The following is a 136793-nucleotide window of genomic DNA, read 5'->3' as shown; positions in this document are numbered from 1 at the left end:
CTGAAATTCTTTTTAAAAAAATCATCAAACAAATTACTGACAAGAGGTCTATGCAAGACACAATGCACGGCGGCGTTGAAAGAGCCCAGAAGACTGGGGGTGGGGTGGGGGGGTGTCTTCTTCCAGCTGCTGTTTTGTCTTCTTCCAGCTGTTTTTTGTCTTGAAGGATAGGATCCAAATTTAGCCTTTGAAGACCACAGTGATAGCTAAGAATCTCTGATAACTTAAAAGTTCATGTGAAACCCAACAGTGGTGGTGGTGCACACCTTGAATCCCAGCAGTCGGGAGGCTGAGGTAGGCCAGCCTGGTCTAAAGGGCAAATTCTAGGACAGCCGGAGCTGCACAGGCAAACCCTGTTTCAGGAAAAAGAAGAAGTGGAGGAGAGGGGGCGTGGGGGAAGAGCGACAAAAGGCCGAGTGAAAGTTTTTATTTCAGGGTTGGAAAAAGAAATAAAATGGGTTCGATTTAAATTTAAGTACATGTCAAATAGGATGAAAGACGACGATAATGCTAGGTAGGGTTGCTTCCGTGCAAGATTGGTTAGTTTCACAAAGACGGGCATCTACCGCATTCTTGTGTAGTTTAAACTTGGCCTCTATTCCCAGAGATACCAAGTGAAGGACCTTGAGCAGAGATGCAAACGGTGATAACTGTTGCGGGAGGAATTGGGAAAGCTTAGTCTTTGTTCTTCTCCTCCTAACATTAAAGATAACTTTCTCTCTGGGATTGTCTATTGTTAGGTATGGGCTGGGGCTTTCCTCTCTGTGCAGTGTTATCTTAGCAGGAAGCCTTGAGTTCCATCCTCGGGGTTGCGAAAACTTAGTATACAATTCTGTCCACAGCCATTAGTGCCCAAAGCCACAAGCATTAGTGTTCAGAAAAGGGATGTGTACTGGCTGCTTTTGTGTGTCAACTTGACACAAGCTGAAATTATCACAGAGAAAGGAGCCTCAGTTGAGGAAATGCCTCCATGAGACCCCACTGCAAGGCATTTTCTCAATTAGTGATCAAGTGGGGAGGACCCAGCCCATTGTAAGCGGTGCCATTCCTGAGCTGGTGGTCTTGGGTTCTATAAGAGAGCAAGCCTGGGGAAGCAAGCCAGTAACATCCCTCCATGGCCTCTGCATCAGCTCCTGCTTCCTGCCCTGATTGAGTTTGAAAGACCCCGGGAGTGGGGAGACCCTCACTCAAGTCTCGATGCGCCCCCCCCCACAAGAACTCACGTGAGACCGTCCTTGCTGTAATAAACATGAGGTTTATTGATAGGAACCAGTGCACTGGGGTCGAGACTCGTATCCCAAGCAGAGGCAGTGGAGTTCGACCCCGAAAGGCTGGGAGAAAGGGTATTTAAAGGGAGAAACCACAACCCGAGGGGGCAGGAATGGTGTCATTGGAAAGTGCCGAGAATACTAATGAAAAATCACAAGGAGGAGCTTCCTGTTTCTCAAGATTATTCTCTAAGATTTTAATCTAACTTTATGGTCAGCTAGTACAGGTAGAGGGCAGGGTCTGGAACTTGAGGTATTTGGGGCTTTTTTAAACTTCTGACTTCTTAGCTGCATTTTTTATTCTTTCAAGTTCCAGTCCTGACTTCCTTTGGTTTATCACAGCAATTTGGAAGTTTACTAAATAAACCCTTTCCTCCCCAACTTGCTTCTTGGTCACAGTGTTTGTGCAGGAATAAAAACCCTGACTAAGACAGGATGGTAATATAGTTGCATTGAAAGACTCTGCAAATTCACACGCTTAGAAAATTACCATGTTACCGCCCTCTCTCTTTTCTTTCGCACCAGGATTTCAGATTTATTAAGCAAATGACTCATTGGTTCAGGTGAACTTTTTTTTTTTTTTGGTTCTTTTTTTCGGAGCTGGGGCCCGAACCCAGGGCCTTGCACTTCCTAGGCAAGCGCTCTACCACTGAGCTAAATCCCCAACCCCTCAGGTGAACTTTTATATTTCAGAAAATTTACTCTTCTAGATAGGAAGTCACAGTAGCCAAATTGCTATAGATTTTAAAATGTAGAAGCTAACTGGAGAAAACGTGCACAGGTGAATCTTAGTAGAAAAACCAAACAGCTACAACATCTTTGGAATTATCTTATTGGAATGCAATAGAGAACTGCTGAAAAACAAGAACTGAGTGCCAGGCATGGGGGGCTCACATCTTTAATCTCAGCACTCAGGAGGCCAGAGGCAGAGACAAGTAGGTCTCTGTGAGTTCAAGTCCAGCCTGGTCTTCATGGTGAGTTCCAGGTCAGACAGAGCTAAGTGGACAGGCCCTGTCTCCAAAACCCAAACAACAGCAGAGAGAACTGGGCTTCCCCCTGTAACTTAGAGCCCAGAGCCAGGTTGCTCACTTTTAGTTTTCGTTTGGGGCTTTTTGAGGCAGGGACTCACTCTGTAGCCCTGACTGGATCTGCTCCATAGCCCAGAGGAGCCTCCAGGGTTCCTGCCTCTGCTTCCCAAGGGCTGTGCACGTGACACTGAGCTTGGCACAAGGCCTCTATTTGCAGTACGGCCATTATTTGAGAAAGTGACTTTATTTTCATCCCTAGAAGCCTCCGGGCACAGCTGTCCCTTTCCTGTCCAGGCGTGCGTAGCAGCTTCCCTGACCTCGGCCATTTTGCCCTGCAACTTGATTCTACTCTTCCAGGCCACACTGTCTCCATGCTGTCCTCCGTAAACCATTTAGACACCTCTCTCTTTAGGATTTTAGGACTGGCAACTTCTTTGTCTCCCAAAACCTTTCTTTTATGTTCCCTTCTTTGTTTGCTTGTTTGTTTGTTTTCTTTTAGAGACAGAATCAGGCTAAGTATCCCAGTCTAGGCCTCCTGATTGATGGGTTGGTCTTTTGCTACGAAATATAATGCTAAATAGTGACCCCCACCCCCAGCCCAGTTGCTCCCCAGGAGGGATAGGAGAGTCTGTACATAGACCCAAGTGACTCAGTCTAGGCCTCCTTGTTGACATTTGGTGCATGGCTATGTATTGTCATGCTAAATGCTGGCCCCTATGTGACCTTGCTCTCCAAGATATCCCTGAAGGTGAATAAAGATGCCTACAGCCTGTAGCTAGGCAGAATTGAAATAGGCAAGATTGGGAGAGAAGGGAGAGGGGAAGTGGGGGTGGGGTGTTATGTCCAGTTCACAGGAACCCCAGGAGACTGCCAGAAATCAAGACACTGATGTAAACACAGTCTTTACTGTTGTCCAGACCTGGATCACAACCTTCCCTGCTTTGCAGGTTAGGAATGCAACACTCAAGTCTAGGGGTTTAGGGTATGTATGAGAGATGCGCAAGCTGGGGCTACTGAGCCTTGGGGTTACATGATTGGGTAGAGGGTAAAAGAGTGCGTCCTTCAAAACTGATGATGTGGGCTGGAGAGATGGCTCAGCGGTTAAGAGCCCTGACTGCTCTTCCAGAAGTGCTGAGTTCAATTCCCGGCAACCATGTGGTGGCTCACAACCATCTGTAATGGAACCCAATCTTCCAGTGTGTCTGAAGACAATGACAGTATACCGTGTACTTACATAAAACAAACAAATAAATCTTATAAAAAAAAAAAAACCCTGATAATGTTTGTTCTCACAGCAAGGCAGAACAGCAGTTGGAAAAGGACCTTTTTGATCCATTTTCAGAGGCTAGTGTATTTTCACAAACTGGTCACAGTTGTCTGGCAACACTGAACCAGGATATTGGCAGGGGAAGCTTGGGTAGCCTCCCTTTCGGCTTTATCAGTAGCCTATTCCCTCCGGCTATTTCTGTGTCCCTTTCTGGTGCCCGGGGCAATGAGTTATGGCCACTTTGAGAGGAAGCAATCATGGTTCCAATAAAGCAAGCATTCCTGTGGTTCCTTTTGCTCATTTTAAAGCCTGGGTTAGAGCCTTTAGTTTAACTTTCTGGGCTGAATTTCCTGGTGGCAAAGCAGTTACCCAAACAGCAGAGTCGTAGTGTATTATCGCCGCCCTGCACACCTGATTCCACTCTGGACGAAGCTGCCCCCATCCCTGAAGTAAGTATGTTCTGCATCTGGCCAGGATATGTCAGTCAAGTCCAGCACGATGCTCTAGATGTGCCCCTGAGCTGTAGAGCAACCATGCTGCAAATCTGAGGACAGGTAGCAGGGTGGCTGGGTTTAGGGCAAATAGTGGGTGATAGCTTATGGGAAGGGGATTAAAAAATAGAGCCTGGGGCTGGAGAGATGGCTCAGCGGTTAAGAGCACTGACTGCTCTTCCAGAGGTCCTGAGTTCAAATCCCAGCAACCACATGGTGGCTCACAGCCATCTGTAATGGGATCTAGTGCCCTCTTCTGGTGTGTCTGAAGACAGCTACAGTGTACTTACATATAATAAATACATCTTTAAAACAGCATCCTTAACAGTAGCTTTCAGGGCAGTGGCAGCTATGATCTGAAAGCTAGCTGGCCATCCTTGGGCCACCAGGTCCAGCTTCTTAGATAAATAAGCCACTGGTCTTTTCCATGGTCCCATGGTTTGGGTGAGTACCTCACTTGCTATCCCCTTTCTCTGATCCACAAACAGGTAGAAAGGTTTGTGACTGTCTGGAAGGGCCAAGGCCAGAGCCTCCAATAAGGCTCATCCTAGAGTCTTAAAGCCAGGTCCATCTCAGGGGTCCATTCTAGTTTGTCTTCTTGGCCTCTGTTGGCCTCAAACAACAGTTTGGCTATCTCAGTGAACTCTGGTGCCCAAAGTCTACAAAATCCAGCAGATCACAGAAATTCCCGTACTTGTTTTCAAGTTGATGGGACTGGGATGCTAAGGATGGTTTGCTTCTGGGGCATCTGACGCCACCCATTGGCCGGCCTCTCTTGAATATGTATCCCAGATCGGTGCCCTCAAGTTGACAAAGCTGGGTCTTCTTAGCAGACACATGGTAGCCAAGTTGACTCAGCTTCTGTAGCTGGTCTGTGTGGTCTCCTGGCATGTCTCCAAGTTGGGGGCTACAATACATACTGGAGGACAGTTATTTAGGGGTGGGCCCACCTGTGCGCACCCAAGTCCTTAAGCAGTGCCTCCTCAAAGGTGGTGGGTGAGTTCTCAAACCTTTGAGGCAGGCATGTCCAAGTCAGTTGTCCCTTGAAGCCATTCTCCAAGTCTTGCCATTCACAGGCAAATAGAGTCTGGTGTTTGGGAGCCAAAGGCAGGCTGCAAAAGCCATTCAGTGGCTGAGGCTTCCAAAAGATGTTAGAAACAGCTTGTTTAGCCAAACCCAAGTTCACAGCTGACTGGTGCTCTCTGGCTTCTGGGTCAAAAGCTGTGTAGGTCCTATAGGCTTCTAAAAGTCTTTGTAGACATTCCCCGAGGCTCTCATTCTTTCCCTGCATCACCTGGCTCACCTTAGGGAAGTTTGTGGGGCATCTGGCAGCCTCCAGGAGACCCCCGTCAGAATCTGGCTGTAAACCTGGAGCCTTTCCTTACCTTCAGCAGTCCGGGTCAGGTCCAATCAAAGGAAAGGCTGCATCAATATCAGCCTGAACTTAAGTTGACAGCCCATTTGTTTCTGGAAACCACTTTCCTTTCTCTCCTCTGTCTTGAAGAGGAGCTGGAGCAATTGCAGATCATCGTACCAGGTGGGCAGGTGAATCAGTCTGATCAAATCTAGAAGACCCTAAAAATGGAGGATTCTGCAACTTCCAATTGTAAAAATGGCAGATGATACATTATGTCCCAAACCATTTCCTCTGAGCATTTTTTTCTAGTAGTTGACTTGCCTGGGCTTGCCCAGTCCTTAGGCCTGGTCTCCTAAACTGCCAATTGGAAGCCTGTCAGGGAGTCAACCTAGCCTTCTCACTTGGAAGTCTAGTATGTCTACATCAACATACTAAGGGGACCATGGAGAGCTGTCCCAGAGGTGCTGAAGTTACCAGGGCTGTCACAGTTAGACCAGCAGCCCCAGCAAGATAGACTTAGCCATCAGCCCTCATAACAATTAAACAAATACTAGTGGAAAGCATAAAAACCAGGACCATTTTCAGTGTGAGCTCCTTGGGGAAAGGAGAGAAGACACTCTGTGTCAGCTCCTAACCCCTTTTCAGGCCTGACGTGAAACATAGGTTTCTGTGGAAGGCAAAGGAGGTACAAACAAGCAGGCAAGGTGAGGCCTCACCCTACATTGTCGCTCTTGCAAAGTGGTCTGACTGGTTGTTGTAAATCTCTCCAGAGGACAGGTTCATCCTCTGGCTGGCACTATTTTCAAACCTCTTTCTTCCCCCAGCAGGAGATTCCTGGGGAAATTCCAATTTGAAAGGGAGCATTGTCTCAATACCCATTGTTTCCATAGATTGCCAAAAGAAGATTCCCAAGGGTCCCTTTAGAAGGCCTTTAATTCCTGCCAGGACAGCTACAGTAACAATGGAATTCAGACCTGTAGGTTAAGTTGCAATTGCCCTTCGGAAGAGGCTAAGGACCTCCTCAGGCAGAAACAGAATGGAAGGAGGATATGCAGGGCCACAGCTGGTGAGCCTACAATTGGGGGGAGGAGGGGGACACAAACAAGCCACCTAACACAACCTCTGAGGTTTGAAGGGAGCAGGAGGTTGCTTTGGTGGGAGTGCAGGGGCTATGCAGGTACCCATGGCCAGCCTAGGAACAACCGGAGGGAGGAAAGTGTTAACCCTCAAATGTCCTGAGTCTGACTCAGAGGAGTTTAATTTAGACATTTATGCACAGCACAACTTGGCGAAAAAAATTTCTTGGCGATAATTAACTAAATTCCATGTGCACAATAAAGTTTAATGCCTGACTACATTAAAACTCTTTTTTTTTATTTTTATTTATTTATTTATTATATATAAGTACACTGTAGCTGTCTTCAGATACACCAGAAGAGGGCATCAGATCTCCTTACAGATGGTTGTGAGCCACCATGTGGTTGCTGGGAATTGAACTCATGACCTCTGGAAGAGCAGTCGGGTGCTCTTAACCGCTGAGCCATCTCTCCAGCCCTACATTAAAACTCTTTGTAAAGTACGTATGACATCTACTACAAAGATTGGGTCTATGGGTTGACTGTATGTGATCCCTTTCACAAACATAGGTTCTACAGATTGACCAGCTCACGATAAGGGCCTAGGCGAGGACGTGGCATAGGCCCAGAGTTCAGGCACAAAATGGGTTACACACCCCTCTCTTTGAACAGACAACTCTGTGTTTTTAACAATCCTTAGTACCCCGTACTTATCTGTGAGTATAAGGACTTCCCAGATACCTTTGACAAAGAGGTACTAGAGGTAAAGAAGATGAAACCCTTCTCATGTCACATGACACTGAATTAAAATATTTGTAATATGTTTGTAGGAGTGTATGAAGGAAAATCGAGGATTTAAAAAAAAAATCATTGAAATTTCCTAAATATAAAATGTCACAGACTTAAGGTACACAACAGATAATATAGAGAGGAACAGCTATCTAACTTTTGGGGTCCAGCAAAAGGGAAAATTTGGATCTACCTGTTAAAAAATAATTGGGCTGGAGAGATGACTCAGTGGTTAAAAGCACCGACTGCTCTTCCAGAGGTCCTGAGTTCAATTCCCAGCACCCACATGGTGGCTCACAACCACCTGTAATGGGATCCGATGCCCTCTTCTGGTGTGTCTGAAGACAGCAACACTGTACACACATAAAATAAATAAACCTTAAAAAAAATAATTAGAGAAGCTTGGTATAGTGGGTATACTTTTAATCCTAGCATTCCGGGAGGCTGTCTAAGGCAGATCTCTGTGAGTTGAAGGGCAGTCTGGTCTACATGGTGAGTTCTAGGACAAAGTGAGTCAGAGCAACATTGTGAGACCCTGTCTTGGAACAAAACAACAACAATAAGTGGAGAGAAAGGCATGGTCCTAGGACTTGAGAGGCAGAGGTAGTTGGATCTTTGTGAATTCCAATACAGCCAGGGCTTCATAGTAAGATGCTGTCATAAAACAAAATAACAGAAGCACTAAGACTTTCTAAATGGGTACAGCAGAGCTCAGGACTTTTCTGAGGAAGGATCCCTGTGCACGTGCCCATCTCATACACACAGGAAGCTGGCTGTGGGGATAGACCTGAAATTAAAAATGAAACTAAAGAAGTTTTGAGAGAGCTGTTTCTTGCTCCAGTTAAGAAAGAGGCGTTCCAGAGAGGCTGTGCCAGAAGCCATTTGTAGGAGTGTATGGAAGAAAATAAGGAGTACGCCAGATGACTCATTAGAGAATCTGAGCTTGTCTGAGTCAGGGTCAGGACTGTGAAAGACAGAACACAGAGCTGACTGCAGCCTTGAACTGCAGCCAAAGCGGAAGTCAAGAGTCAGGTCGATGTGCTCTCGGAGGCCCCTGTGATTAATCAGAGTCGGGGTTTAGTCAAGCCCGAACTAAAGACAAAGCTCATGAGACGCAAACCCTGCCTCCAAGAAATAAAAAACAAGAGAGACACGAAGATGGCGGATGAAGTCAGTTGTTAGTGGCAGATAATGTGCTTAACAGTAAAACAACAGCTCCTGATTAATAGTGATATTAATATGGCGCTCTGTGCAGCCCATCAATGTTTAAAGATTTGGATTGCAATCAAAAACATTGGGCTGCTCAGACTCTAGTCAGGAAAATGGAAACCGCTATAGATAGTCCACACAGCCAGAGTGCAATACAGGGCTGCTGTGCTAAACTGCTTCCCAAAGGCCATTTCCTTTAGTTATCACAGCTGAAAATTCTCGGTTCCTTTCCACAATCTGTAAGCCCCGCCTCCAACTGCTTTTTCTATCAGGCTCTCACAGTTCAAGAGTTAACAATATGGATACAGATAATATGTGTTTATAAAAAGATAAAGAGAAGGGATGTATGTTCTATGGAGGTGTGGTGAAGTATGGGGGAGGGTGGTGCCTGCCTCCGAGGGCCCGTGTTGAGGCATCCCTTCCCCCATGAGGGACCAGCCACAGACAGTATAGTATAGAACAGAATTTATTCAGGGCATGGGGAGGGGAGTTAAGAGGCTAGTAGGGGCAGAAAAAGGGAGAGAGAGAGAGACAGAGACAGAGACAGAGAGAGACAAAGAGAGACAGAGAGAGACAGAGAGAGAGACCAGCCATGAGCATGTGGAGAGAGAGGGAGAAAGGCAATGAAGAGAGCAGGAGCAAGAAGGCAAGAACAAGAACAAGAGAGAACCAGAGAGAGGGGAGGGGGCAAGCAGCCCCTTTTTATAGCGTCAGGCATGCCTGGCTGTTCCCAGGTAACTGTGAGGCAGAGCTTAGACAGACTGCTAACAATGACCTTTTCTTAGATAGAGACTTATTCAAAATTGCCCAACCCTAGGAAGTCATATGTCTTAGTTAGGATTTCCCTTGCAGGGGGTTGGGGATTTAGCTCAGTGGAAGAGCCTTTGCCTAGCAAGCGCAAGGCCCTGGGTTTGGTCCCCAGCTCCGGGGGGGGGGGGGGGGGGGAAGAAAAGTATTTCCCTTGCTGTGAAGAGACAAAATGATCAAGGTAATTCTGATAAAGGAAAATATTTAATTGGAGCTAGCTTACAAAATTAGAGCTTAAGTCCATTATCATCACGGTGGGAAGCATGGCAGATATGATGCTGGAGGAGCTCAGAGTTCTACATCTTGACCTGAAGGCAGCCAGGGGAGGGTCTGGCCAGACTCTAACATATGTAGGAGAACTCAAAGCCCCACCTCCACAATGATAAACTTCCACTAACAAAGCTATTCCTCCTCCAGCAAGGCCACACCTCCTTGATAGGTTATTTCTTTGCCAGTGAAATGAGCCAATTCAAACAAGATTAGATTATATTAAAGGAAAAGGATAAAAAGGGAAGCAGCCCTTGGGCAGGTTTAGTGGCCCCAAACACTGGTGATATAAAAAGATAGAGAGGACATGTCCCGGGTTTCAGCACCACTGTTGTGTTTATAAAAGATAGAGGGGGATTATGTTCTAGGGGGTCTGGGGGAAGGAGGTGCCTCAGCAGACCCATGCTGAAACATCCCTTCCCCCTGAGGGACCAGCCAATGACGGTGTAGTATAGATAGAGTTTATTCAGGGCATGGGAAGGGGGTTAAGAGGGTAGTAGGGCAGAGAAAGAGAGAGAGAAATAGAGAAATATAAGAGGAGAGGAAGAGAGTACAGGAGTAGAGTAGAGGCTGGCCATGAGCACGTGGAGAGAAGGCACAAAGGGGTAAGAGAGAGCAAGAGGAAGCGGGAGCAAGAGAGTGAGGAGGGAGCAAGCAGCCCCTTTTATAGTGGGTCAGTCAGACCTGGCTGTTGCCAGGTAACTGTGGGGGTGGAGCTTAGACAGAATGCTAGCAAATGGGGCCAGGGGATTCACCATAGGTAGGTGGGAAGCAGGAAGAAAAGAGAAAGGGCACATGCACACAGAGAGAAGAGAAGGCAAAGGGGGAGGGGAAGGAGAGAGAGAGAGAGAGAGAGAAAGAGAGAGAGAGAGAGAGAGAGAGAGAGAGAGAGAGAGAGAGAGAGAGAGAGAGATACAGAGATACTGGGAGGACCTGGAGGCCAGGTCTCCCTTTTACATAAAATATACACTTCCGTCCCTTGTTCCAGGGTACAAAACCAAACACTTCTAATAGTGCCCCTTCCCATGGGCAGAGATATTCAAACCGCCACACCCATATATTCCCTCAGTTTGCCCTACAGAAGGCACTTCTGCCCTCCACCACCCACATCCTAGCACGGGGTATATAGTAGAACTCTCCTATGGTACTATGCATGACAGCGTTCTGCCTTTTATCTTACTGGGTTGTGTCCTATCGTTAAAGGAAGCTTTAGGGCTGAGGGTGTGCTCGGTGATGAAGCACTTGCCTATGCCCTGGGTTTCCCCCTCATTAACAAATTAAGTAAATCTGCCCTATTTCTAGCATAGCATTAGCCTACAGGGTATTCTGCTGGCCTGCTCTCTCGAACCTAGCAACTGTTTAAGTCGCCCCCTGCTGCCACCACCAGCTACTACAGGTGAGCTTGGATGAAAAGGAAAGGCAGCTCTCTCTGCCTTCCACACCCCCTCTATTCCCTGCATGCCCCATCTCTGTCCACCCCCTTCACTCTCTCCTCATGTCTCTTTCATCCCCTCTACCCCTTCCCCAGGTCCTCACTCCTCTCCCCTCCCTCCGTAACCCTCTTTAAACCAGATCTGTTACAGGCATAATTTCTCAGGGGTACACTTTGGCTCCTGCCTGCCAAGGTTACCCTCTGGCCGCTTTATATTTCATAACATTAATATTCCGATTCCGGGGGCTCTCTTGTTGTCTAGCCACACTAGGATCGCTACACATGGCAACACTTCTGCTTTCTGCTAGGTACTTCATCCAACACAATTGGTGTGTTCTCTAATCTCCTTTTAAATGCTTCTGAGAGTCTGGCAATTTCCCTGGGTGAGGCTTCCTTTTGTCCAGCATGGTTTCTCTCACCCCCTTGGCTAATCTCCAAATTCCTGGTACCGGATGAGTCTCATCCGTTCGGCTCTCGTCTTAGCACTGGCCCCTGTCTGAGTGAATGACGAGGACAACTTGTGCCTTCTCAGATGGGTCTCCTCTGAGTCCCTGGGACGCCTTGGACCCAGGCTCATCCATTGGAACTGTGTCCTGGTACACCTAACTTCTAAACTGATCAGCTCCGTCTGTGATATACTGCTCAAGAGATTGGAGGAATATGAAAAGAATTCAACTTTATTTCTTTTTCCTTGCTCCAAGCTCTGCTTGTTTCTGCCTGGTCCCTTCCTCCCACTTCACTACCCACCTTCCCCTTCTCTGCAGCACACACATTTGCTCCCTACAAGGTCTGCTCCAAAACAAGTTAGTAATCCAGCCACTGCTGAAGTGCGAATGGATCATTCGTCTATGACTTTGACTCCAAATTCTAGTGTCGTCATCCACATGACTCTGGCTCCTACAGCTTGCCCAGGTGGACCATGTGCTCTTAACACCACCTGGCTTCCTACAGCACCTGGCTTCCTGCAGCACCTGGCTTCCTGCAGCACCTGGCTTCCTTCAGCACCTGGCTTCCTGCAGCACCTGGCTTCCTGCAGCACCTGGCTTCCTGCAGCACCTGGCTTCCTACAGCACCTGGTTTCCTACAGCACCTGGCTTCCTGCAGCCGGCCTGTGCTCACTCGCTCCCTTCTTGGACTCAAGATTTTATTACAACTTGGTTTAATTCAATGGCACACCTGACTTCCAAATTCTCACTGCCATGGACAAATGATCCCCAAATGTATCTAAACTTGCTCTGCACTACACTCAAGGTTCTACTTCCACTCTTAAAAAAATTGTTATCTCTTGGTTTTTTTTTTAAAAGATTTATGTATGTGAGTACACTATCACTCTCTTCAGACACCAGAAGAGGGCATCAGATCCCATTACAGATGGTTGCAAGCCAGCATGTGGTTGCTGGGTATTGAACTCAGGACTTTTGGAAGAGCAGTCAGTGCTCTTAACCACTGAGCCATCTCTCCAGCCCCTTAAGGTGTTATCTCTAATTACTTATGTCTTTGCTAATTGTAAGATGTCTTACAATTTAGATAAGTAACAACAATGTTTAATGAACAAGGTGGGTTTAACACTCAAGATCTATAAACTCTCAAGGAGTCATAGTAATGTCTGTCTAGCTTCTCTGTCTTTTTTAATTTTTACTATTAATTTCTATTTATATGAGTACACTGTAGCTGTCTTCAGACACACCAGAAGAGGGCACCAGATTCCATTACAGATGGTTGTGATCCACCATGTGGTTGCTGGGATTTGAACTCAAGACCTCTGGAAGAGCAGTCAGTGCTCTTAACCACTGAGCCATCTCTCCAGCCTGCCACTCTAAATAGACTCGGGAAGCTGTTTGGTCTGTATTTCCTGCTTATTCAGATAAAATTTATCCTTCTCAGGTCTCTGATGGACTTGAGCCTAGACTAGTGAAAGGTTTGTAGTGTCTTAAAGCTGCTCGTATTCTAATGCTAATGTTGGGGCCTGGGACTGGTTGCCCTAGACACAAGAGAGTCCTCAAGTAAGCTGCTAAGTGACCCTGCTGCCACGTTATTTTTGATTGGTAAATAAAGATGCCAACAGCTAATAGGTGTGCGGAAGAGACAAAAATGGTGTTTAGGCTTCCCAGGCTTGGGGTCCAAGGATGACCACCAGGGAAAGAAGAGTGCAGAAGGAAGAAGAAGCAGCCATGGGTTGGGAGTCAAGAGAATGTGGCCTTGAGGGCTGGCCAATTGGAGTCAAGAGCGGCCCAGATGAAACATGACTAAGTAATAACTCAGGGTTATCCATAGGAAAGTAGATACTAACAGCATAGAAAGTAGTATCTGCTCAACTCTTGTGTCGTTTAAGGCTTATTGCAAATATAAATGTTGTGTGTCTTTCGTTCAGGAAGTTAAATAGCGAAAGCAGGGTAGAAATCTTGGGCCTGGATTGAATACATTCTGCTACAAAGATTTGTCATTTTAGCAGCAGAAACCAAGGTTTCAGACGCCTTATAAAACTTCTTCATGAAGGGGTTGGGGATTTAGCTCAGTGGTAGAGCGCTTGCCTAGCAAGCGCAAGGCCCCGAGTTTGGTCCCCAGCTCCGGAAAAAAGAAAAAAGAACAAGAAAAAAAAAAAAAAACTTCTTCATGTGTAAAAATCAGCCACAGACCTCGGTCTCCTAGAGCCACTACTGTGCAGTCCACCTTGTTACCAGACTCAGAAAACACATTTCAATGTAACTTTTTACTATTCCTTCATTTAAATGACTGTCCCTAATAGTCAACCTCATGTGTCTCAGGGTAAATAATTAGATAGAAAAAAAAAGGTATAAAGTGTATTAAGGTCTGAGGATACAGAAGTTAAAGTTGTAAAGAAAGTGTCCTAAAGGCTATGAAGGTGTTTTAAGGCTGCAAGTGAAAGCATACGTGGTAATAAAGTGATTGAAGGAATATAAATAATAAAAAGTGATTGTGATTTCTTTCCCACTATGCGATTATTGTATTAAGACTTCAAAAGTTCAAAAAAAAAAAAGGGCTGGGGATTTAGCTCAGTGGTAGAGTGCTTGCCTAGGAAGCGCAAGGCCCTGGGTTCGGTCCCCAGCTCTGGGGGGGGGGGGGGGGAAGACTTCAAAAGTTCAGAGTTTTAACATCAATGGAGTCCTAATAAGCTTCTTAGTCTAACTCTGGTAAAGCCTTCCGCTATACATGAATATCATAGTCACAAGCTCAGGATTAAGTTTCCTTTGGTTGTCTTTTAAGTATAGACTTAAAGGTGTTTCTCACTGTGCTAAGTCTGTATACACCCCATCTTCTGGAGAGAGGGAAGAAGGCCCTCTCTCACAGTCTGTAGTCACACTGAAAAGCAAGTTGAAATGAGCTTTGCCCCTTCTGCTCCACAGAAGGTTTGTCTTCCCTGAGCTCACCAGAAAGACTATTCACGCTTTTAAACTTATCTCTTTTTTAAAACTTAAAAAGAGTCTTACAAGTTTCAGGGAATTGACTTGAATCTACCTCTCATGGCTCAAATGGACTCCAGATAAGTACCCCTGTAAAATCAATAGCCAAGGTCCCCCATCTAGTTCTTATTCCGGAAGGTGGGATCTCTTCTTTCCTTGCTCTCAAGACTCCTCTCCCCCAACTTCCAAGACCATGGGTAGGCATTCCTGTTCCACCATCCCTTCCTAGTTCCTCCTTTTTAATTAAACCAAAAGGAGGGAGTGTTAGCATATAGTGACTCTGCTGACCTGCCCTCAGGGTCCTAGCAATTGCTTTAAGTTATCACCTGTCACCACCACACTTGCCAGGTGTGCTGTGGATAAAAGGGACCAGCATGCTACCCTGGCTCTCCCCGGTCTAGGTGTCCCCTCTCTGCACCACCCTTCTCTCTATCACTTCTATCTCCTTACACCATATCTGTTGCACGTGGTATAATTTCTCAGCATACCGTGGCTCAGGCCCACCAAGGAAACTCCCTTGCCACAATATATTTTCAGCACGTATTTCCAGTACATATTTCTAGGCTGAGGCAAGCAACCAGGAGTTTGGGTTACCTCACTGTCTCTTTGAGTAAGACACAGTATAAAGATTAACATTTCTTCTAGGGTCTGCCCCACAGTTACCTGGAAACAGCCAGGTATACCTGACTCAGTATAAAACTGAGTATAAAGGGGGCTGCTCTCTCTCTCTCTCTCTCTCTCTCTCTCTCTCTCTCTCTCTGCCTTTCTCTACCACCACCCCTCCCCCCTGCAACCCCTGCAACTCCCTAACCCATGCCCTAAATAAACTTTATTCCGTAGTGGCTGATACCTCAGAGGGAAGGGATGCCTCAGCATGGGCCCTTGGAGGCACCTTCTTCCCCTGCACCATACTGTGCCTCTACCAAACATATCCCTGGCTTCTTTTTCTTTTTTACTAGTTTTTTTCTTTTTCTTTTTTATAAAACACAACCATGGACTACATAGAGAACTCTACCACAAATATATTGTGGCTTACTCAAGAGACAGTGAGGCAACTCAGGAGAGGAAATGTAGATGAACGAATAAGCCTACAGTGGGACATTATCCAGCCATTTAAACAAGGAGGACACTCGGATACATGCTAGCACAACATGCCACAGAAACAAAGATAAAGTTGTTTGTGAGCTGGGCATGGTGGTGCACACTTTTAATCCAGCACTCAGGAGGCAAAGGCTAGAGGATCTTGGTGAGTTAGTTTGAGGCCTGCCTACCGTGTGGTGGAGAGAAAAGAGAAAAAGGTTGGAAAAGCCGACAGATTTTATGACAGTCAGCAGGGGGCGTCTGAGTTGACACTGGCTAACTGATGAGCCCAACTGAGCTTTGGGGAAGGTTAAGAGAGGTTCTAGAAGATTGTGGTGATTGATACAGAAGCAGACAGGAACCCTCTTTCTCGCCTTACATCTGCTTGTCTTTTTTTTTTCTTCTTCTGTTTTGTTTGTTTATGCTGTTGCTTTGAGACAGGGTTTCTCTGTGTAGTCCTGGAATTCACTCTGTACACCAGGATGGCCTTGAGCTTACAGAGATCTGCCTACCTCTGCCTCATGAGTATTAAGGGTGTGTGCCACCACTGCCCAGTGAAAATCTGCTCTTCTAGTAAACAAAAACATTTTGGCTTATTTACCCAATAACAATTCTCTTTAGTTGGTCAGATTCCTCTGTTAAGCCAATGCCACCAGCACTGCCATTTTGGGGGAGGGGAGGTTTGAACTTGACAAATACATGCATAAAGCAAACTCACAGAAGGAGGAAGTGACCAGTCAGTCCCAAAGCCCTGACGGAGGATCCAGGAGAGAGGAAGGGGTAAGGGGAATCTAGGCAAGATGGAACTTCGACTGGACAGTGACCGTTATTGCACAGTATTTTGCCAATATTTGATGCCATTGAAATGTGTGCTTAAAATATCAGTAAATGTTTATGTTATATAGATTTTTTCTATTGTGGATTGATTGATTTTGGAGACAAGGTCTTACACTATAACTCAGGCTGGGCTGAAATTTACTACTGTGTAACCCAGGCTCATCTTGAAGTCTAGCAATCCTCCTGCCTCAAGCCTCCCTATTCTAAAAATGACAAGTAAAGTCACTATCCAGCTGTTTTGTGCATTTTACTACATTCATATACATTTACTACATTCATATACATTTACCGCATTCATATACATTTACCGCATTCATATACGTTTACCGCATTCATATACATTTACTGCATTCATATACATTTACCGCATTCATATACATTTACCACATTCATATACATTTACCACATTCATATACATTTAAAAGCTGAGAAAAATTAAGAAATGGATTTGAAGCAAGCCACACATGATCTGACCTCTGAAATGATACCAAATGTTGTGGGGTATCCACCAGACATGGGTTTAAGCCAATAGAAACCCTTTATTATTATTAGGATGAGCTTTTAAGCACAAAAACCACGCCCTGGGTTAGCATACTTAGTTAACAAGAACAGTTAGCTGCAAACAGAAAATTAAAAGACAAAGCAAGGTTAGTATACTTAGAGACTTTACCACCAGAAGTCTGGCTGAGTTTCTTTTTTTTTTTTTTTCTTTAAGATTTATTTATTTTTTATGAGTACACTGTCACTGTCTTCAGAGGGCATCGGATCCCATTACAGATGGTTGTGAGCCACCATGTGGCTGCTGGGACTTGAACTCAGGACCTCTGGTAGAGCAGCTACTGCTCTTAACCACTGAGCTATCTCTCCAGCCCTGTCTGACTGAGTCTTACCACCTGAGCAGTACTTTATGAGCCCAGAACAGGAACAATATACCTTGAAGTTAAGGAGCTCTGTTTGTAGTGTAGACAGTTAAGATGTTCCTGTTTGACTTAGGTTAAGTCCTTGCAAGTTAAGCTTTTTTTAGTTGTAATTAAGAACAAGCTTCTGTTTGTCCTTTGACACATCCTTGTTACATAAGGTTTCTCTTTGTAATTGAGAGTAAGTTCCTGCTTCTGAGGTCTGATATAGACTGCTTGCAACCCCATTCCCATGATGTAATCCTTGCCTTTGTTCCTCTCCTTTTCATTGTATCTTTCTAACAATGTATAACAAATTCTTCACCCTGTGAACCCCTTATCTCTCCTTTAAAAGGGACTTCAAGAGGCCAGCAAAAGCTGTTCTCTCAAATCGTGACTTAAGATGAGGCAGCCAGCTGACCAGTTCCTGGTGCACTCCAAAATACATCTTGCTTTAATTGAACAATCCTGGATTTGGTCTTTCTCCTGGTTTAACACCTTCTATTAAGGAATCAGTTTGGAAGGTCTAGGGTCTGATACACCAAGACCGGTTGCTCTTCACTGATCTAGAAAGGCCGACTCTCCCAGTGGCTTAGGACATGAAACAGGAAGGCTAAGTAAACTCTTCTTTATGAGTTTGTCTAATTTTACTGGGAGGGAAAATAATTGCCTCCTAGAGACACTTAGTTAATCTGCCTGAACTTTGTAAAGGACAAGAAGAATCCTCCTACTGCTAGCTGGAGAGATGGCTCAGTGGTTAAGGGCACAGACTGCTCTTCCAGAGGTCCTGAGTTCAATTCCCAGCATCCACATGGTGGCTCACAACTGGAATGGAATCCAATACCCTCTGCTGGTTGTGACTGAAGAGAGCAACAGTATACTCATATACATAAAATAAATAAATCTTAAAAGAAGAAAAAGAATCCTACCGCTGCGATTGTTGAGAGGATGACAAGGTAAAACATGTCCCGTGCTTGATTGACACAGAGTAAGTACAGTATGTATCTGTACTACTAATGCTACTCGATTTGATCCTGGTTGCGGCATATTCCTACCCAGCCCAATGTTCTGAGTTCCAGAATGAAACACACACACACACACACACACACACACACACACACACAGCCTTTATATTTTGATATGCCTTAAACCATTCAATGGCTGGGCCACTTCTTAACCTCCACGTGACTGATCCCCCTCTCCCATATACCCGAGTTATTACCAACTAATCCTATATAATCCTATATAATCCTGCCAGTCGGAGGCTGTTTTTCTCCCCCTCCTACATGACAGCTATGTCCTCTGTCCTGCATTTATAAGCTGTCATGTGGGTGCTGGGAGCCCTGACTTCAGTAGGAATAGCAAAGGTTCTTAACCACTGAACTATCTCTTCAGCCCTAGATACTGGTTTTTTTTTTTTTTTTTTGGTTCTTTTTTTCAGAGCTGGGGACCTTGCGCTTCCTAGGCAAGCACTCTACCACTGAGCTAAATCCCCAACCCCGATACTGTTTTTTTGCACCTATCTATAAATCTCTCATCCTCTCAGGCACGGACCTTCTCTTTCACCTTCTCCAAGTAAGTCGTGTCTCTTCCTTCCTTTCTCTCTCTGTTCCTAGCCCAGGAATCCTAAAAGTCCTGCCTCTGTTTGTCCTAACCAGCAATTGGCCACCAGCAACTTTATCAATCAAAACCAACTAGGGGCAGGGTTCCCTCATGTCTTTTCTTGTTCAAACATTCGGATTCTTGTGCAATTTGGGGGACTCAAATTAACATAGTAAAAGCAGCATTAGACCAAACCCACAGCAATAGTACATGATGGATTTGAAAACATTAATATATAACATCTGCTACTTTTTATTTGCATTTAGCCTGGGAATACAGGTGTGAACCAAGATACCTGGTCTAGCACCTATGGCTTTTTGTGTAACTTATGAGTAAAGATTTATAGATAGGTGCAAAAAAACAGTATCTAAGGCTGAAGAGATAGTTCAGTGGTTAGAACCTTTGCTATTCCTACTGAAGTCAGGGCTCCCAACACCCACATGACAGCTTATAATTTCAACTTTAGTTCCAGGGGATCTGATGCCCTCTTCTGACTCCTGTGGGCACCAGGAACTTACTTAGTGTACACATATACATGGAGGCAAAACACTCATACACATACAAATAAATAAATATAAAACCAATTATTTTTATAACCCAGAGTTCATTGTTTTGTATGAGTTTAATTACATATAAGAAGGACTGTGGGAGCTGGATGTTATGAAATGTAATATGGCAAGAGAATACTTTTGACAGGCCCATGCCAAGGTGTGCCCATAAGTAATCACACCATGCAACAGACCTGGTGTAAAAGAGATTTATTGGAGGAAGGGAGAGGAGAGGGGGGGCTTGGGAAAGGGACAGAGGGGGACAACTAGACATGTACAGCCATGAGAAAGAAGCAATTGTGAGGTCCCTGAGTGTAGGTCAACAGAATTGCCCGTACACTAATATTCTTCCCTTTTTGTTTAATTAAAAATAATGAGAGATTAGGAAGGGGTGGTGGGGCAGAAATGAAAACATTGTGTCCTTTAGACTGCAAGGAAATTTGTATGCTGGCCAAGTCTTGGAAGAGCTGGCTGTTTCACTTGCTATGTAGGCTCTGTGGAACCACTTGGGGCTAGGAGGGTGCTGGCCCAGTTGAAGCAGTGTGTGAGGCTGGATTGGAGCTGCTCTGGAGCTGTCCTTGACATAAATCTTGAGGGAACACCTGGACTTGGCAGGATGCTGGCACGTGTGCATCTGCATTAGGGGCAAAAGATAAAGTTAAGGAGTTTAGGGAGAAAACTTTTTACTTCAATATACATTTGAGACTTTTACACCCATGGTCTTGGTAATTGGGAGAGAAGAATTCCAAAACCAAGGAAGGGGGCAGGGATCCACCCTCTGGAATAGGCAGCAGGTCAGAAACTTAGGCTGTTTGATGGATAGAATTACTTATCCGGAGTCCATGAACCGTGAGAGATGGACCAAGTGGACACTGAAGCTTACAGGAACCTTTTTACCTTTACAAAAAGAGACACATTGTAGATAAATTAGTATTAATATTGTTTGCGGGCTGGAGAGATGGCTCAGCGGCTAAGAGCACTGACTGCTCTCAGAGATCCTGAGTTCAGTTCCCAGCAACCACATGGTGGCTCACAACCATCTGTGATGGGATCTGATGCCCTCTTCTGGTGTGTCTGAAGACAGCTACAGTGTACTTGTATATAATAAATAAATCTTTTAAAAAATTGTTTGTAATGTGTATTGAAATCCACACTGAAGGAAGGCCATAGACTCACGAACTTTGTGTAAAGTAAAGAACTGGAAAACAGTTTTGGGTTGAAAGCATAACCACTCTCTAAAACGGGCTTGAGGAAGACAAACGTTCTGTGGAACAGAAGGGGCAAAAGCTCATTTGATCTTGAATTTCAGAGTGACTACAGACTTCTTCCCTCTCTCTAGAAGACTGGGTGTACACAGATTTGGCACAACGAGAAACACTTTTTTAAAAAAAGATTTATTATATATACAGCGTTCTACCTGCATGCATGCCTGCAGGCCAGAAGAAAGCACCAGGTCCCATTACAGATGGTTGTGAGCCACCATGTGGTTGCTGGGAACTGAACTCGAGAAGAGCAGACAGGGCTCTTAACCTCCGAGCCATCTCTCCAGCCCGAGAAACACTTTTAAGTCTGTCCTTAAAAGACAACCAGGGGGCTGGAGAGATGGCTCAGTGGTTAAGAGCACTGACTGCTCTTCCAGAGGTCCTGAGTTCAAATCCCAGCAACCACATGGTGGCTCACAGCCATCTATAATAAAGTCTTAAAAAAAAAAAAAAAAACCAGCCAAAGGGAACTTAAAACCTTGAACTTGTGGCTATGGTAGTGAATTGTATAGTGGAAGGCTTTATCAGAATTAGTCTAATTTATCAGAATTCCATTGATTAATGTTTAAGCTCTGAATTGTGAAATTTTAAAATAACAGTAGCATTACGAGGCGAAGAAAGCTGAAGCATTTTTCGTTCCTTTTATACCTTAAATCACTTTCTTATCACCATTTAAGCTTTCATTAGCATTTTCCAACCTTAAAACACCTTCTCAGACCCTAAAACACTCTCCTAGATCCTCACAACCTAAGCTTTCATAGCCTCAGACCTCACATAAACTTGGCACCTTTTCTTCCTATCCAATTAGCCACAGTGATTATGGGGAGCAGTCACTGTGATACAAGTTCCTTTCTATAAAGTACGTAAAAGGTTATATGTGAAACCTGTTTGTGTATCTTTGAACATGAAGTCTGTGAGCAAGGTAAACCTGTTTGTATGTTTTAAAATAAGAGAGCAAATAGTTTTGTTTTGTTTTTTTAAGATTTATTCATTTATTATATGTAAGTACACCGTAGCTGTCTTCAGATACACCAGAAGAGGACATCAGATCCCATTACAGATGGTTGTGAGCCACCATGTGGTTGCTGGGAATTGAACTCAGGACCTCTGGAAGAGCAGTCGGGGTTCTTAACCACTGAGTCATCTCTCCAGCCCGAGAGCAAATAGTTTTAACTGTTTGTGTGGCATTACGCCTACACTCTGCCCAACAGTTACCTACCAATAGCAAGGCATAAGGCTCGCATATAAGAACTGCTAGTTATTGTCTGTCTGTCTGTCTGCCTGTCTGTGGGGGACGGGGGGGGGTCTCCCGGTAGTTAAGACTCACTTTGAGCCTTATAGAACCTCTGAACCTACAAGCCAGCTTCAATTAAATGTTGTCCTTATGAGAGTTGTGTTGGTCATGGTGTCTCTTCACGGCAGTAAAACCCTAACTAAGACAATGCTAGAAGTCAGTAAAATCAGTGGAACTGCTTTGTCCAGTTACCCACAATGAGCTTGGACCTGAACCAACCACCCAGCAGCACTTCCTACACCTGTGTATAAACTTCTGTGGTATCTGCTTTTGTAAGTTGCCCCTGGGATGCCAACGTAAGAGAGATACCTGCACCAATATAAGAAGACTTCAAGTTTGAGTAGGGGTCGAGTAAAGTTTAAGTTCCCAAGACCTCCCTGGGAACTAACATCCTTGGCAGGAAAAGACGTTTATGTGGGTAACTGACATCCTGGTTGGAAAGTTAAGCCATGAATGTCAGACAAGCCCAGTCCCCTGCCACACTTGAATACTCCAACCAATGGAAGCAAGATGAATGTACAACAACAACAAAAAAATGTTCCTTAAAGAAATCCCCTAAATCCTGATTGGTGGAATAACTTAGCACAAATGTTTGTGGATTTTAGGCTTAAAAGTCCTGTAGGATCTTAACTCAATGTCAGGGTTCAGTTTCTGAATATGGATGGTGGCCCTGATTGATCTGTCCTGGGGGGTGTCCTCAATAAACTATCCCTGTCTGACTGAAATTGGTGTTTGTGTGGTGTGCGAGGCAATCCCTGGACACCAACAGTTTGCTCACACAGAATTAGGAGCCTTTAAGGGTAATAAGGTCATGGAATTTCAGAGCTGGCAAGCATTTGGAATCTACCTGAACCAGCCATTTTATAATTAGAGAGGCCAAGCAACCGGCCTAGAGTTTCACAGCTAATCCATAACAAGCAAGAGTTAGCTTGATCAAACTCAGGCTAGAGTTTGATCCTACAGGACATCACCTCTGAAAACTGATAAGCAAGAGAGGTTTTGGGGAGGAAGGCTATGGGTCCAAAGCACAGAGGGGTGAGAATAGCAGCCCTAAGGTGTCAGAGGTGGTGGCTGAAAAAGAAGCCAGGTGGTCCCATGTTTGACACTGGTCTCCTTTCCACAGAGGTTGGAAAGTCAAGAAATGCCCAGTGGTTGTATCCCAACACCAGGCACTGCTTTGCAGGTGTAACCTTGACTACCAGGGGCTTTTGTTAGGATGAGTTGTGCTGGGATTGCAGAGAATAAAGCTCCATTCTAGGGCATCAGGATTCTTAAGACCCAGAAAGCTGTGCAATCAGACTGGGACCTGACTCCACCCTCTCTCAGATGGCTTCATGAACAAGGACTGCTCTTGGGTTTGGTTTGTTTTTTATAGTCTAAAGCAGGTATTGCCCTCAGTTTGCTGCAAGTTACATAGTAGCAGAAACAAAGAATGCATTTAAACACAGTTTCCTTATTGAAATGCAAGTTTACATTAGACTAGATTAGACAATTCTTTTTTTTTTTTTTTTTTTTTTTTGGTTCTTTTTTTCGGAGCTGGGGACCGAACCCAGGGCCTTGTGCTTCCTAGGCCAGAGCTCTACCACTGAGCTAAATCCCCAACCCCGATTAGACAATTCTGGGGAAGTTTTTGCAAGGAAATTTTCATCGAGTTAGTCAACCATTTGTGATTGCATGGTGCAATCCCTATGCTATGCTCCCAGCCACAGGATTTAACACACTCAAGAGAGGAACTTTGAAACCAGACTGATGGCATTTTGTTGGTGATAATGTTTAGTATTCTTTCTGTTTTTCCCCATGAGGGAAGAAAGTAGCAAACTGCTGTTTTAAAAAGGACTGTGGTGGTATGTAGAGATGATTCAGTGGCTAAGAGCACTGACTGCTCTTCCAGAGGTCCTGAGTTCAATTCCCACAACTACATGGTGGTTTACAACCATCTGTAATGGGATCTGATGCCCTCTTCTGGTGTGTCTGAAGACAGCTACAGTGTGCTCATATAAATAAATCTTTAAAACAAACAACAACAAAACGAACTGTGTTAACATCTGGAGTCCATTCTGATCTAAACAAATGGTTGAAAAAAATAAATAGGAGACAAATTTTCCATGCAGAAAAATTCCAACTAGTTTATGTAGCTACTTTGCCAGAAGGAGGTGGCACACAATCTCAGCTCCTTAGTGTGGCTGTGCACAGTGGCTACCTTCGGAAGAGCACAGAGTGGGCAAAGTGGAGAAACCGGTCTGTCAGCTGGTTTTCTCTCACAAGAATTAGGCAGCATAGATAACCAAATGAAAAAGAGGAAGTTTGCTTTGGCAATTCCAGTACAGGATTAACTGTTTCTTTGGGCCATATTGGGGAGCACCTCAGGGTGGGAGAGCAAAACCACTCACCTCACAACCACTCCCTCCTCAGCCTGGAGGGGAGAGACGGGAGGAGAAAGGGTTTAAAAGTTAGCACTCCACTTTGGAAGGAGTGACCACACAACCTAAGCTCACACAAGATTCCAACTCTCAAAGGTCTTGCCACTATTAGGAACAAGCAAAAGAAACTTATTCTAAGCATTACCATTTCATTTTCAGACTCTATTTTTTTTTTTTATTCTTTTTTTCAGAGCTGGGGACCGAACCCAGGGCCTTGCGCTTGCTAGGCAAGTGCTCTACCACTGAGCTAAATCCCCAACCCCCCCAGACTCTATTTAATCTTAGGGAGAAACTAAATTCAAGGTCCCAGGCTCTAGGGGAGCCTCCTAATAGCTGAACAGCTTCCATTTTAAGGAAGTTGTTGTCTGAGTCCAGATATCTGAGAAACAACTTGTGAAGTAACAGTTGTCCGAGCACAGCTATCTCAAGGACAACTTCTCCATTTTACTGGAGGGGTCAAATAAATTCATGTTCCAGACTCCCTACTTCCTAATCTGATTGGTGAAAAATCCCTTGCTCAACTCTTTATGTCAAGCTATGATTGGACAATGCTACAGCCCACCCCACTCCTCCTTGCTTTATGGTCTCATCCTTTAAATATGCTGTGCAATTTCTCTTCAGGGTTTGTAGTTCAGCTTCTGAGTCTTTGCTCTGGCCCTGATCCATTATTATAATAGTTTGTGTCATCTGCCTTGACCTGGTGTTTGAGTTAGGTTTATGTTGAATTTTAAAGAACCCCACAATCCACGACCTACAACTAAATTTCTACCTCACGGACCTTTGAGGGAACATTCTAGATCTAGAAGCCATAGAATCTACTTTCTTCTGAAATGGTCATGTACCATATAACATTTTGGTTAATGGTGTACATCCCACGTAATGGTGTTCTTGTAATTGAAAATCACTGCAGCCAGACAAAAACGTAGCCGCTGTAAGACGGTAGATCAGGCTGTTTGGATGTTGAGGGAGAGATGTAAATGAGCACACCACACTGCTTCCGGTGGAAAAGGATAGCCCATCAGATCATACTTGTACAGAATAATGTCTGATCCTAGCTATGCTACTGGCTTATATCTTTACTATACATACTGTACTATTTTTGTGGATAGACATGAATAAATGGGTATTTACCTCAGATGGGGCACCAATGACAGAATATAACTTGCTGAGCTGAAGACCTCTGTGGGTCTGCTTACAGGTGAGTGTGAAACCAAGACAGAATCCACATTGTCATACATCGCTGCATTGTTATTCATTGTTACACATTGATACAAAGTCTCCACATCTTACAAGGATACATTTCTGTTTCCTAAGCCTTATGTATCCTTTGGTCCATGTTTCCCACCCACTATACTGAACTTATGACCCCCATGATGTTTGTCTTTTGCCTTGCTAAACTCTTGAACCTTTGATACATGATTGTCCCTTTGCCTTACAAAAATGCATCTTCCCAGATCCCTTGATAACTCTCCTTCTAGAAGATATATTCTTGTACTTATCCACCCCAGGCAGCCTTAAGCCCTGAGTACCCCACTTTTCTGTGCAGCTGCCAACAGCCAATTATCACCACAGTTGTTTTCTACCAATCCCAACCCTGCCCCATAAAAGAGACCTCAAAAGCCTTTGAACTGCTGCTTTCTGAAATCCAGACTTTGGGAGAGGCATCTGTCTGGCCAGTCACTTGATGCACCTCTAAATACAGCTTGCTTTAACCAGACAGTTGAAATTGCTCCCCCCACCCCCAAGGTCTACCAGTGAGGAATTATTTCCAGGAGTGTGGGTGACTGCAGCTGTATCACTGGAAAGCCCACCCTGACCAGAGTGACATCTCAGGACGGCCATGTCCCTGGAGCTCCCTGACAATTTGCAGGCAGTCTGGCCAGCCCAGGAACCTCTTCTTGGTATATGAACTGAGAGGAGCTTAGAAATCTTTTAAGTTTCCAAAGTTTACTGCACTCTTCCCTACAGAATGTTTCAATTCTGAAGAAATGGCTCTATGACACTATACTATAATTTTTTGACCATTATTTTAGTTAAGAAACAATACTTTCGACTAGGTGGTGGTGGCACATGCCCTTAATCCCAGCACTTGGAGGAACTCTGTGAGTTCCAAGCCAGCCTGCTTACACAGAAAGGAAGGAAGGAAGGAAGGAAGGAAGGAAGGAAGGAAGCAAGAAAGAAAGAAAGGAAGAAAGAAAGAAAGAAAGAAAGGAAGGAAGGAAGAATACTTCTACGTATAAAGCAAATCCTGCTGTCAATCATATGCATGTACACAAAAATAAATAAGTACAATTAAAAATTGAATGTTTTTCTTAAACCTTGATGGTCATGTCCTTCCAGCTCCTGGGGACACACAGCCTGTGTTTGCCCTGTGGCTACGAGGCCCCTGCTCATAGAGTTGTGAGGTGTTCTGTCTGAGCTGCAGCAGGCAGGAAGCTTCTACTCTTAGGGTTTTTCCATACAGCAGTCTTTTTGTGTTAGCTGAGACTGAGGGTGGGGGTTTTGGAGTAGAGTGAGGCATCCCAGAATACTTCACTTCAGTTCTAAAACAAAGAGCTCCCAGGGGAACTGGGACAAGCTGGCCATCTTCAGTAGCTTTGTTCCTGGTCATTCCCACCTCCATCTGGCTTTGTATAAGAGCCAGGCAAATCTGATCATGTCATTTCCTGGCTAGCAAGCCTTGATGGTGCAACCAGTCTTGTGTTTTCCCTTCCCTCCACTCCCCCCTTCCCCTTCAGTTCCCCTCCCCCATGTTCTCTCTCTCTCTCTCTCTCTCTCTCTCTCTCTCTCTCTCTCTCTCTCTCTCTCTCTCTCACACACACACACACACACACACACACACACACACACACACACACACACACACACACACTCCTTAAAGTCAAGGCCTTTTACTTAAACAAGGACAGGAGCTCTTTAGGATCCAGTCCCTGATGTCCTTCTTGGCTTTGCTGTTAAGCTTCTTGGCTTTGTTGTTAACCAGGAGTCCTCTCTCTAGCCCCTACTCAGGGCCAGCTACCCTGTGGCATTCACAAACTGAACCCTGCCAAGAAAAAACTGTGTCGAGTCTTTAGGAGGCCAGAAGACTTTGCCTGCAGCAGCCTCCTCCTTTGACCTCTGCTGAGTTTTAGCTGACCCACTTGGTTTGAGTCAGGCTATGTATTTGTTAGGATGACTTCTGGCTACTGAATTGGAGGCCCAGTGATTCTGGCTTAAGAAGGAGATTAAACTTCTTTCCCGAGTGAAATGACGGTGGAGATAGAGTGGCAAAAGCCATTTGACAGCTTCTCACTTGTGGGTTGGGAGCAGGATGGGGTATCATAATTCTGTTCCTCATCTCTGTCACATTGTGGTTCAATGCTGAGTGTACCACAGCCACATGTCACAAGAGACATCAGACCCCTTCAAGCTACCTTCTCTAAACCACAGACAGGACCTTGATTAATCTCTGCCCACATCTGGCTCCAGAAAATATTTTTAGAGAACATCATTTGCCCCGAATACATCTACCTGTTCGGTTACGGTGAGCTTACCCTGAACTCTACCAACATTCATCCTTTGTCTCAGAATGACTCCCTTACTCCCTAAAGACCAGTCAGTAAGATGAGAAAAGAAATCACATCTTCCTGTTGACTGACAGGCACAGTGCTAACCTGGATTTAACACAATGCTTTTTTTTTTTTTTTTAATTGGTACCTAATAGTTGTATTTAAGGAGAAGTGGGATGTTTTGATACATATATGTATTGTGTAACAACAAAATCATTAAGTATTTAGCATATCTGTTATCTTATACCTTTATCATTTCTTAGTGGTAAGACACGCAATTCTTTTCTTCTAGTTGTTTTGAAATAGTCACACCATGGTGAGCTACAGTGCTCCTTACCATGCAACCAGAGAAATCTCATCCTAAGTGTGGCCCTATACTTGCTGATCAGTATCCTCCACTGCCCTCTGTGCTCACTCAACAGTCTCCTACCCCTTGCCACCTGCCTCTATACTTGCTGATCAGTCCCCCTCTCTTTGCCTTCTGCACTGTCTTCTCCAGCTTCTGATAGCCACTAATCTCTCTACTCCAATTGACACACCAAAACAGGAACAATATACTTTGCAGGTTAAGGGTTGCGTTTGCAGTTGAGACAGTTAAGAATAAGTTCCTGTTTGTCCTGTTAAAGTTAGAGTCAGGTTAAAGTTTCTGTTTGTAGTTAAAGAATAAGTTCCTGGGGGTTGGTGAGATAGCTCAATGGTTAAGAGCATTGACTGCTTTTCCAAAGGTCCTGAGTTCAAATCCCAGAAAGCACATGGTGGCTCACAACCATCTGTAATGGGATCTGGTGCCCTCTTCTGGTGTGTCTGAAGATAGCAACAGTGTACTCATATACGTAAAATAGATTAACTAATTAAAAAAAAAGAATAAGTTCCTGTGTTAAGTCCTTGCAAGTTAAGGTTTCTACTTGTAATTAAAAGTTTCTTAGATCTGATGTGAACTGTGAAACACATTTTTCAGCCTACACTAAGCTTGTGACCTCACTCACATGACATATGTGTATCCTTACCTGCGTTCCTTCCTTTTCATTGTATTTAAAAAAAATTTTATTGGTTTTGTGAAATTTATAGCAGGCACTCTAATCCCACTTAGCTCCCCATCCCCTCCTATTGGCCTATCGTGTCTAACAATGTATAACAACCTTCCCTCTGGCCTCTATGAACACTGTATCTATTGTGTCTAACAATGTATAACAACCTTCTCTCTAGTCTCTAGGAACACCTTATCTCTCCTATGAAAAGGACCTCAAGAGGTTGGCAGATGTTGCTCTCTCAAATCCCCACTTAGGGTGAGGCAGCTGGCTGGTAGGTTCTGGGTGTATCCCAAAATACAGTTCACTTTAATTGGTCTTTTCTTAAGATTCTTGGGTTTAACACTATGAAGTCGGTTTCTCTAGAGTTCGCAGATGAGTTGAATCATATAGCATTTATCTTCCTTTGACTGGCTTATTTCTTTTAATCATCCCCAGTTCCACCCATGTTGCTTCAAATAATGGGATTTCATCCTTTCTGAAGGCTAAATAGTCACCTTTGACTATTGTGACTAGCACCACAGTAAACACATAAGCTCAACATTCCTACCATTATGGGGAGCCAATGCTAAGACAGAGGCTGGCAGGCCAGGAACTCAGGGGCAGAGCCATTGCACATCTTCAGTGCCAGGTCAGGTAGGCACAACTTCCTTAGAAAATGGTCAGCACTTTGACATGAATCAATCTATTTGTGTGGTCTCTGAGCTGTGGGTACCCAGTAATGGTAAACCTGTGAGAACTTTTATATTGATTTCTATAGAGACTATACTAATTTATATTTCTACCAGAAATGTCTTATCTTAGTCAGTGTTCTTTTGCTGTGAAGAGACACCATGACCACGACAAGTCTTATAAAGAAAAGCATTTAACTGGGGGCTTGCTTTCAGTTTGAGAGGATTAGACCATTATCATCATGGCAGAGAGCATGGCAAGTAGGCTTGAGAAGTAGCTGAGATGTACGCCCTGGTCAAGAGAGAGAGAGAGACTGGGCCTGGCACGGGCTTTAGAAACCCCAAAGCATTTACTCCAACAAGGCACACCTCCTAATTCTTCTAATCCTTTCACTCTCTGGTAACTGAGTGGCAACCTGATAATCTGAGCTCAATCCATGGGGCTCTACATGATAGACAGAGAGAATCAACTCCTGTAGATTATCCTCTGAGCCCTACTAATGTGCTTTGGTACATGAATTTTCTTTTAAAGAATTTTTTAAAAAGATTTATTTATTATATATAAGTACACTGTAGCTGTCTTCAGACGCACCAGAAGAGGGCAACAGATCTCATTACAGATGGTTGTGAGCCATCATGTGGTTGCTGGGATTTGAACTCAGGACCTCTGGAAGAGCAGTCAGTGCTCTTAACCACTGAGCCATCTCTCCAGCCCCCTCCTCTTTTAAAGAAATTAAAAAAAATGGATCAATGTGTGTCTTAGGATTCTACTGCTGTGAACAGACATCATGACCAAGGCAACTCTTATAAGGACAACATTGAATTGGGCTGGCTTACAGGTTCAGAAGTTTAGTCCATTATTATCAAAGAAGAAGCATGGCAGTGTCTAGGCAGACATGGTACAGGAGGAGCTGAGGGTTCAACATCTTCATCGAAGGCTGCTAGTAGAAGACTGACTTCCAGGGAGCTAGGAAGACGGTCTTAAAGTGGCGGTATTAGAACTTGTTGGAGTAGGTGTGGCCTTGTAGGAGTAGGTGAGGCCTGGTTGGAGTAGGTGCACTACTTCAGTATCTCTTCTAGTTTTATGAGGGGATTTTTTTTTTTTAGCTGCCATGTGGATGCTGGGGACTCAAACCCGGTGGGATGGAAAAATAGCCAGTGTTTGTTTATTTATTTATTTATTTATTTATTTATTTATTTATTATTAACTTGAGTATTTCTTATACACATTTCGAGTGTTATTCCCTTTCCCGGTTTCCGGGCAAACATCCCTCTCCCCCCTCCCCTTCTTTATGGGCGTTCCCCTCCCCATCCTCCCCCCTTGCCGCCCTCCCCCCAACAATCTAGTTCACTGGGGGTTCAGTCTTAGCAGGACTAGGGCTTCCCCTTCCACTGGTGCTCTTACTAGGATATTTATTATAGCCAGTGTTCTTAACTGCCAGCTAATCCTCCAAGTTATCAAGTGTTTTTATCAGGTTTATCTGTGGACATGTCTTTGACGGATTCTCTCAGTTGTTAGTTGCCATAGGAAGACCAGCTCATTATGAGTAGCTTCCTAGGAATGGAGTCACGAGCTACATGAGATAGGAGGAAACTTGATTGATATAGAAGCAGAGGTAGACCCATGGGTACATTTGCTTCTCTCTACTCTTTAAAAAATATAAATTTATTTGGATGAAGAGTACATGCATGCATGCTAAAGCACATATGTGGAGGTTAGAGGATAATTTGTGAGGAAGGTTCTTTCCTACCACGTGGGTCACAGCTATTGAACTTGGGTTCTCAGGCTTGATGGGTAGTGCCTTTACCCACTGAGCATCTCATTGAGTTTTCTCTGGGCTCTTAACAGTGGATGTGATGTGATTATCTGCTTGACACATGGACACTCCCTCAGTGATGGACCACAACCTGAAACTAAGTCAAAAGAACCCTTCCTTCCAGGGGTTGGGGATTTAGCTCAGCGGTAGAGTGCTTGCCTAGCAAGAGCAAGGCCCTGGGTTCGATCCCCAGCTCCGGGGAAAAAAAAAAAAAAAAAAAAAAAAGAACCCTTCCTTCCTCTAAGTTGCTTTTAGTCAGTGTGGTTTTTGTTTGTTTGTTTGTTTTTGTTTTTTGTTTGTTTTGTCTTGTTGAGACAGGGTCTCTCTGTGGATCCCTGGCTATCCTGGAACTTGCTCTGTAAATCAGGCTGGCCTCGACTTACAGAGTTCCACTGGCATTAAAGGTGTGTGCTGCCACTGTCTGGCTTGGCCATCGTGTTTTTAACCACAGCAACAAAAATGAGACTAGAACGAGAGATAGATTTAAGATTAATTAAAGCCCACTTGTATATCATCAACTGACAACTAATAGAAAATGGGAAATGTGTCATGTGAAGGAAGAATCTGGAAAAGGAAAATAGAGGAGGAGGAGGGTTAGTTAATGGAGGGAGATAGGAAGAATGGAGGGGGAGGGGCAAAAGACCAACAGAGTAGAAAAACGGAAAAATAGAAAGGGGAGGGAAAAAACCCCTCTCAACCAGAAAACCTGCAATCAGATATAAGAAGGGAAACAACGAACAAACAAAACCATACAAATCTTTAAAGATCCGAAAGGATAAAGTCGAAATACTGTCAAAGGCCACTGTGTTCTCCCCCACCTGTTGGGCACCGGGAATGGAGGCCTGCTGTTTTCTTCCTGTCTGAGCTTCTTACTCTGTGTCCTTGAACCTTCCAGATGTTGCTTCTTTTTGGATTTTCTAAGCTCTCTCTCTTCCTTGTATAAGAGATTATTGTTTCCACTTCACGTCACTGGACCACATGGAGGTTACAGTCCACCATCTTGCCCTGAAATCCTTGCACTGAGTTCTAATTTTTTTTGTTTTATTTTCCTTTTCTTTATGCAACCCTCAGTGTCCTGTCTAGTGCTCCCCCTCCCCACTCCTGTCCTGGTCTCCCCAGCCCCAGTGCTGGGATTGCAGGCACACACCAACAGACAATCTTTTACCCAGCCGGAGCTATGTTTGAAATTCCTGGCAGATCAGAACCGTGCTGGGGCCACCTCCCTTCTCCTTCTTAATTCTGCTCATTTTACAGTAAGTACTCAGTAAATCTGAACTGAGCTGCAGGTGACACAAGAGGACAGAGGGGGAGGCTTTAAATGTCCTCATTATCATCCCACTTTCCTCTTTCTAAAATGTCACTTGGTGATTCCTACCTTTTAAGTTTTATAGATTCAGAGAAGTGAATGATGGAGTATTATGAGTTGGTATAAATGTGAATTACCTTTCCAGGAACATTCTCCAGCATTTCCCTTTGAATTTGGGGGAAGTGTAGGAATGCAGACAGAAGAGGTTTCCAGAAGCAGCTGAGCAGCACATCACACAGTGTCATTGTTCCTGACTCCAAGTCCTCAGCCTCAAAGGTCTAGCATGGCATGTCTGGCTACCACTATGATTTCTGTATAAACGTTTCAAAAACTTTACTTCCCCAAGTGTGATACCTGAAAATAAAGTGAATTGCTTTTCTAGTTATCCATTGGGATGAAAATAATAGAGCCCGGGGGACAGTTTCTTCAGAATAATAGGTCATTAGGGGCACCAACTGGACTAGCACACAAAACCCTTTAGGGTAGGAGGAATTGAGAATTTCTCCATGTACACAAGGGGTCAACCCTGTGCTGCAAGCCCACCAGGCTTGACAGGGGGTACTATCCAGCTTGAAGGTACAGAAGAGTTAGTCAGTCCTGTTGCACACATGTAGACAGGGAGTTAGAACATTTCCGATACAGCTGCTTGGCCTGATGTGGTCTGTAAAGTCAACCCAGGCCCCAGTGCATGTCTCATTGTCTTCTGGAATGCTATATACTCTGCAACCAGCTTGATTCCCTTATAGAAGGGAGGTTTTGCATTGTAACAAAACCAGCATAAGGTGGTGAGTTTGGGTGTGAGGTATTTAGGATCTGAAAGGTTTCTAACATCGTAGACCAGAGAGGTCTACTAGTTCAGAGGGCTTGAGGAAAGGAACAGGGGTTGAGGTCCTGGAGTGCGGTGCTCAGAGGGGCTAAGAACTACAGGCTTAGAGGGTGCTAACACTGGGTTAGGTCCCAGTGCTCTGGGTAAAAGGTCAGTAAATGGCTGTACAAAAGTCTAGTAACCTGGGGTCATATCCTCCTATGACCCATAGTCTAGGACCCCAGACCTTCCCAGTTTCCCATCCTTTTGCATGTTTTCCATTGTCTAAAAACCTAAGCTTTACCAGTGTATCTGTGACAAGGTCCTCCCATGAAGTTGTCCGAGGGTTATTACCTCCCACAGATGTCTCGCATCCCCATGCCGCACAGTAAGATTGCTCTGGTCCTCCACACTTGGAGGTCCTTTTTCCTCTGGGGCAGATGTAGAATGTTCTCCATCGGCAGCTGGGATATGAGTCCCTTAGGGTCTTTTGAGTATCAGAATCTGGCCATGAACCTTCAGCCAGTTTGCATAGATCAAATGTTAGGTCGGGAAACCAGGAGCCACCCACAGGTTGTCTGGTGGTTTTGAATGGAGCCAGGTATCCCGTCTCAGGCTTCTCAACTATCCAAGTCAGATTGAAGGGTTGGTAGAGGTTTAAGGCTATAAAGCAGCCAGGCAGGAGGAAGTACCATAGCCACGACATGGTGTCTCTTGTCTGATGGAGGGGTGGGAAATGTTGAGCTTGAGCAGATTGTCTGTCTTCTCTACTGTCCTACAAAAATCCCTGTGGGCTGTGGAAGTGGTTAGCAACACCAGGAAGGGTTCCTTCCACTTGGGTTCCTGTGGCTGTGCCCGATGCCTCTGGACATAAACCCAGTCACCAGTCTGGATATGGTGAGGGGTCTCTGGTGTCCCTGGAGCATATAAGGCAGACAGTTTGGGCCAAATCTCATATTGTATTGACTGAAGGGCTTGGAGCCTCAAGAAGAGGTTCCTGTCAGTGAGTTGGGTTACCTCCAGGGAGGGCCCAGTGGACGCCAAGGAAGTTGGGGAACCAAACAAGATCTCAAAAGGGGTCAGGTTAAGATGGTACAGGGTGGTCCGGGCTTGGAACAGGGACAGGGAAAAGAGCACCACCCAGTCAGCACCAGTCTCCAAAGTCAGTTTAGTTAAGGTCTCTTAGGGTTCTGTTCATTCTCTCTACCTGCCCTGAGCTCTGGGGATGTTATGCACAATGGAGTTTCCAATTAGTCCCCAATATCTTTGCCAACCCATGACTACCTTAGAAACAAAAGCAGGACTGTTATCCGATTCAATTACATTGGGCACTCTGAAGCTCGGTAAGATTTCTTCTAATATCTTCTTGGCTCCCACAGTAGCTGTTTCCTGTTTGGTGGGGAAAGTCACAGCCCATCTAGAGAAAGTATCTACAAACACTAGGAGGTATTTGTAACCATATTTTCCTGACTTAGTTTCTGTGAAATTGACCTACCCCGGCCGCTCTCCCCTAGGTTTCTTGCCGTTTGCTCTTGGCTGCATAAGCATTTACGTGCTGACATACCTTACACTGTTTTATTGTCTCTCTGGCTAAAAACCTAAGGTCCATTATGTATACCGTAGATCCCTCGACTGCTTGGATGAACTTCTTATCCCCTAAATGCGTCCATCTATGCATTTGGTCAAGTAAGTCCTCAGCTTGTTTTCTGGGGAGTATAGTTTTTCCTTCTTGTGTGCACCACTGCCCTTCTTCTCTAGGTAGTAGTTGGTGGTTATCAACCTGAGTCCTTTCTTTTTCAGTATATTCTAAGTGAGGCCATCCCTTAGTCCAGTCCCATTTCCCAGCGGGTGTCTCTTGCAGGCCCATAACCAGGACAGGGTCCTGCATAGTCACTTCTCGAGCCACCTGATCTGCCTGGTTATTGCCCCAGATCACTGAGTCTCTTCCCTCCTGATGTCCTGGGCAATGAATACTACAGTTGCTGGCTTCATCAAGAGACTCAAGATTTCCTGCTTGTTTTTTATTTCTCTTCCCTCTTATGTAAGCAGTCCTCTCTCTCGGTATATAGCCCTGTGAACATGGGCTTGTGGCAAAGGCATACCTGCTATCTGTGTAGATGTTCATTTTTTTTTTTTTGCCAGCCCCAAGTTCCAAGGCCTTGGTGAGGACAATTAACCCTGACTTCTGTGCTGATGTGCTGGGTGTAGAGGTTCCTCCCAGGTGACATTGGTGCAGTCCACCACAGCAGCACCTGCTCATCTATGACCTACATAAAGGTGGTTTCAAATAATTTATACTCATCATCTAGTCTGGTAATCAAAACGTGTATGGGCTCCCCTTTTGGGCTAGTTAGTTGCAGCCTGTCGGGCAAGAAGTGTATCCGGGCCCCCATCTTGGAGAGTAAGTCTCATTCCAACAAAGGGTAGGGAGAGCCTGGGATGACCATAAATTAATGAGATACCTGGCCCATCCCTATGTCCACTGTTCTTTGGGTAGTCCATGAATACATTTTGGTGCCAGTGGCTCCTTGAACCTGAGATTTTTTTCTTGGAAATGGGGACACCAGCTTGGAGGAGGACTGATTGTTGAGCTCCTGTGTCTACTAAGAATTGAGTGGGTTTCTCCTCCACACTCAGAGTTACCCTGGGTTCAGGGAGAAGGTCCAAACCCCATCCTCCCTAGCCGCTGTCTTCCCACAGGGCTAATACCTTTGCCATTTGGGGGTGCTTCTCTCAAGGCCTGGGATTTCCCACTCCTGGCTTTCATTTGTTGGAAAACTCTCCAGTCCAGTGGCCCCTCTCCTTGCAATATATGCACACTGGTCCTTTTCAAGGGGTTTTCTGTCTTTTTGGTTGGAGTCTCTCTTCTCTGCTTTCTCTAACTACTGTAGCCAAGATTCTCTGTTAATTCCTTTTCTGTCTTCTTTCTTATTTCCTCTCCCTTTCATCTTCTTCCTTTCTCTTTCTCTGCTCCTTCTCCTCTTCTCTCTCCCTGTTATGATAGACTTTCTCAGCAACCTGTACTAAATCCCTCAGTGACTTATCCTGTAGTCCCTCTAGTCTCTGAAGCTTTTTTCTGATATCTCTACAAGCCTGGTCTATAAAGGCCATAGTCACAGTAGCTTTGTGCTCCTTGCTGCCTGGGTCATTCATTGGTGGAATGCCTCCATGAGCTGCTCTAGAAAGGCTGCAGGCTTAGCCTGGTCCCTGCTAAACCTCACATACCTTGGATAAATTGGTGGGTTTTTGTGCAGGCCCCCTTGAGGCCTGCCAACAGAAGCTGGTAGTAGGCCTTCAGGTGATCCTTACCTTCTGCCCTAGTATTAAAGTCCCAGCCAGGTCTAGTAAGGTGAAATCCACTGTCAATAACAGCCTGGTCGATCAGTGGTGCCCCCGTCTGAGGGGACATTCTCTCTGGCTCCTGGATTATCTTCTCTGGATCTTCGGACATGAAGATTGCTCTCGTGAACTGCTGGATAGCATCCCAGGTGGGCTGATAAGTAAATAAAACAGTCTGAGATTAATCGGCCCCTCAGGGTTATCTGAAAAGGAGGGTGGTGCGTATTGGGCCTTCCAGCTGTACAAGTCAGCTGATGAGAAGGGCCAACATTGCATGGCTTGATTGCCATCCTCATCTATGGGTCCAACCGCTCGGAGGGAGAGGGCCACTGCTGAATCATGTGAAGTGGCCCTTTTGTTCTGGGTCCCCATGGTCGGTCCCTGTTCTGAAGGCCCCTCCCCACCCTCCCCCACTTGCTGGGGCCAGAGGAAGGAGGGGGTAAATGGGCATTGGTCAAGAGCTCAAGGAAGAACTCTGAGGAGGAGCCAATCCTTGAGTAGGGACCATGGGAGCTGTGACTATGGTAGGGAGGTAAGTGGGTAGAAGATCCATCTGCAGCAGATGCACTATGGAGGGGTCCTGAAGGATGTTCTTTACAGACTTGTTGGTCTATACTGGTTTCCTCTCCTTCATGGCCAGGACCTGTGAGAGTCTCAGAGATAATAAAGCTTTCATCCAAGAGGGGTGGTTCTCCACTAGATCCTTCCAGATAACTTTATAGGGCACTTGGAATGAGTGCCTGAGGGATCCTGGCCTAAAGACTCTTTCCTCTATTACTCTGATCACCTGCAAGTCGAAGGTCCCTATGGGTGGCCACCCTACTCTGAAGTGGGCCATTTCAAGGAGAGTAACTAACCTGCCCTTTTTTTACTATTACTGACAAGTGTTATCTTCTTTCCCCAACTTCCCTCCAGTGGTTAACTAGGATGTTTAACGGGGTAGATTCAATCTGCCCCATGTCCCAAAATACTGTCAGTCCAAGTCCAAGAACACAGAATGAGATAACCAACACCAACAAATGCAGAGAAGATAATCAACACATAGACAGTTTGCTCCTGCCATGCCCGCAGAAACCAGGTATCGATTCTAGCAGATTCCAAAAGGAGCAGAGTCCTCCCAACTCCCTCCGTGGGGCCTGAAGCGTCCTCCAGACTCCACACGGTCAAATGGAAGATCCAGCCGCCCCCGGGTTGTACTCTGAGACACCCCCCCAGTGAGACATCGAGATGCAGATTGATGCAACCTCAACCAGTCCCTCAAGGCAAGTGACAAGAAGGCGACCCCTATTGACTATTACAGTTTTTATATTTTAAGGGGCACAGGTTAGTTACATGAGCAAGGTTACAGTTCAAACTTATTGGCTAAGCATATTGACCTTTAAATCTATTGGCTAGCAAGCATGACATACATTTGAACTCTACCTGAAAACTTCCAGAGGGTCAGGTGATTTATCAGTTAGACATTCTGAGAAGGTTTTACTCAAGGTTACTCCTGTGGGTGGAGAATGGAACTTGGCATAGCCTTGGTCCCAGGTGGGAGGGGGTGTGGGATTGGAAAAGACCTTAAGGTCCCTCAAATGTTGAAAGACACCATCGGTTCCAGTCATCTCTCTTCAGTGTAGAACTCCAGCTTAACATTCATACCTCATCCTCCCCTGGGCTAGGCTATATTCTTAGGGATCTGGAAATAGAGGGCCTCCAGTTTTCTCTTACCCCTTGAAGTAAAGAGGGGGCTTCTGTCTTTCATACTCCACTTTCTCTGATGTGTTATGACAACCAGACAGACAATTATTTCCCTCACTAGAGGGTTTTTTTTTTTTTTGTCTTGGAGACTGTGGTGATAAATTTTATGTATCAACTAGGCTGTGGTAAGCAGTTTGTTTGAGCAAAGATCAGTCTCAAAACCTGGTATGCTAGCAGCACATGCCCAAAATACCACCAGTGGGGAGGTAGAGTCAGGAGAATCAGGAGTTCAAGGTCATCCTCAGCTACTTGACAAATTCGGCCAGCAGGGGCTACAGTAGACTTTATCCAAAAACAGTACGTACATACACACACACACACATACATACATACATACATACATACATACATACATACATAAAAGGAAAAAGAAAAAGGAAAAAAGAGTCCCAGTCAAACCAACCACCAGAGTCTCGATGTTACCTATGAAAGTATTTTGTATGCATCATGCACAATGGAGTCAACAGACTGAGAGAAGCAGATGGCCTGCCTCAGAGAGTGTGGAGTTGCCAGTTGTCTGCAGCGCCTCAAAGGAAATCCTGATGTCCCCAGGAGAGAGGCTTCTATCTCTAGCCTGGACCACTGATTCCTGCTGGCTGGGCTACCTCCTGATTTCAGACTTGTCAGTCCACCTCGTGACTTAGACTGATGTCTGTAGCTTCAGTGCACTTACAGCACATTGAGAATCTGAGACAGGAGGATTCCCCCAAAGCCTGTGCCCAGTTATTCTGCTCAGATCAGTAGTAGATGACAAGAAACCTTGTTTCAAACAATGTGAAAGATAAAGAGCTACTCCCAAGATTGTCCTCTGACCTCCACATACAGGTCCTGACACACACACACACACACACACACACTCTCACACACACACTCTCACACACACATACAGTACACACACACACACACTCACACACACAGTACACCCACACACATGTAGATACATACATAGTCTATCATACATGAATATTTACACGTAAACAGGCACACACATATCGTACACACTACACACATGCACACATAAAATGCCACTTTATGTCTTATATGGTTAATGTGTATAAAATTTCCAGATTCGGGCTGGCTAGGCGGCTCAGCAGGTAAAGACCCTTGCCCCCAGGGCTGGCTACTCAGTTCAACTCCTGAGAACCGTGTGGTAGAAGGAGAGAACTAACTCCTGAAGTTGTCCTCTGATGTCCACCCCTACTAGCAAACAGACAAACAAACAAACAACACATAAAAGTAGTAAGTAATTTTTTTCAAAATTTGGATCACACACACTATTACACAGTGGATAATTAAAGGCTGTAATAGGAAGAAGCATTAGAAATAGAACTGGGCTGGAGAGATGTCTAATAGTGCTAACTGCTCTTCCCAAGGTCCTGAGTTCAATTCCCGGCAACCACATGGTAGCTCACAGCTATCTATAATGGGATCTGATGCCCTCTTCTTGTGTCTGAAGACAGCTACAGTGTACTTATATACATTAAATAAATTAAATAAATACTTTAAAAAAAAAGAAGTAGTCAGAACTGACTATAGTTTGCTGTTAATGTCTTTAAGGTGCCTGACCTATCATTCTGCTCTTACCCACATCCTGAACATGGTGTCTTGAGCAGGGCTCTCTCTTCCAACATCAGAGAACAATTCTCTCACTACTGTTATAACTTTGCATTCTCTGGCATCATCATTGATCTGTTTCATTTCTTCTTAATTTAAACTTTTCACTTTTCATCCCTATCTTAGTCAGTGTTCTATTAATGTGAGGAGACACCATGACCAAGGCAACTCTTGTAAGAGAAAGCATTTAATGGGGGCTGGCTTACAGTTTCAGAGGTTCAGTCCATTATCATCATGGTGAGAAGCATGGCAGCATGTAAACAGACATGGTGCTGGAGAAGTCAAGAGTTCTACATCTGAATCCACAGGCAGCAGGGAGAGAAAGACACATGCATGGACTTGGGCATTTGAAATCTCCAACAAATGCCCAGTGACACACTTCTTCCAACAACGTGATCCCTCCTCATCCCTCTCAGTAGTGCCACTCCCTCATTCAGATGTGTGAGACTACTGTGGGGGTTCTTATTCAAATTGCCACATTCCTATTAAAACTAATACTTTATTTGTTTAAAGATGTATTTACTTATCTTATGCATGTGAATATACTGTCACTGTCTTAGACACACCAGAAGAGGGCACTGAATCCCATTACAGATGGTCATGAGCCACCATGTGGTTGCTGGGATTTGAACTCAGGACCTCTGGAAGGGCAGTCAGTGCTCTTAACCACTGAGCCATCTCTTGAGCTTCAAAACCAATACTTTAATAGCTAAAACGTATCCTTCTTGGCCCAGTGTGGTGGTGTACACCTTTAATCCTAGCAGTGGGGAGGGAGAGGCAGGTGGATCTGAGTTTGAGGCTAGCATGATCTACAGAGTGAGTTCAGGACAGCCCTGGCTACACAGATGAACCTGATCTCAAAACAACAGCAACAAGAAAACAAACAAACAAACAAACCAAAAAAAGTTGCATTCAACGAAACAAATGAAACAATAAACTAAACCAAATCAAGATAAAACAGGTAACCCCCCATTACCCTTCTCAGAGTGGGAGTGATGGCTCAAGGCTCATCTGTGTTAAGCGCATACACTACTTTTGCAGAGGACCCAAGTTGGTTCCCAGCAAATTTGGTGGCAAGCAGCTCCAGAGCGTCAGTGCCTTCTGGTCTCCTTAGACAGCTATGCTCACAGACGCATACCCACACAGACACAGACACAGACACAGACACAGACACAGACACAGACACAGACACAGACACAGACACAGACACAGACACACAGACACAGACACAGACACAGACACAGACACAGACACAGACACAGACACAAAGACATACATAAAATGAAGGATAATTTTTTAAAAGGAAGAATTTGTTTTCCTATCTACCTAAATCAACATACATTCTTTTTTAAAGATTTGTTTATTTTATGTATAGGAGTACACTGGTGCTGTCCTCGGACACACCAGAAGAGGGCATCTGATCCCATTACAGATGGTTGTGAGCCACCATGTGGTTGACTGGGAATTGAACTCAGGACCTCTGGAAGGGTAGTCAGTGCTCTTTTTTTTTTTTTTTTTTTTTTTAAGATTTATTTAATGTATATGAGTACACTGTAGCTGTCCTCAGACACACCAGAAGAGGGCATCAGATCTCATTACAGATGGTTGTGAGCCACCATGTGGTTGCTGGGAATTGAACTCAGGACCTCTGGAAGAGCAGTCGGTGTTCTTTTTTTTTTTTTCCCGAAACTGGGGACCGAACCCAGGGCCTTGTGCTTCCTAGGCAAGCGCTCTACCACTCAGCTAAATCCCCAACCCTGCAGTCGGTGTTCTTAACCGCTGAGCCACCTCTCCAGCCCCATACATTCTTCTATATAGTTCTTACTATCTCTTGTTCTTATTATTCTTGAAGTTAGCCACAATATAATAGGTTTTATTATGACATTTTCATGTATGCATAGCATGCGCTTTGTATATTGTTGAAGTTTATTTCTCTAACCTGGTTCCCTGGAATTACTTCTTTTTTTTCTTTTTTTTTTTTTTTTTTTTTCGGAGCTGGGGACCGAACCCAGGGCCTTGCGCTTCCTAGGTAAGCGCTCTACCACTGAGCTAAATCCCCAGCCCCCAAGAATTACTTCTTAGAAATAACTGTAACCATTATTTTGGTTCAGGCCTGCCAGCCATTCCATAGTAATAATACTAAGAAATGAAAGACAGCCTGACTATAAGGCACAGGGAAATTGGCTCAGAGAAAGTTCAAACTGACCATATATATGCTATGCTCAGAGGTTTGTTTTCATAGTTTGAGAACTGCTCTCCTTGGAAACTCCCCAGCTGCAGCCTTCACTCAGGACCAAGCAGGATAAAGGGGAGCTTTCGCTGTTATGTCTAAAGAAATGTGGAAAAAAGGTCAATCATTCCTCAACTATTTATGAGTTCACCATGTTTTTTTCCCTATATAAACTGACCATGGATAATGTATAGGCAAGAAACTTTCAGCTCCTGAGTCTGAAGCTGCTGCCCTGATTGATGAGTCTTTAGGTGTGTGTTCAATAAACTATCCTTGTCTGCTTGTCTGACTGAGATCAGTGTTCATGTGGTTTGTGGGGTGACTTCTGAACCCCATCAATAGTTACCTCCAAATGGTTGTCCTCTCCTGTCCCTTTTGGTAGTTTCCGTCCTTCTTCCTTGGAGAGTTTCCCTTTTTTTTTTTTCCCTCTTTTCTTTTTTTTTTTCCAGAGCTGGGGACCGAACCCAGGGCCTTGCGCTTGCTAGGCAAGCGCTCTACCACTGAGCCAAATCCCCAACCCCGAGAGTTTCCCTTTTGATTTTACTTTTCTTTGCCTGTCTTTCTGTCTTTCTTTCTGTCTGTCTCTCACACACACATGACATGTGTGTGTGTATATATATATATGTGTACATATATATATACACACACACACACATGAATGCGTGCATGTGTTCACAGGTAATGTTGGGAGCACACAGTCCTTGTGCCCACAGATTTCCAGAGAAACCAGGAATGTTAAGGACACCAGATTGTCTTTCTAATGGGAAAGACAAAAAACCTGATCTTCCATCCAGTAAGTTGAGATTTGGAAATGATTAACTGCCTGGTGATCTGTGTTATCCGTTGGGCCAGGGCATATTAAGCTCCTACAACCATGACCAGAGGTGACCCAAACGACATCTGTGCTATTCATGACCAGGTCCTTAAGGTCCCTCAGGTCCTTAAGCCAGTACAGGTAGCAGAAGGCTAGAAACCATTTTCTTTGAAGAAATGACACTACCCTGAACTGAGTTTTAATGTAATTACACTTCTCTGTGTACCAGGGATTATATTATACCAGGAAAGCTTTGTTTTTGTTTTCAAATTGTACTGATCTGAAATACATTGGGAAGTATTTTCTGAAGTCTGATCCAGGTTGAATAATGAAAACCAAATCTGGGTTTGCATCCATATCTCTTCTTGCAGTTTGCTTCCCTCCAGGGACCCCCTTAACCTAAGACTCAATTTTTTCTTCTTCTTTTCACCCCCATCATCCATCCATCCTTCCTTCCTTCCTCCCTCCCTCCCTCCCTCCCTCCCTCCCTCCCTCTCTCTCTCTCTCTCTCTCTCTCTCTCTCTCTTCCTTCCTCTCTCTCTCTCTTCCTTCCTCTCTCTCTTTCTCCCTCCCTCCCTCCACCCCCCCCCCTTCTCGTTTTTGAGACAGAGTCCTCTACACAGGCCTGGCTGTCCTGGAATTTACTATGTAGACCAGGCCAGCCTGAAACTCACAGGTGTCCACCAGCTTCTGCTTCTGAAATGCTGGGATTAAAGGTGTGTGCCACTATGCCTAGCCCAGTACTGATGATTTCTTTTTTATTGTTCTTGTTTTGTTTTTCCAAACAGGATTTTATGTATAGACCTGGCTGTCCTGGAACTCACTTTGTAGTCCAGGCTGGTCTCAAACTCAAGAGATCCACCTCCCTTTGCCTCCCAAGTGCTGTGATCAAAGGTGATCTGATTTCTTAGGAATTATTTTTATTCTATGTTTATGATGTCTTGCCTGTATCTCTGTGTGCACTGTGTCCATACCCGCTTCTCTGTAAGAGCAACAAATCTCTCCAGCCCTGTTAATATTGATTTTCATTAGATTGTTTAAAAGAATTTAGGGTTTAAAATAAAAAGAGTCAACAGCACTGTTTCACTGTGAAAAATATTACTTTAAAAATAAAAACATATCCCAAATTAGAATGGGGGTATAGCCTGTGGTCTCGCCTCAATTTTACCAGCCTATCAAAGCCTGCCTGAGACAATGACTGTTCCAAACTACTGCGACATGCTTAAGCTTCTGGTGCTGACCAAGTCAACTGCCCCCAAGTGGAGCCTATATGGTATTACACAGCAGCAGATCTTAACATTCCAGAGTTGTTAGTCTTGAGCACATTAATTTTAATAAAGCATTTAATTTTCAACAGGAGTTAAACTTATTTTCAAGTTACTTTTATGTTGAAAGATTTGCTTATGTATCTATGTATTATGTATCATATGTATTTTTGAGACAGTGTCTCAAAATTTGCTGTCTTGAAATCGCTGTGTAGTTGGATATGACCCTGAACATCTTTTCTTCCTACCTCCAGCTCACAGGTTCTGAGATTGTAGCATGTGTCACTACAAGTTATACAGTGCGGTGGGTGGAACCCAGCATTTCCTGCATGCTAGGTAAGTCTTCTACCAACTGCATTGACCCCAACCACAAAGCCTTGCTGTTCAGGAGTGTAAAATAGTACAGTCACTTTGGGAAATAGTTTAGTGAGTTTTGTTTAGTTGTTTTAAAAGATTTTTTAATTATTTTAATTGTGTCTATATTTGTATGTGCATGTGTATGTGTATGTGTGCATTTGTGTGTATGTGTGTATGTGCATGTGTGTGTATATGTGTGCATATGTATGTATTGTGCATATGCATGTATGCATGCATGTGTGTGTGTGTGTGTGTGTGTGTATGTGTGTATACACACGTGAGTGCAGGTACCCATGCAATCCAGAAGAGGGTGCCAGATTCCTGGGAGCTGGGGTTAAAAGCAGCTGTGAGCAACCTTATGTGAGTATGGGGAACTAAACTCAGGTCCTCTTCAAAAGTATTATGAATTTTTAACTGCTGAGCCATCTCTCCAGCCCCTTGTTTTATACTAAAACTATATTAGCAATGACCATACAACACAGTAATTATAATCTAGACAATTTGTCTAGATTGATGAAACTTTCATTTATACAAAAATAGCCACAGGAATGTTCACTGAAGCTTATTCAAAAAAAGTTAAAAGCTGGACAGGACAGGAAAGTCTCCCAGGAGATTTAAACATTTGTAGCATATTTTAAAAATACATAGTAACTGACTACCTACATACCATTGTGCTCTTTTCACAGAAATTATTCAGGTTGTATAATTCACGTACAGAACACTCTTTTTTGCTTTAACATTTTTAAACATGTAATCATTATGTATGTGAGCATTTTTTCTAAGATGGAAATGTGCATTCATGGTAGCTTCTGTGCCCAAGGATGTTCCTGTGCTCAGAGTTGCTCCTGCTTTCTGAAGTTTCTTATTTTAGTTTTTGTTTCTTAAGCTAGAATCTTTTTCTTTTTATTTATTTGCTTATTTTATTTAGCCCTCATATAGATGGTTGTGTGGGCCACCATGTGGTTGCTGGGAATTGACCTCTGAAAAGCAGCAGCCAGTGCTTATAACCGCTGAGCCATCTGTCCAACACAAGCTTTCTAAAGCTTTTTTTTTTTTTTGATAAGCTTTGCTTATCGGCAGTGTTGCTTTAGGTTAACCAATCACATAAAAATGAGAGCTGATTTATGACTTCACGGAGTGACCAGACACAGTGCTCCTCTGTGTTGGGGTCCCCTTGCCCCAGGGGCGGTATTACGTGCCTGCTTTCTATACAAGCAAAACTCTTGGTTTGCTTGATCATATGGTCATTTTCTTGAGATTACAGCACTATTTCTATAATCTTTCAGGACTAAATACAATGCCTTATACATAGTGCATATCATATTCTGTAAGTTCTTTTAGACAAAGGGATGGCCTTTTGAGAGTTCAGCCTAGAACTTCCTACTTCTCTGTCTTTCCAGCAATTTTACAAGCAAGGATAAGAAATGCTTTCTTCGGGGTTGGGGATTTAGCTCAGTGGTAGAGCACTTGTCTAGCAAGCACAAGGCCCTGGGTTCGGTCCCCAGCTCCGAAAAAAAGAAAAGAAAAGAAAAAAAAAAAAGAAATGCTTTCTTCCTCCTTGAATTAAAAAAAAAGAAAGAAAGAAAGAAAAAGGAAAGGAACAAACACAACTGGTCCTATGTATGAGAGGGGAAGGTTTATTATAGATATGTGGGAGAGCACAGCCAGAGGCAGACACATCTTGGAGAGTCCAGAGTTGTCATGACCCTGAGCCGTGTAGGGAGGGGAAGGGAGGGGGGAGACAACTATAACAACCAAAGGTGTAGCAGATTTTAGCAGAACCTTTGTATCTGGCATGAATCTGGCACGACGGCACCTAAGCTCTGAAGAAACCTTTTGTCAGCGATTGTTAGCTGAGATTGTTTTTCCGGCACAGGTTTTCTCCGTATAACAGAGGCCTGTCCTGGACTCCCTTTCTAGACCAGGCTGGTCTCAAACTCACAGAGATCCACCTGCCTCTGTTTCCTGAGAGCCGGGATTAAAGGCATGTGCCACCTTGCCCAGCATTGTCTGAAATTTTATGGGTCTATTCCTTTGAAGATTTCTCAGAACTTTTGCATATCTTAGTCTGGAAACAGACCTGGCAAAACAGGAAGTCTTCCATGGTTGGGAATTGCTTAGGCAGTGGGTCTTTCAAGATAGCCCCTTGGTCAAATATGGGAAATTGATTTGCTAAAGCTGCCTTTGTGTAACAATAACAAGAGCTTCAAGGAGGTTACCAGTGGGGGTGGGGTCATTCCCACCGAGGCTGATCCCCTGATGCTAAGAAACCTGAATTCATCTTGTAGTGGTTTTCTTTCTGCTATCAATGGTCCCTCGTAATCCACCAATACTGGCACAAACGTACACAAGTACAAAAGAAGGGGGGCAAGTAACCAAATGTCTGGATTTTATAGGGAAGAGCCTTTAAAGGGCAGCCCAGTGCCTGGGCTGAAGAGTTCAGAGTAGAGGCCAGGATATGCCAGCCATATCCTGTACTAGGTAGGGAATGATGGATGCTGGGGGAACCTGGCAACCAGGTTCGCTTTGATGTGTAAATAGGCATCTCAGCAATTTGTCATGGGTTTGAAATGTAACACTCTTCACATAGAGGAAGTAGCAGCTAATGAGGAAGATGCTTATGAGCTCCCTGAGACTGTTATGCCTAAGTGGCAGGGACCCCCAAACCACCAAGGAGCCAATTCCCATATAAACACACGAGGGTCTTTATTATGAGCTCTTGAGCATGGACTCTCACCATCATGGTCACAGCGGGTCAGAGGTGACAGCCTCAGGTCTAGGGGTGCGGGTCAAGTTTGGGAAATTTCTATACGGGTCAGCAAGTTAATATTTTAAAAACTGCATTTCTGGCATAATCTGCAGGAACCAAACACAGGGGCAAAACCACCTGACCAACAGGATGGTTGCTGGTTTAACTATTTTTTGCAGAATGTCTTAGGTTATCTATATGATGAAGGGGTCTATTCATTCCATTTTTGCCTCCACTCAGAAACTAATCCATGAAGCTAGGCCATAAACCATCTGCTCTAGCACCAGACACCCAAGTCCAGGAACAAGACAATCCCCAAGGAACAGACTGAAGAGAGCCACATGAATGGAAGATACCTTATCTCAGGATAGGCCATCTGTGTTGGGCGGCCCATCTGGTGGTTAATCATTCATGACACAGGAATCCAGTCCATCTGGGACATCACAACACCCACCAGTGAGGTTTTGGATTACCTAACCCTATCATAGTAGCCAAACACAATTGTACTAATATAGGGCTTTGTCCCCAACCAATCACATTAGAGATTATCTGATCCTTCTAGAGAGTTCTTCCTGCTACCCTATGAGGCCTGTGTACTTTTGTCTAGGGTCGCCATTTTGATGCAGTGGTGACTCCGGCATGCTGGTTGTTTCTGCACACTCTTTATTCTTGCATGCTATTTGAATCTGGGGTCTTCCTTCAGTGATTCCCAAACCCTAATGATGTACCTTGACCCTGCTATTGTAGCCTTACTGACTGTTGCTAATGGGGTGATGGGCTACCATAGGATGTTTGCTCAAGTGGACTTTGTGTTTTTCCTCCTGTAATTGGAATTTAGCCTCTGGTCAGGCACAAAATGGAGTTTTTTTTTTCTCAAAAATGGAGTTGGTTGGGCTTTACAAGACAAACTGCCTTGTTGCCAGTATCTGGTTCAAAATAATTCTAATACAGAGTATATTACTTTTCAAACTCAAAACTGAATGTTTAACAGTGAAACCAGAAAACCACTGGGAAAAAAAATCACAAGGTCAACAGAGAGTTCCAGGTCAGCCAAAGCTACATAGAGGAAATCCTGTCTTGAGAAAAATTATATTGATTTCATTTGTTTGTTTGCATGTATGTCTATGCACCACATGTCTGGGGACCATGGAGGTCAAAGGCATTGGAGCCCCTGGAACTGGACAGTTGAGTATTTCTATGTGTGTACTGGGGATCTAATCCAGGTCCTCTGGAAGAGAAGCCAGTGCTCTTAACTGCTGAGCCTTCTGTTATTTTTTGAGACAAGTCCAATGTGGTGGTTTGCGTGAGAAATGTCCCTCAAAGTCTCAGGCATTGGAGCACTTTGTCTCCAGTTGTTGGTGCTGTTTGGGAAGGATTTCAATGGTTCTGCTTTGCTGGAGAAAGTATGTTGCCAGGCATGGGCTTCACGAGCTACTTGTAGTTCACTCTCCTGCTTCTTAACTACAGTATCAGGGTCTGAAATCCAGAACAACATAAGTAGATGTTGGACCCAAAGGACCACCACCAAAGATCTGCTCATCCCCAAAGATCACTGGAGCTGAGATTTGATGCAATCAGCAAGAAGTTTATTGGTTCTGGCATGCCGGGGTTCCTCAGCCTTCAAGCGGGAGAAGGAAGAGAAGAACCCTGTCCTACAGATACAGGCTACTTTTAAGCACAAAACCCACAAAACCCACAGAAATGGAGATGGGTACATCAAGGCACACAAGGATTGGTTGGAACCATTTACCCTTTAACTTCATTGGTCCACATTGTGGTCACATTGTCCTTGGTGCCTGGAGCAATGCTATAGTTTTGGGTAGTGGAAAGTCCCTGCAGGTCCTGCGGGTCATGAGACTACCACCTGCTGGTCATAGGACCACGAGGACAGGGTGTATCTAGGTCATAAAACCACAAATGGGTAGGGGAGGTACAATTGGTGGAATTTCCTGGTAGGGGAATTTTTCTTAGGGGAGGGGTGTAGCTTGTGGAATTTTCCTTTGGTTCCACACAGGCACAAGAGTCCACAAAAGCAATATCTTTATTTGAATTAGGCAGCAGAAACTGAGCAGTCAAGGACAGCAACATAGACTCAGGACTCACTAACTGCATCCTTGAATGCTCATCTTAGTAACCATTTAAGAAAAAAAAAAATCCCCAAATCCACAAGCATATGTGCCAAGATACAGTTAAGATGGGGCTGGGGATTTAGCTCAGTGGTAGAGCACTTACCTAGGAAGCGCAAGGCCCTGGGTTCGGTCCCCAGCTCCGGGAAAAAAAAAAAAGATACAGTTAAGATATTTCATCAATCAGAATCATCTGTTCTTTCATGGTTAGTGATAAGTTGTTTCTAGACAGTGAAATGAGCCAATTAAAATCAGATTAGAATATGTTAAAGGCAGGCTTATTGGGAAGCTGCTCTCAAGTAACTTCATTGTGCCTGTAGTGGCTATTCCTGGTTGTCAACTTGACCATATCGGGAATGAACTACAATCCAGAATTGGAAGGCTCACCTTAGATCCTGGTCTTGAGGTTAGGAGATACAAGTTTCTGACCTGGATCTTGGTATGGAAATCTTGAGGCAAAGTGGCTGTGAATCCCAGTAGCTTAAGGCAAGGAGATCTCTGAGTTCAAGGTCACCTGGAACAAAGCAAGTCTCAGGTCCAGGCATGGTGGTACAAACCTTTAATCTGGGACACACTTCTGCTGGAGACCTACATAAGGACATTGGAAGAAGACACTCCCTTTTTTTTGACTGCTTGCCTGCCTTGTGGGACTGAGCCACTGCTAGATCCTTGGACTTCCATTCACAGTTGCTGCTGATCATTGTTGGGGAGTTGGACTACAAGACTGTAAGTCATCAACCAATTCATTTATTATACAGAGACTACCCATAAATTTTGCAGCTCTAGAGACAGGGCCCAAGGACCAAGGACATGGAAGTTGACATGAGAAGAGGGGGCAGAAACGGAAAGTGAATTGTACATCCAGGCTCACAGAGAGGAGGAGGAGGGCGGGAGAGACTGGTTAGGGGTGGGAGTGAGAAGGGACAATGAGACCAAAATGTCTGGATTACATTAGGAAAAGTCTCTGTGGAAGAGGCAGCCCTGCCTCTGGGCTGGAAAGATCAGTGTTGGGGGCAGGGTATGCCAGGGATGCTGAGACCGAGGGATGCTGGGAGAACTTGGAGGCCAGGTCTGCTATGCAAAATATGCACTCAGTCCCTTGTCTGAAACCAAACAGGAACAACATTGCTTTAGGGAACAGAAGAACAAGTGAAAAGCTCTCAGGGAGAACTTTCCCTCGGGATGGAGACCCTCCAACTCCAAAGACCAGACCGAGACACCACAGGATGCAATCAGCAAGAGGATTTGGTTTATTGTCGGGATACACAGGCACAGGCACCTGCGGGCGCTTCAGTCACTCGGGGGACTGGCGCGCCCCACGGAACCAAGGATGGGCTTTTATAGGATTTTGGGGAGCAGAAGCAAGCATACAGAAGCAGATGCATGGTTACAGGGATATAATTGGTGGATTCTAATGTGGCAAGGGTTCAACCCGGGGGCAAGTTTCCTAGCTACCTTCCTGAAACATAAGGACTGACTCGGCCCCCCAAGGGTTCAGCCCGGGGGCAAGTTTCTTAGCTACCTTCTTGGAACATAACGACTGACTCGGCCCCCCACCAGGGTGTGGGACCTCTCCCGGGGCTTTTCTCATTGTCAGGTGCTCAACCGCAGTCCTCCTGTTGCCAGGCCTTCAACCAAACACATCTTGTTTGGCAGCCGCTGTGTACTCAGTGTTCTAACCTTTCTCTGAACCAGTCATCTTAAATATAGCCTTGCAAAATGGCGTTACTGCTGCTAAGCTGGGGTCTTTCATTCCCCCATTTTTTTTTTGTTAACTTTGAGTGAAATCTTTCACTCGACTTGGTCAAGAAATTTCTGTCTGGTGGGGGCTTATTCCCCCACTGACTCTAGGCCACAAAAGGGCTAGGAGGAGCCACGTAGGAGTTTTAACTTTAAGGGGTTTGGAGTGCACTGAACTCTCCATGTCTGGGGTGTAGTGTTGTGATTAGTCAATTCCTCAGACCGGACTGTCTTGACGTGTGGTGCGTGGATCTAAGCCGAGACTCCGTCTACCTTTAGGGCAGTCGGGGTAGTCAGGAGGACGGTGTAGGGTCCTTTTCACCGTGGCTCGAGATTCTTGGTCTGGTGTCTGTGTACCCACACGGTGTCTCTAATCTGGAACGGGTGTGACACCACCGGATGTTCAAGCTTGTCCTGGTAAGCAGCGGCCAAAGGTCTCCAGACGTCTCTCTGCACAATCTGTAGGGCCTGTAAATGGGCCCTCAGAGAAGGGCTGTCAGCAAAATCAGCAATGTTTGAATCAAAGAAATGGACAAATGGGGGTGGTGCTCCATATATTATTTTAAAAGGAGTTAGACCATGGGGGCCCGGGGTATTCCGGGCCCGATATAGAACTAGGGGAAGGAGGGCCACCCAATCCTTTGAGCCAGTTGTAAGCGTAAGTTTGGATAAAGTCTCCTTAATTGTTCTATTCATGTGTTCTACCTGACCTGAACTCTGGGGTCTATAGGCACAATGTAATTTTCAATCAATCTCCAGCAATTTGGCCACCAACTGACTTACTTGGGAGATGAAAGCGGGCCCGTTGTCCGACCCCAACGCTTGAGGCATGTCATACCTGGGAAAGATTTCCTCGAGGAGCTTCTTGGTGACCATTTTTGTAGTCTCGTGTTTTGTGGGGAAGGCTTCGACCCATCCTGAGAAGGTGTCTACAAACACTAGGAGATACTTGTATCTATATATACCTGGTTTAATTTTAGTAAAACCAATTTCTCAATGGATGTCGGGACGGTGTCCCCTAGGATGAACTCCTTATCCAATCATGGTCCTTCTCGGGTTAACCTGAGCGCACGCTTTGTAACTCTCAGTCACCTTTTGTATCGCTTTGTCCCGATTTAAAAAAAAAACACAGATTTATCTCTTCCCGATCTAGTCATCTTCTTAAACCCCAAATGGGTTAATTTATGTAAAAAGGAGATCAATTCAAAAGTCCTTTGTAGACCCACTGTTTTAGTTGAGGGTGGTAGATGGCCCCCATTTTTTTAGGAGCTCTATGTCCTCATGGGCATAAACCCAACTAGTTTGTCCCACTGGTGGGGGCGTGGGTTGGTCTGGGCTATTTAAGGACAAGATTTGTTTGTTCATGGCCGCTTCTCGCGCCGTGGCATCGGCCAGCTGGTTTCTTCGTGTCTCTGGGTTGTGCCCTTTCTGGTGTCCTGGACAATGTATAATACTCAGTCTTTTGGGCAAGAATAGGGCTTCTAAGAGGGCCAGAATTTTAGCCTTATTTTTAATATCTTTACCCTCAGATGTGAGCAGCCCCCGCCTCCGGTAGATCTCCCCGTGGATGTGTGCTGTGGCAAAGGCATAACGGCTGTCTGTATATATATTTAGCCTCTTACCTTTTGTCATCTTGAGCGCCTGAGTCAAGGCGATGAGTTCAGCCCGTTGTGCGGAGGTACCAGCAGGCAGGGCTTTCGCCCAAATCACTTTGTCCTCCGTAGTGACCGCAGCTCCAGCCTTTCGCTCTCCCTCTGCCAAGAAGCTGTTGTCATCCGTGTACCATGTGTGGTCAGCATTCTGAAGAGGCTGGTCCGATAGGTCCGGCCTGGTTCTATGTACTTCTGTGAGGATTTGTAGGCAGTCATGCTGTTTTGCCTCCTCTGGTAGAGGAAGCAAGGTGGCAGGATTGAGGGCGACTACGGGCCCAAACTGAACCTGTTCTGCATCCAGTAACAAGGCTTGGTGCGAGAATTAGAGAGCCAGCGGTCTGGGGGCTGTTTTACCAAGGCCTCCACTGCGTGGGGTGCTAGGATGGTGAGTGGCTGTCCCAAAGTCAATTTTTCAGCGTCCTTGATCAGGACAGCAATAGCAGCCACCATCTTTAGGCACGGTGGCCAGCCGGAGGCCACAGGGTCCAATTTCTTAGACAGGTAGGCCACAGGGCGTTTTCAGAGTCCCAACCTTTGTGTTAGGACCCCTTTAGCATACCCCTGTTTCTCATCGATGAACAGTTACTGAGCAAATTGTAAGGGTTTGGAACAGTCAGATGAATATCTTCTATCCTCTTGTTGACCTTTCTCAAGTCTTGTACTGGCCTATAATCTCCAGTGCCGGGTTTCTTAACAGGCAGAAGAGGCGTATTCTAAGGCGACCGGCAGGGGATTAGGATGCCTTGATCTAGAAGCCTCGTAATGTGAGGCCTTATACCTTGATAAGCTTCATGTGACAGGGGGTATTGTTTTATGGAGACTGGAGTTGTAGTGGCCTTTAACTGTATAATTAAGGGGGGCTGTTGGAGCGCCAACCCCAACCCACCAGTCTCTGCCCAAGCCAGTGGAAAATTTGTGACCCAAGTGTCTATTTCTAGGGATTGTGGCTTGTCCTGTCCCAGTTCATATAGTTAGAACTTGAAGGGGAGTTCCGTGGGGGCCAGTTATTCGGGCCCCTCTTTCCTCAAAATGAATTTGTGCTTTTAGTTTGGTGAGCAGGTCACGGCCCAGCAGAGGGTACGGGCAGTCTGGAACATGTAAGAAGGAATGGGTCACCTTACCAGTAGCCAGCTGAACCCGGCGGTCCGTAGTCCATCGGTATTGTTTCTCACCAGTAGCTCTTTGTACCCAGGCCGTCCGGTCGCTGAGTTGTCCTGAAGCTCGGGTGAGGACTGAATGTTGGGCTCCTGTGTCTACCAGGAAAGTAACCGGCTGCCCCCCAACTTTAAGCGTTACCCTGGGCTCAGGGGGGGGGCTCCTGGCCCTGACCTCCCTAATCTTTATCTAGAGCCAAGAGGGAGGTTCGTGGTCGAGGCTTTCGGGGTCCGCCAGGCTTCTTGGGGCACTCTCTGGCCCAGTGTCCTTTCTCTTTGTAATAGGCACATTGATCTTTATCTAGCTTCAGCCCCTTTCGAGCTCCCCCCTATCTCCCTTCCTTTTTTGGCCCTGAACTACGGCGGCCAAGATTCGACTCAATTCTTTGTTTCTTTTTTTATCTCTTTATTAAAAATCTTTTCAGCTTCTTTAAGTAAATCCTGTAATGTATAGCCCTGCAAATTTTCTAACCTCTGTAACTTAGTCCTGATATCTGGAGCAGCCTGCCAGATGAAGGACATAGAGACACTCGTTGTTTGTCCTGGGTCATCTGGGTCATAGGGAGTGTACATACGGTAGGCCTCCTTAAGTCTCTCTAGAAAGGCGGAGGGAGTTTCCCCTGCTTCCTGTAATACCTGTTTTACCTGAGCCAAATTAGTAGGGCGTTGTATAGCCCCTCGGAGACCCGCTAGAAGCAACTGGCGATAAAGGCGTAGGTGTCCCTTACCTTCAGCTGTATTAAAATCCCAGTTTGGTCTCTTAAGTGGGAATGTAGCATCAATTTTTTCAGGCAGCTGGGTGGGATGCCCATCATCTCCCAGAACATGCTTTCTGGCCTCTAGGAACACTCTTTGTTTTTTTTTTTTTTTTTTTGAGGTTAAGAGGGCCTGTAAGAGCTGTTGGCAGTCATCCCAAGTAGGCTGGTGGGTGAGTAAAACAGATTCTATTAGGTCGGTGAGTGTCACCGGATCTTTGGAGAAAGAAGGGTTGTGTTGTTTCCAATTGTAAATGTCAGCTGCTGAAAATGGCCAGTATTGGGTCTGGCCACCGGTTCCCTGTCTAAGTGGGAAAGCCTGGGAGGTTGAATCTGGCATCACCTCGCGCTTATTGCGCAATCTCCCTGCGACAGGGGAGAAACCCTTATCAGACTGTGGCCCGGCAACTGATCTGGCCGGCGGCTCTGCCTCCTCCGTTTTAGCTGGGCCTGTCAGAGAGAAGATCTATGAGAGGGGAGTTTGGGTCTGCCGGGAGGACAGGTTTCTTAGAAGGCTCTGATTTTACAAAGGTAGAGAGAGGAAGACGTGGCCAGCAGACCGGGCGGGGCCGAGGGGACAGGCTGGGGGTTGAGGGGAGGCCAATTCGGGTCCACGAAGGGTTCCGCCCAGGGGGGGGGTTTAAGGCGAGACTCTCTCAAGTGATAATATAAGAAACCTGGTCAGGATGTCCGTGGACGACCCAATCTTTAACCTGTAAAATAATGATCTTATTAAATGTGTCATTCACTGGCCATCCCGCTCCGAAAGTGGGCCACTCGGATGTGTAGAGAGTCTGTCATTTTTCTTTTTTAACCTCGATGGACAGGTTGTGTGTCCGGTCGTGGACGTCTTCTCAATGATCAAGAGTGAGACTTAGGGGCATTGTTAGGGACTGTCCCATGTTAGTTCTAAGGAAGATTAGAACACAGAGAAAACAAACAACACCAACAGTCAAACAAACAACAGACAGGCGTGCTGCACGGCTTTGGTACCAAACTGAAAGCAAAAAGTCAGATGGAGGTGGCAAAGGTCCGGGGCCCTCTGAAAGCCAAAAATACAGACAGAGGTGCCGTTAGTCCGGATCTTTCTCCTCCCAGATTGGGCCCCGAAAAGTCGGGCCCCTAACACCCTTGGAACGTCTTCCAGGGCTGCGGGGCGAGAAGTCCGAGCTCGTCAGCTCCTTCTTCGTCCCGCCCAAATTCCAAACAACCTGGCTGAGCGCTCACAGAACAGACCTGGCTGAGCGCTCACAGAACCTGGCTGAGCACTCACAGAACAGACCTGGCTGAGCACTCACAGAATAGACCTGGCTGAGCGCTCACAGAACAGACCTGGCTGAGCGCTCACAGAACCTGGCTGAGCGCTCACAGAACAGACCTGGCTGAGCGCTCACAGAACCTGGCTGAGCGCTCACAGAACAGACAGAATAAGGCAGAACGAGACAAAATCAGACAGACAGACAGACGCCGGCCGGCTTACCTCCCAGTGGGTGGTCGGTGGTCCCTGGGTGGAGGATCTCCTTTCCCGGTCAATGCACCAAATGAAAAGCTCTCAGGGAGAACTTTCCCTCGGGATGGAGACCCTCCAACTCCAAAGACCAGACCGAGACACCACAGGATGCAATCAGCAAGAGGATTTGGTTTATTGTCGGGATACACAGGCACAGGCACCTGCGGGCGCTTCAGTCACTCGGGGGACTGGCGCGCCCCACGGAACCAAGGATGGGCTTTTATAGGATTTTGGGGAGCAGAAGCAAGCATACAGAAGCAGATGCATGGTTACAGGGATATAATTGGTGGATTCTAATGTGGCAAGGGTTTAGCCCGGGGGCAAGTTTCCTAGCTACCTTCCTGAAACATAAGGACTGACTCGGCCCCCCAAGGGTTCAGCCCGGGGGCAAGTTTCTTAGCTACCTTCTTGGAACATAACGACTGACTCGGCCCCCCACCAGGGTGTGGGACCTCTCCCGGGGCTTTTCTCATTGTCAGGTGCTCAACCGCAGTCCTCCTGTTGCCAGGCCTTCAACCAAACACATCTTGTTTGGCAGCCGCTGTGTACTCAGTGTTCTAACCTTTCTCTGAACCAGTCATCTTAAATATAGCCTTGCAAAATGGCGTTACTGCTGCTAAGCTGGGGTCTTTCACAAGTTGGCTAGCCATCTACAAAGCTTCCCTGGAGTCTGGGATCTCAAACTCAACTTCATCTTATGATCAAAATGGAGTATGAAAATAAAATGGCATTAAGGATGTCTCATTTCACCCCAACATTGGTTCTTGCTCCAGCTGACTTGCCAGTGTATGTCCAGTCCAGCTTGAAATTGGTAGCCTAGGCTGGCCTTTAAGTCATGGCACTCTTCTAGCCAGAACCTCTTCAGTGCTGAAATTATAGGTGTGAACCATTATCCCTGACTCCGGAAAGTTTGTGTGACACAAACTTTTGCAGGCATTCTAGAAAATTTATCACTTGCAAGTGTTCATGTTATATGCCTTATCAATTTTGCAAACTAAGATTTTATCAAAGTTTAACAGGTAAACAATTAATTATTGGCATTGAGTGTCTAATCTTAAAATTCTTTCCATAGGTAGCTGATTAGGTGATTTCCAATATATCTACATGGCACCGTGATAAGAACAACTGATGTGTTTGTGGAATGAGGTGGAGAGATCTCTAAGATACACTGTGAAATAGCAAAAACAACAGGCATGCTGCTAGTTATGACATGCCAATATCTGTTTTAAAAGAGGGAGTGTACTTGTGCACTCCTATCTGTACACTGATTTACTCGAATTTGAGTAAAAACATCTGCACAAGAGTATGTGTGAAATTAGTAATATGCTTTGCACATCTGGTGGGAAGCTAACAAGTGGCAAGGAGAAATTTTTATTCTATTCTCTCTGGTATACTAAGTGGGAAGCACATGAAAGCAGTGTTAAGTCTAAGAAGTATATTAAAATATGCACTCATAGTTGGACCATGGTGGCACACATCTTTCAATCCCAGTGACTGGGAGGCAGAGGTAGGTGGGTCTCTGAGTTTAAGGCCAGCCTGGTCTACAAAGCAACTTCTACGACAGCCAGGGCTATTACACAGAGACTGTCTTGAAACAAACAAGGAGTTTGCTCTGCCTAAGGAGTCACTTGGTTCTGTACAAATCCTCCATTTTTACATCCGAAGAACTAATTTTTTTCTTACCTGCATGACTACCAGTTTGCTGGCCTAGTAATAATAAAGGGCTGCCTTCTCTCCCTCTTCCCCTTCCTTCCTGTCGGCTCTCTTCCTTTACAAGTGATGAAGCCATGATTTATAGTGAAGTGTTAAGGCAATCTGCAAGGGCTAACTTCATTTCTTTTAAACATAAAACAATGGCCAGGAGTGGCAAAAGATGCCTGTACCTCCTGTGGAAGAAGTTTCAGGAGTTCAGGGTCACCCTCAACTACATCACGAATTTGAGGTCAGCCTTTGCCTCAAAACCAAAACCAAAGCAAACAGCCCCAAAACATCAACAAAAGGCATGCATACAGTATCTAGGCCAGCCTTTGGAGAATGGGAAATTAGCTCAGTGTTTCTTCACCTGTTAACTAGATTAATAGTTCCCTCTGAGTGGCTGTAAGGAGAGAAAAGAGCTACAGAAGACACAGCAAGCACTGGGTGTCTTTAATCCTAGTGAAAAGCTCTCAGGGAGAACTTTCCCTCGGGATGGAGACCCTCCAACTCCAAAGACCAGACCGAGACACCACAGGATGCAATCAGCAAGAGGATTTGGTTTATTGTCGGGATACACAGGCACAGGCACCTGCGGGCGCTTCAGTCACTCGGGGGACTGGCGCGCCCCACGGAACCAAGGATGGGCTTTTATAGGATTTTGGGGAGCAGAAGCAAGCATACAGAAGCAGATGCATGGTTACAGGGATATAATTGGTGGATTCTAATGTGGCAAGGGTTCAGCCCGGGGGCAAGTTTCCTAGCTACCTTCCTGAAACATAACGACTGACTCGGCCCCCCAAGGGTTCAGCCTGGGGGCAAGTTTCCTAGCTACCTTTCTGGAACATAACGGCTGACTCGGCCCCCCAAGGGTTCAGCCCGGGGGCAAGTTTCCTAGCTACCTTCTTGGAACATAACGGCTGACTCAGCCCCCCACCAGGGTGTGGGACCTCTCCCGGGGCTTTTCTCATTGTCAGGTGCTCAACCGCAGTCGTCCTGTTGCCAGGCCTTCAACCAAACACATCCTGCTTGGCAGCCGCTTTGTACTCAGTGTTTTAACCTTTCTCTGAACCAGTCATCTTAAGTACAGCCTTGCAAAATGGCGTTACTGCTGCTAAGCTGGGGTCTTTCACTAGTAGTCAGGATTCTGAGGCAGGAGAATGGTTGAGTTCAAGGTCAGCCTGGCCTGCGTTGGACAGTCTGTCTCTAAAACCCCCAAAACAAAACAAAAACAAAGAAACTGTTAGTCCTGTCCAAGTGTTGGCTACTATTTACAAACTAGAGTTACTGCTTTAGTGGCCATGGAAACAGCTCGATTGAGCATGAGGGCGGAGTTTGGATACATTAGAGGGGGTTATGTGGTTGTGGTTCTGCTCTGGCAGAGGTGCTGGGTTTGATTCCCATTACCACATGCTGGAGCTCAAGCATCCAGAGCTCTTGCTCCAGGGGATCTGATGTCCTCTTCTGGCCTTTGGGAGAGACAGACATGCATGTGGTACATAGACACATATATAAAAGTAAAATTTTTAAAAAGTTTAAATTAATTTATATTTTGCTTTTTTGAGACAAGGTGTTTCTGGTAGTCCTGAAATCCCCTCAATAGATCAGGTTAGCCTGGAACTCAAACCTTCCTGCCTCTGCCTCCTGAGCGTTGGTTGGGATTAAAGGTGTGGGCTACCACACCCAATTTAAAAGTAAAGCAATCTTATAAAAAGGAAAAGAAAGTGGTTGAGTGGAACATATGGTCCTCTTATAATCCCAGCAGATTACAAGACAGGGCTCTGGAAATTAAGCTGGCTAACTAGACTGGCCCAATCAGTGAGCTCTGGGTTCAAGTAAGATAGCCTGTCTCAGTATCTAAGGTATGGAGTAACTGAGGACAGCAACCAATGCCAGACTGGGCCCTCACACATTTCACACTCATGCATACACCACACACATACCCTTCACATATCCCCCACATTTAAAGAGAATACTTACAAGATCCTCTTGTCTCTGCATCCTCAGGGTTGAGCTGGGATTACAGCTACAAACTGCAGTGGCCAGCTTTGACATGGACTTTGGGGATTTGGATTGAGGTTCTCATGTCTGTGTAGCTTGTCCACCTTTTTTTTTTTTTTCCCATTTCTCACCCCTTCAAATGCAATATATAGTCAAGGCTGGCTCTGGACACTATCCTATCTCCACCTCCCAATACCAGTGCTGGGATTACCGTCTTGAAAAACCAAAACAAATAAAATCCAAGAACAAAATAGAAAACCCCAAAACCAAAACAACAAAAACCAACCCCACAACGGAAAACCAACCACCTGCCCCCCCAAACCCCACATGTATGCCTTGATGCCAGTTAGAAATCACTGTCCTGTTAAAAAGTATTTAAAAAGTAGGACACTGGTGCGTTTATGGAGCCTGGCTGGTGGCCTAGGCTGCTACCAGCAAAGCCCATGACCCTACTGTCTTTGTCTCACTCTCACACCACAGTTCTGGGGCTATAAGCAGACATGCTGGATGGAAGTCAGTCCTGCTTGTGCAATAAGCACTCTTACCTTCAGCCAACTCCCCAGCTTTGAAGCTGTTACAGAGCAGCAGAAATTCTTTCTAGACTCTACTACACAGAAAACTGGGCTGACAGAGAGGGGGGGAGGGAGAGGGGAAGGGAGAGGGAGGGAAGGAGGGAGTGTGGGAGGGAGGAAGAGAGACAGAGACTTAAAGACAAATTTCTGCACATCTGGAAAAGCTAAATGGACTTCATCAGTGCTTTAGATGGGCAGATAGATCGTGTTAAAGACTAGCAGCATCTAATATCAAGCCTCTTCCTCAGTAATGAAAAGCTCTCAGGGAGAACTTTCCCTCGGGATGGAGATCCTCCAACTCCAAAGACCAGACCGAGACACCACAGGATGCAATCAGCAAGAGGATTTGGTTTATTGTCGGGATACACAGGCACAGGCACCTGCGGGCGCTTCAGTCACTCGGGGGACTGGCGCGCCCCACGGAACCAAGGATGGGCTTTTATAGGATTTTGGGGAGCAGAAGCAAGCATACAGAAGCAGATGCATGGTTACAGGGATATAATTGGTGGATTCTAATATGGCAAGGGTTTAGCCCGGGGGCAAGTTTCCTAGCTACCTTCCTGAAACATAACGACTGACTCGGCCCCCCCAAGGGTTCAGCCCGGGGGCAAGTTTCTTAGCTACCTTCTTGGAACATAACGACTGACTCGGCCCCCCACCAGGGTGTGGGACCTCTCCCGGGGCTTTTTTTTTTATTATCAGGTGCTCAACCGAAGTCGTCCTGTTGCCAGGCCTTCAACCAAACACATCCTGCTTGGCAGCCGCTGTGTACTCAGTGTTCTAACCTTTCCCTGAACCAGTCATCTTAAGTACAGCCTTGCAAAATGGCGTTACTGCTGTTAAGCTGGGGTCTTTCATTCCCCCATTTTTTTTTTTTTTTTTTTTGCTAACTTTGAGTGAAATCTTTCACTCGACTTGGTCAAGAAATTTCTGTCTGGTGGGGGCTTATTTCCCCACTGACTCTAGGCCACAAAAGGGCTAGGAGGAGCCACGTAGGAGTTTTAACTTTAAGGGGTTTGGAGTGTGCTGAACTCTCTATGTCTGGGGTGTAGTGTTGTGATTAGTCAATTCCTCAGACCGGACTGTCTTGATGTGTGGTGTGTGGATCTAAGCCGAGACTCCGTCTACCTTTAGGGCGGTCGGGGTAGTCAGGAGGACGGTGTAGGGTCCTTTTCACCGTGGCTCGAGATTCTTGGTCTGGTGTCTGTGCACCCACACGGTGTCTCTAATCTGGAACGGGTGTGGCACCACCGGATGTTCAAGCTTGTCCTGGTAAGCAGCGGCCAAAGGTCTCCAGACGTCTCTCTGTACAATCTGTAGGGCCTGTAAATGGGCCCTCAGAGAAGGGCTGTCAGCAAAATCAGCAATGTTTGAATCAAAGAAATGGACAAATGGGGGTGGTGCTCCATACATTATTTCAAAAGGAGTTAGACCATGGGGGCCCAGGGTATTCCGGGCCCGATATAGAACTAGGGGAAGGAGGGCCACCCAATCCTTTGAGCCAGTTGCAAGCGTAAGTTTGGATAAAGTCTCCTTAATTGTTCTATTCATGCGTTCTACCTGACCTGAACTCTGGGGTCTATAGGCACAATGTAATTTCCAATCAATCCCCAGCAATTTGGCCACCAACTGACTTACTTGGGAGATGAAAGCGGGCCCGTTGTCCGACCCCAACGCTTGAGGCATGTCATACCTGGGAAAGATTTCCTCGAGGAGCTTCTTGGTGACCATTTTTGTAGTCTCGTGCTTTGTGGGGAAGGCTTCGACCCATCTTGAGAAGGTGTCTACAAACACTAGGAGATACTTGTATCCATATATACCTGGTTTAATTTCAGTAAAATCAATTTCCCAATGGATGTCGGGACGGTGTCCCCTAGGACGAACTCCTTGTCCAATCCTGGTCCTTCCCGGGTTAACCTGAGCGCACGCTTTGTAACTCTCAGTCACCTTTTGTATCGCTTTGTCCCAATTCAAAAAAAAACACAGATTTATCTCTTCAAGAAATTTCTGTCTGGTCATCTTCTTAAACCCCAAATGGGTTAATTTATGTAAAAAGGAGATCAATTTAAAAGTCATTTTTATTGGCATAACTGTCTTTCCTTTGTAGACCCACTGTTTTAGTTGAGGGTGGTAGATGGCCCCCATTTTTAGGAGCTCTATGTCCTCATGGGCATAAACCCAACTAGTTTGTCCCACTGGTGGGGGCGTGGGTTGGTCTGGGCTATTTAAGGGCAAGATTTGTTTGCTCATGGCCGCTTCTCGAGCCGTGGCATCGGCCAGCCGGTTTCCTCGTGCCTCTGGGTTGTGTCCTTTCTGGTGTCCTGGACAATGTATAATACTCAGTCTTTTGGGCAAGAATAGGGCTTCTAAGAGGGCCAGAATTTTAGCCATATCTTTACCCTCAGATGTGAGCAGCCCCCGCCTCCGGTAGATCTCCCCGTGGATGTGTGCCGTGGCAAAGGCATAACGGCTGTCTGTATATATATTTAGCCTCTTACCTTTTGCCATCTTGAGCGCCTGAGTCAAGGCGATGAGTTCAGCCCGTTGTGCGGAGGTACCAGCAGGCAGGGCTTTCGCCCAAATCACTTTGTCCTCCGTAGTGACCGCAGCTCCAGCCTTTTGTTCTCCCTCTGCCAAGAAGCTGCTGCCATCTGTGTACCATGTGTGGTCAGCATTCTGAAGAGGCTGGTCCGATAGGTCCGGCCTGGTTCTATGTACTTCTGCGAGGATTTGTAGTCAGTCATGCTGTTCTGTCTCCTCTGGTAGAGGAAGCAAGGTGGCAGGATTGAGGGCGACTACGGGCCCAAACTGAACCCGTTCTGCATCCAGTAACAAGGCTTGGTAGTGGGTCATGTGGGAATTAGAGAGCCAGCGGTCTGGGGGCTGTTTTACCAAGGCCTCCACTGCGTGGGGTGTTAGGATGGTGAGTGGCTGTCCCAAAGTCAATTTTCCAGCATCCTTGATCAGGACAACAATAGCAGCCACCATCCTTAGGCACGGTGGCCAGCCGGAGGCCACAGGGTCCAATTTCTTAGACAGGTAGGCCACAGGGCGTTTTCAGGGTCCCAACCTTTGTGTTAGGACCCCTTTAGCATACCCGTTTCTCATCAATGAACAGTTACTGAGCAAATTGTAAGGGTTTGGAACAGTCAGATGAATATCTTCTATCCTCTTGTTGACCTTTCTCAAGTCTTGTACTGGCCTATAATCTCCAGTGCCGGGTTTCTTAACAGGCAAAAGAGGCGTATTCTAAGGCGACCGGCAGGGGACTAGGATGCCTTGATCCAGAAGCCTCATAATGTGAGGCCTTATACCTTGATAAGCTTCATGTGACAGGGGGTATTGTTTTATGGAGACTGGAGTTGTAATTAAGGGGGGCTGTTGGAGCGCCAACCCCATCCCACCAGTCTCTGTCCAAGCCAGTGTCCTGTCCCGGTTCATAGGGTTAGAACTTGAAGGGGAGTTCCGTGGGGGCCAGTTATTTGGGTCCCTCCTTCCTCAAAATGAATTTGTGCTTTTAGTTTGGTGAGCAGGTCACGGCCCAGCAGAGGGTACAGGCAGTCTGGAACATGTAAGAAGGAATGGGTCACCTTACCCGTAGCCAGCTGAACCCGGCGGTCCGTAGTCCATCGGTATTGTTTCTCACCAGTAGCTCCTTGTACCCAGGCCGTCCGGTCGCTGAGTTGTCCTGAAGCTTGGGTGAGGGCTGAATGCTGGGCTCCTGTGTCTACCAGGAAAGTAACCGGCTGCCCCCCAACTTAAGCGTTACCCTGGGCTCGGGGGGGGGGGCTCCTGGCCCTGACCTCCCTAATCTTTATCTAGAGCCAAGAGGGAGGTTCGTGGTCGAGGCTTTCGGGGTCCGCCAGGCTTCTTGGGGCACTCTCTGGCCCAGTGCCCTTTCTCTTTGTAATAGGCACATTGATCTTTATCCAGCTTCAGCCCCTTTCGAGCTCCCCCGCTATCTCCCTTCCTTTTTGGCCCTGAACTACGGCGGCCAAGATTCGACTCAATTCTTAGTTTCTTATTAAAAATCTTTTTAGCTTCTTTAAGTAAATCCTGTAATGTATAGCCCTGCAAATTTTCTAACCTCTGTAACTTAGTCCTGATATCTGGAGCAGCCTGCCAGATGAAGGACATAGAGACACTCGTCATTTGTCCTGGGTCATCTGGGTCATAGGGAGTGTACATACGGTAGGCCTCCTTAAGTCTCTCTAGAAAGGCGGAGGGAGTTTCCCCTGCTTCTTGTAATACCTGTTTTACCTGAGCCAAATTAGTAGGGCGTCATATAGCCCCTCGGAGACCCGCTAGAAGCGTCTGGCGATAAAGGCGTAGGTGTCCCTTACCTTCAGCTGTATTAAAATCCCAGTTTGGTCCTCAGGCAGCTGGGTGGGACGCCCATCATCTCCCAGAACATGCTTTCTGGCCTCTAGGAACACTCTTTGTTTTTTTTTCTGAGTTTAAGAGAGCCTGTAAGAGCTGTTGGCAGTCATCCCAAGTAGGCTGGTGGGTAAGTAAAACAGATTCTATTAGGTCGGTGAGTGCCACCGGATCTTTGGAGAAAGAAGGGTTGTGTTGTTTCCAATTGTAAATGTCAGCTGCTGAAAACGGCCAGTATTGGGTCTGGCCACCGGTTCCCTGTCTAAGGGGGAAAGCCTGGGAGGTTGAATCTGGCATCACCTCGCGCTTATTGCGCAATCTCCCTGCGACAGGGGAGAAACCCTTATCAGACTGTGGCCCGGCAACTGATCTGGCCGGCGGCTCTGCCTCCTCCGTTTTAGCTGGGCCTGTCAGAGAGAAGATCTATGAGAGGGGAGTTTGGGTCTGCCGGGAGGACAGGTTTCTTAGAAGGCTCTGATTTCACAAAGGTAGAGAGAGGAAGACGTGGCCGGCAGACCGGGCGGGGCCGAGGGGACAGGCTGGGGGTTGAGGGGAGGCCAATTCGGGTCCACGAAGGGTTCCGCCCGGGGGGGGATTAAGGCGAGACTCTCTCAAGTGATAATATAAGAAACCTGGTCAGGATGTCCGTGGACGACCCAATCTTTAACCTGTAAAATAATGATCTTATTAAATGTGCCATTCACTGGCCATCCCGCTCCGAGTCTGTCATTTTCCTTTTTTAACCTCGACGGACTGGTTGTGTGCCCGGTCGTGGACGTCTTTCTAATGATCAAGAGTGAGACTTAGGGGCATTGTTAGGGACTGTCCCATGTTAGTTCTAAGGAAGATTAGAACACAGAGAAAACAAACAACACCAACAGTCAAACAAACAACAGACAGGCGTGCTGCACGGCTTTGGTACCAAACTGAAAGCAAAAAGTCAGATGGAGGTGGCAAAGGTCCGGGGCCCTCTGAAAGCCAAAAATACAGACAGAGGTGCTGTTAGTCTGGATCTTTCTCCTCCCAGATTGGGCCCCGAAAAGTCGGGCCCCTAACACCCTTGGGACGTCTTCCAGGGCTGCGGGGCGAGAAGTCCGAGCTCGTCAGCTCCTTCTTCGTCCCGCCCAAATTCCAAACAACCTGGCTGAGCGCTCACAGAACCTGGCTGAGCACTCACAGAACAGACCTGGCTGAGCACTCACAGAACAGACCTGGCTGAGCACTCACAGAATAGACCTGGCTGAGCGCTCACAGAACAGACCTGGCTGAGCGCTCACAGAACCTGGCTGAGCGCTCACAGAACAGACCTGGCTGAGCGCTCACAGAACCTGGCTGAGCGCTCACAGAACAGACAGAATAAGGCAGAACGAGACAAAATCAGACAGACAGACAGACGCCGGCCGGCTTACCTCCCAGTGGGTGGTCGGTGGTCCCTGGGTGGAGGATCTCCTTTCCCGGCCAACGCACCAAATGAAAAGCTCTCAGGGAGAACTTTCCCTCGGGATGGAGATCCTCCAACTCCAAAGACCAGACCGAGACACCACAGGATGCAATCAGCAAGAGGATTTGGTTTATTGTCGGGATACACAGGCACAGGCACCTGCGGGCGCTTCAGTCACTCGGGGGACTGGCGCGCCCCACGGAACCAAGGATGGGCTTTTATAGGATTTTGGGGAGCAGAAGCAAGCATACAGAAGCAGATGCATGGTTACAGGGATATAATTGGTGGATTCTAATATGGCAAGGGTTTAGCCCGGGGGCAAGTTTCCTAGCTACCTTCCTGAAACATAACGACTGACTCGGCCCCCCCAAGGGTTCAGCCCGGGGGCAAGTTTCTTAGCTACCTTCTTGGAACATAACGACTGACTCGGCCCCCCACCAGGGTGTGGGACCTCTCCCGGGGCTTTTTTTTTTTTATTATCAGGTGCTCAACCGAAGTCGTCCTGTTGCCAGGCCTTCAACCAAACACATCCTGCTTGGCAGCCGCTGTGTACTCAGTGTTCTAACCTTTCCCTGAACCAGTCATCTTAAGTACAGCCTTGCAAAATGGCGTTACTGCTGTTAAGCTGGGGTCTTTCAGTAACAGAAGCATAAAATATGAATCTGCTCAACAGGGACCTTGAGTAAGAGCTATTCCTTGCCACTACCACTCAATTCTTTATATGATGGAACCGAGCAACTTTTGCAAATTAAGTCTTGGGAGTGATGTCTATGAACATTTTCTGGGAAATGCTTTTTCCAAATGGCTTAGGTGCTGATAGGTGTGTGTAGTGAAAACCATCTGTTCTTCAACCAGGAAACAACACAGAAGGTTCCCCACCGCTCTACAGTATACTGGCTATATCCCAGACCATCTGTAAGTATATATTTATGTTTGTGCGTGTGTATAGACTAACACAGGCGTCCTTAGACAACTCTTTTTTTTTTTTTCTTTTTTTGGGAGCTGGGGACCGAACCCAGGGCCTTGCGCTTGCTAGGCAAGCGCTCTACCACTGAGCTAAATCCCCAGCCCCTAGACAACTCTTTCTACCTTTATAAAGGCAGGGTCTCTCTGAACCTGGAACTCAACAATTTGATTAGACAGGCTGCCAGCAAGGCCCAGGGATGTTTCTGACTAACTACATACCAATGAATGCATGCCAAATTCTACTTCAATTCCTTTAACCTAAAAGGACACACCTACTAACTACTATGGTTGTTTCCCATGGAGGACACTATATAAGTGCTCATTCTCTTTCTTTTGACCAACCCTTCACCCACCACCACAGGCCCCAGACAGGGTCTCACTATGTCCCAGAACTCAGTGTGTAGAGTAGTAGCCTCAAACTTTCAGGTATCTGTCTGTCTCTGCCTCCTGAGTGCTGGGATTAAAGCGGTGTATAACCACGCCCAGTTGCACATCGCCGCATTTTCAGAGGTGTTTAACTTCAAATATTGGATTTGTTGCAAAGCCTGAAATGATGGTTTTAACAAAAGGAAAAATAAAACCCATGAACTAAAGGCCTGTTATCTTATTAGACCATGACATATAAGGACAAAGTGCCCACATTCCCACAGAGAATGTAACAAACATTTTAAACAAAACAAAAACAGTATTTTATTTACAACACTCAGTGCATCTTACATGACACATTTTCATTTCCCAAGTCTTTTGAAAGCAATTCCAATTCCAGTTTGTGCAATGAGTTTACAGAAAAACTTTAAAATAGCCATTAGACCTTAAACTTAAATCCTAAATTTTGACATTTCATACTATATTAATAGAGGACTGCTTTTAATTAAGAAAAACTAAACTCTGTAATTAATTACTACCCTCTGGGATCTTTAACTCAAATACAAACTGGATTAGCCTATGAAATAATACCATTAGTTTTAGATAAATTATTCCAACCTCCCCTCCCCAATAAAATGCATGCACAAATTAAACAAGGTAAATTACATTAATGATATTTTATTTCAACTTTCTTTTTGGACTCTCTCAACTGTTTCTCAATTTAGGGTATAAGATAGGGACAATGCAGTTGGAGAACTCTGACATGCCCATGCCCCGCCCCACAACAGAAAGGCTTTTCAGAGAGCCTTTTGGGGAAACAGGTGGCATCAGGGGCCCTCATTCCGGCCAGCAGAGAATACCCAGTCTTCTGTTGCCACTCTCTAATCACCATTACCTAAATCTCAGAGTTTTCTGAGTTGATGGCAGAAACCAGTTCCTCTGATCAGTGACAAGAAATCCCTGCCCTGCCACACAAAGATCTATACAGAGGCAAAGAGCAGTGAATGATTAATTTTCACTCATATACCTGCCTCCTTCACACACACACACACACACACACACACACACACACACACACACACACACACACACACACACACACACTGCCTGGCTCGCAAGCCAGAGAGAAGGCAGGCATAGAGGCCACCTCCACACTGACCCACCCAGTGTCACTCTGCTTCCCCCCATTATATATTCCTCTGCAAAAAGACGGTATTCTTGCTACCTGGTGTAGGTGCCACCTCCTATAAGTGATTGCATCCGGAGACATTGAAGTGAAAAATAAAGTTTCTTATTTGTTCTAGCCCAGAGAATTATAAGGAAAAGGAACAGTGAGGTAGAGTTGAGAGAGTTCAATTAAACTTGTGAGCACTGACCTTTTGGCACACTCTGTAATTACAGACTCCCTATCAACTTCTCCTTGAGACATAGCGTGGCATCCCCTGAGGGAACATGAAGCTCACAGCAGCCATCTGAAGGCTCCATTCCTGGCACATCAGCTATTATTTACCCCAATAGTGAAGCAAATAAAAACAATGCTATCCATTTCTGAATTTATTTAAACAAGTAAGTTAATTTAGAAATCCCATTCAATCAAACAAAACTTCTGACAACATGTAAACATACTGCCATGTTCCTGAAACAGATGTTAACACCCAATAAAAAAAGTTGTTAATCACTTCTGAGGAAAGCTGTCCATTAATAAGGCCAGTCTTCAACAGAACGAAAACCATTTTACATCTTGTAGCTTTCCTAGTTGACAATACTATTAAACTACAGTCAAATATAAGGACAGTATTTAATGGATAGATCAGTACCATTGGTTATAGCTTTTAAACAGGTTCATTCCTGGCGCCACACGAAAACAAGCCGCTCACATCAATAAATCATGGCTTTTTTAAAATTACAATTCACTAAAGTGATGTTAATTATGGTCCTTGTCAAACACGTTTGGTAAAGGCTATTTACAGTGTACATGGCCGAGCATGCACTATTAACAGTTACAGAGAGGCCTGCCACTTTCCTAGGAATCACACAGTGCCTGAAAATGGTGACAGATCATACGTCATTTAAATCAACACAGTTTCAAGCAGAAAATGTTCCTTTTTTTGACCACAATTGCAATAGTTACATGAAAATTCTTATAAAAACATGAATCCCCTTCAAGAAATTGATGCATATTCTACGCACTACAGGAGGTTAAGGCAGTAAAAAAATGTATTCCTGATAACCGGAGGTCTCCACAATGTCAATTAAAGCTGTCTGACTACTTTTCCATTCTCCGTCGTATGCTCAAAAGTTGCGAATTACTTTATTTTTAAGGTAAAAAATTACTAGCAACTAAGAGTTGACACTGGAAAATTGCTAGGGAAAGGAAAAATATTAAGTTGGATTTTGCCTGAAAAGTTTTCAAATCATAAACAAGAGCACTGTTAGTCTCAGTCTTAATGTATCAAACAAATAATATATTTACCTTTCTTAATTTAAAATATACTGTTACTTTGAATAATTCAAGTAATGCAAGACTATCAAAAATAACTTTGTAAGCCATACAGGTGTCTGTCAATTGCATTTTTCAATGTTTTAATTTAGAACTTTTAAAGAACTGTAAACTAAACCAAGACAGTTTAGTTAAATAAATGATAAATGACCTTTTATTTGCACTTGTGATTCTTTTAATACAAATTGCTACAACAAATAGGTAAAGATATGGCAGGTATGCATTTAATCAAAGCACTTTGATTTAAGCATAAAACAGATTCAAATGGTCTAAGGTCGTGCATAAGATCCAAGGACTTGCCTACTGGCTTCTAGGCAGCCTTCTCTCTAATCAGAATCCATTATTCCTCAGCTGCAGATGAAACAGGGCACAATCTGTTGTAAACAGGGAACTGTTGTAAAACCAGGATAATATTCTTAAATTATGATCATTCTCGTTCAATTGCAAAGTCTCTCCCGAGTGTCTTCCAGCACTGTAGTATGTATTGTTGACCTCTTAATTTCATAAATTAACTTTCCTTTGATTCCATTTTATGGTGGTTGTGTTCAGTTTTGTTTTAAAAATTGGTTTAAATTTATATAAAACTCTGTACATGTTCACAAATTATTGCATAAACAGCATAATCTTCAAGACAGTGTTTGTAAACACATGTCCAATTTAGGAAAAAAATTCACGTTTCCCGTCTGGCCTTTTTCTTCTTTTTTATTTGTTTTGGAGATTCCCAATTAGTTTCAGACTTGGCTAAAAGAGAAAAAAGGGGAAGAGAAAAAAATCACAAGGACGATAATCAGTATTTATCAACAATGTAAAAGTAACAACTATGTGCAAGGTAGTGGTGGTGCATGCCTTTAATCCCTGCACTAGGGAGGCAGGTAGATAACTGAGTTCCAGGACAGGCAAGGCATGTCTCAAAACAACAACAGAACAAAAAAATGAAACATAACCCAAAACATGCCCTCAAAACAAAAAGTGACAACAATGAAAAACTATTAATGTTCAAATTTTACTGTTTAAGGTTTCTAGTCTTGGGTATTTTTAAGTTAGCTATTCTCTACCTCCCTTCCTTTCCAACCCAGGGTATTAACTCTATGTAACTGCTGATACTCAACTGGTGGCAACCTACAGAATCTGTTTTTTCTTCTCCATCCCGCTGAAGGAGGGAAAGGAGCAACATGGAGCCCTGGGGACATGTGCAGATCAAAGGGCAAGGGGCCAAGTGAGCAGGCAAGCCCAAGTGGGCTTCTCATCACCCTTGTTGCTTACATTCATGTAGCAGCCTGGCCCTCACAACCCAAGCCTGTGAAGTTACAAGGAAGCACACACTTTTAGAAGGCAGGGCTGCTCTTCTATCCCACCAGATGGCTAAGATCTTATACGATGTAAGAAAAAAAAGCAAGACAAACAAAGCACTTACTCTGTGAGGGAGGCACACTGTTTTGCTTAGCATTTGACTTGGGTTTGTCTGTGTCTTGTAACATCGGTGGCACTTGGGAAGAGCTCTTGTCAGAGTCACCCTTTGATAAAGTAACAGATGGCTCGGCAGAGATAGCAGGTGGAAGAGTCTTGATAGGCTATTTTGGAATAAAACTGGCTCAGAATTTTACATTAATTTCATATAATAAATGAAGCAGTATCCAGAGACTAACAGCAAGCAAAATTAAAATGGCTTCTAATTAGTTTACATGTAGCAACGGAATTCATTTCTGCCCTCTAGAGTCACCACTAAACACGCTATCATCGATACCATCTATGCATACATACAGTTGGAGAGAAAAACTATAAGCTCTGCCTGGTGGCGGTGGCAGCTGCCCTTAACCCCAATACTCCAGAGGCAGAGGGAGGAGACATCTGTGAGTCCTAGGCCAGCCTGGTCTACAGATGGAGTTCCAGGACAGTCAACACTTAAACATATACAGGTCAAAATTAGAAAAATCTAATTTTGAGGGGAAAAGCTTTTTTCAAAAAATCATCTCTACTAACCTGGGCTACCTGGCAGAATGAATATTCCATAGTGGGCTATCCAATTAGTTTGATTATTATGTTGCCTACATTGAAAAAAAAATTAGAATAGCTATTGAATCTCAAGTTAGAGGGAATAATTCCACTTTTTCATTTTCCTGACTCATCAGAAAAATTTAATCAATGTCTGCCAGCTTTGAATTCATCAAAACTGTTAAAAGACAAAAATATTTATTCATTTTTTTTCTCTCCTTTTGGGACTTCAAGTCTCATAACCCAGGCTGGCCTAGGTTGGCTCTGAACTCAGGGCATCCTTGCTGACACACCCTAACCTCCTTAACAACTAAGGATATCGCAAACAGCGGCAGCAGCTTGTGCATCCCACAAGCAGACTGTGGGAATGGTGCTGCTGATTGCACTGACCTGTCTACATCTTCAGATATGGAGTCTAGCAATGAAAGTAACAAGTGTAGGGTAGTGACCAGTCAGGGCAATAGTGAGAACACTTATCCGGAGTGCTTTGGGGCTATGAGAGATGAGTGGACCTTTTCACTGGCCAGCTTCACCTCCACTGTCACTCAGAACAAAGGAGAAGCTGTGTTTCTCTTGCTCCTACTCTTCCTGGCTCTACAGACACAAGAGAAGTGATGTGTGCTCAGCACTCTGTCCTTCTGTAGAGGCACTGACTGGCTATGTGCATGTAGCTCCGTACACTACCTCATGTCTGCAGCTCTACTACATACTTCTCACCTTTCCATTTTATTTTCTCACTTTACTTACATCTACTCATACAAAGGCTCATTTTTATAAGATGACCTCAAGCATAATTTAAATAAAACACCAGAGTGTCAAACTATTCTTTGCAATAATAGTAAGCACCTTTATGTATACTGAGATTAAATCCTTTTACCTCAGAATACTTTTAGGGATTTAAATGTATCGAATCTACCTGTGACTATGACTATCACTGTTTTAGAACAGTGCTGCCACTGTCCCTTCTTTTAGCAGCACTGTTTGTCAAAGCCAGTCTACTACTGTAAAGATTTCATCAGATAAGGTGCTATGGCTTGTCCACTGTTCATAGACCTCAAAAAGAATTTCTGAATGTGTGAGTCAGGCAATTCAGTAAAATGTTATTTTATTTACACCTTTAAGATTTATTTTATTTGTGTTTTGCCTACAAATATGTGTTTCATGTGCTTGGTGCTCAACTGGAGTTACGCACAGTTGTGAGCCACCATGTGGGTGCTGGGACCCAAACCCTGGTCTGCAAGAGCAAAAGGTCTTCCCAACCAGAGCCAACTTTCTAGCCCCTTATTTTAATAAGGCTCAGTGTATAACAACATTATATTTTTGTTTAGAGCCACCATGGCTAAGGCAACTCTTAATAAAATAAAGCATTTGACTGGGTGCTTGCTTCCAGTTTCAGAGTTAGGTATTGTGGTAGGGAGCGTGGGGCGCAGATGGCAGCAAAGCAGTAGCTGAGCCCTACACTCTGATCTACACACAGAAACTAGATCTAGCATGGCATATGAAGCTTCAAAGCCCTCTAGCCCTCTGCTAATGACACACCAATAAGGCCACGCCTTCTAATCCTATCAAAGTTTTTTTTTTTTTTTTAAGATTTATTTATTATATACAAGTACACTGTGGCTGTCTTCAGACACACCAGAAGAGGGCATCGGATCCCATTACAGATGGTTGTGAGCCACCATGTGGTTGCTGGGATTTGAACTCAGGACCTCTGGAAGAGCAGTTAGTGCTCTTAACACTGAGACACCTCTCCAGCCCCCTATCAAAGAGTTTTACTCTCTCATGACTAAAACATTCAAATTTATGAGCCACCCCCCCCATACCACTGCAGGTTACCCAATTAGAAACTATGTTTTTATTTCATGTCACCTTTCATAATTAGTCTTTTTTGACCCATCAATTTTTCCATAGAAGGCATGTGATTAAAAAAATTTGTTGGAGGTGGCTCTGTGGCGCAATGGATAGCGCATTGGACTTCTAGTGACGAAAAAAATTTGTTGGGGACTGGAGAGATGTATCTGAAGACAGCGACAGTGTACTCATACACAAAATAAAGAAATTAAAAAAAAATTGTTGGGGGCTAGAGATGGCTTAGCGGATAAGCTCATGACCACCTGTAATGGGATCTGATGCCCTTTCCTGGTGTGTCTGAACCTTCTGGTGTGAGCTACAGTGTACTCACATACATAAAACAAATAAATAAATCTTTAAAAAATTTTTTTGTCACTGTCAGGTACAAAGGAAGGTACATGGCTAAAATCCAAGTAATTGGGATACGGAGACAGGAGGTTCAGGAATTTATGCCAGCTTTGGCTAGACAGTAAAAAATCAGCCAGTAATATATGAAACCTTGTCTCAAACAATAATAACAAAGCAAAACCAAAACAAACTGAAGCAAAATAATAATAAAAAACTCTAAAAATTACTATCAAAAATGTAAACAAATGTTACATTTTGGGAAACTGAACTGATCACAATAAGGTATATACTTTGGGTCACTGTGGCTGGTAAAAGCACTTTCTCTTTGGTCCTCTATTCTTTAGGAGGAAGCATCATATGGTGATCCCCTTTAGCACTGGGGGGGATCGGTTTTATGATTGATAGTGGGTGCTTGAAACTACAGGTAGTACCTGGAACTTGCTTTGTAGACCAGGTTGCCCTTGAACTCATATCGATCCACCTGCGTCTGCCTTCGGAGTGCTGGGATTAAAGGTGTGAACTGCCATCCGTGGCTTGTTCTAGATTTCGTTTCAGGTTCTCTTTGTGCTTGCCTCATTTCATATGTTTATCATAGTACTTCAGTAAAATATTGATTACTGTATAATTACTAAGGTAACAAAACTTTATTATTCATTAAAAGTTACCTGGCTATTTTTGATGAGTACTTCAACTGGATCACTAGTGCTCATGGTCTTCAGGGAACAAGCTTTCTCCTGTTTTGGACGGGCTTTCGAGGTATTCACTGGAAGCTCTTCTCTAGTGTCCTTTTCTAGGTCTTCTGTGTCCTGCAGAAGAAAGCTGTTTATTATATTAAACTTCTTGATGACTATAATAATTGATTATAGCAATCACTCTTTACTGATTAGAATTGACTTTGTTACTGTCCTGAAGACACCCTAAGGTGTCCAAGCTTATGGCTGTAATCTCAATACTAGGAAGGTCAAGGCAGGAAGATTGCTATAAGTTCAAGGCCAGCTTGAGTTGCAGAGTGAAATCCTGTTCCCTTAAATTATATATCCTAACACACATCCCAGAATGGGAGCCTTTGTGGTCAAAGAGAACTGGAAGAAAATAAACTTAGCATTTAATTTACGAGAGGAAACGAGACTCTAAAAACAGCACTTCATTCAGTGACTTCAAGGAGTAATGTGTTTATATGTACAAATATAAAGGGGGTATAGAGGACGCCAATATGTCATGACATGACTTAAGAAATGTAATGTCAGGGACTAATGTCTTGGTTTGTTTCTTTAGTCCCTTAACTGTAAAAGTTTGAACAGGAAATTTCCAAGGTCCTATCTAAGTTTTAATGTATTCCATTTTCATTGTCTGCATTTTTAAAGTTTTAACAAAATAATCCTAAGTCACATTACATGCTTACATACATAAAGAACACACAGAATGTACTGCACGTCAATGCATGGGAATGCCATTTCTAGTGACTGTTCTAACAACTGCCCAAGATGACTACAAAACTTTCCATCCCAGACACTGAGAATACTCACTTGCTACCAGGCCAGCTTGGATCTGATCCCTAGTACTCACACAGTGGAGAGAACTGACTTCCCAGAAGTTGGTCTCTGACCTCTCTCTACATACATGCTGCGACACACACACATAAATAAATGCCATTAAAAAAAAAGCCTTGGGCTGGAGAGATGGCTCAGCGGTTAAGAGCACTGACTTTTCTCCCAGAGGCCCTGAGTTCAATTCCCAGCAACCACATGGTGGCTCACAACCATCTGTAATGGGATCCGATGCCCTCTTCTGGTGTATCTGAAGACAGCTACAGTGTACTTATATATAATAAATGAATAAATAAATCTTAAAAAAAAAAAAAGCCTCCTTCCAATATTGCTATTCTATAAAATGTGACATGACAGTAGTGAGTTTGAATAGCAACTAAAAATTCTGATGTGAATTTAAGTTCAGCGTGTAGGTTTTTCCCCACTTCTCCAGACAGGGTCTCATAGTGTTGAACTCCTAAGAACTAGGATTAAAAGGTATGGAATACCAAATCCAGCCAGCCACATTTTACTTTTTCTGAGACAGGGTTGCTCGCTGGTGAGCTTGGCTGGACAGTTCCAGGGATTCACATGTCTCTAACCCTGTCTGCCCTTCCCTGCTGAGACCATTATAGGCACACGTCACCATGCCTAGTTTCTTCCTGTGGGTTCTAAGGATTCAAACTCAGGTGTTTGTGTAGCAGGTCCTTCAGCAAATGAACCATTTCCCAACCTCCATTTCGTTTATAAAGAAATGGTCCTCTAGGAAGTCAGAGATTAGGGACAGATTAGAGGTCCAGGCTGGACTCACGGCATGAGGAGTACATGGATCATGTTTTTTCAGGACCACGGAGTCCAACATTTTATCTTTCATCTCCCAAGGCTTTTGTTTTCTACTGTTTTTGAAGATTAGATGGTTAAATAAGTTTAGGAAACCCTGGAACACTTACACTTCACAACCAAGTGGTTTGTGGAAAATGATGTATTATCCTTGACCCCACAGTACTTCAGAGAGTCTCACTGATGCAAAGTGATGTAAGCTCCATCTTGGCGGACTACTTCTGAAGTATACGGAAGGTCATGGTGAGGTTTTTTTTTAAAGATTTATTCATTTATTATATATAAGAACACTGTAGTTGTCTTCAGACACACCAGAAGAGGGCATTGGATCTCTTTACAGATGGTTGTGAGCCACCATGTGGTTGCTGGGAATTGAACTCAGGACCTCTGGAAGAGCAGTCGGTGCTCTTAACCACTGAGCCATCTCTCCAGCCCATGGTGAGTTAACAGTATGGAGAAAGCCAAAAAATGGTGTTGGCAGGTTTGGAGGCAGGAAATAGGTAGGATGTTCCCTGAGGAATGTTAACACTAGAGAGGAGGATTAGAAGACAGGTGGAAAGGAAAATGGAAGCAGACCTAGGTCTGTCCCATCACAGGCTGGTGAAGCTAAAAGAACCTCTGGAATTTGTTTTGTTATGGATGACCTTGTGCTGTCTTTCCCACCTCACCATTTCATAATAAAAATACATCCAATTTGACTTAGCTTTAAAAATATAAATAAATCCTTGGTATTTTTTAGGGTAATACAACTTTTACTATAATAATATAATATAGCAATTCTCTAATGTCCAACTATCACATGTTAAGAACTCTTTGGAGAGGGCAGTAGCCAGGATCATTTGCTGCTTTTGTACTAGAATTGGGTCTGATCACCATCGTGCATGCTGTAGTTCACAACTATCCATAACTTTAGTTCTGGGGGATCTGATGGGTTCTCCTGACCTCTGTGGGTATACATACATACTATATGCAGCCAAGCGCTCACATTTTTATAATTGTTCACATGCTGTCCTTTATCTCTATACACTCTCTTAGTGCTTACACATCATCTTCCCATAACCGCCCACAGTGGGTGCACCATGATGCATGTTCATTGTTCGGGGACTTTACCTGGGTGATAGAGTTATCTTCACCTTGCTTCTTCTTTTTCTTTTTTTTCTTTTTAGATTTTCCAGTTGGAAGAGCTCCTTCTCCTTTTTCCTTATCATCATCTGAATCCTGAGGTTAAAAATATAATACCGAAGTAAAACGAACTGGTTAAGCTTATATTACTCAGAACAATTGTGAAATAATTTCAGTCACTATGTACATTCTTTATCTTCAAAAATATAAATGAAAGGGAGTTGGAGAAATGGCTCAGTGGTTAAGAGCACTGACTGCTCTTCTAGAAGTCCTGAGTTCAATTCCTAGCAACCACATGGTGGCTCACAACCATCTGTAATAAGATCCAATGTCTTCTTCTGGTGTGTCTGAAAATAGTTACAGTGTACTCATATACATAAAATAAATGCTTCTTTAAAAAAATGGGACACTGGTTTAAAAAATATAAATAAGAATAAGCTAATTAACAAAAACTTAATGAAACTTTAAAAACTTATTGTGGTAAATATTAATAAAGATTCACTACCATCCTGGGCTATCTGGCTCTGGTGGGCCACATGGCATCTGTGAGGTATTTTCATCTCAGTCAGCAAAGCCTCTTACCTGCTAAGCTCCTATCTCCATTCCAGGCTGCACTGGCTATTCTCTCTGAGCCTGGCAGCAGCCGCCTTATTGTAACTCTATCACCTAGTTCCCAAGGGGAGTGGTCGCCACGGCAGTTCCATAGAGTCCACCTATCTCGTGGCTCTCTAGCTGCGGACTCTGCTCACATTTCCAGTGTCTGACCACTGTGGTTATAGTCACGACTTGCAGCAACCCGTTAAAATCAAAACTCAATAAGCTTATAATGTATCAATCAGATTTATATCAGTAAATTCAAATTCCACAGAATGTCTGCATAATAAACTCACAACCAATTGATAATGATATAAACTGCTCATGTAGATAAGACATGGATCTGGGTCATCCTTCTCTGCCTTCATCTTGGTTCTTCCCTTTCTTTTCTGCTCTCGGGCCTTAAAAACTGTCCCTGGGCCTCACTTTCTCACTGCCCAATCACAGGTCTTGCCTTACCATGTGCCTGTCTTCACCTGCATAAAGACAACAACCTACAAAAACCTCACTGGCTCCAGCTCTCGCCAGCTTAAGCACTCAGGAGAGTGGGCTCTGCGCCTCGCCTGGGCAATACCCTCCTGTATGAGTTCCACTTGCCTTGGGAACTAGATGATAGAGTTACAATAAGGCGGCTGCTGCCAGGCTCAGAGAGAATAGCCCCCAACCATGACGTAGAGTGGCTCTGGGAACTAGGGTGATGCCTTCCTGTTCCTTGTCCCCTGTACAGGAGAGCTGGCCCTGCACCTCACGTGGGCAACACAGTGGACCTGGCTCTAGAGGTATGGGTGAAGGATGAGAGTTGGAGAGCTGACCCCGCCTCCTGCAATGGATACTGGGCAAACTGGGAGAGCCAGTAGGCTGACTACCTCAGCTACCAACCAGGCTCAGATCAAGGGCTTTGAGTTGGCCCAACTTAAGATCTAGATCATCTGTGAACTGTTGGAGCTTGTGAAAGGGGCAGTTCTGCTGATCAAAGCTACAGGATCTCCACAACACAGGGAAACCACAGGTTATCTAGGAGGAGTCCCGGTGAGGATCCAATATTGATGATGTAACAGAAGCCAGAGATCTAGAACAGAGACCAGTGACTCACTGCAGCAATGAACATTTGCAAGTGGAGATGTGTGGGCAGAGGGGTATACTGTACACAGACACATTATATGCATCCATCTCAAGATGTTTTCTAATGCTCTGGGGTTTTTTTGTTTGTTTGTTTTGTCTAATTTACTTTTTGGGGGAAGGTTGTAAAGGCAGAGGGCAGATATGAGGGAACACAGAGATGAGTGGGATTTGGGTGCATGATGTGAAACTCAAGCAATCAATAAAAACTTGGGAAAAACCTCAGTGGATGGAAACAGGAGGATCAGGACTTTAAGGCCAGCTTGGGCTAGACGAGGCTCTCTCAAAATTGCCCCAAATCAACATTACCAACAACTCTCAAGCTCTCGTTCCCAAAAGGCACCACGACCTTGAAATTTTGTGTATATACAAAGTTTTCTAGAGATTTATATGGATATAAAATTTTGTAGAAATAGACAATATCACTCAGCTCTGCTGAGTATCTATTCATAATTGATTGAATAGAGCTTTAATTCATTCCTTTTTTCTTTTTGCAGTGTTGAGGACTGAACCCAGGGTTTTAAACAAGGGATCTACCACTGAACAGCTGAGCTGCACACACATTCACACCACTCTCTACATCTCAAACTTTATTCTTGACCTTTCTTATTTGCACATATATAACAAAGCAGTGGATGGCAAATTATAGTACCTCTCAAGGCCAACAGTTTCTCCTTCCTGGTATGTGCATGCCCATGTCCCCACATCTGTGTTTGTGTAACTGAGGCCCAGTTGGACGATGGCATGAGGGTCAAAGAGACCTTGACTTCCATCTTAAGAGAGACTCTCTGTATTGTTTACTGCTATGTACACTAGCCCAGTTGGTCAGTGCTTCCTGGGATTCGCTTGTCTCCACCTCCCTCCCAGCTTGGTGAAGGACCACGGGGATGAAAGGTGTGTGCTACCAGGTGTGGCTTCATGTAAGTTCTGGGCACTCAACTCAGGTCCTCATGCTTGTAGGGCCATCTCTTCAGCCCTCCCCACATCTGTTTGTACAAGCAAATTTCATTTTTATATTGTCTAGCCTTACTCGAAGAACACAGGGCTGCATTAGCCCATATGGCTCTTTGGTAGCTAGTCGGCCACATCTGCACTAAAATCTCCACCAACACCTCCCATCCTTCCTCATACTGTGCATCACTGCCATCTCCTGCCTCGCTCCAGTTCTATCTACTTTTTCTCCAGAACCTTGTTTGCTAATACTCCTTTGAAAAGAAAATTATGTATTTTATGTGTATGGATGGGTATTTTGCCTGTTTGTGCAGCAGTTGCTGTGTCTGAGGTGTTGGATACTTTGGGACTGGAGTTACAGATGGCTGTAGGCCACCATGTGGGTGTTGGGAATCAAATCCAGTCCTAAGAGCAGCCAGTATTCTTAATCCTTGAGCCATCTTTCCAAACCCTAATACTAATCTCTTAACTATGAAGCACATGCTCTTCCATAGAGCTACACCCTCAACCCTGATTCCAAAATCTGTAATGAAAATGCTCTAAATTACAGTGCCGATCTTTAGGCCTAAGCACTCTGTTTCTTATGCTGTTCCACACCACCTCCTCCTGAGACTCAATTGTCCCTGCCTCTGTGCCCTAGAATTGTCCTTAGTGTTTTAAACAAGTAATTACCTTTTAATTCCTTGCACATACCTTTTGATCATTAGAAATCGGCTCCTGGGACTTCAGAAGTGAAGCTCTATCTTCATCTACCCAGTTCCCCCACTCTTCTGCTGGTGCATTCCAGTCTGAGCTAGGATCAGCAGAAGACAAACCATCTAAGGGATAACGATTTGAATTAGTGATCTGTCATTCTGCCAGAAGCCAAAATCCAAACACTAAAAATTCTTTATAAGGAATTAAGCTGTATTTTAAATTACTCTTTCCCCTGAGCATATTTTAAGACTTAGGATAAAGTGGAAACATAGTAGCTTTTGTCCACATGTTGCTAAGCACAAGATTTAGCGGAATTTTTAGACACACACAAGACATATTTATTAGTTATTAATGTCATTCTCCTTTGTCAGTTTTCTAAATCTTCATTTTACTTATCTATTTTTAACCTAGCCATATTTTTATAACCAATTTATTTTTTAGGGTACAGAATTAAACTTTATTTAATAACAGTACCAAAATTATATACCCTCATAATACACTTATCCTATCCTTGTAAGCTTTTCAAGATGAGGCTCTTTAGTTTTACCAAATCACAAGCTCTTTCTTTCCTCTTCTAATACCTGCAGCCTAACGTTTTCAGATGATTCAAGTGCCTCTTATCCAGTGACTTTAAAAGCACCCAAATCACCTGCAGGGCTTCATCAGCCTAGTCTCAAACCTATGTTTATCCTAGCATTCTGAATTCCTGTCTTTTAGTCTTGAGGCACTGCCATTTTACTTAGAAAATTGTCATTAGTCAATGTTAGAGGGGAGCACAAACCTCTGCTTCTCTTTGGCTAAGTAGTTTCAGAGGTAACTCTTCCCTCTCCCGCTGCAAACCATTCGTTCCCACACACATTCTTACAGTCAAGTTTTGTTTAAGATGACAGACGTTATACTTTACTTACAAGTGGTCAATAAGTCTTCCTAGCATTGTTTAACTGAAAGAAGTCCAACAATTTCCCATCATTCCCTAATGCTACTAATACCAAAACTAAGTTTTTATTTTCATATGCACTCTATTGCTTCTGGAATTTCTAAGCTGTTCCACTGATCTATTCCTAGGGTAATGCTACACATGATTCAGACAGACATTTTATTAACAAGGATGCCTATCTTACTACTACTTTTTGCTATTTTAATTTTCCCAGGTAAACTTTTTGTTTATAGGAGAGATACTCATAGATCTTCACAAAAGCTTTAATATACATTTGAGAAAACCAAAGAATGATCTGAGAGAATGCTCATAGGAAAACAAACAAACACAAAATAGACAAAATCTTCTACACAGTATTTTCCCAAACTTATGTGAGAAATACATAAATAGTAAGTATATCCTCTCAGGATTGAAAATTCATCTCCTCATGAATAAGTTCCTCAGTAAGCTCTAACTATGTAGTAGAACCAGAGTTAAGTCGGCAAGAGTTATGTGTGCAGGAGCCACTCTTATATGCAGCTAACAGTCTACTCAGTGGAGATATGTAAGCATAATAAAAGAATCACACGTTTTACCACAGGGGACTGTGAAAACAGAAGGATGGGAAGTCCAAAAATAAGCAGAGTTTATAGTAAAAAAAAAATGCAACAAGCGATTACAAGTGTGAAGTATGCAACAAAAGAGTCTTTTCTTCCATCTCAAAATTTATTACCAAGTATCATGAACAGATGAATATTCAGTCAGTACTTTGGAGTATTAATATAGAGGTTAAGAACATGGGCCTCATTGTCAAAATAACCCTTTATCACAACACTGCTTAATTTTTCTTCCTTTTTTCTTTTCAAGACAGGGTTTCTGTGAAGCTCTAGCTGTCCTAGAACTCTGCCTCCAAGTGCACTACCAAGCATGATTTAGTTTCCACTCCCCAACCCTGATTTATTTTTTGGTGCTTGGTGTTTTGCTTGCATGTGTGTCTATGTGAAGATGCTAGATCTGCTAGAACTGGAGTTACAGATAGATGTAAGCTGCCATGTAAGTGCTGGGACTTGAACTGGGGTCCCCTAGAAGAGCAGCCTGTGCTCTTAACTGCTGAGCCACCTCTACAGCCCTCTGACTAAGTTTCTTAATCTTAAGGGGCTCTAGATCAACTTCACGGCATGCTAACAAGATCATAGAAGATACACTTAAAGCAGCAGCTCATAGTAATAGAGTCAGCGTTCAACAAATTGTGGCTGTTGTTTTTACTATCAATGGTGTTTCCACTCCTGCCTTGCTTACTGGAAAAATGACTGCACATTCTTGGGTTATGTCAGAACACAGAGCAATTTGATCTATTGTTAATCAATGCTCAGTACATTGGCTAGGCATTTATAATTAAAACTGATGGATTTTTGAAAAATCTTGGCGAGATACATTTGTTCTTCGTTTTAAATGATAGGGATTCAATCTAGGGCCTTGCCCATTACAGCTACATCCCACCAGATATTTTTGATATATCTTAAATATAGAAATGTATGAGTTATTTTTATAAGCACAAATGGATCCAGTAGATGTTTTCGAGCTGTTTACGTTATACCAAACATTTGTTACCAATATTGTTAGGGGACTTCAACTGTCTGAGCTTCACTGTGAGATTTAAATCTCACTGATGAAAAAGTTTGAAAACTTTATCCATTAGTCTTGTCTCTAAGACTGATTGCCAGAAAAGAAACTATCAAGTAGAGTTTAGACAATTAAATATGCAGCATACTACTAACATATGACCCATTCCTCAATGAATACTATAGTGTGTGTGGGAAGAAATAAAAATCTAGTTTAATACTTAGTGAATTACTTTTCAAAAGGTATAGATGGCTTTCAAGTCTGGAAAACAACTGCACTCTGGTTCACTGTCTGTAAAAACATTAACAGAAGCATAAATCTGTGGTGACTATATAAAATCCTATGCCTTTTTTTGTTTACTGAGTAGAGATTAATTTTTCAAATAACTGGGATCAAACAAAAGCTACTTAACAGTTTAATAACCCAAATCCAAATATTACCCAGAGATTTTCCAATGAATAATGCTCAAGATTCATAGGTTTTACTGTGCTAATAAACGATGTAGTTTTTGCCTGTTTTGGTAGTGACAGTAATTGAACATAGGGCATTGTGCATGCCAGGCAGGAACTCCATGAGCTATATCCCCATTACTAATAAACTTCTTGAATAGTTTTCTTGAAAACAAGTCATACTGTATAGCCTATCGCACTCCCCATCCTCAAGTGCCTAACAGCCCTGGCTGTCCTGGAACTTTCTCTGTAGACCAGGCTAGCTTTAACTCAAACTACCACTGCCTCTGAAATGAAAGACATGCTCCACAACTGCCTGGCTTCATGGTGTACTTTTATCCATTTATTAAATGGGGTAATTTCCCTACCGCAGTATTTTTACAAGTCTGCCAATGCCTTTTAAAAGAGCTACTATATATATAAATATATATATGTATATACATATATATAACATATATATATATATATATATATATACACACTATATATATATGGGTAAGAAATTCATCTCTTCATTTAATCTTGTGGAATGTTTTAGGTTCAAGTACAGCATTGCTGACCTCAATCTGGGGGACAACTATTTTTAGCAGAACTCCTGTAAGCAGTAAGTTTTATAATTTAGTAAAACACAGCTATGTTTGAAAGATATTCTTCAGTGTTTAAAAACAGTATCAATACTCCATTGAATAGCCTTTTGCTCACTTGACCTTCCCTCTTGTTACCAAGTTAATTTGTCCAGCGGCTGCTGTTGCATTTGCTCACAGCAGACCCCATGTTTCAAAGCTTTCATCACAGACTAGAGACCAGTGGCTCCCTAGGAACATTCCAAGCTTCCGGCACCAGATTTGGGACTATTGAAGCATCCTATCCTATGGACTAAGTGTTGCCCTACAATTAGAGGTCGCAGTAATGGGACTATTGATTCTAACTTGTGGCAAGATGATACTAAAACCAACCATAATATACTTTATAATTCATTCTATAAATTTAAGAATAATAATTAATGAGTACAATTATTCATTGAGTTAAAAAAAAAAAGACGTTAAAGATGATATACATACACCAAAATAAAATTCAGAGGAAATAAGCTAAAAAGAAATTATGGATGTAGAAGACTGCCAATATGGCACAGAAAACTTAAAAGATGTTATTCTTGATATGTATTCAGTATAAAAATTTTCTTACAATAGTATCTTGTTCAGGTTGCCCTTGAATTTAATACTGATTATAATCAAGAAAAGATTTTGAATGCCTGATCCTTCTGCTTCTTCCTTCCAAGTGCTATTACCTCCCAAATACTAGGATTTCACTCATTTATCTCTACATGTAGCTTTCCAAAAATACATTTTTTTTTTGAGTCCTACAGGAGTAGGACTTTTTTGAGTAGACCTGGCTGTCCTGGAACACATACTATTGATCAGGCTGGCCTGGATGTTAGAGATCCACCTACCCCTGCCCGAGTGCTGGGTTTAAGGGTGTGTGCTACGCATGTGTGCCATGCCCATGGAAGCCAGAAGAGGGTATGAGATCCTATGGAGCTAGAGTTTCAGAGAGTTATGAGCCATTATGTGTGTGCTGGGACTGAACCCAAGTCTCCTTTATGAGCAGAAAGTGCTTTTAGACCCTGAGCAACCTTGTTAGACCCACCAGGACCACCCCTCCCAATAAGATTGTTTATGTATGTGGAAATGAGAGGACAACTTGTGGGAATTGGTTCTTTGCTATCATGTGGGTTTGCAACTCAGGTTGCAAGACTTGAAGGCAAGTGCTCTTACCCACTAAACTACCTTGCCAGACCACACCTGGCTTTAAGCATCTAGAATCTTACCAACACACTTTTTAAAAAAAGATTTATTTATCATATATAAGTACACTGTAGCTGTCTTCAGACACACCAGAAGAGGGCATCAGATCTCATTACAGATGGTTGTGAGCCACCATGTGGTTACTGGGAATTGAACTCAGGACCTCTGGAAGAGCAGTCAAGTGCTCTTAACCACTGAGCCATCTCTCTAGTTCAACACACTTTTATATGTAATTTTTCTTTCTCAAACTATTTCTTTAGCTGCCAATGATTGTTTTTCATATTTAAAAGTCTTTCATACAGGTAAGGTAAAAATTTTCCGTAGGAAACTTGTGGCTGCTAGTTCAGTGTTAACTCTTTAACTCTTAGCAGCCCAGATCCATTTCTTTTTTTGGTTCTTTTTTTCGGAGCTGGGGACCGAACCCAGGGCCTTGCGCTTCCTAGGCAAGCGCTCTACCACTGAGCTAAATCCCCAACCCCCAGATCCATTTCTTATTGGGGCTCTCCTGTAATCACTCCCTAGCTCTGTAGTGTAGAGACAGAGTTATTTTTCCCTAGAGCAGCATAGATTATTTTGATTTTAAAACCCATGCTTTTGCATCCTCATACACGCCAACACATTATAATTTAATTTTTCTCAAAAGTATTCAGAGTACACAGAAATTATTTGTTCTACTTTACAGTTCAATACAGATGCTCTATTCTAAACCCAGGACTAGAACTAAACTTTCCAAGCAAGTACCCTTAGTTGGGAATTGTGGTACAAACCTGTAATCCATCCCAGACCTCAAGGACTGAGAATCTGATGCCAACTGGGCCACAAATTGAGACATCAACACAACACAGCAAAATAAATGCCTTTTTCTGTTTTTCAAGATAGGGTTTCTCTGTGTAGTCAGTCCTGGCTGTCCTGGAACTCACTTGGTAGACCAGGCTAGCCTTGAACTCAGAGATCTTCCTGCCTCTGCTGCCAAAGTGCTGAGATTAAAGGTGTGCACCCCTTCTCCTGACATATAAACAGAGTAAGACAGTCTTGATCACATCTTTTTCATCTTTGGACATGGGCCTCTCTAATCGCCTTTCTAACCCCATCTCAATCTTTAAGGACTCTGCTTGATTTACTGTGTTACAAGCTTGCTTTCATGATTATACTAGTAATATAATAATTACTATGATTATAAAATAAATATACCTACTTTTATCTTATTTTTCCATTTATTTATTTTTACATGTACTGGCATTTTGCTTACATATGAGGATGTCAGATCCCCTAGAACTGGAGTTACAGACAGTTGTAAGCTGCCCTTGACAACTGGCTGAGCCATCTCTCCAGCCCCATGATTATTATTTTTACTGTACTGTAACAAGCAGGAGTTAATGAAAACAAGTGGTACAAGACCAGCAAGGTTTGAATTTCATCTTTTTCCATTTAACTAGCCTGTAGAAAGTTACAACTTTTTTGTTTCAATTTCTTTATCTGAAAAGTGTGAGGAAAAACAGTGTGAAGTACTGAGTGAGAAGACTGGGGCCAGTCCTGGGCAGATACACTTTCATCATCATCATCATCACTACTACTAAATCATTAACTTTATCATACATTACATTAAACACTCTACAAAGAACTGCACGCACTAGCTGGGGACTGTGGTGTTTGCCTTTAATCCCAGTATAGGAAGCATAGTAAGGAGATGGATTACTGAGTTCTAGACTAGCAAGAGTTATTTAGCTAGACCCTCTGCCCCCAAGTACTATATACATATATGAGAGTTATCAAGTCTTTCTTTCAGGAGGTTTTGACTCAAAACCAAACCAAACCTATTAAAATAAAGTCAAAGAGAAAAAAGTAACATCCAGAAGACAATTTTATAAAATTATTTAAAAGATTTTATACAAAAACATTAAATCTATACTTTCTTTTCTAAAATAGGGACTAAAATGATGGAATATATACAAGGTAGGAAAGAATGTGACATAAAAATTCAGAGGAGTTGGGGATTTAGCTCAGTGGTAGAGCGCTTGCCTAGGAAGTGCAAGGCCCTGGGTTCGGTCCCCAGCTCCGAAAAAAAGAACCAAAAAAAAAAAAAAAAAAAAATTCAGAGGAAAGAATAAATTCTGAAATTTGGAGAGTTTTAGGGGGTAGAGGAACCTTGTAAGTTTGTAATTTTAAACAAAAATAGTACGCTTTTTCAATATGGAGACAATTTTCTTTTTTCTTTTCTTACTTTTATTTTGAGCCAGGGTCTTATATGTAGCCCTGTCAGATTGGAACTCCTACACAAACCAGACTGGCCTTGAATTCAGAGATCAGCCTTGCCTCTGCTTCCTGGCATAATGGGTGCCACAATGCCCAGGTTACACACACACTCTCCCTTACACTCTTTCTAAAATTCTTTCAAACATATTTTTATTGGAAATTGGGCTATGAAAGTGGTTGTCAACTAGCACAAAAATGTGCATACATCATGATTAACTCAAAGCCACTACTACAGAATTTATTTCTTCTTTTATACTAAAACCAGAGAAATAAAACTATTTTAACAGAAAAAAAAAAAAACTAAAAAAGTTAGTCCTACAAAACTAGGATAAAACTAACACTGCCTCAGTCATTAGGGAAAGTTGGTTTTAATTTCATTAAGTATTCAGGATCAAGTTCCAAGTAGTACACAGTTGGTGTTAAATTATATTACTATGACCTTTAAAGGGGAGAAATTAGGATTAAAATTAAGACATAAAGCATAAATTCAGGATACTAAAAAGAAAATTCTGAGAGAAGTAACTGAAAAGATTTAAAAGGACATACTTAACCCAGACCATTCATCATCGATATGGGGCTGATTACGGCTACCATCCCACTGATAATCAGAAGTGGTAGACTGAGAAACTGGCTCAGCAGTAGATCCTTAAATGAAAAACGAATGCAATAAAATTAAAAATGGAACTTCCTAAGGCTGCTTCATAACAAAAGTTCTAACTTTTCACATGGACTCTATTTTTTATTTTTCCTAAAAGGAAAATTTAGACATAACAAAAGAAAAAGTAAAATAGAGGGCAATTTTAAATTGAGTCTGATAATAGCTAGATCTAATTCAACACCACCACCATTCCATTCAATTAGAATCTGACTTGTTATCTGCAAATTTCAAAATGTTGAAAAAAGTTTCATTTTTCCCCTTTAAGATAAACAAACAACAAATCTTGCTAGATCTCCAGGGTATGCATATATCCTTACAACTCAGAAAAACATTAGAAAATGTTTGAGTTAGCTGAACTTTTAGGCCACAGAAAGTTAAAGAAAGAAAATTAACCAGAGAGTTGAGGCAGAGAAAAGTAAGAGAAATAAGGGTTGCTGCAAGTTTAGAGGGTTAACATTTAGATGCATAAATTTACAAAAAAAAAAAGAGCATTTTCTAAGTTTACTTGTTTGAAAAGGAGGGATAAGTGTGGGGTTACAAGGTTTCCTAGGAACCTGATGAAAGCGGTGGCGGCCCAATGTCCAGAACTTTTTATGCAAATATCTAAAAATAGTTTTGGGGCATAAAAGTCCATGAAAGTAAGGTCAAACACATTGCTCTATGGCTACAATGCAAATTAAAGCATTCTATCATGTGCACAGAGACACACACATTATACACACTAGACCTTCTGAATCCAAATTTCATGTGTTAAGAGTTCTTAGGTGACTCCGATAGTCACTTAGATTCAGAGCCACTGACACGAAAAACTAGGTGGTCAGTATAAATAAAACTAACAATCACTTCATTCCCTCATAGTCTTGGCAAATTTCTACATTTCCACTTAGTTATGAAGATGAGATTGATAGCATTTCACTAATGATTACTATCTAATTATATACTCAAAATGTTATCTATTTTAATGTAAACTTTAGCAGATCACCCTATGAATGTGATAATTAGTGTATTAGCCACTTAGGTTGTATAACCATAGCTTCATCGTTCAGTGGCTCCTACTGCACCTCTGAAGCCTGTGTTGTACAGTCCTCAAATGTAGGGAAGCAGCTCCCTTGCCCTTCTGGAAACGGAGTGTGGTCAACAAGACCAGTGGAGCAAACTGCATCTTACAGGTCAACTCCACCATAATTGGTCCATTAACCAAGAAGAATTTCATATTTTCAAACGGTTGAAGAAAAGTTCAAATGAATAGTGTTTTGAAGTCAGTATCTTTGAAGTCAATGTCTTTGATCTTCGATTTCTGTGTTATCATGGCAGAACTGAATTGACTGTTGTGGCAGCGACAATGTGGTCCACAAAACCTAAACTATTTATTATTTGCTTTTACAGAAAGTCTGCTAGCATCCATTCTAGGCTACTGTTCCAGACTTCATGAAATAACATTAGTAAATGAAGGAAGCTTTGTGAATCAAGTAGTATAAATCAAAGTGCCTCCCTACTTATGTATCATTTGATAAATATATGTAGCTTCTGTTGAGTAATGAAAGACCTATGTATTTAAGTGATGTTGGATTGACAGTTTACAATGTATACTCTACAGGTAATTAAAATTTACAATGTATCAACAGGTAATTAAAAGAGTTATTGTGTATATGTATGTAAGAGAGGCTTATCTATAAATTCATAACAAGTAAAAGTGAATAGAAATATGCTAAATTCAACCAGAAGTTTGGCAAAGTATACTAGTAACAAGAGCATGTCCTAACCCAGCAGTTCTCAATCTGTAGGTCACGACCCCTTTCACAAAGATCACCTAAGACCACCAGAAAACACAGATATTTACATTATGATTCATAACAGTAGCAAAATTACAGTCATATGAAGTAGCAATGAAGATAATCTTATGGTTGGGGGTCATCACAATATGAACTGTATTTAAGGGTTGTAGCATTAGGAAGGTTAAGAACTACTGTCCTAACCTAAACTGCCAGTGGTACACTACAGAATCTAAGCCACTGGCACATAGGGACTTAGATGTCCCTTATAACTTAAAGACCTTTGGTATTACATATATTATGTTGATAGCAATATATGATGCTATTCAATTTTCTTTTTTTCTTTTCTTTTCTTTTCTTTTTTTTTTTTTTGGAGCTGAGGACCGAACCCAGGGCCTTGCGCGTGCTAGGCAAGGGCTCTACCACTGAGCTAAATCCCCAACCCCGCTATTCAATTTTCTAAGTAACAAGTGCTACAACAAAAATGTTTTGGTTAACTCAACGAAAGACTGTTTTCACATACCAGAGACAGCAGAGTTAAGTGTGAGAGATGCAAAAGAAGCAGAGTTCTGTTGAGAGGCACTCACTCCCCTAGCCACACTAGACCAAGCAGCTGGCAAAATAAAGAACGTCACTTGCAACCTTCAATTTGCAAAGAACTTGAAAGATGTACAGAATTAAAACTATGATAGCAATATTTAAAGATTATATTAAAAAATGAGAACCAAAAATATAGCAATAGCTATTATTTACTGAGTGTCTACCATGTGGATGGCTCTTTTATACATTGAGTTCTAATCCTTACAGCATCTCTTCTAGGCCATTTTAGAGCTAGCAAATCATTTGCTAGTACTTAGAAAACTGCTTGGGTATAACAGTTTCCAAGCCTATTCGTTCCACTATACAATCATTTCTATCATAATTTAAGCAAGTCTTTACGCTTGGCGCCTGATATTCACTACAATCAATTCTCACAATTACTTAATATGAGGTTCATTCAGGCTATATAACTAAATGTCCATAAACTCCTAATAGGTCTGTCTGAACTAGTCTATTTTCATTCTACTAAACCATGTATCTTTAAAATATTTTCAATGTATTTCTCTGAAAACAGACTGACACTCTGGTCAACAGTAGGCTACATACACATGTAGCCTATGAGACTTTCTTACCTACGGACATCTTGGGTTCTTAGTGTGCAAGTACATGCCATGATGCCTACACAACGACAAACTACCTAGCAAGCATTTTTTCAGGTGGCTTGTTATTCGACACGACTGTCCTCTAACGAGCACACACACCTCCGCAGTGACCCTTCACTAACCTAACATAGTTCTCTTTCAATTTCAACAAAATTTTAGATCTAGCTAGGAAAGCCCACCTATCTAATTGGCTGCTTAATTTTATCTGTAATGATATTAACCAAATACTACCTAAATCCACATTTTAATAGTGAAACTACATAGCTTCTACAAGTAAACTAGAAATATATTAAACGTCAGTGTTCCTAACATTATTCCATAAAACCTGATCATTTCTTTTACTAAGGATACTTTTACTATGGCAATTTTGCTCTTTCTGTTGAAAATGATGATAGGAATTTTAGAGATTATCTTTGTAGACAGATATTTGTATTTCTAGACAGTTTTTGGATATTACAAGTGAGGAGAGTAACTTGAAACAGAATTAGTGAATGAATCACAGTTTGCTTGTTGAGAGATTAGTCTTTTAAAAAGGATGAAAGATAATAGCTAAGGAAGACATTGTAGGGTTTTTCTTTTGTTTTTACTTACCAACTAAAAACTTCCTAGTAAACTAAGTTTTGAGAATTACCTGCCGTAAGTACAACAGAAAAACCTGCATGTTCAAGTGTGGCACGGTAGCTCCCAACTGGATTTTGATTTAGAAGGCAGACTGGATTGTCCAAGAATTCCAAGCCAGCCTGGTAAACAGTTTTCTAGGGCTATATAGTGACTCTGATGAAATAAAAACAAAACTCCCCAAAATAAAGAAAAAATTTTGTTTATTTACTATGAGAAATTATAATTCAATTTTAAGAAGCCCAAAAAGAAGCATAAGGCCATTAGACAAATGGCAAAGAACACTGAATAAAAAAATTGGTGAAAGATGTAGAAATGATCAATTAATTCATGGAAAAAACCTAACTGCATCAGTGATTTAAAAGTCAGGCAAAATTATTTATGCATTTATGCTTATCAAAATAGAAGACAAAAAAAAAAAGTTCAACCTCAGTAAGAATATGATAGACAGGGCTGGAGAGATGGCTCAGAGATTAAGAGCACTGGCTGCTCTTCCAGAGGTTCTGAGTTCAAATCCCAGCAACCACATGGTGACTCACAATTATCTATAATCTGATCTGATGCCCTTTTCTGGTGTGTCTGAAGACAGCTACAGTGTACTTATATACAATAAATAAATCTTAAAAAAACAAAAAGAAAAGAACATTGAAGATGAAGTATGAGAGTAAATGACAATACAATAAATACATTCATGTTCACTTTAACCCAAGCTATTCCCAAGAATCTATCCTAAAAAATACACTAAACATAACATTACCTTTTAAAACTTTTGTTTTTAAAAAGTCAGATACAGAAACAGGTAAGTAAATTATATTTAAATAACATAGCATACAATGCCATTAGGCAAACATGCTTATAAGACATGCTTATCAATTTGGGGATGGGGAAAAACATAAAAATGCATATTCAATTTAGTTTAATGTAAAAACCAAAAATTATACACAACGAAGAAGAAAAATACAAAAACTGGAGCTGTCACTGGGTGGTGTGATAATATATTTCCCCTTATTTGCAATTTTCCATATTTAGTAAAGATTTTTTCTATAATGTATAAGTACATTTTGCTTAAAAGAGAATGCCTTTCAGTAGAAACAAACTGCTCAACTACTAATTTTTACCATTAAAATTCAGATAAAAATTATAATAGGTATTTATAGACTATAATAAAATGGATGCTATAAACTTTTTTAGTACTTTTATTTACTATTTTTATTTAGACTCAAGCTGCAAAAATCTATCATGTCTACTCATGCATTACATTTATAACATCACTAAGAATATACAATTACAGGCTGGAGAGATGGCTCAGCAGTTAAGAGCACACTGACTGCTCTTCCAGAGGTCTTGAGTTCAATTCTTAGTAGCTACATGGTGGTGCACAACTACCACCCTCTTCAGGTGTGTCTGGAGACAGGTATACACGTGTACGTACACACACACACACACACACACACACACACACACACACACACACACACACACAGAGTTAGTCATCATACTGATGAGCAAATGTGATAGAGAAAGTGAAAGCACTACACAGAAGGTAAGTAATGTTAGTCATGTTAGTTGCTCTATTCTGTGCAGAGGATCTGAGATACTACTTCTGCATGGCAGGACTAGTATTTCTTAGTGTCTGTCTGTCTTTCTGATTTTTTAAAAACATTATCTTGTGTAGCCCAAGCTATACTCTAACTCCTGGTCCTCAAGCCTGGGATTGCAGGAATGCACTACTATGCCCAGTTTAGGAATATTTCTACTAATGGCTTGCTTTCCTTTACGAGACCTGAAAAATTCAAACTGTATCAGATTACCAATTTTAAGTGAATTAAATTTTTTTCTAAAAGTTCTTACCAATGCCAGAAAATATTGAGCGATCACTCCAATTCCTTCCCCAGTCTTTCCCATTTGCATTAGTATCACCAGGGTCTTGAGTCCAAGCAGACTGCTCTGTTTTTCTCTTGCCTGCAGAAGCAGGTGGGACAGAGTTCCACTTCTCCTCACCTGCACTCAATTGTGAGGAGAGTTTTACAGACTTTTCACTCCAGCCTCCTCCATTGACAGTAATATTTTCATTCAACCCTGAAGAAACTTAAAGAAAAGAAAGTAAAGATTAAAAACAGATATGTGATGTCTTGTTAAAAATGTGGTATTTTTGCATTTCTAGGATAGCTCAGCTTATCAGTACTTAGAACTTTTTCCTTCCCTCTAAGTGTTCTTTAAGTAGCCTGAGTATAAAAAGGTAAGCCATGCTATTCTGACATGGTTTTAAAGTTTGTTTCACAGGGTCTCACTATGTATCTTACATTAGTCTTATGGTTCTCCTACCTCTGCCTCAATATGCTGGGATTACAAGCATGCACCACAATGCCTGGCTAACGGATTCCTTAACTTAAAAATCAACAAAAGGTTTAAAATGTAACATGCATACTAGTGATGTTCTCAATGGCAAAATGACAAACTGAAAACACATATCTAATATATTCTGAATACTTACCCACTATGAAAATGAAGACTTTTCCTTAGTTACATGCTCTTTCCTTAGATACACTTTTGTATATTATAGTACGTACAATGACTGCACATTAGAACCAAATGAGAAATTTAAATAGACTATGGCATCAGCCAAGACCAAATGAATGTCAGAACCTCAAGGACAGAGAGCAGGTGTGTGTAAGAGACAGAGACAGAGAGATACACACACATACAGAGAGAGGGAAGGAGGGAGAGAGGGAGGGAGGAGGGAGGAGAGAGAGGGAGGGCAAGCACTCTTCCTAGATGAGTAGCCAAGATTGAGACATGGGGCATGAGGGCATAGAGCAAGCAATGGTGTTAAGAACGAGCACGAAATGAGAAGGTGCTTTTCTTTTCCTGTGACACTTTAGCTTTTTTTTTTTTTTTTTTCTTTTCTTTTTTTCGGAGCTGGGGACCGAACCCAGGGTCTTGCGCTTGCTAGGCAAGCGCTCTACCACTGAGCTAAATCCCCAACCCCGACACTTTAGCTTTAAGGCTGGTATACTGCTCTGCCCGCAGTGATGAGGAATGAGTGAATTAGGCTAATTTTGTTTGTGAAGCACCCAATAAACTTAAACTATATTCATTTATTATAACAGTTGATACCACCAAGGAAGCAGTTATAATTTATATGAACTACATTTTCTTAAGATAGAGTTAAGTCTTTTATCCCAAACATGCCCATATTACATTCATGCCCAACAAAGATCCTCTCTCTTGGCTCAAATGATGCAAGAAGCAAAACTGTACATAAATTATTATTGAATGTTTTTATATATGGGAGGGGGAGGAGCTACAATATAACAAACCCAGAGGATGAATGATCTTTCTTTTCCAATTTTCAAATTCTCTGAACTATGATCACATTAATTTAGAAATTAAAAATAACTTTAATCCCCCTTCTTTCCTTTAACATCATTCATGTAAGGAAAGAGACATGTATCCAAGTTTCTATTTTGATGGGCCTTCAGTTTAAGTGTCATGTAATTTCTCTCACCCTGAAGTGTAGAATCTCCTTTTCCAGACTTAAAGTTGCTAACTTGAACATTTAGATGAGAATCACCTGGGTTGAAATAGAAATAAAATTTATTTAATACTAAACAGGCCACTATGCACATTAAATCAGGTGGAACATACAATTGTGATCTATAATAAAATGCTCCTTCAAGTGCCAGTTTTGACATTGGAAAAGTGATTTTACAACATATTTCACATGTCCACAGGGAACTAAGTCTTTAGTTACCATATTTTTAGTCAATGCCAAATCCTAGAAAATTGCCCAAATATAAGTAGGGACCATGATTCTGCAATGCTTCTGAATTCTGAAGGTTCTTTTAGGTAGGAACTGAAAAATTGAGCTCTGAAATTGGATTCAACTTTGCCTCATCTTAACATGAGCCGCCTTTTCAATAATCCCAGAAGCAAGCATACCAATTAAGAAAACCGTTGCCAGATTTGGGATTATAAAGTGAGAATATATGTTTTAACATAAAAATTCCAATTCTCTGGCACAAAATAAGCACAATTATCACAATGTACCAAAACCAAACCAAACTAACTGAAATCCCATGAAACACAAGGTGCAAGCAGGGAAGGCATGCCCACATCAGTAAGTCACCAACAGAAGCGCTCACAGCATTGATAGTATATGACAGCAGAGTGAATAAGGAAAGCTCATTACTGTGCTATGGCAACAATTTTAGTAAGTTAGCAGGCAAAAAATAAAATAAGAAATAATAAGCTTAAGAAGGTGATCTGCTAACAACTTAAGGATAGAAAACAGGGAGGCCACTAACAAAAGACAGAGGAAATAAACTAGTGCTCCCACGAAGTAGCTATCAATATCGGATTGCTTACACATCTGAGTACTTGGTAGGAAGGACACTGGCTCAACCATCTTTGAAATTCTGGTTTAGTTTTATTAATATCTACAGAATTGCCTGAAACAAAACAAAAAACTGGGGTGGATAGACAGAACCTGCACTAACCAGAACATGCTTGTTTCATCTTGGAATGAAAGTGCCCAACATGCAGAATGGTGATAAATATTCCATTTAATCAATGCCTTATCCACTGTAGAAATGGAGATGTAAGAGGACTGGGGCAAAGCAACACACAAGGAAAAGAAGCAACAACATTCTCTAATGTGACTCAAGGCAGAAAGGCAAATTTTAATTTAATAAGCCATTCATTAGGCAATATTAACAACACTGCTGTTATGAGGTAAACCAGGATGTGGTTCACAATACTCTCATGAAGAAGGGTATATCAGCATAAAGTTAGCAGATCAAAAAGATTGTGATATATTTTGTACATCTGACTTAAAGGAGTTTGACTTGATGTACCAGTCTTATGTTCCACTAATATACCTTTATTCTTCTTGGAACCAACAGGAAATGATGCAGTTGTAAGTTGCTCGGTGGTAACTGTGATGGTATTTTCTATCCCAGGGATAGTTGAATCCAATGAACCAGAATCAGTCAGCACTTTATCACGTTTACGCTGTTGTCGTTTCTCTCTGTGACTAATTTTAGTTTCCCAGGCTCCTGACACAGCCCGAGAAAAAAGATGTTATTCAGTAAGGGGAAGACAAAAAAGTTGTAGTTTTGAGGGGAAAAAAATGGGGTGGGACAGATATAATAAATTTAGATATTAAGCTAAAAACCAAGAGTGCTGATTATATTAATTTACCCTAAGAATTCATTCTTATGTTATTTTAGGCAAAAAACTATTTGTTTTTAACAAAATGTGTCAACTATGGTTTAGAAAAAGTGACAGAAAAGAATCATCTCTTATCTTTTTATCCTGTTGGGTAGAAGTGACAGAGAGTTATATATGCTCTAATACATGAGTTTAGGGTGGGATAATAAATGGCTTATTCAAGAATTTTGCACACAGCCTTTTAGGAATGGTATATTTAAGAAAAATGGGAAACTCCAAACCATATTTTTAGGAAACAAAGACAAGATGAATGGCCTCAATTGCTCACAATATTGAGCAAACATAAATTTAAAAGATAAATAAGCACTATTGGATGCTTAAATGATTTGGATAACCAAAGTGTTTCTTAGCAACGTCACAGATCTTTATGATAAAATTTATGGCAATTAAAAAGAGCTACATACAAGATTAAGTGAAACAAATGCAGCTTTTATACCACACACCTCAATTAAAAAAAAAAAATCAAATATTTTCTATAGGCCTTTCCCTTGCTCAAATACCTTCATCAACTTCCTTTCCATCATGGCGTGAACTGTTTTGCACTGCTTTAGCATCTGACTTTGACTTCTTCTTATTTTTCTTTGACTGAAATAGTAAAATAGAATATTACTTATTATCTTGTTATATTTTTGAAAAGGTAGGAGCCAGTAAAATACATAATAAAATGTGTGAAACTGACCACTAAGATATTTCAGTTTGATTAAAAAAACCCAGCATATTAAGTTTCAATGAGAGGTTATAATTGCGTGGTTACTTTATGCTAATTACAGTAATTTTCTAACTTATTATTTAAATACAGAAGGTATAACCCTATTTTACATATGAGTAAACAAAAGTAGAACAGGCTCTACTGTGTCACATTAACTTTAGTAAGTAAAAGTTAAAAGATCTGCTTGGCTCCAAAACCACACTATGCTCTTATACATAATGTGTCCTACATTATAGTATAAATATAATACTGTAATACGCTGCTCTAGGAGCAATAAAATTAAAATCCATCATTATTTTCAGAAGGAAAATTATATACCAAATAGTGGTTTAATCACACAAGGTATATTGCTGATAAAACCCTATGTATAGCTAATCAATGAATCAACTGTATAAACAGATAGTATTTGGCCAGTTTCAAAGTAATGTTACAAAAAACCCCTTGGATTGCATATGCTTAACAGTTCAATAAAGATAAAAATACCAACACAAGATACATAAAATTCTGGAACAGTCTTCTAAGTCCTTACTGCTAATTTTATATTCTCCTTTCAAAAGCTTGCCAAAAACTCCACATTATTTCTGTATTTGGATAGGGATGTCCAGAAAAGAAATAACAATATAGTAGGGTTTTGGTGCTGTTGTTTGACTGAGATAAGCTCTTCTTTACCCTAGGCTGACCTCAAATATAGCAGAGGATGACCTCAATTTCCTAAGCCTCCTGCCTCTCCTCTGGAGTGTGGAATTGCAGTACTGTCATTTGGATTACAGTATATCACCACACCCAGCCTTAAACATCTGCTCATACATGTACTGTAGCCACTCATTTAGCTACTTTCTGAGATTAGCTACTCACCCATTACTGTATACCATCTTTAAGCTACAGGTTAATTTTAATTACAAGATATTTATAATATTAATAAAATGAATAGATGGCATCAAAAATGCTTTTCCTATCTATAAGAAACTTTGTAAAGCCAAATGCAGATCAGTTATGAAGAGAATAAAACAACTTGCAAAAAGTCTTTTTAAACATAAGATTGTATGTCAAAAACAGTTTTTGCTACATTTCAAATTCATATCATTTAAGAATACAGCTGTCCTTCAATCTCTGTATGGTATTGGCACTTCAATTCCATGCCAATACCAATTATTTTCACGTAGTTAAATCCTTTATACTATAAAATGTTACTGTATTTGTAATATCTATCATATTACATATATCCTCCCATACTTTTAGTTGTTCTAGATTATTTATAATACTTAATGAATTATATAAAGTTTTCATATTGTATTCTTCGGGGAATGCTGACCTAAAAAGTCTGTACTTGTTGTGTACAGGAACATTTTTATTCCATGTATTTCCAATATGAAGTTGGTTGAAACCATAGGTGGGAAACTCAAAAATATGTTAGGCTGACTCTATTTGCAAGATATAGTATGAAAAAGAAGGTAATCCAAATCTTTGAATAATCATGGCTAATCTTGTCCGAAACATAGTGTATACAGTACACCTAATCTCAATTCAGATTAGCTATATTTTGAGTATTTAATATCCATATGTGGCAGGTGGTTGCTATAATCAATAGTATGAGTTCAGAAACTCTAGTAAGTACCCCTCCTTCACAGATAAGGAATTTGAGGTTATAAGGAGATTACAGAACCTGTCTACAATCATAGGTTATTAAGTGTGAGACTACGCATAAAGTGCAGTTCTAAATCCATACTTTGCACTTACAAATATTCTTTTAACTAGTTGCCAAAGCACATGTAATAATGGTGATTAAATATAAAATAATTTATGTAATAGACAAATCAAGGTGGAGGTGAGCTAAAAAGCTTCCTTTCTACTATCTTGCTTTTAAATGCTAGAAGGTGCTACATAGGCTGCAGGGGAAGAACTGTCATCAATGGTCTCACTCAGCTGTGGATCCTACAAACTGTTCTCTTGTGCCGGGCAAGATGTGCCCAGAGGTGCAATAGTGGAACAACTGGTATGGGAGTAACCAATCAGTTTGACTGGATGTGAGGCCTGCTCCACAGGAGGGAATTCACATTTAGTACTGTAAACATTAAAAAGGGGATAGTGAGGATAAGCCATGAGGTTTTAGTAAGGAAGCTACTATGGTTTTGTTAAAGAAACATGATGTAACTCTGAAAGTGTTTTCTAAATATTTGTTTATACCAGCAGATTAGTGCTGCTGTTAGCTTTGGTAGACAAGTTTCTTTTTGCAATGGTCAGTGGTTATTTTAGAGACTCATAATTTTTCAAAATTCCAAGAATGACTGAAATGCTCAGCCCTACATGGGACGTCTGTGTCACTCCAGGGGCTTACAGAACACCATGACGAGGACTCTTGGAAAGGCTCTAAGAGCCAGGAGATGCGGCAGAGTGTTCTTCACAGGACATGACCATTAACCCCTGGGATTTGCACAAGATCTGTGCAAGATGAGGCTTGTCAACATTCCACCATGGAGTGCGAAGATGCTTACAAGGCCCTGTCCCTCTGAGTTATTACAATGTTTTGTGGGGGGAGGTGTGGTGGGGCATTTTCTTCAGTCTGTAGCTACTGGATACCCATTATCCTATAAATAAAGCCTTATCCGTGCCCCTCTGAACTTAAACTGAGTGGTACACCTTCCTCAAGATACAAATTAGAAAAAAAAAAAAAAAAGATTATACTCACTCCAGTATCCTATGAGACTGAATAGCACGCAAGTAAAACTTTAAGATAAGCACGCAGTACATAGTTACTTGCCCCAGTCATCTTACTGACAAAGACTTCTTTTATGTATAGAGTGCATTCATGTTATGTGAACACTGTGTCCCTGAATTGTATCTCTAGCCCTTACTCTGTAGCATAGGTGAGTCTTAAACTTGTGATTTTCTTGTCTTGGCCTCTCATGTGGCTGAAATAACAGACCTGTGCCCTCTCACTTTTAAGGAGCTCTACTGTAGCTAAGACTTCTAGGGGAAACCTTTGACCCAATAGTTTAGCTTTCTTGTAACTATATTCCCAACCATATTTTGTCATGTTTCACCATGAATTCAGGTAGATTATTAAATCTTGTCTAAACAACATAACAGTAAAGATCACAAATAATTTGATTTAAAAATATAAATGATCTGAATACACATTTTTGAGAAGAAGACATGGCCAATAAGTGTATGAAGAAATGAGTAACACACCAATAATCAGGGAAATGTAAACTATAGTGAGATATTACTTGACCACAGTTAGAATGGCTCTTATCAATCAAACAAAACAAGGGCTGGTGTGGGAAAACTCTGCTAATTAAGGTTGAAGTCTACCATTGACTGGATAGTCTTCTGTGGCTTGGCAACAATGGGGGATTCCCCTAGTGGGGCTTCTCCTTTGGGGAATTCTAAGCTCATATTTGCCTCAATCTGAGTAATATCACATAGCCTTAATTAGATTACGGGATCAATTTCCTTTCTTCCGACAAAAACCTGTTCAGTCCACACCCGAGATTCCTGAAATGCTTCTCTATCCTAAGGAAGCATCCCAGGTACTCCAAGCCCGATGACATTTGCCCATCCTGGATGTTTCTACCTTCAGTCCCCCAAAACTTTATAAGCATTAAATCACCCTAAGTAAAGTTGATCTGCTTCCTGATGGCTGGTCCTGGTGTGGCCATTCATGAATGAGCTATCTATCCAGGAGGGAAGGGAGATGGTTCAGCAGATCTAAGTGCTTGTAATGCAAGCACAAGATTTGATTTTTATCTAGAACCCGCAGAACCCATTTAACGTAGTGGCTGGCACGCATCTGTAATCTCAGAACTACATTGAGGAATAAGGAGGTAGAGATAGGAGTATGCAGGGTACCAAAATCAAGAGACTACTTCACCAAGGTATGAGAGAATCAATCCCCAAATGTTATTTCTGACCCCCACACATATGTTGTAGCACACACATGCCTACTCACAATACACACACCCATGATAGTGAGCTATAAACAAAGAAACTCTACTGTTGGGAATGTAAACTGATATAGCCAGTACCATAAACATTATGGAAAGTCCTCAAAAATAAAAATAAACCTAGCGTATAACTCTAACAACACTCTGATTAGATATATATCCTAGGAAGTGAAATCATTCTATCAAAGATATACTGTATGCTTCCATTCAACTGGGGGATTTCCATGTTGGGATTCAACATAGAAATATAAAGTAGAATAGAGGTCACTACAGGGTATGAAGTGTAGAGAAGATGACAGGAGCACACAGAACCGGGGGCAACAGCTCTAATGTTCTCCAGAACAGAAGGATAATTATAGTCTACAACAATTAATTATACATTTTCAAAACAACTACTGGAAAAAGAGGTTGAAGGCATCAGTTGACAGAAATGCTAGTGTTTGAAGAGATGGAAGACGCTGATTTCTGATTTGACAATTACATGTGTATTGAATTATAAACTCTGTAAGTACAAATACTCTGTATCAATAAAAGTAAGTACAGAGAACTAAATGCCAGCGGACACCAGCTGTGCCAAAATTTAGTACAAGAGATACGTAAGTAAACAGATATTTGGAAAACTTTTCATCTTCAAGTGCTACCTTTTCCCTCTTTATATTGAAAATACATTCTTTTCACATACAATATGTCTTGACTAGTTTCCTTTTTCCTTCTCCTATCAGTTTCCTCTCCTATTTGGATGTATTCGATTGTCGTCCCTCATAAGAACAGGTTTCTAGAGATAACAACAAAACATAGCAAAATAAAACATAAGACAAAACAAAGATAGTCACATCAAAGTTGAACAAGGCAAATCAATAGAAGAGCCAAAGAGAAGGCACAAAAATCAAGAGACTCTTGTTTACACACTTAGGAGTAAGGACTACCCTTCTTATTGCTTAATTCCCAGCAAATATACTAGTGCATTTACCTTCATTCCTTCTAAGAAAAAACAAACAATAAACAACAAAAACAAACACAAACAAGTAGATCTCAGGAGCTGGCTATTCAGCCAATCTAGCCAGCATTCCAGTTTTAGTGAGATCTTGTATCAAAAAATACAGTGAAGTGGCTGAAGAGATGCACAGTGGTTAAGAGCACTTGCTGCTCTTGCAGAGGATCTGGGTTCTGATTCCAGAGCCAACATGGAGGCTCACAACTACATCAAACTCCAGTTCTAGAGGATTTGATACCGTTTCCTGACATCCTCAGGGTTCTGCATACATAGGGTACATATAAGCTCATGAAAGCAAATATGCAAGACACATAAATAAATGTCTAAAAATTATAATACAGTAAGAAAAGTGAGTGAAGACACTAACCTCTAGTCTCTATACACACAGGCAAGCATAAATGTACTTACACATATACACAAATACAACTGTAGATGCTTCCCATCACCTGTAAAGTCTGGCTTCTTTGTATAATATGTAAAGGACCTTCTATAAACAGATTTCACCTACATTTATACTCCTTTACATATAAACTTTAGTTGTAAGACTGTTATTAATACAAACATTCTTGTCTTTAAGCTGCATGAATCTGAACAAAGTGTTACAACTACTATTCGGGTAAGTGTTTCTCGGTTCTCCACCTCATGTTCAATGCTTAATCTTTGTACTAACTTTCTGGGTGCAGCTCATGCTCCATTCTTTTTGTTCCATTCCTACTGCACACACGCACACACAGGCGCGCACACGTACAGTTGGTCACACAGGGCCACGACCTTTTAATCTCAGTACTCCAAAGGCAGAGGCAGGCAGAATTTTGTAAGCTTGAGGCTACCTGGTCTATACAGTGATTCCCAGGACAGGCAGGGCTACAGAGTGATATGCCCATTTCAAAAAAACAAGAGAGTAAAAAATTTATGTGAGACATTTATTCATCACATTATATATAGTAATACATATTACTATAGATATATATAAGTAATTTAAGAAATCATAATATATGAGGCAAGTTTAAGTAGTTTCAACATTCAATTGTGAAACCAGATAAATTCACTTAAGTACTTAAAGTGTGTATATACTTGAAAAACAGCTATGACTTATAAAGCTCTTACTTAAATTCTGACTCTAATTTCTATGATGCATTCATTACACAAGATAAACCACAATGTGCATGCAGGAGGCATTCAGCATTATTACAGTCTGTTCTAGTTGATGCTTGTTTTAATGCATGCTGCTTGGGACTGTTTTGTTGGTCACAATTCTCAAAACTCTTGGTCAGAGAATACTTTTAGACACTAAGGATTTATTTAGTGACTTATGCTAATGTATTTCAAAATAATCACAACTATCTATATAACTATATCTAGTGGTATTTTTCACAACAAATGACAATGTGAGAACATCATTATATATATTTCAAACATCTTTAATGTTTAAATGTATCACTAATTTAACTATCTACTTCTGTGTCCAACTTACTATAACAAGTTGTTTTGATTGTGGAACATGAAGAAAATCCAGAGATGTTCACAAATGTGTGGATAAGTTTTATTTTGTGGTGTTGGGGCTTTAACCCAGGGTAATGTGCATGGTAGGCAAATGATCTATTACTGAGCTATATATCCCTGGCTCACATAGAGATCCAGCCAATAGAGAAGGGAGAATTTTTTTCTTCTTCAGATAATCCTGAGCATTCTCCCTTAGTATTACATCAGATTAGTGTTTTCAGGGTTGGAAATGATTAGAAGGAAAAAAAGAAAACAATGAATAATTACTAAAAGACATGAGATTTCTTTTGAGAATGAGGAAATTATTATAATTTGATTGTGGCTGGTTTTTTTTCTTTTTTTTGAGACAGGGTCAATATGAAAGTAACTCTAGCTGTCTTGGCACTCAGAGAAACACACCTGCCTCTGCTGGGATTGAAGGTATGCACAATTATGCTGTAGTGCTTTGAATATGTTTGATCCAGGGAGTGGCTCTATTATTAGGTGGTGTGGCCTAGTTGGAGTAGGTTTGGAAGAACTGTAGGTGTGGGCTTTGAGAGCCTCCTTTTAGGTGCCTGAAAGCCAACCTTCTGTTTTGAAACGGATGTAGAACTTTCAGCTCCCCCAGTGCTATGCCTGCCTGGATGCTGCCATGCTTCCTGCCATGGTGCTAAAGAACTGAACCTCAATACCCAAGCAAGACCCAATTAAATGTAGTCTTAAGAGTTGCCTTGGCAATGATGTCTACAGTAATAAAACCCTAAGACATATGCCCAGTTTAGTAAATTTTTTATTATTTCTTTCAAAATAAAACTCCTTTAAAAAAAATAAAAAAAAAATCAACGTGGCAGGACAGAAGGTTAAGAAATTGAGATCAAACTAGTTCCACAGGCAGGGATTAGGTTAGGTTCAAAACTGTGGAGTGTTGAGGATTGGAAAGATGGCTCACTGGTTAAGAGGCTTATAGTTTTGCAGAGGATCCAAGGTAGTTCTCAGCACCCATGTTGGCAACTCGGAGCTGTATCAGGTATTTGATGCCCGCCCCTCCATGTCCCCACACACATATTATGCACATAAATTCACACAAGCATACATTTAAATAAATCTAAAAAGAAATAAAAGCCCTGTGAAATGTCTTCTAAGATCACAGAGAAAACATTAAGAATTTTTAGCAAATAAACTATCTGTAACACACACACACACACACACGCATGCAAAACACCCATACACATAAATCTTTAAAAAACCCTTTTCATACTTATATTAAAATTAACTTTGAATGAATATTTAATGTTTTTTGTTGTTGTTTTGTTTTAAAAGATAGGGTATCTTATGTAGCCCTGGCTGGCCTTGAACGCACAGAGATCTGTCTGCTTCTACAGTGCCAAGATGAAAGGTTTACACTACCATGCCTAGCTTATAAATGACTCTGTAGTATAAAGGTATTGTCAACTACAAAATACTGGTTCACTAACTTACACAAATTTTATGAAATGTTGAAGATAGTCCACTGTAAATTTCTTTTTCTTTTTTGAGACAGAATCTCATGTAGCCTAAGCTGGCCTCAAACTGAACTAGTACTTACTTGGATGGAACTATCCTTGAATTTCTGATCCTCCTGTTTCCACTTCCCAAATTCTGGCATGAAAACCAGGTCCCACTATTCCAGGCTTAAAAAAAGAATCATATTTATAATATCAAAAGTGATATAATCAGAGTTTTTTTTAATATTAGAAGTTGTTAATGTTATAGTAAATCTAAATCTTCCAAATTTCTAATTTTCATTTGACAAATCCTTTTATCATTTGTAGTAAACACTATCTTGTTTCCTTGTCATGATGGAATAATCTTGTTTATTCTTGAGAAAATGCCTACAGAAACTCATGTCTGAAAAGCCAATCATTATTTCAAAGAATCATCAGGACATGTAAGTTGCTAGTTCATCTTACAATTCACAGTACAAGTGTTTTTCCTTAAAACAATCACTGTTCTCCCAATATGAAAGTATACCTTTATACACAGTCACATTTCACCACACAGAATAGTTAAAAAATCATGTACTTTAAGATGGCTCATCAGGTGAAAGTGCTTGCTTCCAAGTCTGACACCCCAAGTTCATCATCAGCCTCTAGAACCCACAAGACAGAATGAGAGAAATGATTCCTCTTTGCAAATTATCCTGACCACATGTGTGCCGAGATATAGATACATACAAAATAAATGTGATAACAAATACAGATTAACCATCTTTTTTATTGCATCTTTGATAAAGCACTCTTAAGTGAAGCTAGCAAACAACAGTAAGTACAAAGAATAGCTATAGTTCAGTGTTGTTGTCTGAGTCACGGTAAAGAGCCAGTCATTTCTTTCGCTTCCCTCCCCCCATTAATTTATGCATTTACATCCTGATAGAAGCCCCCCTGGGTACCAGCCCATTCAGGTACATGCAGAACTGGGCACATCCTTTCCACTGAGGCTAGACAAGGCAGCCTAGTTGGAGGAACAGGATCCATAGGCAGGAAACAGTCAGTGACAACCGCCGTTCCAGTTGTTGGGTGGACCCACATGAAGATCAAGCTGCACATCTACTATGTATGTGCAGGCGCCAGTAATTTCACCCACTGCTTTGATGCCAGTGCAAATATCAACACAGTAAAAAAGGCAAATCATTGGTCAGGGATTCAATGACCAAATTTTGAGAATTGCTGCCTTAGAGTAATTGAAGAAATATTATTACCAGCTACATGGTGTAGTTAGCTTCTTATTTAGCTATTAAAGATAAATAAAGCACCCCCTCAGTGTTGCTTATCAGGATGAAGCGATGTGAAGATATTTTGCTCATTGAATGCTATTAGTTCTTATAATGAATGATATTAGGAATGATATTAGGATTTCAGTAGATATCATTGACTTTATCTTTTAACAATCTACTAGTAAGCAACCTTTATACATTTTGCTTAAGACTGGTTTTCTAATTAGCAATCTTCACATTCCCCCTTTATTCAGACCTTTATAATCCTAGATGCAAAGTGGATTCATTAATCATAAATATTGCTAACAGATGAATTTGCCTAAAGCTTTACATATATACAAAATAAAAAAAAAATCATATGCCTCTGCAACTTGACCTCTCAAGCATTTTTAAGACTTTTTCCCTGAGTGTGAATAACATGTTCATTTGATTCTCTCCCACCAAAACTGGCTTCCCTTTCCAGTTGCGGGGAAAAAAAACAAAAAACAAAAAACCCACCCATCTTTAATTAAGTCAGTATTCCCCTTTCTTCTTTCCTTTCTTTTTGAGATAGTCTCATTACATAGTCCTGGCTGGCCTGGAACTCACTGTGTACATCAGGATGGCCTTTAACTTACAGAGATTAATTGCTTCTTCCTTCAGAAGCTGGACTAAAAGTGTGCGCCATCATCTCCAGCAAGTCCATCTTTTCTGGCTACCCAAGTAGGATTTCTTTTCTCCTGGCACCAAATACCCTATTTTATTAGACAGCTTCTTTATTTGCCTTCTCTAATAGTTTCTCTGTTTGTTTCTCCTTACCTAGACTGCAATATTTCTGAGGGTAAAAATATAGCTTGTGGTAGCACATATCTTTAAAACTAGCACTTAGGAGGCAGAGGCAGGTGTATCTTTTTGAGCTCAAGACAAGTCTGGTCTACAGATCGAGTTTCAGGACAGCTAAGGCTATGCAAACAAACTCTATCATGGAAAAAACAAAACAAAACCAAAAACCCACCAAACCCAAACCTAAACAGATAAACAGACAAATACAAAAAACTATTATTATTTCTCTATCCCTTCAGTAATTATTTAGCACAGTGCCTGGCTAATAGCCCTATATGATCTCTACTAGAAACTAGTTATCAATGAGGCACTGATTGCTTCCATATCAAAATAAAGATCTAGAAAACAACTACATGTGGTGGCATGCACCTGTAATCCCAGCATTATGAAGGTGGAGGCAGGAGAATCATAACTTTGAAGCTAGTCTGGGCTCTAAAATCAGACATTAAAATATATTAAAAAAAAAACAAGCTAGAAAACTATAGCAGTTTAATGTGATTTATACAAATAAGCTCACTCTAGCTTTCCATTTATAAAATATATGGGTGTGTGTTTTTTCCTTTCTAGACCAAGTTTTATCTCTATAGACTTAACAAGAAAGAAAGCCAGTATTATAACTTGAGATATAATTACTCTGTGTACAAAAATCAAGCTTCATAGAGCTGGAGACAACTCAGTGGTTCCAGGCAATTGTTACTTTTCCAGGGGACCCAAGTTCAGTACCCAATGCCCACAATAGGCAGCTCACAACTCTTTGTAACTCCAGCTCCTGGGAATCTAATGCTCTCTTCTGGTCTTCACAAGAACGTAAACGCACACACTCCCACATACATGTGCACACACATGCACATACAGAAGCACTTGTGGAAACCAGAGGACAGTTTCTCCTATTATGGTGATGAGTTCTAGGGATAAACTTAGGTCTTCAGGCTTGGTGGCAAATGTCTTTTCTTACCTGCTGAGTCATGTTGCTAGCCCTTACACAAACCTTTTAAATAGTTCTCTCAGCATAGGATTATTTTGTTAAATACAGTCAACTGTTTAATAGGGGATAATTTTATTCCCCTAACTAGGGAAATCAATTTAAACAATATCACTGGTCAATTTTGCTAAGCATTTTTAATATTAAAAAGTACATTATCATGAGTAACACAATTCTATTATGATAGAATCATGTTAAGATTTGTATCAGAAGTAGCCTATAAAGCAAGAACCTCCCTCTCTCAAAGAGATACTCAAGTCATAAATTACTTTTGGCATAATGAACATTTACTAACACCACAGTAATGTTTAAAAAATTGGTGACATAGTCTTCTTTAGAAACAAAATTTTAATTTTTACAACCTATCTAGTATGATTACTTTAGATTTTCCAGTTTCCTTAAATGGAAGATTTACAATCCTATTAAACATAAAAGCATAATTTTATGTCATTTGCTTTATTAAAACTTTGTATACATGTGTTCCCAAGCTCACCTTTTCATTTTTCTTGTCTGTCTCTGGTGGCTGCTTGGCAGTTATACTTCGGGGAGTTCTAACAACTTCATCTTCAGGTATTTCAACAGTCCGTCCATTTGGCTGCATAGGTAACAAGAAAACACTGCATTATCAAACTGACTGTTAAGATAAAACCAGGTTTATAACTGGGAAATAACATATATAATGATATTTTTCCCTGAACAAAATTAAAAAAGGGTTGCTTTATATATACCCATATCAGCTAAATCTCAAGGGACTAATAAGTGTTTTATGATATTGACTTATATATATATATATACATATATAAAAGTGAATTTATTAAGTTTTACGTCTTTATTTACTTAATCCCCTGTAACAGAAGTTATAGATGACTGTGAGCCCCTTTGTGGGTGCTGGGAACTGACCTTGGGCCCTCTAGAAAAGGACCCTTCTCACCAACCCCCTAATAATGAACTTATAAACAAAATCCTGTACCACAAATTTTCTGTTCACACACAGCAGTTTCCCTAATAAGATCTTCTGGAGCCTAGTTACAGGTGGTTGCAAGTTACTCAATATGGAAAACAAATTCAGGTCCTCTGTAAGAGTGGTACATTTCTATCACTCCATTGTCTAGAACCCCCAGCACAGTTTTTTGTTTGTTTTGAGACTGATTTTCTCTATGTAGCTCTGGCTGGTCTAGAACTCATATTCACTTGATTCTGCTTCCCTCCTCCCCATCCCCAAGTACTGGGAAGCTAACTTTTTGCTATAGAGCTAGACAGAAAATATTTTAGATGTATGGGTCATATAGTCTTTATTGAAACTGTAACTCACCCGTAATAGGAAAAAAAAAGTCGGCAAAGATGATATACAGATCAATGCATGTTAGAAGACCCTAATGTTGCTTCTAATTCTATAATGTAATGGCTAAATCCCACTGTCACAGGCACAAACACACACGCACACAAACAAAACAATTACTTCATTCCTAACATTTCTAAAATGAGAGACTACGCTTAGGTGTTTATGGGCAGAATCAAATCTGTGATCCCCAATCACTTTGTAATTAGAATCGTTCCTGCTTTCCCCCCTTTTAAACAATTCTAAGCTCTATTAACAGAATTGGAGAGACTGAGAAATTTGACAAAAGGAGCCTATTAATCTATTCTCCTTTCTGATTGCATCACTTCTTTCACTTATCTATTTCTCTCATATTCAACTCACTAAAGTCAGTAAATTAATGTAATAGTCTTAAAAACACTGTCTCTAATATTTGCAGAATAGACTTTTACCAAACTGCACATCATGGTACAGCTATGTACTGAAGGGGAAAAAACAATGAATGTTAAATAACTGTGTTCTTCTTATGTACATTTCCTTCTTTTTTTTTTTATTAAAGATTTATTTATATATTATATACAAAGTACACTGTAGCTGTCTTCAGACACACCAGAAAAGGGCATCGGATCCCATTACAGATGGTTGTGAGCCACCATGTGGTTGCTGGGAATTGAACTCAGGACCTCTGGAAGAGCAGTCAGTGCTCTTAACCACTGAGCCATCTCTCCAGCCCTTATGTACTTTTTCTTTGGCTCTCCTCCCAAAACCCTCTTTTGCCTTTTCCTATTTGGGTTTCTATTTTACTCTATTTTTTTTTTTTAGATGCATGTCTGTATACTAATAAGAAAGGAAAAAAAGGTGTGGATTTGAATGGCTAAGGAACTGGGAAGAGGCCGGAATGAATTGGAGAAAGGGAAATCATAACATGTTGTATGAAAAATATCTATTTTAAATTTTAAAAAAGTATCTACAATGTGACTTTACATGCATTGTCAAAAACAATCAGGCAGGAGCTGGAGAGATGGCTCAGTAGTTAGAAGTTTGCTGCTTTTGCTGAGAACCCAAATTTGGTTCCCATCACCCACATAGTGGCTAACAACCATAATAACTCTAATTCCAGGAGACTGCTACCCTCTTCTGTCCTCCCTTGGCACCAGACGTGGATGCAAACTACTTACACATATAAACTAATATAAAAATAAATCATTAAAAACATCAAAGCCCATTTACATTTAAAAACCAAATTTGTAGGTTTTCCAAAGATTTGTGGCATGAAGTCAAAACAAAAGCTGTCTTCACAGCTGAATAAATATCTGCTTAATCAACATTTAATCTGCTGTATCTTAACCTGTTAAAATAAGACAGTAAAAGCCAAACCAAGTTTCCTTACTCTTGATCTGGTTTCTTTCTTCTGTGTTGCTTTTTGCACTCTCTAGGTAAATGTATGTCATAGGATGGAGTAGTGAATGGAAAGGTAAGAAACCTCAGCAGGCAAGTAGACTTAGGGTATCTACATCCGGTACTTAGAACCCGCTGATTCCACTTTCCAACCTCTGTTTTACTTGTCATTCCCATATACTGATTGTCTTTTAAATTTTGTCTTTGGTTTTTAGGTGAAATCTTGCTACACTGCCCAGGTTAGCCTCAAACTATTTTTCTCACTCATCTTTTGAGGTTTAAGGTTAAGTGTGTGCTACCAGTTTGACTTCTTTTTTCTTTTAAAATAGAAATGGAATCTCAATGAGTTATTTAAATTGGCCTCAAACTCTTGGATATATGCAAACTTCCCACTTCAGCCTTCCAGGAAGCTAAACCTATATTGGAAAGTCATCGCACCCAAATATCATAAGACTGTTTTTTAGTTCATATTAACTGTCTCCTCTAGCCAAACTTAACGGTTCTCATTTCCTGTGGTAGTTTTTCCTTCCCTCCTCCTTCTCTTTCTCTTCCCCTCCCCTCCCCTGAGACAAGGTCTCACTGTGTAACTCTTTTTTTTCCTTTCCTTTTCTTTTTTTTCAGAGCTGGAGACCGAACCCAGGGCCTTGCGGTTGCCTAGCAAGCGCTCTACCACTGAGCTAAATCCCCAACCCCTTCACTGTGTAAGTCTTATAGGCTCTTGCTGTATAGAAGAGGCTGGCTCTAGCCTCTGGAGTGCTGAAATTAAAAGCCGTGTGCTACTGCATAGCGCCTGTTCCATCTCTCTATGTAACTGAACAATCTTTCCTCTTAAAATTTTGGTACAATGATTAATAGCAGACTTCTATTTCATTTGAGCAGCCTTTACTTAACAGGATTGAAAAACATTCTGTATCTGAGGTAAGGACTGACTTCTAACCTGAGCCCTATTTTTCACTTAGGCATGCAAATTTTATTATACTTAGCTACAAAATTTGAACAACGTAAGTTGAAATTAGTTGGAAACTAGTTAGAAACTAGAAGTTCAATTACCAATTGTCCCAAAAATGGAACATGGGTTTTGGAACTGGACAGCTGAGTTAAGATGCAAGAGCTGCAGCTAACCCTGTGATTTCAAACTGTTTCCGACTGTGTGAGAGTACATGTACAAGAAGACAACTTTTGGGAGTTGGTTCTCTACTTCTACTATGCAGGTTCTAGAAATTAAAGCTCACTGGGGGTAGCAACAAGCACCTTTACCCACTGGGACATCTTGTTAGCCCTAATCACTGATTTTTAAACATTTTTCTTGATTTCACTCTCAACTTCATGATTTGTAAGTATAAGAAAACTGTGTACCTATCTTCTAGGGCTCTTGTTAGATTATATCAAATGGGAGCATGTGAAAACATACCTGTTCAATAAAGTTTCTTCACTTCTAATATTCTTCCCTGTCTAAAGACATGATGCCCATGTACCCTAATCTCATACTCAAGCGCTTATGGTTATTTTTATACTAGCAAAATCTCACAAATGTTAAAGCCTAGTGGTTAAATTATCCTGGACATGCATCCAACAGGCACAACACTCTAGATATAAATTCTCTCAGAAAGTTAATAAACTGCAACTAATATGTAAACATACTCTCTCCAGGGCTAAAAATAGTATAGGACTTGCTTTTCAAGAAACATTATTTTTATGTTACTTTCTTTTAAAACACAAAAATTACTAGCCCAGTGCACACCTTTAATCCCAGCACTCAGGAGGCAGGCAGGTTCAAGGCTAGCCTGGTCTATATAGTGAATTTCAGACCAACCAAGGTTAAACAGTGAAATTCCATTCCTAAGAGAATTATGTGGCATTTACGTGTGTTCATACAGCTAATACCCAGTAAAAGTAAACAACAGGGTAACATGCAGACTCCCAAAGATCCTGGAACAAAGATAAGCATGATCCCTGTTCTTCAGAAGTTTACAAACAGCAGAGCATGGTAGCAGAATGTGTACCCTAACTTGGGGGTAGAGGCAGGACTGAGGCCAGCAACAGAGTAAAAGCAAGTTCTAGATCAACATAGGCCATATCATTAGTCCCACTCCAAAAACCACAAAAGCACAGCAATGACAGAAAGGATAGAGCCTAGCAAAGAAGTATACAACAGCACAAACAAAAATAAAAAGGGAACAGTATTCTTTCTCTTGGAAGATCAAGGGCGTCCTGGCTGGGAAGATGGCTCAGTCTGTGGAATGCCATGGTGGAGCATGGGGACTCAGATCCCCAGCACTTAATAAAAAAAAGGGGGGGGGGAGTGCTTGTAGAAGATAACCACATGTAATTAACTCCCTCTCTCCCCTCCTTATACAAATACTATAAAGTTTGAAGGCAAAGAGAGAGACCGAGATTGAAATTCCAAATGTGTGTCACCCTGAACATGTTTCTACTTCACTAAGTTTTACATTTTTACTTAGTTTAAAGCTATAGGGAACATGCAGGAGTCATTAAGTGTGTCAGTGTACATCAGAAAAATGAAAAGAGGCAAAGCAGAGAAGTTACAATGTATGTATCCTTACAATAACCAGTGATTTTTGAGCACTTGCTCTGTGCCTCACATACATGACTTTTATTTATGGACAAGAAAGTATCGGAGCCTGTCTAAGAAGTCAGGCAAAATTAACTCTGATATAATCCCCACAAGAAAGACTTTTAGTTGTGAAAAATTCTGATACGAATTCCAGATAATTTCTTAGGAGTTTAAAAACAGACATGTGAAGAAGGCCGCAGGCCAGAAGGCTTCTGCACAGAAGGCTGCAGGCCAGAAGGCAGCGCCCCCTGCTAAAGGTCAGAAGGGTCAGAAGACCCCGGCCCAGAAGGCACCTGCTCCAAAGGCAGCTGGCAAGAAAGCATGAGGAGGCTACACAAAGAATAAAGGTTCTTTTTGACTGAAAAAAAAAAAAAAAAAAAAAAAACCAAAACAGACATGTGAGATACTTTATTAACTACTGTAATTTATATATTTTAAAACCCAACTTTAATTAAAAAATTCTTCATAACCACCAGAACAATCTTATGAATATAATCTATAACATAATTTGCAAGTTTTGCCATATAGTCTGAGCTATTTCATTCAGTGGTGAATATCCCAGTCAAAAGTCAATTCTTCAGGGATTACAAACTACTTCCTGATTAATTGTATTGTGGATGCTCAATACCTGCTAAATGGCTTAACTATGCTCTGGATGATTTCTGAAAAAAATGAAATACAAGCACTGCTTTCAGTTTGACATAATGAGAACTGAGATAATGAGGACTATAATAGATATGGCAGATTATCTATGTATTTTTTGCCTAGATTCTGATGATGGTGTCTAGAAATTTAGCATTCTGTACACCAGTTTCAAAGTTACTAGTAGAACTGGACAGAAAACACAAGAAATATAAAAACTCCCTAAATGACATCAAACTTAGAACTTTCTATTTTGCTTGAAAAATAACTTAGAAACATATCCAAGGCATTCTTTTTAAAAATTTTTATTATGTTTTTACATCCCAACTGAAGTTTCCCCTCCCTCCTTTCCTCCCCTTGTCCTAGGCTTAACGAGGTAACCTGGTATGAGGAAAACAGTCCTAAAAGTTGGCAAGAGTCAGAGACAGCCCCTGCTCCCACTGTTAGGAGTTCCACAAGAAGACCGATCTACACAACTGTAACATATATGCAGGGGGTCTACATCAGGATGCTCCCTCATTGTCAGTTTGGTCTCTGTGACCTTCCAAGTCTTTCTTATACTTAAAAAGCACAACATGGATCAATAACATGAAAGTAGAACAAATACAAGTATTCAGGAGGTTTATTTGCTCTTGGTCTAAGAAGAAATATTGATGGTCTTATAATGCTAGGACTCTGCCAGTATGGAGCAAAAAGATTAAGAAAAAGTCACATACCCAAAAAAATGGAGGCAAAATTCTAGACTTTTTTTTTTTTTGGTTCTTTTTTTCGGAGCTGGGGACCGAACCCAGGGCCTTGCGCTTCCTAGGTAAGCGCTCTACCACTGAGCTAAATCCTCAGCCCCAATTCTAGACTTTTAAAAAAGTTATTTTTTTTTTCAGTAGAAACTTCTAAAACTGAAGCAATAAAGATGTATCTGGGGAAGTTGGGTTTATTCTATGAATACAATTTAATATCCTGGGAAATAATGGAAATCAGATAGGTACAGTAAAAACATGACCTAGGCTAGTCAGTGGTTAACACATGCCTTCAATCCCACAGAGGCAGAGGCAGGCGCTTCTCTGAGTTCATGGCCAGCCTTGTTTACAGAGAGAGTTCCAGGACAACTAAAGCTACTACACAGAGAAACCCGGTCTTGAAAAGCCAAAAAAATCAAAAACAAAACAAAATGCAACATGACCTTCTTAGATTGGAAATTAGAACACCATTTTGCTTATGAAACTCCTTTTGTCGATGACCTATTAACTTAATCTCAACACTCTTTTGTGAAACCAGGAGTATTTTTGATACATCACTTGAAGGTTTCTTTCTTTTTATTTATTTAATGTATGTGAATGAGTACACTGTCTCTGTCTTCAGAAACACCAGAAGAGGGGATCGGATCCCATTATATATAGATGGTTGTTATGAGTCACCATGTTGTTCCTGGGAACTGAACTCAAGACCTCGAAGAACAGCCAGTGAGTGCTCTTAAACTGCTGAGCCATTTCTCCAGCCCCACTTAAAAGTTTGTTAGTCCATTATTATTTAGAAAGATTTTACGTTTTAAAACATTTGTGTCTGTAAGTATATGTAAGCATGTGGAGGTATCCATGAAGACCTGAGGCGTCTAAACCTTGTGGAGCTTGAGTTACAGGCATTTGAGAGCCACCTAATGTGTGCTAGGAAGAGAACTCAGGTATCTTTTAACTGCTGAGTCATCTCTCTAACCCCACATTACTACTATTCTTTTAATAAAGCCAGAGGAATAGACTTTAAAGTAAAGAGATGGTTATAAGTTAGTGGTAGAGCACTTCTGTGGCATATAGGAGGCTTGCATTCAATCTGTTGTATGTATCAAAAAGAAAATAGACCTATGTGTCAAATGATAAAATTCAAGATTTAAATTTTTTTTATGAACCTGTTTGGGTATACACTATGTGTACACAGATGTCTTTGGAGGCCAGAAGAGGGAATCAGATTCCCTGGAAGTAGAGGGAACACAATCATAAATGATTGTGAGCTGCTAAGTGGGTGCTGGGTACTAAAGCTAGTCCCATCCAAAACTACTTTCAGGAGTTCAGCAAAACCACTACCAAAATAAAATAACCCAGGAACAGTACTACTTCCACTGGGAATATATTAAACTATATATTTATTTAGCGCAATAACAAATTACTCAAATGACTACAAGTGTTATTTTAGGCATTTCATCAGCACCAAACAACAGAGCCTCACATGTCATGCAGGGTTTGCCACTGCCTTGTACTGTACTAGGGTAGTCAATCTTGGTAAAGACCTTTGAAAAGTAAACAAGAACATATCCCAGTGGCCATCGCAATCCATTTGAAGGCAGAATACTGAAGGTGATAACAACTTCAAATACAGTGATTGGAAAATGATTTTCTGAGGTGATTTTATTTTTGATATATGTCAAGCCAATTGGCTTTAAACTTGCTATGGAGCCCAGGGCAGCCTTGAAAAACCTTCCTGCCTCCACTGCCCAAATGCTGGGATTGCAGACTTCAGCCATCTCTTCTGGCTTTCTAAGATGATTTTAAAGACAAGATCTAAGGACTGATAAAACTAATGGCGAAAGACTGTTCTACAAGCTTCATCATTTGTAAATGAAATATGTAAAGACAATGAACTATGAAAACATTTGTGAAGAACCAAATCAGGCAACAACAAACTACCAGTGTAGTTTAAAGTAGCAAGTAAGATGAAGCTAACATCAGGCGCTGAAAGAAAAAGCAGGTGCTGGGACATAAAGGCCTTGGAAAGAGGTTTTGATTATTAGTTCAAGAGCTATGCAGTGTTGATTTTGGGCAGGATGGATATTCATTATTTTAAAAAGACTCCTTACTCGCTAAGCATGGGGGCAAACGCCTGCAATCCCAACATTCAAGAGGCAGGACATCCCTGCTTTGAGACAGGAGGCTCCTGAGTTAGAGGTGAGCTTGTGCTTCTAAATTAGAAAGATACTAAAAAAAAATAGGCTAGAGAGATAGTCCGGCAATTAAAGCAGTGGTTCTCAACCTTCCTAACGCCAAAGACCATTCATCTAAGATTTTACATCTTCTGAAATCATTACTCAGACTAAAAGATCAAATGAATATATTTACTCATTTAAAACCTGAACTGACTTGGGCAACATGAAAAACCACAGAAAAGAATGATTTTTTAAATGCCAATAGAAGAGAAAATGAATGAAAGAAAAAAGCCAGGAAATCAAAGTACCCTTTTGGGCTGGAGAGATGGCCCAGTGGTTAAGAGCACTGACTGCTCTTCCAGAGGTCCTGAGTTCAATTCCCAGCAACTACACGGTGGCTCACATCCATCTGTAACAGGATCTGCTATCCTCTTCTGGTGTGTCTGAAGAGAGAGACAGTGTACAGACACACACACACACACACACACACACACACACACACACACACACACAAAATAAATCTTAAAAAAGAAAAGTACCCTTTCCTTTCAGTTTTAGAGATAGAGTACCTGCAATTCTCACTTAAAAGACCTATAGTTTGGGCTGGAGAGATGGCTCAGTGGTTAAGAGCACTGACTGCTCCTCCAGAGGTCAGGGTTCAAATCCCAGCAACCATATGGTGGCTCATAACCATCTGTAATGAGATCTGATGCCCTCTTCAGTTAGTGTACTCATATATAGTAAGTAAATAAGTAGATCTTAAAAAAAAAAGACCTATAGCTAGATTTTTACTAGAGGATAAAAAGCAAACCAATATAGGTTGAAAATATATTTAACAACAATAAAAAGCAAAAAGCAAAGTGGTGGTGGCACACATCTTTAACCCCAATACTTAGGCTTAACATAACCATTCTACAAATAAAAACAAAGTTTTAAAAATAAATATTGGGCACTAGGGAGAGGGCTCAATTGTTCTCAGCACCCACATAAAAGCCACTTGTATCTATAATTCCCATACTGGGGCATGAATAGACAGGGATCCCTGAAGGTTGCAGGCCAACCAGTCTAGCCAACTGGAAAGCTCCTGGTTCAGTGAGAGACCCTATCTAAAAAAACAAGGTGGGACACTTTGGTTGCAGAACATGAAAAAATCAGATGAGATCAGATGCATTCAGGATAGCATGGGTGTAGATAGCACAGAGAAGTCAATCTGAAGCTGACTGGGATATTTCTTCCCCACTGGCTAGGTTTTCATATTGTGGAAGCTGCTGTGCATGAAATAACATCAATGATCTTTATCTAGCACTGAAAACTGCATGCTACAGTATATGCACCTGCCAGGCAGTATGTACCAATTGGTGCCCTAGTGGAATGACTGTTAAGGGGCAACAACAGGAGAGGTTCATGCTTAGTACTATATAAACCTGGACATAAGTCCATGGCTGAGGAGTCATAAAGACTTGTCATCACATTCTTTGCCCTTTCCAGTATCCCATATCCTCCCCACCTTTTTTCCTTTTTTCGATCTCTCATTAACAACAACAACAAAAGAAAATCAAGACATAAAACCAGTAAGACAAATTAGTCAAAACCTGGGCAGCTGGCTACTACCATTGCTATGGTAAAGGGACATGATATCAAAACTGCCTTTCTAGAAATTTGTGTTTATGCCATAGATCAGTGCTGCTTTCAACATAGGCCAGAAGCTTTCTGTGATGGGCAGTAGTTAACAAGTGAGTCACAACCAAGTAAAATGCTGAGAATAAATGTTGTAAGTGCTCAGTTCCAACTGCAACATCTGTATCACCCCCTCAAGGTTCAGAGAACATCAGAACATCGTGGAAGAGGGGGAAGAAAGAATATAAGTCCTGGAGGATGAAGAGAGTGCTGGAAAATGCTCTTTTGGACCCAATATGGCTACTATACTCACAGAAACTGTAACTGTGTTACCTGCCCAAGATCAAGCCAGTCAAAAGTCCCTCATGGATGGGGCATGAACTCCCAAGGCTTCATTCTTAGATAAGGCGTTACTGGAAGTTGACAGGTGCTGGGATAGAGGGAGTCATTTTTCTTTCAGGGTATAACTACTGATAGGCTGCCTAAATTACAGCAGATGGGAAAGTCTCACACCCTCATACCTTTGTGCATCTAGGGAGCACTAATTGGACTCAATGGGTCACTGAATAAAAAGATATGTGAAGTTGGGGACATCTTAAGAAGGAGGAGAGGGAGTTGGAGAGGAGTGGATATGGGTATAATTTATTAAGATACAAAAAGTCAGTGGTGGTGATACATGCCTTTAATCCCAGCACTTAAATCTTTTGAATTTGAGACCATCCTGGTCTACAGAGTTTCATGACCGCCAAGGCTGAACAGAGAAACCCTGTTTCCAAAAATGAAAACAAAAACAAAAAGAAAGAAAAGCTTTTCTTCAATGGAGGGAGGTCTATCAAAACATATCCCAAGGCAGGCCTGATGCCCAGGAGTAGTTGGCCAACACAAAACAGAATCATGTTTTATGGTACACCTTTTTTTATTTATTTGTCTTACTGGTTTGATCTGTTTTGACTTTTTGCTTAAAAAATATATTTTATATATGTGAGTACACTGTTGCTGTCTTCAGACACAACAGAAGAGGGCAGTAGATCCTGTTACAGATGGTTGTGAGCCACCATGAGGTTGCTGGGAATTGAAGTCAGGACCTCTGGAAGAGCAGTCAGTGCTCTTAACCACTGAGCCATCATCTCTCTAGCCTTTTGTTTCTTAGGGTGCAGAAGTACATGAAGTTGAGTGGGAAGGATATGGGTGGTTGGGAAAGGGAAGGAATATGATCAAAATGTATAAAAATTAAAATACAATTTATTACTTTATTAAGAAAAAACAAGAATGAATAAAAAGAAGAGGGCCACCTGTAACTCCAGTACCAAGGACTCCACTGCTCTCTTTTGGCCTCCATGGCCCCAAGCAACGCTTATGTGCAGCTTATAAGCAATGCTTATTTAAAACAGAAAGAGGAGACTGATTTTTGGCTTATACAGCCATACATATACCACACATAAACAATCTGAAAATAGGGGTTGCATAATTTAGGCAATGTATCCTGAAACATAAAATGTTCATTCAAAGAAACTAGTAGTTTACATCATACCAAATCCACCTTAGTGACTCAACTAGAAAAATTTGGGGTGGGGTGGCAGTGGGGGGAACAGAGTTTTGCTGTATAGCTGAGGCTGACCTCAAATTCAAGATCCCCCTGCCTCTGCTTGAATTTAGAAAGATCTTTATTAACAGCTTTTTGATGCATACCATAGTTCAAAATGGCCTGGACTTCACTATGTAATTCTCCAGCCTCAGTGCTGAAATTACAAGCTTATCTGTGTGTAGTGGTGTACACTTTTAATACCACTTCGGAGGTAGAGGAGGGTGTAACTCTGAATTCAAGGCCAACCTGGTTTACACGGTGAGATCCAAGACTGCCAGAGCAGCATAGTGAGACCTTGTCTCTAAAACAAACATACAAAAAAAGAAAATAAAAGTTCTTATAGCATGGGCTTTATGTATAGCTCTATTCCAGTGAGTGATTTTCAAACTAATCAGCTTGCTATGAATACACATTTAAAAAGCAATGCATACTTATAGTGCCAAAAACTCAGGGCTGAGGATGGAGGACCACTGCAGCCAGGAGTTCATCTTGGGTAACAGGCAGGTACAAGAAAGCAGGTTCCCTAGATCCAGTTCTAAAAAGTTTGAACTTTAATGGTCTGAAATACAACTCAGAAATCCACAAATTTTAAGAGCATTCAAACTGACTCCACTGTAAATACTCAAGAAGGGAGACTCCTTTAGTGTTTTGACCAAGATCTTCAAATTTAGACATATAGTAAGTCAAACAGATTAGGTTAAATGTTTTATTCAAATTTAGGGTTCCCTATTCCTCCCAAGCTGACAGACTATTTTTCTCCAGCTTTTAGCATTTCTCAGGCTTTCCCCACTAATTTGATTCAATCTCTTGCTTTAAAAGCAACTTCTGTGATTAGACATTTGGTGACCCCTGGGACCACAGTGGGGCTGTATTGTCAATGTTTTGAATAAAGTCCCTCAGTATCCATTGGAAAGGGATTCCAGAACTCTCAAAAATACCAAGAAGTACAGATGCCAAATACTTTATAAAATAAAACGTAGGTATGTCACCTACATATAACTCATACACTTGAAATCATCTTTAGAGTAATTATACTTAGTCCAAACTACATATTTTATTTACAGTTGTTATGCAGTGTAAGTTTGGGACTCATGACAAGAAAAAAGTCTGTACCTAATTCAGTAAAATTGCAATTTTTAAAAATCATTGATCTGGGAAAGAGAGGTCTCATGTATCCCCGGATGGCCTCAAGCTTAAGATGTATGGGATGACCTTGAAAGTCTAATTCTCCTGTCTCCACTTGAATGTTGGGATTACAGGTATATGACAAGACCCCCAGTTTATGCAGTTCTGGCCAACAGACCCAGGGATTCATGCATGCCAAGTAAGCACTCTAACCAACTTAGCAACACCAGCAGCCCCTCCAAAGAAAATGTTGGTCCTTAGCTGGTTTTATCCATGAAAGCAGAGCTTATACAGAGAGTGGACTGTGTACAAACACCTTCTGTAACTGGCATAGAGCTCCCGGGGGAGACACTGAGTTTTTACTTTTTGTTTCCTTCATAGTAAGTAAAACACTCCTTTTTCTTGCTTTCAACCTGTAAGTAGGCCTTATTTGTTTTTTCCTACCCTATGTAAAAATGCAGTACAGTACAAGAAACAAAATGAATAGAAAATAATGAAATTTATACCTGCCCTGGAAAGCAGTATTTTTCTAAGGGGAGTGTGGGATGTGGGTGTCAGGCCTTATAATCAAATGAGAAACCAATTTTGTGAGTCACAGATGCATTGGAAAAAAAAAAAAACAAGTTTATGCCTGTACTGGAATACAAAAATATATTTCTGAATTACAGTCAAAAGTTTCAGGACCTGGGGAGGGGAACACCCATAAGGAAGGGGAGGGGGGAGGGGAATGTTTGCCTGGAAACCGGGAAAGGGAATAACACTCGAAATGTATATAAGAAATACTCAAGTTAATAAAAAAAAAAAAGTTTCAGGACCATAACTTCTCTAATACTATTTGGCAGATGGTTATTTTTCCACCCAATTCAAATTCAATGATCCAATTTCAATTCCAGCTCCTCAAAGATCTCAGTGGATTTACTTATTACCCATTCCCCTTCCTTAACACAAATGAAAAGCAGGATGAGCCAAATCCTATCTGTTGTACATTTTCTATAGTGAAGCAAGTGTGTTCTTCCTTCAAATGAGTCATCTGTGTCATGATGCACTTCAAATGGACTCTTGGAGCACCTGTCTCTCTCCTCAGGTCCATCTTAAACTCTAAACATCCTAAAGAGGCTCTGAAAATTTCATAACCTGCCACAATCCACACAGGCATGTGGTTTGTTTCAAGATCACCTTTACTCTGAAGCCAAGTGTTCTATTTTCATTAAAACATTACTTAACCCTTGATGTTGTCTACAGAACTTTTATTTATGCATGTTCTCAGTGTGCTGTTTCCTCTTCTAACTTCAGGAAGTATTATACTGATAACTTTCTAGGTTTACTCTCTTCTAACTTTCCACTCAGCAATCAAAACATGAATGCTTATGATATGAGCTGTCAGCCTTCTTTTTATATTATTACTAACAATATTCTTTTCTGATGTGAATCCCAGCTTCCTGAAATAACTTTCCTAAATTTTTCAAGCTGTAATTAGTTTCCACCTTCTAAATCACACCAACATTGCATTCACACCCGTATTTAGCACTTACGGGTCCATGAACACAGTTTTTATGAACACAGTCTCACACTAGCTGCCATGATTGACTTTAATTCCTATAAGCCCATCAAACATACCAGAGCACATCTCTTCATAGTAAGAACCTGGTACTGGCTTACTGAATTGTTCTGAAAAGGTGAAGAGTTACATTAAAATGATAGAAAAATAGGAGGTATTTCTTTTTCTTTTTGGAGACAAGGTTTCTCTATGTAGTCCTGGCAGACTGAAACTATGTAGATCAGGATGGTCTCAAACTCAAGAGATCCACCTGTCCCTGCCTCCTGAGTGCTAGGATTAAATCATATACTACCTATACTACATTAATGGATATTTCTAATATTACTTATCTTTCATATTACATAAAAATGCAAAAAAGGCTACTAAAATAATTCAGTGGGTAAAAGCACTTGCCAATAAGCCTGAGTACTGGACTTCAACCCTAAAGATCCACGTGGTGGAAGGAGAGAACCAACTCCAACAAGTTTCTCCTCTGACTTCTGCACGCCTGCCATGGCACAAGATCTCCCCAACAAATAACATATAACAAAATGCTACAGGCCTAATCACACTGAGGCCTAATAAAAATGGAATAACTTTTGCATTTCCACATGTGGTCCAGCAAACTGCAGTTTGAAACCTCTCAACCATCAGCATTCCAATTTGTCACCCCTTTTTACTTTATTAAAAACAAAAACCTTCCACCCTGTGGACTATACTATAGACTACTTTGCTGAACTTGCCTCATGTTTTGCTCAGGGCCATTATATCCAGAAGGAGTATTAGATCTCCAGATCCTGTACCAGCAATCCAATGGCCATACTCACCAAGCTAAGACAGGGTTACCCTTTCCCTTTAACATTTCCAACTAAGATGAGTATGTCTTGATATGGACACCTTTAATCCTTTAAGCCAGAGTTTTTAGGTCACCGTATATCCTCCACTAGCCGCGGTTTCAGGTCTCAACGTGACTTGAGATAGACATCTCTCTCTTCCAGACAGTCTTTTCAGAACTTCCCAACGTCACTGTACGGTCCCATTAACCTCCACATATGCAGCCTACTTCCATAGGCCTCTAAGAAGGATATGCTTTTGGGGAAGCCAAGGTTCCCATATGATGGCTCTAAGTTTGGGCACTTTTATTTATACCTACCCCTGGATCTAATTTCCTTGTAGAAAAACTCGACTTTCCTACTGGTTCTTATACTTTCCGACTTCCCCCTACTCAAGGAACGTGTTCACCTACCGCCTCGTCCTGAGCTCTCGCTTTAGTGTTCTCACCTCCCTTGACCACCGGGCTCCTCGCCACTACTCACTTTGGGCTTTTCAGGCAGCTTCTTCCGGTTCTTTTTCTTTTGCTCCTCGCTTCTGAGATTCTTCAGTTGGGCTGGGTCCTCGGGGGCCGGAGTCGGCGGGGTCACCTCCTCCCGCTTGCGGGGCGGGCTCCTTCGCTTTTTGCGGGCGCCGGCGCAAGCAGCGGCCCAGCCGTAACCTAGGAGGAAGAGAAGCAGCAACCCGAGAGCGCCGGTGCCCACCAGGATCACCCAGCTCGGGTACCGCTTCGGCTCCAACCCCAGGTCGAGGCCCAACTCCGTGCGCAGAAAACCTAGGCCGACAGAGAGCAACTCCCGCAGCCGGGCAGAGCCCTCCTCGGCCTGCTGAGCCAGTTCGTCCTGCCAGCTTCGTGCAGCCATCTTCCCTCCCGTCAGAGACTCTCGGGATGACGCCGGGGAGCACAGACGCCGCTGGAACAGTCGTGGGAAGCGACGAGGGCCGCGACACCTCAGGCCAAGCGCATCGCGGCCGCCCCTCACTCCAGAGTGGGGAATAGGTGGCCGCCGCCGCCACGGGGAGGGCCGAGGGTTCCCACTCCCTCCAGTCGGCCTCACGCCGCCGCCGCCAGGAGGACACGGGGCGGCGGGGACAGAGTGTCTCCAGAGGCGGCCGCTAAGTGGCGTCGGGGCGCCAGCGCCAGGCCTCGCTGTCCTCCCCCGGCGGAACAATGGCGGCTCTGGCCGCGATCCACGCTGCGCGCGGAGGCCGACCGGGTCACGTGGAGGTTGTGGGCGTGGCATGGGTCACGTGGGTGCGATGGGTGGGGCCGGGCAGACTTGGTCTTGGAGGGGTCTCCTTGAGCTGTTGGCGGCTTGGGGCCACGCGCCGCTTGAGGAGCCGGAGTAGAAGCCTGGCTGCGGAACTTCTGCAGGCTCGGGCGCTCTGAGTGCAGAAGGGGCTCCGGTTCGAGGCCTGCGCGCGAGCAAGACGGTCAGATCTATCAGAGTATGAGCTGGCTTTACGCTCTCTTTCCTGCAGTGATGGTGCAGTGGACCGACTTTTTCTCCCTAGGTCAGGGGCCAGTTGGATGCTTCCAGAGGGAGCTCTGTGGAGTCTGAGGCCACGGGCACGTGTAATTCACATCTGAGTATTTCTTCGTGGCAGACTAGCATATTAACATTTGCCAGCGTTTGCGTCGGTTCTCTCATTCACTCCTGCTGTCTGTTGTCAGGCTCCAGAATTAAAAAGTCCGCAAACCCGTGGGAGGCACTATTATTTTCCTACTAATTTGTAACCTTAATAGGAAGTATTGAGAGGAAGCCCATTAGACTGTATTTATATGCAAGAGAAGCATATTATTTTACGCTTTTATACGACACAAAAAGTTGCAATTTTTGAGTGCATGTGTTGTCCAACAGTCAAATGTAGCAATAGAGGGAAACTAGGTGGGTTGTGGAGTGTCGCTCAGTAACAGAACATGCTTGCTGAACATATGCAAGGCTCTGGCGTTGATTCCCAGGACCAAAAATAACTGAGGCGCTTCTTCAGTTCTTAATTATACAAATGCTTGGGGACTACCTTAGTACTTGTATTTTGCCTTTGCTGTAAGGAAACAGTGTCTATAATTAAGTGATAATTAGCATGTAAACAACTGAAATACAAACTAAAAACCTATTCATGTATTTTGACCCATCAGTATTGTAATGAGTTTTGTGATTAATGGGTGGCTTGGAGTTTTATAAGTAATAAACTACTCTTACTAAGCTTTTTGCACGCTTATAATTAAGGGCTAAATTATAAAGGCCAGAACCTTAAAATGAGATCTTCATGAACTCTAAAAATTAACAAATTCCATTCATAGTTTTGGAATAGGATTTATAACCTCACCTATTTGTGTTGGTCATAGTTTCCTGAGAAATTCTACTGATCAATTTAGATTATCCCACTCAGATTTATGAATTAGAGGATTGCAGTAATCATAGGTGAGTATGGTAGTCCCTCTGATAGTCTAGCAAGTAAATGATTTAGTAAGATCATGTCATCTTGTGTGTGTTTTTTCAATTTGCTGTATTTGGTATCAGGGACATACTTGTCAGCCTATCTCACCCTTCCTCCCTCCTTTTTGTGTATGCACATGCATCTGCACTTTGTTTTTGTGGTCATGCTGGGGATTGAACCCAGATCCTTAAGCATTGTAGGCAAGCACTCTCCCACTGAGCTGTATCTTTATCCCACCATGCACTTATATTTTAAAAACAAAAAAGTGGGGTCACACCCAACTGGTTTGCATTCGTTAAGTTAACAAAACTTGTAAGAATATAATTATACTTCCAGAAAGTTAGGGTTATTCCTTGCAACAGCACAACGATTAGATTAAAATTTAAATGAAACAGTATTTTGAAAGAATCAAGACACAACAGCGTGTGTGATAAAATAATAGTTCTGATCTAGGTAGACAAAGTCCTAATTCCTGGTGAATGACAAAGATAAAATGTAAAATATGCCTAAAACCCTCTATGAGAAGTTCAGGGTTGGAAATGAGTGCTTTTTCTGAGTAACTCATTCAAGGGACTGCCAGTCAGATAAAAAGGAAAGAACTATAAACACATATAGTGATATAAATGTATCTGTTAATGCTGAGAGAGAGAAGCCAGACAAAAAGTACAGTGTATGATTCCATTTGGGTATAATTAGAAAATGAAAACTGATCTACAGTGATAGCAAATCAGTGGTTATTTAGGGACATGGGGTAGGAGCAAGGAAGTTTGAGGAAGATCTTAAGAAGGGATCCAAGGAAACATGGGAGAGGTGAATATGTTCTTTGTTGTGGTGATTGTTTCATAGGTTTTCCAAAGCTTCAAGTTATCTGCTTTAAATATTTTGGTTTAGCACTATTTATCAACTGCTTCCAAGAAGCCATTCGAGTCATTCATCCCTGGATGTGGTGGTGCATGTTTGTGATTGATTCAGTAGTCAGAAGGCTGGGGCAGGAGTTCCAGGCTACTCTGGGCTTCGTAGCCAAGCCCCATTTTAAACAAGCAAAAATCCAAACACTTTCTATTGCTGTGATAAAATATGACCAGAAGCAAAGTGTGAAAGAAAGAATTTATTTTGATATACCGTTGTAGAGGGTTAGGGTCTATAAGGCCAGGAAGGCAAGGCAGCAAGAAGCTGATTGATCACAGTTTGATTGACAGGAGGGCACAGAGAGAAAAGTGAAGGTGGGATGACTCTATAACCCTCAAAAGCCCAACCCCAGTGGCCTTCTCCTTCAAACACAATCTAAAGTCCCCTAACCTCCCAAAATAGTGCCAACAAAGGTTAAAATATTTGCACTTGTGAGGGACTTCTCATTCCAAACCAAGGAAAAACTCATAGCTTTAGGTCTACAAAAGTGGGATTCCAAGCAAAGGTTTTCCCCACCCATGATTTTTAAGAACAAAATTTCTCAGTATTACAATTATTTATTATATAAAAATAACATTTTATACTTTTATACAATAAATATGCATATATATAGTATCAATGTTAATGACAGGATATTATGTGTAATTAAATTTATATTTTTGAGAACTTCATACATATATATGATTATAATCCACTCATCAAATTTCCCTCTATCTCCCCTCACATCAGCTCTTAACGTGTAATCACTAAACATGTAATCACTAAATTTCATACACACACACACACACACACACACACACACACACACACACATATCCCTGTTTGTTCATGGATATGTGGCTATCCTCTGGAATGTGGGAAAACTACCAGTAAGAACAACCTCAAAACAGGATGATTCTCTTTTGGTCAGCGGCTGTCAACTGAATGGCAAGATTTTATACTGCTCATCTCTACTGTGATTAAAAAACACAAGGGATTTGTTTTTTTTTTACTTTATGTGCATTTCTTTTGGCTCATACCTTCCTTCCTCTGGCCAAGCACTGTCCATCTACTGCTGCCTGACAAACAACAAAGCCCCAGCCTACCCAGAATTCCCAGAATTCCCAACCAGAGTCTCAGCTTCATCCCAACCCAGGGCAGTTACAGCAGGGCCACTGACCTCAGTCCAGTTCTGTTTTGCTTTCATATATGTAAGTGCACCACGTATGTGTAGTGCCTGCAGAGTCCACAAAAGAGCACCAGGTCCCTGGGGCAGGAGATACAGGTAGTTGGCTGTGAGCTACTCATCTGGGTGCTAGGAACCAAACCAGGGTTCTTTATGAGCAGCCCATGCTGCTAACTGCTGTGCCATCTCTAGCACCTTCTACCATATCTTCTTATATACTTTGTTGTTGGCTAAACTATAGATTTTGTCTTGACATTAAATATAATTGTCATGAACACACTTGCAACTAAATCTTCTTAAATGTCCATTCTTACTTCCCTGAGGATAGAATTCCTGTAATGCTTAAGCAGTAGTATAGTGAAAATGAGTTAAATACTTTTAGTTTGAAAGTTTTGTTTCAATTTTTGTTTGTTTCAAAGAGCCTGAAGCAATATTATTTGAGGCCAGTAATTTTATAGAGAAAAGGGTTAAATTTTAACCCATTGTTAAGGGACTGAGCTCAGACCTAAGATCAGAATACAGCCCTCCCCACTACTCTTGACCCATTGGTAACATATCTTTTCCAGTAGACTGTGTAGTCATTTCTTGGATTTTATCCATGAGTGAATATGCTCCACATGACACCACAAGTTACTACAGACTGGGTGTTATAGAGTCTGCTTTCCTTTTGTGGCTGTGACAATGAAGGGAAGGGGTTTGTTGCTGTTTTGTTTGTGTTTTGACTTACAGTTGAGGATATTGCTCTCAGTCATGTCAGGGAAGTCACAGGTAGGAATGGGAGGTCGCTGGTCACATTACATTCAAAGGCAACAAGCAGAGGGAGGTGATGCCATCTCTTATTCAGCCTGCTTTTGCCTACACCCTGGAGTACTCATCACTCGGCCCTAACTGCCCTTGGGGGTTGATGGTGAGGTGACACAGAGTCAACAGACTCCTAGGAGCAGGTGAGAAACACTGCACCAAGCTCTCTAATGCTGCAAACTCCTTTAATACACCTTTGACCCCAAGAAAGCATCTCCTCTAAACAGCAATTCCTGATTGGCTGACATCATCTGCACCAGCAATCCTTGGTCTCTCAGACAGCCCTCAGCTAGGTCCTTCTGCAGAAGATGCTTTTGTAGCTTCACAGCCCACAGAATTTACATGAGGTCTGCCTCCTGTTCCTGCTACAGCCTGGGACCCCAGCCTAAATATGCGATGACATCATCTACAACTAAGGTGAATTCTTCATCAGCCAAACCCTGTTGGAAACACTGTCACAGCTATACTCGGGTGTGTTTCCATGGTGATTCCAAATCCAGTTGACAGCGAAGATTAATCATTATTTAGAAATGTGTTTTCTCATGGCACGTAGCAGGGCAAGAAATTGCTGTGAAGAGCACCAGGCGCCAGAGCTGCACAACTGGCGCCCAACGTGGGACTTGAACTTCAACATAACTGCACGGATACTGCAGGAAGGTGACCCCTCTCCCCTAATTCTGGGGACAAGCAACTATCCTTTTCTGCTGTGTTTTCAGTCAGTGCCATCGTGTGGATTTGGACAAGCTGAAGGGCCAACTGAAGTCTCGTGGCCAGAGCTACTCTCTGGTGTTGGCTGAAGGTCGCTCTACCCCTTGTCTAAATCCTAACAGCCTACAAAGGGCATTGGCAAAGACTCTCTATCTAAACTCTCCTTAAAACAAAAAGAAAATCTGGTAATGCAGCAGCCATTTAGAAGCCACAGGGCAGCTGCCAGTTATTAAATCTGTGGGAAGGCTTAGCGTTTTGTACCTCTGTGGAAAACCCCAAAGCCAAGGGAATTTTCCCATTGGACAAAGTGTTTCTCCTCTTTTCTGTAAAGAATAATTCACCACCACATAAAAAATTCCCCCAGACCTTGCCTCCCCACTCCTGGAGTGGTGTCCTGTGGCTTCCCAGGCAGGTGGGGCAAGCGTGGCCACTTTCCTCGTCCTGTGTGCCCTGTGGCAGAGCAGACAGGGGAACCCCTCAATGCTTCAGAGAAGACACTAAACAAACCATCTGCTTCTTCTGCCCCTCCCTCTCCCACCCAAAGGCAGGGCTCCTTTAAAGAACAAAGGAGTTTCCACCTGCCTCTCTCCTTACTCTACCTCCCCCTATCCAACTAGGGAGAGATATCTTACAAGCCTTAAAGTTAGTTCTTAACACCCAACCAGAAAGAGACCACATAAAGACAGAAAGAAATATGCAAAGAGATCCTAAAAACTGTCCTCCAAATCACCCCTAATTCTAAGGACCACTGTTAGATTTAACACTCCCTGCCTTGATTGGCTCTCCAACAAAGCCGTCTGGGTCCCACAGTGGCCTCTATTAAGGGAGAAGCTTAGAGCTCCCACACAGCTGGTAGAATAACAGCTGGTGCTACGAGATTTGAGGGCAATTAACAAAACCATACAAGTCTGGGTTTCCCCACAAAGAGAGTTAACACACATCTCAGCCATCCTTTCCAATGTCCAGCTATTAGCAGTAGACAGATCTTCATTAAAATGAGATACCTAATGGACTAGAAACTTAGCCAATTAGTCTTTGTTCGCAGATATTCCTGCCTGCAAAGGTTTTAATTTCAGGCCTGCCCTGAGAAGTCCCACCGCTGCCTGGAACTTTAGAGAAGTCCTTTGCTTACAGAGACGGAGACTAACTTCCCTGGAAGGCCTCTATGTTCCCAGCTGCAGCTGCCATTAATCCCAAGCCTACAGCCAACCACAGAGAAGCCAAGGATTCCCACCACGGGACCAGCCGTAGTTCCCCCCATTTTTCTTGGCCAGGGGCAAATCCCGCCCACGGGCCCCCACTCCATTCTCAGCTCTTCTGCAGCGTTCAGAATGTCCAAGAGGCTGGGAATCAGATGGCCCTGGGTCTCGTTGCAGCCCGGGGACCCCAGAGCCAGCTCCAGTTGTTTGTCCCCTTGCCTCAGACTGAGCTTCCTCACCCCCAGAGGGGTGTTCCTGTGGCTTCCCACAGCTCAACACCCGCCTGGCGGCTGTGTGGGGTAAACATATCATACTTCCCATGTCCTGCCTTCCCTGTGCCCAGTAGTGGAGCAGATGCAGAGACATTCCCCAACCCCGCCAGCCCCGCACCATTAACCCAACAACTGCTTCTCACTTCCTCTGCCCCTGACTGTGCTATCAAGATTCTATTCTTCCTTTGAGCTTTTCTTCAAAGTTGGCCCTTTCATCTCCTTCCAATCTACATTTAGGATTTACCAGCCAAGAAAAAACAGAGATCAGGGGAAAACACAGGGATCAGCCTGCTTAGAGCACGCAGCCCCAACAGCCCTAGCACAGGACAGAGCAGGCCCCTCCCCCACTACATCTTAGGCCTGCCAAAGACAATGGAAAAACACACCTGAAACACGAAAAATTTCAGGCTTTGCTTAAATGCTTGTTCTCCCTAACAGGAATACCTAAGGCAATGTTCGTGCTTCTCAACCTAAAATTTGTATGTCTCTTCATTTAAATGTTTATTTTCTCCCTAGCTTTTGTGATTTATGTCCAAAAATTTTCCAAATTTCCTCTAAGGTTTAAAAGTCATCTAATCTTCTCCCACAGGTCAAACCAACTAATCCTTAATTAACCAGTTTCTTTCACAGACAAACTCTTATTGCTATCCCAGACACATAATTAACATATTATCTTCCTCAGCCATCCAAAACAGACTTGAAGGATACCTTCCATGACTAAACTCCTCAAACACCCTTGCATTTCCAGGATTCCAAGCAAACCATTACAGGCTTAACCTACGCTACCCATCCTAGGCAGACATCCCCCTGCCAGGGTTCTGCTCCCCTGTTGCGGTCACCCTACAGGTTTATCTACAGTGCTGCTCCCACAGATCCACCTGACACTGAACGCCATCTCCTCCTACTTGCCTACGACAACAAAGCTGCCTTCCTCCAGACACCTCATCTGACTGAACAGACGAGGATCTCAGCCGAGACACAGGCTGAGATCCACAGATGACAGCTGAGACCCACAGACTTGGGATCTTCTAGCTACAGATGAGCTCTCTTGCCAAAGCCAAATGGCTACTGAACTTGGGGAAAGTTACATGATGGCAAGGAAAACATGATGTCTAGCTAGATTAATCTAATGTTTAAAACCAATGTTAATACCCTCAAACTGTACAACCCATGGGGCAATTACTTGGTTCAATGATCCTTTGTCCTCCCAGCCTCCACCCTCACCCCTCGTTACCACTCTAGCTTAGTTGCACTACCCCTCCGGCCTATTTAGTGTTTTCTTTTGATACTTCAATCCCACCCCTACACTACAAATTTCACTACAAATGACACCTCTTGTTTAAAAAAAAAATAAAAGGGGGAATTGTGGGGCCATAGGCAGTGAAAGGAACCTGATTCCTGATCAAGACAGGTTGAATCTCCAGGGGACCCTAAAAAGGCAGGCAGGTGCATTCCCAGCCTCAGGGTGTCACTAGCTGCATCCCCCACAAACCCCTGTAGAGAGTTTTGAGATAGACTAAGTCATGTAGAGCAATGTCCCAAGCTCCTCCTCTACAAGTGAGGACATGACCACAGGTCCCGTAGGCTCGACACAGATCAGTGGTAGAAACAGGACCACGCCCCCGAATATGTAGATGAGGCTTTCCCAAGCTCTCAGGCCGAACCAATAGGAAGCACCTGTTGTCAGACACTGACCCATTCAAAAACTATTTAACTGTAATGTTCAGAATTAAAGGTGTGCTGGAAATATTCCATTGTCTGAGAGCTTCTGTCATAAGAGCTGTAACACCACTGCTTGGGGAAGAGGTCGGCTCTCCCCAAAATTGCCACAAAAGCTACTCTTCATCCCTCGACGGCTAGTCAGTCTCCTGCTGGCCCAGCCCAGCCCAGCCCGAGCAACTGAAGCAGCAGACAGCGGCTGAAAGGAGGACTGGCAGCTGGGGGCAGCCAAAGTTGTTTCCTCTCTGTGATGGTTTGCATAAGGTTGGCCCAGGGAGTGACACTATTAGAAGGTGTGGCCTTGTTAGAGGAAGTGTGTCACTGTGGGGATGGGCTTGAAGACCCTCTTCCTAGCTGCCTGAGGATGCTCAGTCTGTTCCTGGCTTCTTTCAGATGAAGATGTAGAATTCAGTTCCTCCTGTACCATGCCTGCCTGGATGCTGTTATGCTGTCATACTCCTGCCTGCCTTGATGACAATGGACTAAACCTCTGAACTTATAAGCCAGCCCCAATTAAACGTTGTCCTTTATAAACTTACATTGGTCATGGTGTCTGTTCACAGCAATAAGACCCTAGCTAAGACACCTTCCCTGCCTGAATTCTCTCCCCTTCGCCTGAACCCACACAGCTAGGTAGGCGAGAGATCGCCATGGGAGAGCATCCTGGAGCCAGAGCCCTACAGTTCTGGAAGGTGGAAGTGTATTATGAGGCTCTATAGTAATTCATGCATTCCCATCTGAGTTTAGTGACAATCAAGGGGTGAAAATCATTGATTCCTGGAGGAAATGGAAAACCTTATTGTATAAAGTCCAGTTCTAGTATGTATACTGAGATATAGTGTATCTGTGGAATTAAAAATTCATACAGGGCATTAGAATATTAGGGGATAATGAAAAATGGTTGAAAAACTGTGATAGAAAGAAAATAACAGTCTGTTTTTTATTGGGTCACACTCTTATAATCCCAGCACCTGAATGGCCTAGCCCAAAGGATTGAGAATCAAGGACAGGCCTGGAGAGATAGCACAGTGGTTAAGAGCACTTGTTACAAAGGACTTGGGTTGGGGTAGGGGTTGGGGATTTAGCTCAGTGGTAGAGCACTTGCCTAGCAAGCACAAGGCCCTGAGTTCAGTTCCCCAGCTCCAAAAAAAAAAAAAAAAAAAAAAAAAAAAGAAAAAAAAGAAAAAGAAAAAACAAAACAAAACAAAACAAAGGACTTGGGTTCAGTTCCCAGCACTCACATGGTGGCTCACAACCTTAACTACATGTAGTTCTGTGGGACCCAGTGCCCTCTTCAGGCCAGTTTCAGGCACTACATGCACATGGTGAATTTACATACATAGAGGCCAACATTTATAAATCTTAAAAAAAAAAAAAGTGAACTGTACTATATAGCTAAACCCTGTCAAAATAAAAGTGGATTTCTTCTAGGAAAGTTTTTTTTTTTTTTTTACATTTACTTTACTTGTGCTTGTATATGAGTGCAAGATCACATGTGTGGAGGTCAGAGAACAACTGTCAGGTGTCAGTTCTCTCCTATCACATGAGTTCTGTGGTAGAACGGAAGTCATCAGTCTTGGCGAATGCCTTACACCCTGCACTATCTCACTGGCTCTAGTTGCTTCTGTCTGTCTGTCTGTCTGTCTGTCTGTCTGTCTGTCTCTCTCTCTCTCTCTCTTATTTATTTTATGTATATGAGCTCTCTTTAGACACACCAGAAGAGGGCATCAGATCCCTTTACAGATGGTTGTTGGGGATTGAACTCAGGACCTCTGGAAGAGCAGTCAGTGCTCTTAACCTCTGAGCCATCTATCTTTCCAGCCCCCTAGTTGTCTTTGTTGTTGTTGTTGTTGTTGTTGCTGTGATAAAATAGCAGAAGTGGGCCATGGTGGAACACACTCTTAAACCTCCATACTTTAAGAGACAGAGACAGGCAGCAGGCAGATCTCTGTGAGTTTAAGGCCACCCTGATTTCCATAAAAAGTGAGTGAGTTCTAGGCTATTCAGGACCAGAATGAGACCTTGTCTCAAAAAAAAAAAAATGCATACCTCTCTCTCTTTCTATCTGTCTCCATCTCTGTCTCCATCTCTGTCTGTCTGTCTGTCTGTCTGTCTGTCTGTCTGTCTGTCTGTCTGTCTGTCTCTTGGAAGAAGTAGTTGAAAGGTGGAAGGCTTTATCTTGGTCTTGTTTGGAGAGGGTATCTTGGGTCGTGCTGGGGAAGGCATGGTAGAGCTGCTGGCAATGGGAGAGTGCCCAGGGTGTTCTCATAACTTGGTGCAGGAAGCACGGGGGCTAG

At 42.4% G+C, this 136793-nt stretch overlaps 2 protein-coding genes across 10 annotated transcripts; both read right to left on the bottom strand.

Annotated features, from left to right (window-relative positions):
- Positions 1-61674: 61674 nt before the first annotated feature.
- LOC134479890 (uncharacterized) lies at positions 61675-66851 on the bottom strand. 3 transcript variants are annotated; one of them, XM_087559758.1, is made up of 4 exons: positions 66627-66851; positions 65184-65340; positions 62534-64402; positions 61675-62188 (listed from the first exon to the last, which is right to left on the bottom strand). In XM_087559758.1, exons 3-4 carry the CDS (start codon positions 63346-63348, stop codon positions 62014-62016), a joined length of 990 nt encoding a protein of 329 aa, XP_087415884.1. In that variant the 5' UTR covers positions 63349-64402; positions 65184-65340; positions 66627-66851; the 3' UTR covers positions 61675-62013. The 3 variants fall into 3 exon arrangements, with proteins under 3 accessions (XP_087415884.1, XP_087415883.1, XP_087415882.1); XM_087559757.1 differs by lacking the exon at positions 66627-66851 and having other exon boundaries at positions 65184-66044; XM_087559756.1 differs by lacking the exon at positions 66627-66851 and having other exon boundaries at positions 62534-66044.
- Positions 66852-68289: 1438 nt separating this feature from the next.
- Positions 68290-126463, bottom strand: Mtdh (metadherin). Of its 7 annotated transcripts, XM_087555601.1 has the most exons (13): positions 125767-126463; positions 110236-110337; positions 98558-98642; positions 97706-97882; positions 96334-96399; positions 94677-94913; positions 91529-91618; positions 89122-89220; positions 81527-81651; positions 78158-78265; positions 75347-75487; positions 71905-72061; positions 68290-71231 (listed from the first exon to the last, which is right to left on the bottom strand). In XM_087555601.1, the coding sequence occupies exons 1-13, from the start codon at positions 126142-126144 to the stop codon at positions 71161-71163; spliced, it is 1836 nt and encodes a 611-aa protein (XP_087411727.1). In that variant the 5' UTR covers positions 126145-126463; the 3' UTR covers positions 68290-71160.
- Between the last annotated feature and the right edge of the window lie 10330 nt (positions 126464-136793).

This window comes from Rattus norvegicus, chromosome 7, assembly GCF_021556685.1.
Source record: "Rattus norvegicus strain SHRSP/BbbUtx chromosome 7, alternate assembly SHRSP_T2T, whole genome shotgun sequence".
NCBI classification, from domain to species: Eukaryota; Metazoa; Chordata; class Mammalia; order Rodentia; family Muridae; genus Rattus; species Rattus norvegicus.
The sequence above is the reverse complement of the archived record's forward strand: the minus strand, read 5'-3'. Positions and strand labels throughout refer to the sequence as shown.

Coding starts and splice junctions, on each gene's coding strand:
- LOC134479890 (XM_087559758.1), bottom strand. CDS start 63,348: ATGGCAAAAGGTAAGAGGCTAAATATATATACAGACAGCCGTTATGCC. Junction 62,189..62,533: donor CTCGAGGAAATCTTTCCCAG/GTATGACATGCC, acceptor TTTTGCTGACAG/CCCTTCTCTGAGGGCCCATT.
- Mtdh (XM_087555601.1), bottom strand. CDS start 126,144: ATGGCTGCACGAAGCTGGCAGGACGAACTGGCTCAGCAGGCCGAGGAG. Junction 110,338..125,766: donor AGCTGCCTGAAAAGCCCAAA/GTGAGTAGTGGC, acceptor TTACCTATGCAG/CCAAATGGACGGACTGTTGA. Junction 91,619..94,676: donor CTCAATATTTTCTGGCATTG/GTAAGAACTTTT, acceptor TTATTTTGCCAG/CTGCTTGGTCTAGTGTGGCT.